Source organism: Mytilus edulis, chromosome 2 (genome assembly GCF_963676685.1).
Source record: "Mytilus edulis chromosome 2, xbMytEdul2.2, whole genome shotgun sequence".
Lineage (NCBI taxonomy): Eukaryota > Metazoa > Mollusca > Bivalvia > Mytilida > Mytilidae > Mytilus > Mytilus edulis.
Genome location: NC_092345.1, coordinates 78501857 through 78629290, shown reverse-complemented (window position 1 = coordinate 78629290; position 127434 = coordinate 78501857). Strand labels below are relative to the sequence as shown.

The 127434-nt window shown below is 31.3% G+C and overlaps 3 protein-coding genes across 20 annotated transcripts; 1 reads left to right on the top strand and 2 right to left on the bottom strand.

The window, feature by feature from the left end:
- Window positions 1-28773: 28773 nt before the first annotated feature.
- On the bottom strand, window positions 28774-54102 carry LOC139513025 (uncharacterized). The gene is made up of 8 exons (XM_071301106.1): window positions 53954-54102; window positions 51830-52012; window positions 48476-48591; window positions 43672-43807; window positions 40980-41108; window positions 33087-33161; window positions 32063-32147; window positions 28774-29242 (listed from the first exon to the last, which is right to left on the bottom strand). Exons 1-8 carry the CDS (start codon window positions 54000-54002, stop codon window positions 28891-28893), a joined length of 1125 nt encoding a protein of 374 aa, XP_071157207.1. The 5' UTR covers window positions 54003-54102; the 3' UTR covers window positions 28774-28890.
- Window positions 54103-66160: 12058 nt separating this feature from the next.
- LOC139513024 (SH3 domain-binding protein 5-like) lies at window positions 66161-81175 on the bottom strand. 4 transcript variants are annotated; one of them, XR_011662373.1, is made up of 9 exons: window positions 81047-81175; window positions 76330-76392; window positions 75653-75781; window positions 75247-75408; window positions 74253-74383; window positions 72833-72898; window positions 72291-72333; window positions 68762-71593; window positions 66161-68507 (listed from the first exon to the last, which is right to left on the bottom strand). XR_011662373.1 is itself a non-coding variant. In XM_071301104.1 (8 exons), the coding sequence occupies exons 1-8, from the start codon at window positions 81125-81127 to the stop codon at window positions 70343-70345; spliced, it is 1926 nt and encodes a 641-aa protein (XP_071157205.1). In that variant the 5' UTR covers window positions 81128-81175; the 3' UTR covers window positions 68163-70342. The 4 variants fall into 4 exon arrangements, 2 of the variants coding, with proteins under 2 accessions (XP_071157205.1, XP_071157206.1); XR_011662374.1 differs by lacking the exon at window positions 72833-72898; XM_071301104.1 differs by having other exon boundaries at window positions 68163-71593.
- A 133-nt stretch (window positions 81176-81308) lies between these two features.
- Window positions 81309-124443, top strand: LOC139513023 (PTB domain-containing engulfment adapter protein 1-like). 15 transcript variants are annotated; one of them, XM_071301094.1, is made up of 16 exons: window positions 81309-81375; window positions 83373-83461; window positions 86175-86220; window positions 91409-91529; window positions 103644-103792; window positions 107676-107740; window positions 109014-109085; window positions 110270-110368; window positions 111479-111616; window positions 115006-115122; window positions 117287-117391; window positions 118170-118301; window positions 119413-119524; window positions 120588-120677; window positions 121489-121649; window positions 122700-124443. In XM_071301094.1, the coding sequence occupies exons 5-16, from the start codon at window positions 103783-103785 to the stop codon at window positions 122775-122777; spliced, it is 1179 nt and encodes a 392-aa protein (XP_071157195.1). In that variant the 5' UTR covers window positions 81309-81375; window positions 83373-83461; window positions 86175-86220; window positions 91409-91529; window positions 103644-103782; the 3' UTR covers window positions 122778-124443. The 15 variants fall into 15 exon arrangements, with proteins under 15 accessions (XP_071157195.1, XP_071157190.1, XP_071157200.1 ...); XM_071301089.1 differs by lacking the exon at window positions 91409-91529; XM_071301090.1 differs by lacking the exon at window positions 91409-91529 and having other exon boundaries at window positions 81318-81369.
- The last annotated feature ends 2991 nt before the right edge of the window (window positions 124444-127434 follow it).

Sequence of the window (127434 nt, the reverse complement as noted above, 5' to 3'; positions counted from 1 at the left end):
TGAAACATATGTATATTCAGATAGGAACGATGAGAAACACCAAGGAGAACCAATTTTAATGAGTAGAAAACAAAGGCAGTGATAGAGTATACCACTAAAAACGAAAGCATAGTGCGAAGAAACCCATTATTCAATGATATGCTCCAACAAATGAAGCAGACGATGAAGAGAAAACATAGTTCTATAGAGCTTCATAATCTGATATAAAAAATAAATCCCAAAACATAATGTTACAACAGTGATAGGTGATTAGAACACCAATGTTATCATGTAAATTATTACATCGGAAATAAAAGAATTATGTAAAGTACTGGTATGGCAAAACTAATGACTATAGAAAACGCACAAAGATGTGTGTGGAAACAATAACTTAGTAATGGATAGTAATATCTCCCTTCATAGGCAGATACATAAGCTAGCATGGATTTCTCCAATTGGTAGCGACAAAACCAAATAGACCATTTTATCATAAATCGAAAGTAGAAAGGCTCAAACAAATATGTACGTGTTATAAGGGATACATGTGTTTCGAGTGACCAACCACTATCTAGTAATTGCAAACATCAAAGTAAAACTTTTTAAAAAGGTTGCCAACCCTTGTAAAGGTGAAAAGGATATTGTTGCTAAATAAAAAGACACAAAATCATTTAGAGTTTAAACTGAAAATAAAAAACAGGTTCCAGCTAATAACAAATTCACAACTGACAATACAAACACAATATCCGTCAATGATGAATGACCGCACAACAATACTAAACTCCGAGGAAAATTCAAAAAGGTTAGTCCCGAATCAAATGGCAAAATCAATAGCTCAAACAAATCAAACGAATAGATAATAACTGTCATATTCATGACTTTGTTTAGGCATTTTCTTATGTAGAAAATTGTGGATTAAACATGGTTTTATAGCTAAAAGAGAGTAAGAAAGTTCATCTTCAAAAATGGGACAGTTGTATTAAACAACTTAACAAACTAAGTGGTATAAAAACTCAAGTAAACATGTCAATTAAAGACAAAAACGACAAAATACAAAACAGAACGAGAACAATACTTTAGATAGAAGAAACATTTTCCAGAAGTCCTTAACCGATAAGATCTGGGAGAACTAGCAGATATTCTTGAAGCACCAAAGGACTTATAAAATAGATACAGATACCAAAAAAAGAATACTGGAAGCAATTAAAAAATTGAAAAAAAAAAACAAAAAAAAAACACCTAGCAACCACCAACTTATTACACAACTTTTTAAGCCAGTTAACGAGCTAGCAGCTGATACTTTATACCCAGTATTCCGAAAAATATAGGAAGTCAACATCATAACAATACCAAAACTAGTAGACTTGACTAACTGCAACAACGGAAACAAATAGATCAAGCCATATTCTCGTAACAGAACACGATATTAGATGGGTTTTTTTTATCTATCTACATTTCAAACAACTTCAAACATAGATAATATGTATGATGCGGGTGCATTATATACCAGCATGTTATTAAAACAAAGAGGGTAGAATCTCTTATATGCTTAAAATAATAAGGACATGGTGTTTTCTGCGGATTAATGTCAGTGAGAATTCGGAATATTTACAAAGACAACTACACTTTACTCATTAAAATTAAATGTAAGATATATGTTTTGCCTCGTTACCTTTTACTGTGAAATAAGACGTCACACTAACGATGTTTTATATATGATGTCCTTAAACTATGCTGAAATATTGCTAGCTTTGATAATTAAAAAGAATCAATGATTTATAAATCATTTGTAGGCTTTATTTAGTAATTATTTACCGTAATAATAATATGAAACGCCACTAACCATAAACTTAAAGGATGGATATAAGACTTGAATCCATTAGATTAAATATCAGCTTTGTCTTCGTATTTGAACACTACATATATGTTGCTTGAGAAACAACTGCAATAGAAATGGCGCTAGGTGTTTGGATATCATGCCTTGTCGTCACCTGCATACTACTATCTTTTCATGGATGTTCTATATATGTTTCTTTTACTTCTAAAGAACTACAGAAGAATAGGTTTCTTCTTTTAGCTTTATATCTAAGTCTTAGTGATTCTGTTATCGGACTTGGCTTCATATACATCAGCATTCTAAATCTTCTTAACAACCAAACAGTAGAATACCGTTATCAGTGTATGTTTATAAAACACTTTTTATCGGGTGCTGTGATTTCGTCTTTGATCCAAACGTTGATAATATGTTTTGAGAGACTGAATGCGACATATGTACCAAAGCTTAAAATTTTACAAATACTTACTAGCAATAAGACCGTTATTATTTGTTTTGTGTTATGTCACATATTTGCTGTGACTAGATTTATTATAGACGCTCGTTACGGTAGAATGGATCCTTGTCATGTTAAGCAGACGACTCATCCAGTAGCTCTTTTTTCCCATGACGCACCTGCTATGATCATCGTCAGTTTCATCGTCATTTTGTATGCGATTATTCTTGCAAGAGTTAAAAAACAACAACACAAAATAGGGATTCAATCTTCTACAGTTGAAAATCAGATAGGCAAAAGGAAATTGGAAACACATAGAATGCGCCGGAATAATACGACCCTTGGAATAATTATATCCGTTGCATTACTTGCTGTTCTACCGCGAAGTATTCTGGTATTTTATGTGTACAGTATAGGGGCATCTGACGAAATTATGTCCTTATTATGGATTGCTAACAATATATTCATGTTATTTAATCCACTGCTTGATCCGGTGATTTATGTCCTGAGAATAAAAAAATATAGGCAACATTTAAGATTCTGGAAGTCAAATAAGGTATCAACTATGAACACAACTACATCAGGACCGTCATAGAGAATATGGAAGAGGTATGAAAATTAAAAGCAAAACCAAAATTAACATTTCAAGAGTAAACCAAAGAGTATAAAATCTGTTCTATGTTTGACCATGGTAGCATTAATTGTAATATTATACTTCCATGGTTTGATGTTCTATATTTGAACCTTTTTTACACAGGGACCTTTATTTTTATGACAATGCGTGTGTATTTTTTGTTTGTAATGTATATATATGTGTGGAGAGAGGAGGAAAAATGACTTTATGTATAATACAGAAAAGTGTTCTTTGTTTCAATAAATGATCACCATTTTGTTAAATCTTATAAAATGTTTAAAATGCATGCCGATCACTTTAATCTGTTTTACTGAGACTTTACAAAGTCCTGAATAAAAGAACAAGAAACAAAAACTTATGATAACAATGACAAACCAACATTTTTAAGTACATGCATACAAATATATCTTTTATAAAGGTACTTTCCGTTTCATATCATGTTCGTTAAACTACAATTGGAAGTCAATTGTCGGTAAATTATTATATATTTAAAACTAGATCCGGTATATTTCAGATAGTAGAGTAAATTGGGAGTGAAGTTTTTCTTGAGAAGTTTTAGATTATTTGTTTAAAAATTTTAATATTTTTCATCAAGATTGATCGTGAAGATCAAGCAATGCGTTATTTTGATCGTGTACTCAATGCATGACTAGAAAGACTTTAAATGGTTTGGTCCTATTTGAAGGCCAAACGGGGACCTATAAATGCTAACCCCGAGGTCGTTTTGTCCCTAGTGGATATTTGCCTCATTGGCCATCATACCACACCTTTAATTTTCATACATCAAAAAAATATTTTACCATTGATGTGCTTTAATTCATTTAAATTCAGATTTAACTGCTAAATAGCTGGTGTATTTTTTTATTATAATTTGATACTTGTTTGTCTTGTTTGTTTTTGGACAACTATACTTTTAAAGATATTACAATTTGTTTTTTGTATCAATATTACTGATCATCTATTTGGTGGTTGGTTGTTACAGTTAGCGGACAATTATAGGTGTAACACCACTAATTCAGGCCCGGCCAGAAAGCACATACCAGAAAGTAGTACATATTTAACACAAAATAGTTCCTACGCATGAGTGTAACTTTCAAAATATGTAGAATATTTAGGTATTGTTGGTATCAAATGAAAGCTGAAGGACTGGTGATCATTGTAAAACACTTTTGGACTTTTGATTTTGAATATTAAAAAAAATGCACCAAATTTTAAAAAGAGGGTACATTTTGTCTGTTTGTCAGATCTGAAGTACCTGTTTTGGTACATCCAAAGTTTCGGGAACCAGTTCTTTCTTATATGCAATTAAAGGTATGTTGATTTTTTCAGTACAAGACACCATAAAGTGTTGCTTTGAAATGCAATGATTGCCACTTTATTTGAACTTAAAACAAAAGAGGTGTGCCTACTTGAAACGGAGGAATTTAACATAGAAAGCAATGGGACCATGAATTAGTGGTGTACTTCCTATATTGTATGTAACTACTCCTATCTTAATAAATACTGTTTGAGGATGTGTTCGTGTGTTAATTGTTCCCCTGGAATTAACACTGGATTTCACAGTTTACTCGTTTTAAAATATCCTGTAAATCTGTTAATCGGTCGACGCTTATAAGATGATCATAAACATAAACAGAACTAATTTAATATTGATTTTGTTAAGGAAAGAATGCTGTTTTTTCTGGATAAATCGTACACTCAGTGTTCTCCCTGGAATGTTATAGAAGCTCCCTTGACGTTCGTTCGTATGTATTGTCGAAATCTAAGAAAATTATAAGGTATGATTGCCACTGAGAAATATATCCACCTGAGGTCAAATGACGTCCATATGAGCATTTAAAAGTCACAAATTGTTTTCTGATTTCTTCCGCATTTCATGATACAACCAATATTACACAAATTTTGTAGTTGAATTGTATTTAATTGCATTCCCGATCCGATCGCAATTATTATCCACCATTTCTTATTTTCTCATGATCATTTTACTTCATCAACCGAAAAACAGCCATGAAAATAGAACGAATACATTACGATGAAGAGAGATACACATGAAACGTTAGAAATAGATGAAACAATTAGTTAATTCAAAAATGCAATCAAATGATTTTTTTAAGTATATGTTTAAATACTATCGGACTAGGATCTTAGTAAAGAGATATAAGAAGATGTAGTATGAGTGTCAATGAAACAACTCTCCACCTCAGTCACAATTTATCTATTTAACGTTATGGCGGCACAAGGTGAAATTTTTACATGTAACAGACAAGTTAAGGTAGCACAATACAAAGATTTTTTCACTCCCAATCAGACAACTTTAAACTGATGTAATTCATTTCATCCTTCTTTATATTTTATAAATGAGGTACCAAAAGAAAGAAGAAAGATTAATCTTTTAAATTGTGATAATTTCATTATGACATAATTATTACATAGTTAATTATTATTTAATTAGTTGCTATATTGTGATGTCCACACTTGAATGAATTTAGCGTCTTTGTTCTGCATAGCATCCCAAAATATTTTATAGATTCTTGTACAACACAGCTTAACCTCCAAAACTGTGTCGCAGATTTCCAAAAACATCAATAGAACAAATTTTATACCCTATAGAATTTAGTGGTCTCATGAATTGATGTTGCAAACTTCATTTAAGATTTATGAGAGAATGAAATACAATAGGAAAAATCTGAGACTTTGACTCGATGAACTGTAATTGAAAATTGACAAATTATGAATTTATCTCTTATATTTTCTGAACATTTTTCAATTGAATTCTTTTAAAATGATTGAATATTTGAACATCGGACGAACTTCCTTGAAAATCTTCAAAAATATAAGCATACATTTTTCATAAGAGTTATTATATTGTTGTTACATAAATTATTGTTGATACACAGGTCTCATTTTTGTTTTATTCAAAAAGGTTGTTAGTGAAATCGTGCAAATCAACGTTTACGGTATACAACGCGATGATTAGAGATTAAATGATTGTAAGACAAATTTCAGTTTAAGTTGTACGAGTTTAATGTCACCAGAGAAAGCAACAAAGAGAGGCGAAAGATACCCGAGAGTCATTCAAACGCATAAGTCGAACTCATAAACTTACAACACCAGGACTGAAAAAGGAAAACAAAAACAAACAAAAAATACATAAAAAAATACATAAAAAAACAAAAAATAGTACAAAAAATACATAAAAAAACACATTAAACTGAGCATCACGAACCCCACCAAAAACAGTTTTAGAGCTTCCTTGTGAGCAGCAACCCATTATTAAGGAAATCATGATAGGATATACAAGCCAACTGGGAGATATAAACTTTTCCCTGCCACTAGGTTTAAAGGACAATAACTCTATATTTTTACAGGAAGTTGAAATGCGCATTGCAATCACAACTTATTTTCAATGGACACATACAATAATCTTGAATTGACCTTAATTCTTTGCTTATTTCCACCTTTCATTCTGTTATTAGCATCTATGTATTATACAAGGTACAGTCATTGTATTGAAAAAATCATTCCTCTTCGTCGCATAGTTCAAAGATAATGCATAGTGATGCACGTTGAGTGAATATGAACGTCTATATGTAGTTGTCTCCCTTACTAGTATAATCAGTTTCAGAATGTTCATTATTATTTCCCTTGTTTAAAACTATGATTTTGAATTCATTGATTAAAGATATTTGTTTATGTTCTAAAGTTAAGTATTTGCATTGTCGCAAATCATTTAAAACCTCCTTTGACAGACTTAGGTCTATACATTTTATATGACTGGTTTGATTCATTGAAAAGTCTGAGGTCTGAAGTATACAGTCCAATCAATGAAAGCAGTGATGAATGCAAATCTCTCTTTAATTTATTGGTTTACAATTGCTTAGATATGAGACTCCACCTCAATTTTTTTTTCATTGAAATTTTGATCAATCTTAAGGAAAATAGCATAAATCCTCCCCCTCTCCCCCAAAAAACGAACAACCCCCCCCCCCCCCCCCCCCACCACCACCATTATTTTTTATTTGAAATTTCAAAATATATCATTTCACCAAACACATTTGGCTTGATAGAATCTTTAGCGGTGGTATGAAAACATTACAGAGAAAACGATTTCGTTCTTTGCTAGATAATTGATGATACAGACTATACTTAATCACACTAGTGAGTGAAGACTTTGAGTTATTCCTCTTAGTATGAGAAAATGTCAAAGAAAAACTCTGGTTGTTCCCCTTGTATTCAAACAAAAAAAATGAAAAACTGTTTTTTTCAAGCGTGCAAGAACATACAATTAAATGTTTTGTTTTATTTTGATTTAATTGTAGACGATTGTTTAAAAAAGCAATTTCATTGGTTTATTTTGATATTTACAAAATTAAGTAGAAAGACTATATATATAAACTCCGTGCGTATTTTCCTGTGAAGATTTGTAATGTACGTTCTGTTTAAAAAAAAACACTCATCGGAATTAAAAAGGAGAGGGTTGTTTTACGTCCACTATATTAATCATTTTTGTTTTAGTTCTTGCATTATCTATTTCCGAAATCGACATCATGATCAATAGCGATATATTGTTCATCGGAAGCAAAACGTTGTTTTTAACTATCAATTTTCAATGATTTTACGTAACCCGACGTTTGTTAGAGATGTATTTAATGAAATAGTTAGAAGAATGTGCTGATCGTATCATATCAAAAGTAGTATTGTTTCTGTAGAAAACCCTACTTTGTATCATTTAATGATCCCTGTATGAACTTTTTTTATATTCTTCAGCATTTTACCCGAAGAACCTTGCTTTTCATTTTGTTATCCAGCGATCATAAATTAAGCAATCTTAGCAGGACTATTATCTGAATTTGTTTCTCCTAAACTTATCTGTGGTTAACACGCTTTAGGAATGTAATTGTTGAGGTCATGATAATTCAAAAATCAGAAATAAGATCAAATTATTATATTGTCTGCTCGACAGCTTTTAAAGATATAAAAATGATTTATTGGTTGATTTTGCCTACTTTATGCTATACCTTAAAAATACACTAATTCTGACCCTTGTAACACTTCCCAATTATTCTTTCATGTTAAATCGTTTACTTTATTTATCATCAGATTTGTCATTCTGGGTTTTTTTTCACAATGTCTAGACGTGATTTAAAGATTTTCGCTCTTTTGGTTTTTCTAAGTTCTGCTAGATCTTCGGAATGCTCTAACTTAATCTATGTGGTACAATTTTAAAAAATTCCCCGTTACCATTACTTTTCTTATCATTATTTTATTACATATAGTTCTAAAAAAAGCCGTATTTGAAAATGTTATGAAATCCTTGTTATTTTCTCATAATGTTTGAAAGAAGAAAAAAAGTTGCCAATGTTTAATGTATGAAAAGTCTAGAGATAATTATTTCCCGCCAAATTTTCAACTGCTTATATATCATGAAAACAAGCACACACTCCCTTTATTTTTTTCAGCTTTTCTTATTCCTTTATTTAAATGCTATCAATTTATATCAGTCTTGTAAAATGATTTTTGTTTAAACAGAGTAGCGAACATCCTTAATTTTGGGCAACTATAAATATGAATTTGCACGATCGGTGTTGAAACCATGGGATAATAAATTGATATTTGTTGTTATTTTAGGTTTTAACGCTGTACTGTACTAGAATACTTACGTGTGCTAGTGTATTGTAGCAGAATCAATTATGCTTGAGATTTCGGGATGAAGACCACAGCTTATTATACTATATAATTGACTGATGGACAAAATGACGATTGATGCTTTTTATAATGACGATAGATAATCTTATATAAAAGAAATTGAAAGAATAGGAGAGGCAAACTTCAATTTATTTCAAATTTACAGCTTTTATTAATAACCTCTCATGTAAGAAATGAAGCAATTGACAGCCGATGTGTCAGACGTAAGACTATGAACTTCAAATTGAAAAATGAATTATTGAATTTAAATGAACTTTTTCTAAAACTAAATAATAGATAAAAAAGAATCTTTTACGTTTAACTATTTGGTAACCTAAACGACGAAATGACACCGAACAGTCTACAAATAATATGGTAGATAGTTAACTTAAAGACTCAGCAAAAGGAACCCTTTCCAAAAACCCGGGTTTGCGATTTTTATTCATCGCAATTATAGGTTTAAAAGTTGTTTTCATTTTAGATTTCTTCATGGTTTATTTTATATTTGACTTCGGGTTCATCCTATTACGACTCTTCCAAAGTCAAGAGTCTATCCTAAATTGAGGTTTATTGTATGGCCTTCCAAATGTCATTTCGATTCTTAACATAACTGAAGAGACATTAATTGTCGCAATCCAGATATGGTGTACAAATTTTTGCACCTAATGTTTGCGGTTCACTATCTTTTCCGAAAATTTATTGTTTTCTGTTTTGTATGAAGTTAATAAATCAGATTAATTTTGTTACATCTGGTGATCCGTTTATTCTACAATCGCTATGGCAGTAACCCAGGGTTTGAGAACATTAGTTGTTCGACCTTCTAGTCAAATGCGTCTTGTTAAAATATATTTTTTCACAATTTTGATCTTTTGGAAAATATTGAAAGTGCTGTATTAAGTTCACTCTACCAAGAATTTTGTTTATCATGAATACGTAATAAATGCGTTTTTTTTTATCCAACTCAATCAGAGGTTTGAACGTTGTTTCAATATAAATTTGTGAGATTTTTTCGTTTGGCCTTGTATTATATTTGCCTTCAAGTATTATAGGATCCGTTCATCCTATTTCGACTTTTCAAAATTCAAGAGCCAATTCTAAATTGGGGTAAATTTTATGGCCTACCAAATACCGTTTCGAATCCAAACATCACTGAACAAACATTAAAAGAGGGGGAAATATACCAGAGGGACAGTTAAAATCGCAGATGACAAATAAACTGACAACGCCATGGCCAAAAATGAAAAAGACAAACAGACTAATAACAGAACACAATAAACAACATAGAAAAAACTAAAGACTAAGCAACACGAACCCCACCCAAACTGGGGTTGATCTCAGATGCTCGGAAGGGTCTGCAGATCCTGCTCCACATGTTGCACCCGTCGGTAAACAGTCTAACTCGGTAGCTCATATTCGTGAAAAAGGAAGAGGATTGTAGTTACGACTTATCTGTGAAACGGTTATTCCATAAGAGTCAACCAACTCGTGATGGCGACTGTAAAATGTACAAAGGGATGACTTCAACTTCACCATTTGGAACTCTTGGTTTAATAGCTTCCTTGTGAGCAGTAACACTCTATCAAGGAAATCATGTTAGGACAAACAACTCCGGTAATATCGTATCAATTTGGAGATATGTAATCCGTATACAGGCGCTGCTGTAATGTATCAACATAGAAATGGAAAGTTCACAATTGGGAAGCTGAAATCATCTATTTTGACGTAAAGTTTGTTTTCAACCGACCCTCATGTCAATTTCTAGATGTAAGTCAAGATATGAGGCCGACTTAACTGTATCTGTTGTATCCTCTATCTCTAGTCCGATGAATAAGATGCATTCACCAAATTTTGAATAGTCAAGTTGTGAGAGAACATCATCTATATAGCGGAAAGTAAAATTATTTGTCGAAATCCAGATATGGTGTACACATTTTTGCAATAAATGTCTCTTCAGTAATATTCGGAATCGAAACTGTATTTTGAATTTGAAATCTTTCAAAAAGTTTACTGGGAAATTACTTAGAATTTGATGTACCAGATTCTAGAAATCATATCCAAAAAAAAATGTTTTCACTTGAAATTAAGTTAAAAAATTCATGCAAAATGTTTTGTTAGATTATTCTATTTCGTCATACACTTTGAATACAGTTTTGGATTAATCTTCAGTTGTTTTAATAAATATAAAATCTTGGTATAGACCAGACTAAGGAAATTGAATAATTTTGAGTTGCATGAGAGGGGCATAAGCCAATATAATGTTTTCTAACAATATTGAATTTTCTATTAAAACTCATAAGGAAGTATTTTAAAGCGTGGGAACTTCTGTTGGATACAATAAACCATATCGATATTTTATGCAGGCATTAAAAGAGATGTGTAGTCTTAGTAAATTATTAAAAAATACCAAACAAATGGCACAATCAAAAGCGCAAACACATCAAACTGTGATATTCCTGAATTGTTGAAGGCATTTCCCTATATAGACTCAGGCATTTTCTCATGTATACTTTAATTAGAAAATAGGTCAACTAAACTTTTTAGTAACTTCTTCTTTTCTTGTCCTCTAGTCATTTTTCATCGTGTGTGTGTGTACTGCTAATGATTGAATGGCCTGCTTTTAATAAACACTTTTCATGACCTGAGGATAAATACAGTTTTTATCTAAATAAAGGAATGAAATTGTCACTTTTGAAAAGTGTTACATGATCAATGTCTTAAATGCTAGTTAGATAAAAACAGTCCCTTTTCGTGACTAATGTAGATAAAAGTAATTAAAACACTATACGCCTAGAGGTATTAAAAGGGTTTTTACCGTCCATACGCCATACGTGCAGGGTTATTAAAATGTAGCAATTGTTTTGATAGGGTTGTAACATCTATTATTTACATGTGAAGCAGGATCTGCTTACCCTTCCAGAGCACCTGAGATCACCCCCAGTTTTTGGTGGAGTTCGTGTTGCTTAGTCTGTAGTTTTCTATGTTGTGCCATGTGTACTATTATTTGTGTGTTTGTCTTTTTCTTTTTTATTCATGGCGTTGTCAGTTTATTTTCGTTATAAGAGTTTGACTGTTCCTTTGGTATCTTTCGCCCCTCCTTTATTTCATATTATAGAGAATTATGTAGAACTGATATGGTTAAAATGACATTACTGATTGAAAAATGAAATAAGTCGAACAATTAAAATATTATACATTTTGTAGTTCGATGCATAGCTTATTTTTTGCACTAGCATCTTTTTTTAACACTAGCACTTATTTACTGAATGATTTACATGAAAACTGCCACATTTAACCTGACGACTTGGGTAATAGAAGTTACTAATAAATAAACTCAGTAATACCATGCTTCTAATTGAATTGTGTATGCTAGACACGCAAGACTCGTCGGTGGCCCTTTTATCAAAACAGATAAAAGACAAATAAAGTACGAGGTGGAAGATCATTAATGACCCAAGTTTTAGATAAGATTTGCCAAACGCAGATATGGTTATTATAATCGAATAATAGAACTAACATTAAAATCTAAAATATTTACAAAGGAAAATATATAAGGGAATCATGTGCAATCGAAAAAGGCTGAATTGAAGAGAATGAAAGTCAACATATGTTTGTCAAAAAGAAACAAAATACTTTGTTAATAAAAACAATACTAAAATCTTTTCATTTTCTGAAAAGAAACAAACAGGAATCAATGATCACTCCAACACTTGTCATTACCATGGCATGCTGATATTACTTTATACCTATGAGTTCGACTGTCCATGTGGAATCTGTTGACTCATTTTTTTAACGAAGATCTTAGTTGTAGACATTGCAATGATGTCGAACATTTCAATGAACTAAGGGTCCTTTACCACCACTGTGAATTCAGTTATTATTAATAATTAATTGGTAAACACTTTTATTTTTAATATTAATTCCAATAAACAAATGGTTGTTGAAGTTTGATCACATTTAAATATAACATAAAGAAATATTACGAACCAAATTTTTGACGAAATCATAATCTATAACAATACGTTTAAGAAATGTTATTCAAATCATTCTTTTTGTTTCATTGACTACTGGAAAAAAAAAATTTGACTCAAAACTACCTTTAATATGTTTTTGTTTGGTTTTATATCAACTAAAAAAGTGTTTTGTGTACAATATCCTAAGCATAGCTCACTAATATATTTTCATGCACTGTTTTTGGAAAATGACGCAGTCATTGTTCCATAACTGCCGACCTGAACTTCATAACATTTCTCTGCCTACCGCGCTTGGTTTCGTATTTACTATTTTCCATACAAACTGGAATCTGCTTGTGTTATCATTATGCATGATCATTGTGTAGTTATCAGCCAGGAACCAGTTTACACTCGGTTTCATAATTTACTATACAAACAAACTGGTTCCTGCTTGTATTCCACTACACTCGAACAAAGTGTTGTAGTTTGACGGGGACCAGTTTAGAATTTGTAAACTACAAAACGTAATCGGTTATTGTTCATTCCGTTTTGGTGTTTCATACCGACTTATATGGTTTGAATAAGCTTAAGACCCTTCAAACATTAATGTGATAGGTATATTAAAGACTGTTTTACAAAAGGATGGAACTGTTTTACTTTCAAAGTCGTACTATAGTGATATCTGTCATGTACGGATTTCCACTCTCACCGGTTAATTTCTTCTTTTACACGTGCTTTTGAAACTTCCTGTTTAAACATCGCAAGTTTCAAAATTGTTATTTGAGTGAATTAAACTTATTTTAACAATCATGAAGCGTTCCAGAATCATTTTCAAGCAGTTTCTTCTTCTCTTTGATGATGGAAAATAGGTTTTCTCAAGAAAATACCGCAAACGATCGCAAAGGAATTGAAACGTACAAGTTAAGTCGGCACCTGGTTAAATTGGCATCTAGTCAAATCGGCACCTATTTGACGTCAATCGGCATCCAATTATATTTGTTATAATATTTTCTATTCAATTAATTAATAACTGTTACCAAGTACATAGTGAATATGTTGTTGTGTATTTAGGTAAATAAGGAAACCAAAGTGAATATGTTGTTGTGTAAAAAGGTAAACAACGAATCCCTTACCCAACTGTTGTTTTAACAATTAGACAATTATTAAAATAAAATGGAAAACTATGAGTCCCTTTCAATAAATCAAACTTTCATGCCAAATAATTAGCAAATTTAAGGTGTTTTTTTCAGTAAAATTTAAACAGCATTAAACCAACAATCCTGTAAAATGCTCAACTGGTTAAAATAATGCATAAAAATATCCAATATCTCATGTAGTAGTCCAAATAATTATGACGTCTGGGTAGGATATTTTTTTTTCTGGGCGTCCCAGAAAAAAATTAACATAGCCTTGCGGTAATAGGAAGGTGTCCCAGAATGAAATAAAAAAAGCCTTGCCAGACGTAATAATTATTTGGACTACTCATATATTCATTATATATCATTAAAAATACACCAAAAAAGTCATTTAGTTGAGAAAAATAAATATATACAAAATGTACATGAACACCCAAAAATGTGAAAGTTAGTATTTAACTCTTTTTGCTTAAATACTGAAAAAAATTCTGGCAACCCCTTTCTTATTTTTACTCTTTTTGCTTAAAATACTGTTAAAAATATATATGGGTGACGAATTGACTATATCAGGTGTCGATTTAACCAGGTGCTGATTTGTCCCGGTGCCAATTTAACCAGGTACCGGTTTGACTAGAATTCTTTGACAAATGTTTGAAATTACCTGAGTTTCATTAGACCTTTGATAACAGTAACAAAAAGATTATTTACTTAATATTTTGTGGGAGAAGGGGGTTCAGACTGTGGTATCAGGTCTGTTCGCGCCCAATACACTTTCGCACCCTACATGTTCGCAGCTCGCACGTTCGCACCCAAGGTCCGTTCGCACTCTACTCATTCGCGCCCAATTTCAATTCAAATTCAAGTTGAATAATTGGAAAATCATGATTGTTGTTTTAAATTGCTTTGGTGTAAATACTGAATGTATTTATAGCTTGGTATGAGTAAAACATTGAAGATTTTAAAGGAAAAACACAAAAGATAATTGTTTTTAACTTTGGTCCCTTTGATCTGAAACAACAAAGCAATAAAATATAGGAACTAAAATATAGCAATCCACTATTATAACCAAAACATGATAAAATGTATTTAACACACAGAAAAAAACATAGTCAGAATCTCACTTCATTTTGAAACAAGTCAATGAAACAAAGTTATAACAATACACTAACCAAAACATGATTAAGAGTTATTCAACACAAAATAAAATGTTGACAAAATACCACTTTATTTAGAAAGGATTATTATTATTTTTAACAATGCCCTATCCAAAACATGATTAAGATTTATTCAACACTTTATTTTTGAGACAATGACAACAATTATACTTATAAGAAAACACTTGCTTACAGAGTTATTAAACACAAAACCAATTAAGATTGGGTGCGAACATGTAGGGTGTGAAAGTGAAAGGGGGCGAACATGAGTGGGCGCAAACGTGAATGGGCGCGAACGGACACGGATTCAGACTATGTACCAGTGAAAATATACAAGCCTTTCTACGGTATTTATTTGTACAATTCAGGTAGTCTTGACCTATTCATTTGTCTTAAAAAAAACCACAGCCAGTTGTCACCTTCACTTCACACACACACATATACAAATATCAATTATATGCTTACGAGACATGTTGCATTGTTAAACTAATTAAGGTATGTGAAAATCAAGACTTGCATAAAAACTATCCCAATATTAGAGACAGTGGCGTCATTTTTCCTCAGAGCTTTCAGCTCTTTGATTAAAATCAATGAGGAAATAAGGCGACTGATATCAAGTGTAGGTATTGTTTTATGTTCCGGATATTACTTTTAACAGGTCATTGATATAGGTGGTAAGATAGTATTTCCTGGCCCATAAGGGATAATGATAGCCTTTTTAGAATTTTCACCACTTTCTTACACTGCAAAAAAAAATCTACATTCACAGTTAACTGAAGTACTTTCATTTTACTATTCAGAAATAAATTTGAATATGTATCATGACCGTTTACTTATTTTCTTCTATTTTTAAAACCTAAGGCCACTAGTACTTTTAGGTCTTTTATGGTGCAGTGAATACAAAATTCTCAAAAATTCTAAAAAATTCATTTTCATCTGTGTGTAAAATTATTTCATATTTTTCTACACCTGATTCATCCCTAAGTTTGGGGAAATATGTTCAGTTGATACTGTACTTTTTGTCCAATGACACTGTTTAGATACATTGAACTAAGTAGGGTACACAAAGGAGCAACCTAAATTCTGGAATGCAAATACTACCGTGCCACCTATACTATAACCTTTGGAAATCTCATTTGCCAAAGGTGATGTTGGGTATACATTAGTGAGAAAGCAAATCAACTTAAAACTTTTAGAACATCCTTTTTTTTTAAATACAAAAATGCATGGAAGGGTGCTCATAACACATTCCATAACGATCTTACAAAATTTGAGATGCTTATGCATTTAAGTGTCAAGAATGATTACTTGTGACATCACGAAATTGAAACGATTCGAATTAATCTATAGAGTTTTACATTTAGTTTCAAGGATGTCCTCCTTTTTTGGTGAGCGGCTAATGAAATGCTATATCGACATGTTTGTGCAGACAACTCGATAAACTGAATTATCACTTAAGATTAAAATTGACAAAAACAAAACTAATATTAAACTGGTTAATAGATATATTGTCAACAATCTGTGAACTATCCCAATGAAATCAATATAAGTTGAAGAAGAAGTGATCCGTAAATGAGACAACCAATCACCACAGTCCAATGGATATTGTTTTATAGATTGTATAGATGCATGTCATTAACTGCATGCTCTATCTGGTATTTTACAGAAATAAATATGAATAGTTAATCAAGTTATAGTGAAGTGCAAAACATATGTTAACTGTGTTTCCTTTTTTCAGCAGTTTGATTTTCATTAGTTTTGCTATATATTAAACCGTCTTTATAGGAATTCGGTGTTTTAAGTATTGATTTTGAATGCAATTTTTTTATATTGCTTCTATATTTAGACAGATGAAATTGAAATGGGATGAATTGAGAGTATAATCAAATGTATACACATTCATACACACATTCAAAGTGTTGTACATCTTCATTTGTTGTATTATGTCATATCTTAATTTGACAAAATTTAATGATAATGACAAGTCTTTAGTGAGCTTGACTTATTTTATAGACATTTGTCAATGCATGGTTGGAGAATTTGTGTTGACCTCTAAATGTCTTTAAGATATTTGGAACGTCTGTTGTTCTTTTTACGCGTAGCCCACAAGTTCGTTTAAGATACCTAGTGCTAGAGGATTTTACAAATCATAGGTGGATGACTTAAATCCGGTGTCCAATATCTTTTATGCACCAGGAGAAAACTAATAGAAAAACATCTGCATTGGGGTCTTTTGATTTCCTCAAATGATGTTTGTTATGATTACTAAGTATATGAATAAACTAATCATAGATACCAAGACTAAATTTAGTATATACGCCAGACGCGCGTTTCCTCTACAAAAGACTCAGCAGTGACGGTCGAATCCAAAAAAGTTAAAAAGGCCAAATAAAGTACGAAGTTGAAGAGCATTGAGAACCAAAATTCCTAAAAGTTTGGCCATATACAGCTAAGGTGATCTATGCCTGAGGTAGAAAAGCCTTAGTATTTCAAAAATTCAAAAATTTGTAAACAGTAAATTTAAAAATATAACCATATCAATGACAATTCTGAATGGATAGATTGTTGGGTTTTCTGTACATTAATATAAGAAAATATCAATCGCGAGCCACACTTTAAACCTTTTGAGAGGGAACGGGAACGGGCAAAAAGCCTCGCATTGTGTCGAGTGTATGATATTTAACAATACATATAATTAGAAAACCCGATAAATGAATTAAATGAATTATCACGTTAGGTAAGAAATGACGAAAACAAATCATTAATCAATATAAAACTTGTTAATTTCAATATAATATAAAAAAACCAAAGTAAATGGTTTTGATCTTTACTTTATATGAAATAACTGTTATTCGTTATTTTATTGATTGTAATTTTACAGTCTAGATCAAGGTACAGTATATGAATTATATCACTGATTTCTGGTAAAACAAAATCACATAAAACTTTGGCTTGTTTAACTGTGCATGCTAACAATCAGGAAAACTCTTTATTTTCTAAAATTTTGCTTACAGAACTCTTTTGAAATAGGTAGTTATTTTTAAAGACAGCACATGAAATGAGCGAAAAGAAAAGGTTTTAAAATAGTCAAATATATAATATAAAATGCATATTTAATAATTAACACTTATGTTGTTTAAACCCAAACTTTCGAAAGTTCACCAACATCGCTTTTGATTGATCAACGTATCTGTTTATAGTCCACTGGGGGTAAATGTGACGACTTAAAAGACCACACTTAATGACCCCGATTTTCGTTGTCCACGAATATAGTTCTTTTTAAATAAATTGTATTTCTTTTTAGTTTTTTTCTTTCCCTTCCTCATTCATTTCCTACTTTTTAATTAGCTATACAACCAGGTTCAATCCATCTTTTTCTTTACAAGAAAATGCATGTACCGAGTCTTGATATGCCAGTTGTTATCCATTCGTTTGATGTGTTTGAAATTTAGGTTTTGCAATTGATTAGGGACTTTCCTCGGAGTTCAGTATTTGTGTGAATTTTTGTTTTGTTTTGTTTTTTGTTTCTGAGTCATTCACTATCCTCGATTTCGTAACAAACAATTTTTAACAATACCCTTTCCCTTTCAACGAATATGAACTACCAAATTAAGACTATTTACCGGATTTGTAATAATACAAGCAACACGACTTGTGCCACATGTGGAGTGGGATCTGCTTACCCATCCGGAGCACCTGAGATCACCCCATCTGTGAGTTTGACTCTTCCTATGGTATCTCTCGTCCCTCTTTGACATATTCACATGTCTTTAATTGGTATTTTCATTCCATAAGCAGTTGTAGTAACGGTTGTTATAAATTACATAAAGATGTTGGAGTATGTTGATGTTGGATTCAATTTTTGATTCCAAGGGCACAAAGAATGAACAATGAATCTGCAGAGATACTATCATTCCCATTTTGGTAGCACAATTCCTCTTACTAGCTCAATGCAAAAATTACTAGACTTTTCTATTATGTAGAGCTTTTTGTAATGTATTATCACCCGAGTATTTGGTTTTCATGTATGACAAAGGTTTGTTGAGAACATGTATTGCATCGAACATTGACGGAAGGATACCATAGCACAGTTCAGTTGGCACATATCTACAAGGAGGTATAGCGACGGCTTCTAAAGCATAGTATTGTGTAATTTAAAATCTTTTGAAACAATTGGCTTTATAACTATTTTTATCATTTTAACTTTTCAACTTTTATTTGATCACTCAGACACAATACATACGTGTAACAAGAGGAATACAATATTTACATATATACAAACAATACAAAACAATGGTGGGTGTAACAAAGGAAAACACATAAAAAAATACATTTTTAACCAAATAATTTTACAAAATTTTCGTAAGTTTACTAATTAAAAGTGTTAGATTTTTTTAATACTTTTACATTACTTAGTGACAATAAGCGTATCATTTTTTGATAACATAGATATCTAGTGAAGTAAATAGGAATATGTGTGTTTCGTATTTTTACTACTGTCGGAAACTGACACTCAAAAAGGTAATGAAATATCAGAGCGTCACTGATGAGTCTTATGTAGACGAAACACGCGTCTGACGTATTAAATTATAATCCTGATACCTTTGATAACTATTGGGCATGCTTTTAGTAGATGTGACAAAAATCGGTATCCGATTTGTATTTTTGTATGTTTTACTTGTTCTTGTATTTTTAGGTTGTCCAGTATCACATTTTCAAGGTCATTGATGTACCAAACCGTGGGATATTCAATGAATTAAAAAAGATTTGGGGAAAACATGCATGAAAATAAGCTCCTCATATATACCAGAATTAACATTGTGGACACCAAAGTCACGTTTCTTCAACAAAAAACTCACCAGTGGGCCTAAGAACACAGTTATTTCGTAGTGCATTTCTTTTAGACAATTAATTCAAATTAAAAAAAATCTCACCTCTCTTTCTCAGAAAGGTTTTAACAGTGTAGTGTACTACCAGTGAGACAAATAATATCAAAATTATAGAAACATCTACCAGCTCTAACTCAAAATATTGACAATTCTGTGTTAAGGGGGTGTAAAATTCAGTTTGACAGCTTCAGACGTGATAACATTTGACCTTTTTGAACTGGGAAAAATCACTACCTAACATAAAGATTCAGCACCCAAATTTTTTTAACATGTAAATACATCCCCCTACTTAATATTTCATGCATTTAATATCAAGAAATAAATTGGGAAAGTGTATCAAATAAAACATGCAAGCACGCAAGTTATACACTGTTTACACTAGGGACTATATTCGTAGACAACGAAAACCAAAGGACGATAACTGTGTCCTTGTACCAGTTGCGCTCGAATCATAAACGTTAAAAAGCGAATTAACCCAAGTAACACATTTTAGTCACCTCTACTTTTCTCTAAATATTTCTTAATTGAATTGCTTTTGATTTAATGGCCTCTCCTTAGATAAACATTTTGATGACTTGAGTAATAGCAAAGTCTGTACAAAATGTCCCTCTGAAAAGTGTTACATGTGCAATGCTTTATATGCTAAAAACTGCGCCCTTTTGAATTTTACGTAAAAAAAATACACGTTATTCTTGGATGTAAGAAAAAGTTGATGCAAGTTTACTAAACATTCTAAGGAACTCCCTGATTTCTAACACTGTTCTGTTACAAACGATAGTCATAAATCGATAGTTATAAATAGATATATTGTCAACAATCTGTGAAATATCCCAATGAAATCAATATAATTAGAAAAAAAAGTGACACGCCAAAATAGGTAATCATTTGTAAAATGACAGTGAAGAACAAATATAAGGACTCACCTTGTTGATATTCACAAAATGCAGTTCAAACAAAGGCTCATCTGTATGTTCTGGGTATTTCAGCAACAAGGGGTCTCAATAAATACGCTGCAACTGCTTCCTAGCGCAGTGGAATTAATCATATGTGTATTAAAAATAAACGTTAACAAACTTCTAGATAATTTCAAATCTCAATCATTCAATGAATTTAATATAAATCTTTTGATTTTGAAACACTGCTGCCACCATTCACCATATAAAATTGAAAATCATCTAAAAGAAATAATTCAAAATACTTTTCAATATAATATGGTAGATCTAGCATACTCTAGAAAAGTATTGCGTTGGAATACCATACGACATATTCTGTTTACCTAATAACGAGAGTTCTGAGTGAAATCTAAGTTAAAGGAGCACTAAATTTAACATATTTTATAATTTTATAAATAGGGATCCTGATCAGTACAACCACAAACACAAGTAACAAAAAATCCACAAATCCACAGAGTAACGATCTAAAGTACAAGCAATCATTAAAAGATATATCAGAGCAGATTAACAGATAAACAAGGTTTCCACACTAAAAGATGTTTGTTATAATCTATTCATATGTATGTTGACATCTTAACATATTTTAGATTTCATTCCTTAATATGTTGTAGTGACAGTTGATATGAATTACAAAAAAGATGTTAGAATATGTGGATGGGCGGTTCCATTTTTGTTTCCAAAGGCACACAGAACTAACATTGAATCTGCAGAGATACTATCATTCCCATTTTTGTATCAACATTCCTCCTACTAGCTTAATGCCATAAATTTCTATCATGTAGAGCTTGTTGTTATTTGTTATCAACCGAGTATTTGGTTTTCATGTATGGCTAAGGTATGTTTAGAGCATTAGTTGCATCGAACCTTAACGGAAGAATACAATCTGTTAAAAAAATCGAAATTATATTATAGCAGTATAAGTCGATGTGGTACGTACGTTGTAAATAAGACAACTATCCACCAGAGTCAAACTACTATAATTTACATATTGTATAGACACATGTCTATAACATCAATTCGTATTTGACGCAAAAAAACTAAAGTCACTTATCAAGTTATAATAGAAAAATGTATGTTATTTTTTTTTCTCTATTGAATTCGTGTAGAGGTTGTTTTTTTGGTCATTTCATAAGATTTGTTGAGGAGATTTATGTATAGAATGATGAAGTACATCAATCGACATCAGTGTATCATTTCTTTTCATATCAGCATATTGCGTATTGTTCAGTTTCATCGACCGTTATATGATAAGGTAAACTATTGTTTAATACTAATTTTGTTTTATTACTTTTTGCTGTATAGTTCATTCGCTGTACATTGTCCGATAGTGTTTTTTACGTTAAAATATGCAATATCTGTCCCTTTTTTATATGAATTATTTCAATACAGTAATGGTAATGGGAAAGGGTCGTGATATCAAAATACCAAATTCATATCACCCTATTTTGCTGTGCTTTACCGAAGTATGAAACTCATTCATTGGTTAAATAATGTCCTATTTCTTATTAATTTTGTTTTCATTAATGCATTATCTATCTCCCCAAATGACACCATGTTCACCTACATGAAGAAGTTGTTGTCAATTGTCAATGTGCCTGGACCGACTACTATGATATATATAGTCAATGAAATTTAGCAAACTAAGAGGGACTTTAATAAAAATCTTAATTTTTTTAACTAAATGTACATCATTTATGGTTGGTATTGTGGAGGGTTAGAATATAAAAAAAACCAGATGTTTCCTATATGGGAAGCATATTTGTCGTATGTCAGACAATTTTTACAAATGAAATGAGTAATTGGATGATTGATTTCTGTATCACTCCATACTTTAAAAAAAACGATATCTGTCACTTGTTATCCTAACTCCAATTAATACTTTTAGGTGAAATCAATAAAATAGGTATATTGATGTTTAACGTTTTAAACTTATTTAAAATAATTACTGTTTTTGAATGAATGTAATCTATAAAGAAATTATGGATACTAGAATATATTACATTTTTTTTATGAGCTTCCATTACAAAACATGTGTTAAAAAAAGAGGTTGAAGATATCATAGGGACAATCACAATTCATAAGTCTAGAAAACCGGTAACAATATGGCAAATTCAAAAGAAAAATGACTAAAAGAGTTAAAAGAGTATACAAATACGTATATAACTTTTAGACCGATTATATGAGATTCAAGTGGAAGAAATATTCGGCAATGTTATTTTCTTTTGAACCAATATTACAGTAATTGTTCCGTACGGAATATGTGTTCCAATAAGAACAGACATTATGACATTGTTTATTACAAAGTTCCAGGGGGAACTCCTTTTAGGCGGAATAAATATATGTTGACAGTGAAACAGCAGACGCAAGGTTGCATTTTCATCTTGAGTATATACTTGGGAAGCCAATACATAAATAGAATTAAACACAACAGATTGTTAGGAAGACCCATTTATTAATTAATATTGAGGCGGGAAAACAATACATTATACGCTTGGTACCTTTGACAACTATTGATATCATTTTGACTTAAAAAGTTAGTGAATATGATACTCTTATTAAATCATTATAAAATATGAAATATGAAAAGGAGCGTACTGAAGAAAAATACGAAAATCAATAGTCAACGCAATTAATAAAAAAGAAAAAGAACAACAACTAAACAACAGTAAACAAAACAAAACATACATAGCTAATGACTGAGCATCACGAACACCACCAACATATGGTGGTGATATGAGGTTTACTGGCAGGGTAAGGATATCCTGCTCCACATGTGGGGCAATTGGACGGAATTGTATGGTCAACCAACTTGAGGTGTCGTCCATAAATATTAGGAAGGGATAATTTCAACTTCATCACTTAAAACTCTTGGTTTAATAGCTTCCTTGTGAGAAGCAACCTTGTATCAAGGAAATACTAAAAAAAAATCTGTTTTACAGAGCGTATTTTCACATCCGTACCGTCCATAGCCCCAGAAATTATTGAAGTGGTTTATTTTCAACAATGATTTTACCCTCAATCTTTTCAATTTAATTTTATAGAAAAAAGAGCAAATGCATATGATTTTATTTTACCTCCTGATAGATAAATGTCATTGGTTTCAGGGACGGTATCACTCCAATGGAATGAAATTCTCCGAAGGATAAAATATTTGAGACATTTGTGGCATTTTACCCCCTTTTTTTTGCAATATTTCGTAACAAGTAAATGCAGATTGTTGCCATGATTACACCAGAAAGAGATAATATTTTACATTAAAACTATTGCACATCAATTCTATGGACGATGCTTTTTCGATGAATATACGCATGCATAATGAAAACATAAAGCCTTATTTGTTTGAAAGGAAGGGAAAGAGAGTGGTTAAAAATTATGAGTGTCAATTTTAAGGTTTTTTTCCTAACTGTGTATTGCTACTTAAACGATTAAACGAAAACAAATCCGGGTTACACACTAAGACCGACGTCAACTACAAGAGGAAAACAACTGAACAACCGAAACCTTGAACTGCAATAAAAACACACTTGAAGATACATAGAAACGAACAATTCTGATAAGGACTGCCATATTTATTACTTGGTACATGACTTTTTAGAAAATATGAATAAACTCTCATCACAGAGACATACATAAAACATGATATAATAGTACATTACAACATGAAAACCACAAAAAAACAACATACACCTTCATTGATATTACAACAACACACCGAAAAACCACAAACGAAAAATAAACTGTTTGTCAAATAAATGGATCAACGCTACACAAAGTGACATATTGCCATACTGGTGACCTCTTTTTTTTTTTCTTTTTAAAAAGTTCCCTTATGAAATAAGTCTCATATGAATAAAGGAACAAGTCGACAAGACTAGGAGCACAGTTTGTTCCTATGGAAATGTCGACTGCTTGTGGAAAACATGTCTTTCAAATGTAAAAAATATGTTTTCAATTAGGAATTTAAACACCTTGATAATGCCAGTTTCAGAGAAATTGTGTCTGAATCAGAGTGGCACAATACTTGTATCTACGCTGAAAAATCTTTTATGAAACAAAGAAGAGCTACCTCTTTCAATTAGTCTTTTATTTGAAATAAGGAATACTTGTATAAAGGATAAAAAAATTAATTTAATACTATTGCCAGATGAAAGAGTCTTATATTGTATGTTTTATAGACTCACAATATTTCGGGCCTTTGTATAACACATTTCGCAGAGATGTGTTATTGATAATGTAACCAGGCTAGCCGTATTAAATATGAACGAGGAACTAGGACGTGTTCAAATGAGACAACTATACCTGAAAGACCAATGGACAATGATGTAAATAATTACAGGGCACCATATGACTTCAAACATTTAAAAATCCCTACAATATACAACTACATAGTCCCTGACATCACAAACTATGAATCAACGCAAAAGAGAAAACCAACAGTGTTATGCATACTACAATAATAAACAAAGACAAAATATGACAGACAAAAATAAACTGGATAAAAAAGTATTCATATTAATTGGAAAATGTTAATGCTATTGCAAAATTTGTACAAATAAGGAGATATGGTATGACAACTCAAATTATTTGCAACTGTTTGTCACCGTACGGTCTTCGCCAATTAAAACAAAAACCTAGCGTATAGTGCTGATAATTGTTAAAAACGCAAACAAGAACACGAACTGCTTAATTTATACAATATTGTTTACGAAAAAAACTAGTACGTCAGACAGGAACCAACAACATCTAATAAATTTCAGGCTCATTCTTTGGGACAGGAAAATAAAGAATACGGCCGGTAAGAATACGTTTTTTAGTGTATAACCCTCCTATAATCTGGAACAATGGTGTTAAAGTCCGAAACAGATGGAAACAAGTAAGATGAATGATTTATATGTGCAAAATACACTGGAGTAAAGCTGATGACCGTAACTGCATTCACGGTCATCCCAAGATGTCGGATGAAAAATTAGGTCAGTTTCTGTATTGTCTGTTAAAGTGTTTCTATATCATTTTCTTTACAAATCATACATTGAAACGATGTAAATTTATAAAAGAATCACTCGGAAATCACTAATTACTTCTGAGAAATGTGCATGAAACGGGAAATTCGATTTGAAAAAATCGCCAAGATGACCGTAAATCACAATCGAGATGACCGTAACAGAATCAGCGATTCATAACAAGGCTGACCGTAACTGCTTTAAAGATGACCGCAATTTGTAAATGATGACCGTAACTTTTAAAGGATGACCCTCAATTCTAAGAAATATCCGTATTTATATAACTATCTTTTTGTATCAAATGATTAATCGTGTTGGTATACACATATTAATATGAGAGTTTTATCAGTGAAGGTGAGCTCCAGCTAAGTAGATCCTGAAAATAGTATTGTACGAAAAGCGTATCACAAGGCGGAACGTTGTCAATTTGTATATACAATGTATACAGAAATGTTATTCATACAGTCAGGATTCCACTTCTTCAAAATTATCTCCCCATTACGCGAGTTCATGCTCACAATCGTAGAAATGGAAGCCATTGTAGGGATGACGCTCTGCCAACTTTGCTCTTTAAAACTGATAAATTCATCCACATAGCACCATTACGATCGATCGTTATATGTCAGTTATATTTTAAAAGACAAATGTATCTACTAGCTAATGAGCATTAGTTAATGATCTTGTCTGCATTGATTCAACTTTAAAATATTGTCTGTTCGGATGTCAGATGGAATTTTGAAAATTCTTAAGCATTTAAAAAAATTCTAATAAAATATTTCGTGGAAGGGCAGACTAAACAATTTTAGTGGTTGAAGATTATAAACCCTAGTTATCACACACAAGAAAATCATTTTTTTTCGAAGATATCCATTTTCATCATCCAAATTAAAAGACTGCCGTCAAGTACTTTTAGAAAAAATAGCTATTCGAACACACCTACTCTGTTTTTGTGATTCATTAGATAGGTATCTCACTTGACCCATATATTTCATCTTTTCGTACTGTCATTTTTTTACGTTATAAAGTCAACCTGTAGCTTTGATATATAATAATGATAGAATCTGAAGCGAGATGCTATATAAAATACTCTTGCTTTGTACGTTTTAAAGACAAAATATACACCCAAACATGCCCTAACATAAAAAGGTGCACTCGATTTTTCTCTTTTCGATACAATCGTTACCTTTTTGGGGGATTTTTTGCTTGATTCACATAATGGAAGGGCAGACACGAAAATTTCTGAACTAAAAGATTGATATGTTCTCCGTCCGTGATAAAAAAAAATCGGAGGTTATGCATTTTCTACATCCAACTTATAGATACTATATATAAAAAAGAAGATGTGGTATTACTGCCAATGAGACAACTATCCAGAAAAGACCAACATGACACAATCATTAACAATTATAGGTAACCGTAAGGCCTTCAACAATGAGCAAAGCCCATACCGCATAGTCAGCTATAAAAGGCCCCGATAAGAACCATGTCGTCGACTTGATATCTTATTGTTTTGCATTACTATGTAATAGATACATTGAAAACTTATCCAAATGGTGTTTTTAAAATAAGAAAATTGTCGTTTTATTTGTTTCTATTAACTTTTTAAAATTTTGTTACTATATCAAACATTACAGTTAACATGTACCGCTTTCTCGATACACACAGAGCTTCGATTCTTTTGTTCTATTTCAAAAGTGTTTCCGCCTTCATATATCAAGACAAATTAAGATTTTAATCTGCTTTCTCTGGAACCATACACATGGGCTCGATTACCAAATATTCGTATGTATTATTAATGTTTTTAATGCTCCATTTATTGGCATTATGTTTTTTTCTGGTCTGTGCGTACGTTCGTCCGTTCGTCTGTTTGTTTGTCCAGCTTCAAGTTAAATAAAATTGAAACTTAGTACACATTTTCCCCATAGTATGATCTTTTTAATTCTAATGCCAAATTACAGTTTTATCCCATTTTCATAGTCCACTAAACATAGAAAATGATAGTGTAGATGAGGCATCCGTGTACTAGGGACACATTCATGTTTCTTCCAATTTTCGTCGTATCGCTGTCAATTTGTGTTAAAATTTTAACGTCGATATCAATAAATATTTCATTGTTTACGAGAAATATGCAATTTACTATCATTGTTATAAATCCTAAATATGGCCAATTATATAATAGTTTAAAAAAAGAATTTATGAAACATATTTATATCCGCTAACCGAGCCCCTATTGAGATCGACAAACTTAACAAAAAAGCTTTGAATACAATACGGATATTTCTTAGAATTGATGGTCATCCTATAAAAGTTACGGGCGTCCTATATAAATTACAGTCAGTCTTTACAAATTACGGTCATCCTTTACAAGTTACGGTCATCTTTTTACCAATCACGGTCATCCTTGTTTTATGTTACGGTCATCTTGAAAATATTTTGATTATGATTTACGGTCATCTTAACGATTTTTTCAAATCGAATTTCCCGCTTCATGAACATTTCTCGGAAGTAATTAGTGATTTTCGAGTGATTCTTTTATAAATTTACATCGTTTCAATGTATGATTTGTAAAGAAAATGATATAGAAACACTTTAACAGACAATACAGAAACTGACCTAATTTTTCATCCGACATCTTGGGATGACCGTGAATGCAGTTACGGTCATCAACTTTACCCCAGTGAAAATATATACAGACTTTCGAATTGCATTTAAATGAAATTTAACATTTCGATTTTGTGATTTTTGACGTTGAAATATTTTATTTTATTTTCTAATATTATTGTTATTTAAAAAGAACAGATCATGATATAGTTTCCAAAAAATGGATGCTAAAAAGTTAATAAGTTCTTGTTCCAATATCGGATTGCTCAATTTTCCTCCGTAACTTTGCATAATAGAAAATTAAGGTTTTCGTCACATTAATTGGTTGCAATAATGAACAAGAATGTGTCCATACTACACGAATGCCCCACTCACACTATCATTTTCTATGTTCAGTGGACCGTGAAATTGGGGTCAAAACTTTAATTTGGCATAAAAATTAGAAAGATCATATCATGGGGAACATGTATACTAAGTTTCAAGTTAATTGGACTTCAACTTTTTCAAAAACTACCTTTACATAAACTTTAACCTGAAGTGAACGGACTCACGGACGGACGAACGAACGAACGAACGGAGGCACATACCAGAAAACATAATTCCCCTCTTCTATCGTAGATGGGGCATAAAAATGCAATTAGACTATTTTGTTTTCATTTCTACACTTGCGCAGGTGTCATAATCACCAAGCTGATGGTCGAGGCTCTGGATTAGTTCCCACTCAGGATCAACATGCTGTTTACTAAAGGCAGTAATATTGTATACATCATTTCCAGCGTTTGCCTTGTCGTATACCATGCAATCGTTGTTTTCTCGGTGTACCTTATGAGAAGCATGGTCGTAAATATTATCATCAATACTGATATCTTCAGACACCAGGGGTTTTATAACTTCTTGTTCTGACCATGGTTTTTCATAAGCATTTACAGCTGTAGCGTCACCAGTACATGGGTTTTCAGACTTTTTCTGTTTAACATCAACAGTCTTCTTATGTCTAAAAGTAACCATTACATGTGGTATAAAGTCATTTGTTCAAATAGATTATTGCCTTCCATGTGTTTGTCGTTATAAATACATACAGGACCTTACGTGACAAATGACCTGGAGTGGCATCGTAGTATTTTTAATATAATCAATGATATTTGTAAATGCTTTCAAAGGATGGCTCCTAAATAGATTGGCGTACTATAGTTTCCCTCATTTAAAAAAAAATAAACATCGAGTTTTACCTTTGCTCAATGACATATCCAGCGAATGATTGGAAAATACCACGTGAAAACACGATTTTTTTCTCTCATTGACAACACCAACTTTATTTGATTTTGACCCCTTTTGTATTTTCGTTTACAACTATAAAAAACAGTTATCCTGTACTAAGATTTACGGATATGTTTTCCTGTTCTAAGAAAATAATTGGACGAAATACCCAAAGTATAACCACTAATGATGAGAATGATCGGACTGGGATTTAAGGCATTTATTCACTTTACAGCAACATATGTGTACTAACATTAAGATATTCGAAACGGTGGCTAAACAATAGGAAAAAGTGAGTGTCATATTTCTTTTAAAACAAAGTGCTCGCGATAGATATTAAAATGTCTTCTTACATTCCAAAAGTTTTACCTTGTTAAGTAATCTTTTTATAATTTCATTTGCCTATTATTTCTGTTTGTTTTTTTCACACAAATATACATTAGTATAATAAAATAATATGCGTCTGTCATACAAGTGATAGGTTTAGCTAGCTTTCAATTCAGAGGTAATCCATCAATTGTCTGCATAAGAAAATGTCTTTACTAAGTCTGGAATATGACAGTTTTTATCCATTCGTTTGATATGTTTGATTTTTCGATTTTGCCAATTGCTGAAGAAATTTCAGTTAAGAAATTTCCTCGGAGTGCGGTATTTTTGTTATTTTACCTTTTTATGCATTAAATCGGCCTAATAATTCCTCAATTTGTCGTAAAATCTACAAATCTTTAATTACCAATGCATAGAATTTTTTTAATTACATATTGATATGTTGTAAAACGCTGTTGGCATGCCCATGGAATAAAATATAAACCCTAAGTATATGAAATATAATGTAATTTTAAATTACTTTTTGTTGGCTTGAGTAAATTTTATCAACATTGATTTGACTCATATCGCTACATAACATGAACTTAAGAAGCTTATTATTAATACCGACGACTTAGAACTGCTGAACCTTAAGCGAGATTTAACACTTTTATTGATTTAAAAAGAAAAAGAAATGTTTTCGAATTTTAAAATTTTAGTTCCATGGTATTTTCTTAAACAATTTAAAATATAAATCGTGATTTATGATGCTGAACAAATTTTCTTGAAAACTTTTAGTTGAACATGGAAATCTTAATCACCACTTTATGGACCATGACAAAGTTGCATGTTGCTATAAAAAAAGAACTGCACTTGATTGATGTTTCAACGTATCAATCTAAGTATGTCCTTGATTCCAAACGAACACTTCACTTACATGTATACTTTGAACAAATTCACAATGGGAAACAATATCTTTTCGAATGTAAATTTGGTCTCGTACTGTTTATTATTTAAGTGCACAAGGAAATCTTTTATGTATTTCAAAGAATAAACTGGTGGTCGTTACCGCTTTTGGTGAACCATCTGGCCCTGATGGTACCACCAAATAAGTAGAAAATGGTTTTTGTTCAACAAGATTCCAATTTTTCTATTTGTTTTATTAATTTAATGTAAATAAAAAAAAATGTAATGACCGTCAATTAACGTTGCAAGGCCTTCATACAAAGTTGTAAAGAAAGATTTTACAATTTTGGCTTTTTTAATCATTTCTTTTTTACTTTTTTAAAATACCCTTTTTCTCCCCCTTTTTCGTTATCTTGTCGATGAATGACGTTTACGTCATGTATGCCGACCACATTGACATCGGTATGTTAGTTTTTATTTCATCCTAAAAATAAAAGAGGAGCGAAATAAGATGACTAGTTCAATCATATATAGCTAGGGCTAGGGACCGTCTTAAACTTGCAGTGAGGTGAGAGTTTTTACTCCTTGTTGAGAGCCTCACTATGTCTTTGAGATTAAGAACAGCAATAAAGGAGCTGTTCCTTTGCTTTTTTGTGTTATTGTTTTTTCCTTTTACAATTTTCTGTGTTGTGCATGAACTGACAAGCCCCCTGCACCACTTTCAATATGATAAATACGACGTGGAATGATTGCCAATAAAAACAACTCTCCGCTAAAAACAAAAATGATGTATGCGTTAGCATCTTTAAGTCACTGTGTGACCTTGCAAAAATAACAAGTCGTGGAATTTCAGTTACGAACCGTATTGTTATTAATATCTAATACTTTTCAAAATAAAGAAATTAAAATGATACATGGAGTTGCCACTCCTGAACTAATTGAGTGTGAAAAAATATTTGAAATCAAAGCAGGTATATATTTAGTGTTAGTTTTCTTTGTTATTAAGATGTTTTCTTTTGGCTATGATGTTGCTTGTATTCCTTTAACTAATGTATCATTTTTTTTTTGCTGTTGGAGTATTTGTATATCGTATAGCGGGTTATTTTCGTGGGTGTAAAATTTCGTTATTTTCATCGAATAAGGAATACGATATATTTTGACGGTTATTATATTGGCGGATTCAACACTTTCATCAATACCTTTGCATTTGCACTTAAAAGTTGACAGAATTTATTTTGGCGATTTTGCTATATCCGCGAAAATAAGCGAAAATTTACTCTCCGCGAAAATAACCCGCGATACGGTACCTGATTTTGTTATGTTGAGTAATATTTGTTTAAAATACCTTGATTTGCAGAACACACATACCACAATACCAACGATGAATATAACTATTAGCCCTACACCAACTCCAACTCCAATAGCAAACCCTTTAAATGAACAATGATTACAGTTTAAACAAGTGCATATCAAACTGTTAATTTTTAGACCAATGTGAAGCCAGTCACAGTTGTACCAAAAAGACTTTCATTTATGTGATCGTCAATGTCTTGAAAAACAATCGATTGTTGGTCGGTTAATTACTTTCATATTGTTCAATTTGATCTCTCGAGTAAAATAATTAGCAATAAGATTGTTACTGTCAAATGTTTGTACTACAACTTGGTCGATATTGCTGGATCGTAAGTCCCCCCGGGTATCATCAGTCTAGTTGTCAGTGATGTGGTACTGGTATGAGAAAATGGATATTGTTGTATACAAATATGGTGTTATAGTCTTAATAATTATCAAAAAAATGAAACCTACCATGGTAACAAAGAAAACACAAAATGACATGTAAACACTCTGTAGACAAAGTACATATGAAAGATGAAAGACAAGAATACAAAATATGACAATAGCACAGTCACAAAATGGCAGAGTGTATAAATACCAATCCATGCCAAAAAGATTTTATCAAAAACAGTAAAGGTTAACATTTTACAAAGACAAATAAAAAGAACATTATAGCTCATACTGACGATGATAAACAACGTTAGTGTCTAGAATCTTTATTTCATGACCATCATATATTATTTGTGAAGTTGTTACGAAATATTTATCAACAATGTCTTGGTATCTCAAAAAATATGAATCTCCTTGGTGCATATCTCTAAAATCTTGTCGTGGTTTGGGGTTTATTTGATTTTGTCATGTCTTTGGGGTTTGTATGAGTTTTGGACATAAGTATTTTAATTTAGCTACTGGTATCACTGAAGAAAACATTAATAGTCGAAACGCGCAATTGGTGCATTATAATAAGTACATATAATGTTATAACAAGTTGTAATTGTCTATGTAGACTCTTTATAATTGGTAATTATTCCTACCATTCCAATCCTCATTATCTGTATCTGAAGTATTTTCTATAGTTCTGATTGTTGCATTTTCTGCTGCGGATATACCTGAGTTAAAGACAGTAGACAATGTTATCAATTTTTAACCTGATTCATATAAGATTATTTGTTGCCAATTTGAAAGAAGTTATATATCAATTCTGGAATTATAAAATGTTATATATCAATAAAATATGTGAATAATTTATACGCAAACTCAATCTGTGTAATTAATATGAATGTATAACTTATGTATGGAAAAAATATAAAATAGATTTTTTTTTTTATAATAGAGTCCACCGTTTATCCCTGGACGTTGGATCATTGTAAACACAGGGCCCCTTGTGTATTCTTCCCTGGGTTACACAAGGAAAATTGTATTCAGGTGGTTTTCAATAAATGTATTTCAAGTCAAAAAAAAAAAAAAAAAAAAAAATATGTGCTTATTTAATTTGTAATTAGATAATCAAGATAAACTAATAAGCAGCAATGTAAATTAGAATGTCACCAGAGACATCTTCATACTAATAATTAACTGCTAATTTAGTAGAATTTATGTAATCGGTAATCAATGTGGTATTCCTTTTTAAAATTCTGTTTCTGTTCATGAAAGGGGACATTCAAAAACTCATAATAAACTCGAAGAAGGACTGACAGAATGCAATGGTAAAACTGAAAATCAATGATGAAAATGAAGTTCACAAAACATTAAATAGAAAACAAAAGACTGAACCAAATCACCAACGTTAACATGTCGGTATGACATATCCGTGGTCATCTATGACACAGACATTCCGGAACGGTCAAACAAAATCGTGTTGCGTCGTACTAACACTTTCAAAGATAATTTTACAACTTTGGATCCTGGGTTTAATAGTATCAAAATAAGAAGCAATTTTTAATCAAGCAACATTTATAGAAAACGCAACTTCAGGAATATCTTAACCACATGAGATATATTTTCTATTTTAGAATCTTCTTGAATTATGTACATTCAATTCATCTTAAATAAGATTAGGAATAAAAAAAGCTACCTGAGAAATTGAGTTCATTTTTCATTAAAGACAATATCTACCTCATCAAAATGTTCAATTTTGCTGAAGTTTTCCTTGTATGGTATGTGGACCGGTCTCCGCTAATTACTAATAAAATTGGGGTTGATAGAATTAATGTCGTCCGTGTTTTGGGTGGAGGGGATTGTTTTTTTTAACATGACAGCTGCATATATTTGGAATACAAATGTAAATGTAAATGGGAGTTTGTTTAAATGCACAAAAAACATTCAGGTACTGTGCTTATTTTTAAAGATCACTCTTGATGGAAAATAATAAATTTATAAGAATTGAAGTGGACCTCACTTTAATTGTCGACGAAAATAAGCCTACACTTATCTGAGGTTTTTTAAACTTATGGTTTGTATATGTCGCCCTGGTTTTTAATGTCTGGATTTTGCAACTACCTCTGGAAGGTCACTGTTAACATCTTTGGGCTGTTCAATTATATCAAGTTTATTCTGTTCGTGTTCTCATTGATTCCTGGATTTACAAATCTATAGTTTACACATGATCGTCACACTAAAACACTTGGTCAATCCTATAATTTATTTATTTTTTTGTTCGATGATAGCTTTCTTATTTAATTAATGTCGTTATGACACATGACCGAGACATGATTCCCCTCAATATCCAATATAATTGCTATACAAAGCAAATGCAAAAAGAACAATTGTTTGTGGTCGATTAAACCTGGATGCATAGTAAAAGTAAAATTTAAGAAAAACGAACAAATTCAAAATGAATAGACCTTTATCAAATGGCAAACTCAGAAGCCCAAAATCAACTGTCATATTCCTGACTTGGTCCATGCATTTCTCTATGTAGAAATTGGTAGCTTTATCCTGAATGTAAAGCTGCCTATACATGATTCACATAAAAGGTTTCATTTTGCATATGTCATCTAATTTGTTTTTACACTCATATTTTAACTGCTCTTATTCCTAATTTTTTCCACAACAAGAAAAATATGGAATGAATACTTAAATTTCAACCTTAGTAAACAATACGTTTTGAATTGTTCACCTTACTACTAAAGTTTTTATGCATCTGTTCAACGGAATTAAAAAACTCTAAAATTTCTGTCATTCAAATAAATTCATGTAGCAGTGTTCACATGTCATAATCTTGTATGAAAGGTATATAAGCTTGATTAGTTGCATAATGCATGATTTGCTTGAGACGAATAAAATGTTTTATATACAAAAGGCAAATACAAACAATAGTCTCGCAGCCTAATTCCGACAATAGAACACAAACACATGACAATCTAGACCTAACCTGCTTTAGTTGCTTTGATGTTGTACTTTTACTGTTTATCTTGATATTTTCCCACAGTGCCTAAATTCAAGAGTGAAATTTTTTTTTATCAATAGCTAGTTCCAGCAAAAAAAACAAGTTTCGACATTAATTTATGTCACTTTTCTAATTTGAGTTCTATAATGTGCACAAACAAAAAATCTCTAGTTTTTTGTGTTTTTGTTTATCTTTCGATTTATATCTTTAGTATAAAAAAAGAAGATGTGGTATGATTGCCAACGAGACAACTATCCACAAAATGACACAGACATTAACAACTATAGGTCACCGTACGGCCTTCAACAATGAGCAAAGCCCAACCGCATAGTCAGCTATAATAGGCCCCGATAAGACAATGTAAAACAATTCAAACGAGAAAACTAACGGCCTTATTTATGTACAAAAATGAATGAAAAACAAATATGTAACACACAAACAAACGACAACCACTGAATTACAGGCTCCTGACTTGGGACAGGCACATACATAAATAATGTGGCGGGGTTAAACATGTTAGCGGGATCCCAACCCTCCCCCTAACCAGGGACAGTGGTATAACAGTACAACATAAGAACGAACTATAAAAATCAGTTGAAAAAGGCTTAACTCATCAGATGGACCAAAATACAAGTAGACATGGCCGGGTACTTATACATCCCGACACAAAAAGACGTAATGAACAGATCTGAGAGTACTCGCAGTTATCTGACAGCTAGCTCAAAGCCATTAACAACTAATAAAAAAATCATACATCTAAGACTAAACTATCAATCCGTACACATCCAACATCCAATGGATTTAGTGTAAAGACGTCATAAACAGCCAGAGAAAAACATGACCTTATGCAATGCCAAGTTACAGGTATCGACAGATTGTAGATCCATGAATATGTATATGTATATAACATACTACTTTTATTTAGTTAGCTTTTAATTTACTGATAACAAAATCAATATTTAAACCAATGAAAACAATATTCAATGATCTTATTACAGTGTTGAATAGGTAATCTTTTAGAAAAAGTTTATTTAAAGGAGCGACAAGTTTACATGGATCATTTCTAAATTTCCGGGCACGGTTAACAACATTTCCGTAAAAATGAGGATGTGCTATCCCGTTTGAAATAAGTTTTCTATAGGCACAACCAAACTTCAAAACCAAATCTTTATATCTATGGAAAAATTTAGTAAAAATTTTAAGTAATTTATGGTTACGATATCCCTGGTTTAATAATTTACCAGTAATACATAGGTTGCGTTCGTTAAAATCAAAAACGTAACAAAAGACACGGGCATAGCGAACAAGTTGTGAAATATAAACGCCGTAAGATGGTGCCAAAGGAACATCACCATCTAAAAATGAAAAATTAACAATAGGGAACGAAAAATCGTCTCTTTTGTCGTAAATTTTATTGTGAAGTTTCCCGTTTAAAACCGAAATATCTAAATCCAGGAAAGGACCGTTATTACCGAATGAATTTGATTTATTTAAAGTAAGTTCCTTTGGGTAAATTTCAGCAGTATATTGAGAAAATTCTTGATTATTTTACGAAAAAAAATCATCAAGATAACGGTAAGCGTTGTTGAATTTATCAATTAAATGCAATTTCGACGGGTCTTTACTGAGTTTAGTCATAAACTGTGATTCGTGACAGTACAAAAGCAAGTCTGCTATTAAAGGGGCACAATTAGTTCCCATGGGGATACCTACAACCTGTCGATAAACTTTGTTGCCGAAACGTACATAAATATTATCAAGGAGAAAATTAACAGCTTCAATCATCTCATCACACCTCCAGTAAGTATATCTAGCATATTTACCTTTCTCATTTGAGAAGAAGGCTTTAAATGAGATGTAGCAAATATATCTACATTCAGCTTTACCAAACGACCATTTAATTAAATAGGAAAACTTTTGTTTAATAAGATAGTGTGGAAGTGTAGTGTAAAGAGTAGAAAAATCGAAACTATTAACAGAATCAAAAGGACCATCAAAAGCACGTAATTTATCTAAAACATCCAAAGAAGTTTTTACACTCCAAAAATGGTTTATACCACTATGTTCATATATTTTTATTACAATAGTTTATGATAAGCTGTTTAATAGTAGTTAATGAACTAGTTAAGAACACTGAAAGATTAGTTGTAGAACACTTACTAGAGGCCGAGTTCAAACGATATTTAAATGGTTTTTTGTGTAGTTTAGGTAGCCAATACATAGTAGGGACCTTCAAATGTTCAGAAGAAGACTTAAGCTTTGATGTGGTTGTGATATGCTTGTTTACTATATGACTCTCTGTGGAGCGGATGGACTTGAATGTAGATGAATTTAAAATTTCATTCTTAAGAACGTCCGTGTAGTATTTACGGCATACCACCACCACATTGTTGGCTGCTTTGTCGGCCGGTACAAACACAAACCGCTTTGAAAGTATTTTGAAGTTAATTTCTTATTCTGGAAATAGGTGTATTATGTACTCTATTATTTACTTCTAAATTATTTTCAAAATGTGATATTCTCTTATCTACCACATTCATACATTTATTTAAATAAGAATCGAGAGATTTTTTATCAGATTTTTCCCGTTTACACCCTTTTTTTACAAAATGAGGAAAAAGCATCTTTGTTGACTTGACGACACTCTTTCCAATCTATTTTAGATGGAGGACGATATTTTGGTCCTTTTTTCAAAAAGTTTTTGTCCTCTCTGTCCTGGACGATATTGAGGTCCCCTGTTATAACATGGCCATAGGGAACATATCTAAACTTCGACGATTCACAGTTTCAAGTTGAGGGAGTATTACTATCTATATTCACGTCTGATGTAACTGACGTATAATTAAAAATTAAACTTCTGCTGGGTTTTTTGTATGTGTATGAAATTATAGGTGGTTCTATATTATCAAAATAGGGAGGAATAAAGTTTTGAACGGTAGAGTCATTAAATATACGAGATAAGTTGATACAATCAATACCTCTGCTGATATATTTAATTTTCAAAAAATGACGTTTATGATCTTCAGGTTTGTCGATACGCGGGAACAGCCTATGGTGGCAAAAAGCTGTAATTATACGAGAATATTCATACAGTGAGCTGAAGAATGAGATGATGTCACACTCTTTGAAAATATCGTGTAATTTACTAATGGGTATTTGACCCAGTTTACATAATAATTGATGCCTACCATTATTTTTAAATATAGATAGGAGATTATCAAGTGTATAATTTATACGATGTTTAACTCGTTGATTTCGATTGATACGTTTCCCATGAGACCTATTATTTCGTTGTTTTTTATAAATAAATAAAGGCAACAGTAGTATACCGCTGTTCAAAACTCATAAATCCATGGACAAAAAACAAAATCGGGGTAACAAACTAAAACCGAGGGAAACGCATTAAATATAAGAGGAAAACAACGACATAACACTAAAATGTAACACACATAGACACAATCCCACGAGAATAACAAATATAACATATATATATAACATCAAAACCAAATACATGAATTTGGGATAGACAAGTACCGTGACACGTCTTATCGCAATGTGAATTTACACTAAAAAATAAGAGAAAACAAACGACACAACGTTATAATGTAATACACACAAAAACGAACTATAATATAATAATGGCCATATTCCTGACTTGGTACAGGGCATTTTTAAAGGAAAAAAATGGTGGGTTGAACCTGGTTTTGTGGCATGCCAAACCTCGCACTTTTATGGCCATGTGAAATATAACATCAAAATGACAACACAGGACTACAATATAAATAAATTGGAGAACACAATTGACAAAGAATCACACGAACAACAGCCAACAAAAGGCAACAAGTTCAAAATTGTAATACGCCAGAAGTGTATTTTGTCCACACAAGACCTACGTGTGACGCCCAAATACAAAAGTTTGAAAGCCGAAACGAGTACAAAGTTGAACAACATCGAGGACCAAAAGATCAAAAAGGTTGTGCCAAAAACGTATAATAATATTCATGATATCAATAGAGGAAGTAGTAGATATGTTCACTTGTCCAAGTATATTGTCATTTAGACCCAGGGGATAAGCTGTTTGAAGTCGTTTAATCAAAGACAGTTCGATAATTTTACGGGAATCTTCAAACTTTTTATGCGACTGCCCTTGTTGTTTCTGGACCGTTTCGAGCGGTTGAAATCTAATAAATTTAATATTGTGGTTGTGTTTACCTAAATGTTGATTAATTATGCTTTTGAATTTCTTAGGTTTTCGGAAGCGGTATAGATGTTCCTGTGTTCTTTTAAAAAAACTCCCGTCCTGTTTGTCCTACATATTGTATACCACACTTGGGCTGAGTTCATGTAACCAGATACATGAGGCTCTGGGTTTTTTATGTGATGTCACAGGAAAAGTAAAGCGAAAAAGCTCTCCCGTTCACTGTTGACCTTATAGTATTATAAGAAGATAATCTAGAACAGGTTTGTCATTTTCTGGCATTGCACGGAAATATTTGTGGATATCCACGTGCATTTTATTGAATAATCTGGCTGCAGCAGCATTGCCACCTTTTACACAATTATAAAAACTGCTAAATTTAGATGGGGAATTTCGATTGACGGCGGTTGAATTAATATTTGGAATAAGATTTTTATACACGTGAATATCCTTGAGGGATTGGAGTTTAGTGTTTTCTTACCATTTTGTAAAATCATGATTATTTAAAGGGTTATGAGAAGATAAAATGAGGCCGAAAGTCATAACATTGAATTTTAGAGTAGAACCATTATGTTGTCATTTTATATTGTAACTTCTCTTGAAAACCTAATGTTTATAAATTTGTAAATAGATTTACAACAACATCTTTGTCAACTTTATCAGATCGTATCAGGAAAGATAATTATGACAAATCAGCTATTGAATTGATTTGTCTTTTTGCATCCTACTAAAATATACTACAATATAACGTGTAATGATGTCTCGATATCATTGTGAAAATATATACCAATCTCCCATGTAGAGTTATCTGTCCTAGCTCTCTCTTTTTGAGAACAAGGACCGATATGCTGCATGGAAGATTGATTATATACATGTATTAGTGCAACCTGATATAACATTTGTACATACATTATACATGTGTATAACATTTTAAGCAAGCTCTTCTACATACATTTTTACAGATAATAGGGAAGCTTTATCAGATATAAAAGACTAATCACAATATTATGCATTTGTAACGCAGGACATTAAGGCCTCCATAATTAATCTGTTCCTTTTAACGTTGATAAATATACATTTCTGTTATTTATACAAAATTGTTCCGTAGACTTTTTTCGTTTTGCTATTAAGTTTTTTTTTCTATGTATAATGATGGCTATAATGAAATGCTGCGAAAGCAGACATTTATTAATATGGTAATTTTAGTTAGTCAATATGATTGGGATATACATATAATGCGAAATTAATGCACTTTCTACGAGTATTATTGATTTACTCTACATAACTTAGAAGTGTAGGTAAATGGAACAGTAAACCAGTTTGTTCTAAAAAATAAATTACCCTTGAAGGAATATTCGCAGAAGAAGAATAATTCCTTTTTTTTCATGGCCACACGAAGACTTACTCCTGATTTGCCATAATGGAAAATCGGTCGATTTAGATCATGTTCACCATTCTTTGTACGATCAACTGTAAGAAAAAAATATCCTTATTCAACGAAATCAAAATAATCAGAACAGTACTGGTTTTATAATACATTATAAAAGTCAGATATAGGCAACAGTAGTAAACCGCTGTTAAAAATTCACAAATCGATTGAGAGACAACAAATCCGTGTTACAAACTAAAACTTAGGGAAACACATCAACTATAAGAGGAAACGCCACAATTATGTTGCCCCAATTTTTTTTTTTTTTAAATGTGTATCACACTTTATTGATCCTTTTTTGGCATTTGTTCGTTGAATACAAAAAAAATCCGGTATTTTTTCCCGGCCTCATTTAACATGGGTAGTTTTATTATAATTTGGTTAGTAGTTTTCAGTTAACTTTTTTATGAAATATATGCATTTCTTAATTATAATATATCCAAATGATACATATATTCATATACAATTATCCATATATTTAAAAAAAAAAAAAAAAAAAAAAAGAAGAATAATTAAATTAATCACAGAAATTTGAAATCTTGGCAACAGCAAATCAAAAACCATCTTCGCTAGTCAAGGGTTACATTCCCTCCTCTTAACCCTTTGCTGATTGAGATAGAATTTCGGAGACAAAAAGATGATGTTTTATATTAATCGCAGTAACTGTTGTAACTGACTGCACCCAATCATAAGCACATTTACGAAGAGCCCGTGTAAATATGGAAAATGTAAATAAACAATTGTCACTTGCTGGGTGTGCAACTAGTCTCAACACCAGAATGTAGAACTATATATTTGGTGACAATTTTAAAGTTCGTTTTTAACTAATTAAAGTTCCTAGGTATGTTTCTGACAAACCTTGCTTGGAATGCCAACATATATTTTCAGTTCATGTTTCACAAATTTTGTAAACACTAGACACAATCATTTTTACATTGAAGAGGGTTCAAGTGTTGCAATTGTTCAAACATGATGATGTCGGAATTGGTGTGACTTTTTTTATACAAGTAAATTATTTACAAAAGCGTAGAGAGGAGGGTACTGGATCATAACCATTGGCTAGCGAAGATGAAAAAGAAACAAATTTCTTACAGCGTTCATTGCAGATCACAAGGATTTTTCTTTTGAATTGTATTTGAAAAAGCATCAATAAAGAATCTAAATGCAGATATAAACTTTAACAAAACAACAAACATACATATAAACCAACATATACTAGTAGCAATATCAAATCATAGCATAGATGGTATGTGGATAAGATAAAGAAATGTAAAATGAAACTTATTAAGGTATACAAAGTTAGTAATTTGTTATAAAAAGTATTCTAATATTGGAAGTTACAGCAAATTAAAAGAGTTTTTGAAAATATATTTTTCTAGTGTAAAAGGTAAGTTTTCAGTCTTGTAAAATTTATCTGATTTTCACACTACAATTTTGTCAAGAGTATTATCAATTTTTTATCTCATTATTTCCTATGTATTCTAATCTTCTAAATCATATAATACTGATATCGTATGGAATTTTTATAATTTTTTTGTCATAAATCCATCAGTCAGTCTATTCCATAAATTTGATATTTTAAAACATGTCTAAGATATGTGCTCAATATCTTCAATCGCTTCATTGTAGAAAGTACATTTATCTGTTTGTTTTTTTCTTGAACTTGCATACAAAAACATTAGTGCCTATGATTATGTGTATTTTTCTTTATTGGAAACAGTGACGTTTTGAGCTTTCTGTGGTGTAATAAGATATATTGTATACAGTGTTCCAATCCAAATTTATTAAGTATTATACATATATTTTGATCCTTTACTTGATCAAACAATTTGGAAGCAATGTAACTCAGATTTGTTTAGGTGACCCCGGAGTTCTTCTTATCGCCTGTGTGTGGTATCATTGTTAAGGCAGATTCACTTTATTCGGATATAGGTAATGCTCTTGATATATATTTTTGATGACAATTCGTGGGGAGGGGGGCGTATTGATGCATGTCTGTGAGCTTACAATACAAATCTGTAAATATGATTACATGCTTTACAAAATCATATATTTAGGTGTGCAACATTTGGGAAAAAAACTCATGCATTTACTAAGTTAAAGAACTATATGCATGTCTCAGAATGTAACTTTGACACGACAATGAAGGTTTCTTAAAGATTAGCGTAATATTTCCAAAACAATCTTAATAGGAAGTGCAAGGCTTCTAATAACCCATCGGATATTGATACCGAGTATAGAATCAGATTTCTTTTATCGGTATCCACATCATATTTTTTTAGCAGGAGAGTTCTACCCTGACCCTGATACAGCCCGATAGATGACGAATTATTGCGTGAGTCAGTATGAAATGTATAACCAAGTATGTTAATAGAACTAAGTTACATGATAACGTAAAATATTTGGCATGTATATATGCACAGTCCAACTAAATTAGAATTCGTCACTTTTGTTTTTTTGATTATTATATGATAAGTATGTCTTATATAGTTTGTTTTCTACTGATCTAAACAAACTGACTATTATTTACGATGTTACATAATTCTATTTAAAATGGATTTATGCTATTTGGTCATTTGTAAACATCTGCTGCCTCTAATTTACCTCTTTTGTGTAGAATCACTTTGTCGCGATTGCCACAGTTTTCTGCATTGTTTCCCGGGCAGGTTTGTGGACATTGGTCATACGCCTGTTTATTGATAGTTCCATTGTGAGTTTTCAAGCAGTAGCAATGGGTTATCTACAAGTACAATAAAAAAAAATCAATACTTATATCTATTTTATTATATTATACAAGTTTATACACGTTTATCATTTTATTGATTCTATATTAAAAAAAAAATGCTGTGGGATTGCCAATGAGACAACTCTTCACAGGAGACCAAATGACACATAAATTAACAACTATAGGTCACCCTACGGCCTTTAATAATGAGCAAAGCCCATCCCGAATAATCAGCTATTAAAGGCCACAAAATGACAAATGTAAAACAATTCAATTGCGAAAACGAACAGCCTTATTTATGTTTGTATTCTTTTTTTTTAATTGTTCATGAACATTAACCATGTGTTAACTGTTTATAGCCTTTTTCTTCTTCGCTGTGAATACCACTGTCACTCTAATATAGTTATAATCAATTTAACTATTGTCAGTTTATTGTCTTAATTTTGTATGCCATAACCATTTAATGTAAATGTGTTTGTGCGAATAAAATATTGTCTGTTGTCTATTGTCTATTGTATAAATAAATAACGTAAAACACAGCACCAAACGACAACCACTGAATTGCAGGTATTTTAATAATAAAAGATAGTTTTCAATTCATACAAATGTTTGGGTTTATTTCTTTTTCGTCTCATCAAACATAGCAGGCCAGTGTTGACAAAAAGATTCTTTTGTGTACTTAATGTTTTAACAAGACCGTTGCAAGAATCGCCTCAAAACAACTTAGCTTTTTGTATAGATTTTAACAAATTTCGGTTAATCTTATAAAACACAATACACTACTACAACATCTGAAATTAAGATCGACAGTGTTTGTTTAGTGCAGAAGAATTCATTTTATATAGTCATCCTCGTTTGGATTCCCAATGTTTCTGTGACATCTTGACAACGCCGCTTGTTTACATTTCAGTTGAAGTGTTAGCCCTGTTTAAGAGATGTCCAATAAATAAAACCAGCCTATCTGAACAGAGTGTTCCAATGAAATGACATTACTCACCATAATCAAGCTATTTGGACGTATCTCGGGCTTTTTTGTTGAAGCATTTTGGAGAGGAGCATATAATGTATGGATTGTTAAACACATTTTTTAAATAGATATTAATTTTTAACACATTTTGTTATCAAATGTTAGAATTGAATACAATAATCCTAGGGGATGATTTATTTAGTTTATTGTTATCGTATGCACGATCATCACCAGACATATATATTTACTTCTTCGCAAGGAGTGGAAGTGTAAAATAACTAAATCAAATGAAGTAGAAAAAATAAGATAATGAAATTCCAGGCAAAAAGTGTTCACCGATTATCCTTTTGAATAGTTATATTACAACATATTTCAAAATTCTTTTGTCTGTGAGAGGCAAAACTCGAATTAATTTTTCTGGAGAATTTCATAATAGGGAATTGATGAGAATGCACATTTGGGATACTTATGGGCTAACCACCTGTCGATACTTATATTTCGAATCGTCGTAATCTTATTATATTATTTTTCTATGTTTCTTACTTACGACAAATGTAAGTCAAATGTGTATGCAGTGTAAAGGAATTTCATGATCACTTAAGGATACACTTAGGTAAAATTTCAAAAATCAAGAAATTAAAATTGATACTACATTTTGAAAGAGCACCAGTTAAGGAACAAAATAAGCTAAAAAATATTGATAGGTAATGGAACTACTTTTCGATATATTTGAGTTTTTAAAAAAGGCGGGAAAAGGTTGACTCGGACTTTTACCTTACATTTCCTTTGGTTTTCATTTGGGTCTCAAATCAAAAGAACAAAAATTAAGAAATTGCTAAAATTTTGGAAAATACCCTTTATGACCTATTGAAGACTTTAATACAGAGAAAAATGGGTGTTATGGGGCAAAATGTTGTACCCTGTATTGATGGAAAAATGCCAAGTACATCCTTAAGGAAGTTCGCTGCTAAGTTTCAAAATAAATAGATTTCCATAACACTAGTATAGTCCCTAGTGTTGACAGTGGGTTACTTGCCATTAGATTTTATACCTCTTCCAAATTTATTTCTCCATGTTTAATGCCTCAAATTGCAAGAAGGGGGTGAAATTACACTGTAAAACAATTTGGGTCCCGAATTTCAAAGGAAAGTAGTGATTTGGTCCAGCTGAAAAAAGGATAAAAATTAGCACCTGGGAAGCTGTCAAAAGATTTCAAGACGCCCTAAACAGAAAATTGTCCATATTTTGAGTTAGAGCCGATAAAGTTTTCTATAATTTTGATATAATTTGTCCCAAAAGAGTACAACACACTGTAAAAATTTCATTGAAAAAGCGCAGGTGGAATTGTTTTAATTTTCATTTATGTTCTAAAAGAAATGCACTACGAAATAACTGTGGTCTCGGACCAATTGAGGAATCAAAAATAATAGTTTTCTTCAGTATAATGCAACAATTGCCAATATGACCATTCAGGAATGATGAGTCAGGAGAACAAACTGTATGCGAAATTATGATCCTTTGATTTTTTTTCAAGAAAATTGTACGTTTTCGGACTTTCCCGTTAAGCCTTTTATTGTTTGTTTATTGTGATTAACTTTAGATACTAGGCTTAATGACATCGCAACCCAACAATAAAACTATATCTCAAAGATTTGGTGTATATTGATGACTTACAGATGAGTTCACGTTTTGTTCCAATTGGTCTATTTTTTTGTTATATGTTGCTAGCAGCATTCAGCCTTTCCTTATTTAAAGTAAGTAATTTGTCCATCCAATTTAAAGGGAGTATGCTATTTTTTTTATGAAAGCAACCTATTAAAATGACTGTTAAAATTTATAGTATACAATTAATGAAACTTAAAATACAGACAAAATTTGAAGGTCCGTCTCCTTGTTGTTTAGAAATAGAAGCCATTAAAAATACAAAGTTCCTGTTTCGATTCCCAGTCCTGGGGACACAATTTCTGGGATGATAAATAGAATGTAAAGTTTAGCGAGCCAAATCTTAAATGAAGGATATAGATAAAGCCAGAGGATCATCTGACAAACAGTCAAAAACAAGAACAGCGAACATCTTTAACTGTCAATTTGACGTATTCTTACCATTTTGCAAAACGGTCACAAAGCAATTAACAATGATAAGCTCTCTATAATGTATCAGCACTCCGTACACATCTTAGACTAGACGCGATCTATTTATCGATGGAGTATATGACCTCGACTTGATTTATTGAGTGGTGTTTGCTTTACGCCGCATCAGCGCAAAAGGTTAAATCGCGGCGAGAGCTAATTCAAATAGATATGCAATTTGGAGTATATTTGTGAAAATCAGCCAAAAGGTCCTTCAATATACTAAAACTCATGTCTGAAGCAAAGATGACCTCGAAAGACTGACGACGGTCATATAACCCGATAAAATAAAGGCAGCAGTAGTAAACCGCTGTTCAATAAAATCGATTAAGCAAAAACGAATCTGGTTGACAGACTAAAACCGAGGGAAGCACATCAACTATAAGAGGATAACAACTGATTAACAGAAACACTGAACTGCAACAAAAAACAAACGCAAACAGTTTTGCTACTGTGATTTGTCTATATGTTTTTTTTGTGTTTCTTTGTTACATATTTAAAATTGAGAATGGAAATTGGGAATGTGTCAAAGAGACAACAACCCGACCATAGAAAAAACAACAGCAGAAGGTCACCAACAGGTCTTCAATGTAGCGAGAAATTCCCGCACCCGAAGGCGTCCTTCAGCTGGCCCCTAAAAAAATATATACTAGTTAGTTTGTTTTAATAGTGATTAAGATTATAACACAATATTGGCTGCTGTACCCCTATTTTTGAAATTTTTACCTATTATCATTATGTTATTATTCTGTTTGTTTTGTTCATACATCGTTGTCAATATAAAGGAAGTTTATGCGACTGTCATACAAGTGAGAGGTTTAGCTAGCTATAAAACCAGGTTTTAATCCACTTTTTTTTCGGCATAAGAAAATGCTTGTACCAAGTCAGGATTATGACAGTTGTGATCTATCCGTTTGAAGTTTTAAGCTTTTGATTTTGCCATTTGATTACAGACTTTTTGTTTAGAATTTTCCTCTTTCGTAATTCACGTTATTATTTTATTTTATACATAGAAACCGACTGTTTAATAACAACTGCCATATTACTGTGAATTATTTTTCGGTTCATTTGAGTTTCAGATAACAGTTAACTAAATTTATGAAAGGAAGTATTTATTTTACCAGACCATGTTTTTTAAACTATAACATGATTAAATATATATATGAATGTTTCTATCGGGTTATATGAAAATTGGCAGCAGTCCTTGGAGGTAATCTCGATATATAAGAAGATGGCGTCTGATCTAAAATAAGAACGGATTGCTGATACATGATAACGGAACATTTTGTTATTTGAATATATAAACCTTAGTATATTATAAATAAAGTATAAGAACTAAAGCATCCTTTATGACAAGTAAATATTCCAAATTGTTAAAAGAATGTCCTTTTATGAATAACTCAATATGTACGGTTTATAGAATTATTCTGTGAAACAATCCATAATAAAGATACTGTTTTTTTGTGATTTAAAACGACAAAGGGTATGAATTAATGACAAAGCAACACAGAGCGACAAATTACACCTGAAGTGATTTGCAAGAGATATGTAATAATTCAAGTGTTCATGTAAACATGTATATTTACCGTCATGCTCATGTAAGAGTACTCATCCCTGCAATATGATGCACATATAAACGAGCTTACATTTGGTGTTTTTATGTCGATGAATTCACTTCTGCTAGCATTAAAATTGAAACAACCTGAAATAAAAATATTCCAGAAGCAATATTTAACTATTGTATTTGACTGACTTTGTTTGACTTTTTCTTTGTTTTTTCAATTTTTCCAAACGATACTCAAGGTAGGTATCGTGTCCGACTAGGGTCGAAGTTTTTCGAGTGAATCGGTCCATTTTGTTCGAGTATAGATCAGGCTTTTTCGATTTGATAAAACATGCGATTGGATCAATTAACAGTAATTTCGTAATTATAATCGTTTTTGACTCTACTACCCATCTTAGTAAGCGGCACCATTTCCTTGTGTTTAACCAAAACATTCAAGGTTTGTAATTGTCCAGGCTTTTTCGGAAGCAACTGTGAAACTGTCCGTGTTTTTCAACAAATGGTCCGGGTTTTTTTACAGAAAATTTTAATTAGAAAAACTGTATGAACGACTTTTTCTAGTTTATAATTATAATGAAGTGGAGGACAATATCGTGTATTTCCAAAAGATCACCAAAACATATAGCTCCTAGTTTTATAGGACGTAAATTCAGAATAAAACAATACCAATCTAATGAAGCAGCATCTTATGAAAGATTCTGGTCCCCACTACATACAATTTTTTCATGATTTATATTATCATTTATACTTTAAATTATACTATAGTGAGCAGTGGTATTTTGAATTTTTACTTGATACATAGACATGCATGCAAACTAATGGTAAGATTGCAGCGACTGTGTGTAAGTAGTGAGAGAAAGTGGGAGTGTGAGCAGCTATATTCTTTTTTTTACTTTAATAACTATATTCTTGTATTATGAAGATAAATTAAAAAAAAAATGGATAGTCTTGTATATAACTTTCAATATTTACCCCAAAAACCATAGTCAGGTGGTGATTGTAGGGGTATTGTAAAATCCTGACTATTAAAAAAAAAAATAAAAGATAAAAAAAAAAAAAAAAAAAAAAGATCACCAAAACATATTAATGCAAATGTTCTGTTCGAAAAACGTTCTGCATCAACTTTCTAGCGTTAAATTCAAAATTGCTGGATCCTTTATAAACCGGTCTTTAGAACAAAGTGTAGGGGACTTTTAATCATAAACTCGATTTCATGCTCCTTTTATTTTTACAGTTAATAATATTTTGTTTTAAAGGAGAAAAGACCTACTGGACAGCAGTAAAGAATCAGAAAAATGCTATGTAATTAAAATTATCCTGATGTAGAGTAATTTCTCACAATTTGATTGGCTGATATTGTCCAAATAAATTTCAGTACATTTTTTATAACGTCAATTGGAATTATCTCCCTTATTTATTACGTCAATTGAAATTATCTCCCTTATTTATTACGTCAATTGGAATTATCTCCCTTATTTATTACGTCAATTGGAATTATCTCCCTTATACCATTGACCTAAAAAAAAATGAGTTGCTTTATAATCTTCATATTTTTTAATTTTTACATTTTTAGATTAAATATCTAAAATATATTTGTTGATATTGTCCTAAATTTGAATTTGAATACAACAATATGTAATATAACAAAATAAATAGTAGACTGGTTCGCCTGTCTAGATCAATGTGCATATTACATATTTCATATATCAATATTTATAGAACAAGGTGATTATATATAGCGGGATCCCAGTCTAAATAAATAGTATAAATTCGTTACACAGTGTTTGTTCAATTGTCCTAATACGGAATTTATCGGATCAATAAAATTCTCGTATTAGGACAATTGCACACTTTGTAACTAATAAAATTCCACTAAAAAATACCTGCCCCTGCCCCACGTAAACAAATTCATTGATTGAAAAAGACAAACACAGATCCGCCTAATTTTATTCCCATTAACAACAAACTTTGAATTAAAATTCATATATAACTAACAATGAAATGAATCGTTCATCAGCTTAACACACTATATATATGTACGTCTCTACCAAAATTTTCTATCCAAATATAAGATTGTTAACATCACGAATAAACACTGTACATGTATTTTATAAGATGTGACAAACAAAATTATATACAATGTGAACGATACTTGTTTATAACAGGTAAGTGTTATAACCAGAAAAGGGGGTGTGGTAAGATTGCCAATGAGACAACTCTCGATAAGAGACAAAATTTACACACTACAACTACGCATGGGTCACCGTACGGCCTTCAACAATGAGCAAATCCCGTACCGCATAGTTTGCTATAAAAGGCCCCGAACTGATAAATGTAAAACAATTTAAACGACAAAACTAACGGTATAATTCGTGTACAAAACAATGAACGAAAGACCACTGAATTACAGGCTCCTGACTTGGGACAGACACATATATATATACATAATGTGGCGGAGTTAAACATGTTAGCGGAATCCCAACCCTCAAAGCAAGTCAGTACACCATTATCAAACGGATGAATGCATTTTTGTTTCGTGCTTTTAAAGGTACTTATTTTTAACCTTTTTTTATTTTTTTAAATGTAAATACACTGACACATAACATTTTAGGCTATGGGAAATTTGTGTAATCACTCGATAAACCACGGACGCTCTCGAAAAAACCCGGACTGCTCCCGAAAAACCCCGAACATATAAAAAATGAATTAAGTCTCAAGATATAATTTTCACAAAAATGTTAGTAAAGTGTTTGTACATCTAAGGATATATATATTCCGCGTATGCATTTTCTTCGACATTTGCGTTGATATGTATATAAAAATGTTTTTTTCTGTATTTTGGAATAAAAGCATTGTAAGGGTAAATTTAACTTTTTTAACAAAAAATAATGTCGGATAGATAATATCTTTTTTTCTTAAATAATAGCATGCCTCGTATAACCTTGTATTTTAACTCAAGCTTCTATATCAAGTCTTTTCAGAAGCGAAGACTGTTTGTTTACATTTTTAATCATATTCACTCGAAAAAAAGTGGTCACACTCGAAAAAAAAAACCCCGATCAAACCATTAAAATACAATAACAATCAAACCCAAGGAGTAAACAAAGACTAAAAAAACACGATCCTAGCCGGACACTATACCCACCGTAATACTGGTTTTGTTTTTAATCTATGATTAAATCATAAAGACACAATGCCATCAGTTTATTCTATAGTAGGGGTTTTTGTATTACTGAATCTGTTTTATTTTACTATGATATTTTGATTATTTCTGTACTTACATAAGGCTGAAAACACTGACCTCACATTTTTCAGTTCTTACTCATATTATTAATTCTTGCTAACAGAACGAAAACTGAAATTCATTATTATTTACCTATGTACTTAAACCAAGGCATTCCTACCCATGCTGAGCCAGACATTCCTTCATTTTTAGCAGCTTGAACGACTTCCTTTCCGTACGGGAGTAAACGTCCTGGTAACTGGTCACAATAAGCAACAGCCTTATCATAAGATCTAACACCTTCAGTATCCGAATAGTATATTTCACCCAGGCATTCTGGATTAAAAAAACAAATTTTAACTGAATGTGCATTTCAAGTATAAAGATATCTGAAATATCATTTCTTCTCAGCAAAAACATCTGTATTGTTTGTATTTCACTGTGAATTAAAATTGCATTGATTGAATATTACACTGAACAAAATATAGTTCCTCATGTTAACACAAAATTCAGAAATGCCTATAACACTAGAATTCTCACTCACTCCAATATTTTCTTATAGTATTTCAAATATTAAATTGTACTTTTTTCGTATTAGCATATCATTGTTTTTATAGTATGTACACTCTTACTGTGAGTACTTTCACCATGATTTCGTCATTATCAAAATGTTTTGCATTTATATTTGTTTTGGGAGATAATGTCTCGTATGCTGGTATAACTTGAATTTGAACCTAAAATAATCAAATTTATTTTTCTTAAACGACTGTACAATTAATTTTAAAGGTGAAGGTCCGGTAAGGGCCGATTTTGGCCTCAAATTTCAGGTTCATCTAACGAAAGATTTTGGACACTTTTTAAACACTTAAGTGTCTATTTCAATTGATTTGATTAGTTTTTGGGAAAGATTTTAACTGATTGAGTTATTAAAAACGCTCCGATTCAAGCTTAAATATGAAAAATCTATCAAATATGCCAAATAACGTCACTTTTCAGTTGGTTTTTGTCAAAAATGAAAGTGGCCGCATCCGTGTTCATCCTCAACCTTTATATATGTTATGTATTATCGTCAAATACAACTTACATTTCAATATTATGAATGAACACGAATGCGGCCTTTTTCATTTTAGACGGAAACCGTCTATAATTTAACTAAAATGAACAAATTGTGAAGATTTCAGTAATTTAGCATGACTTAATGATGCAAGAACCCGATATATGTACATTGTATTGTCAAAAACAGCCTATATTTATGTAGCAGAAGCATTCTACTTTCTAATAAATAACCAAAAGATTACAATTTCACAATTTTGTAAAACTGCTATATTTTTGGGCCAAAAAGGGATCTTACTGAACCTACTCCTTTAAGAATTTTGTTCAAAATGTTTGTGCACACTATTTGTACATGTAGTATGTGACCAATTTAGGATGCGGATGAGACGTATGCAGTTTTTATTTAAACCAGCGAATTCCAAAAATTCTACATATATATATATTTCTGATAACTAATAATTTTAAACAAACATTAAATACTAGGCATTCACCAAAAATTCCAATGCTTGCAAATGCTGAATGAATTGTAATGAGATCTGGGAGACAAAAAATCATGTATGTTTCACATCGAAAGGTTCCAGACAATGTGTTTTGTATTTCATGTATAATTATGTTACGTGCTTTATTCCAAATTCATACTGAGCGGATCGTAATTATAAAACACAAAAAGAACAACATAAAATATATCTTCACAGTAAAACGTAACTCCGAGGAATATTTAAAAGGAAAGTCTCTAATCAAATGGCAAAATCAAAAGCTCAAACACATCAAACGAACAGATAACAACTGTCAAATTACTGACTTGGTACAGGCATTTTTCATAAAATTCAAAGACATTCAAAGTTGGAGTTCACCTGTGGAACCATAAGAAGAGCGAACTACCTTCAAAAAACTTTTCTGTTGAAACGTTATCTTATTCTTTCATACTTACAACACTGAATAAGCTTTAGCTCTTTTTTGTAAGGTTCAAGGCTTTCAAGGAATTGTTTCACCATAAATATAGAAAATATTTTCCCGGATATGCTATATTCATAAGTTTTCAGCATATTATAACACACAGATAACATATCAGTGGTTTGGACTAAGATTCGATAATAATAATAGCAATTATCAAGAAACTACTGGGGCCCTAATAGTGTGCAAACATAAAACAAACAATAATATGCATAGTACTTGAACCCTCGATAAGGCAATGCCAAACGATAATTAAAATGCAATACTTACCGTTAAACAACCAATACACAACAAAACTACAGAACATAGTGTTATCCATTATGTGTAGTATTTCAAAAGGATACTATTTTCTTTTACTAACATGTACATTTACAGGAGTTTATGTTCAACTTCCTGCTTATAACATGTAATGTATTTTGCATATAAAGTATCCATCATTATGTGAAGTATTCATATAGAAACTATTCCGATATACTAAAATGTCCATTTCCGTACTCCATGTACAACTTCCCGATCATCATATATGGTGTATGTTACATAAAAAAAAAATTTAGTAGTATTCCTAATGGCTACCTTTCGTTTTAAATTGCTTAGATTTTAGTTTTCTATTTTGTGTCTTATGTACTATTATTGGTCTGTTGCATTTTTTTGTTAGCCATGTATGGCGTTGTCAGATTATTTTCGATCTATGAGTTTGCCTGTCCCTCTTGTATCTCTCGCCCACATTTTAAAACATTAACTACACTATGATAATAATATATATTCTTTTAACTAAAAGCAATACAATTTAAGGGTAACAAGTTCAATTATTATTACATTGAATATAGTAAGCAATACATGAGACAAGATAGTAATTATTACAATTAACAACATATCTAGGAGCATGATTTCAATAAATATAGACTAACCAACTTGAAATATGATATACATATTCAACTTTTGATTTAACAGACTTTTCGTTTTAAATTTTCCGCGGAGTTCGGTATTTTTGCTATTTTACTTTCTGTACGTATTGCACATTCTAGCGTTATTGTGTGTATTTAAAGACCTTACAGTTTCAATATTCAAGCTAAGTGCATGTATACGGTGCTTGCTTATTAATGGTTTATATTTAAAATTAACATGCAAAAATCATGAATGTCATATACGTATTTGTTAAACTTACTTGTAGAAGACTCCTAAAAAAACATTGAATCATATATAAACTTTTTTATAAAAACATCTACATTTAAAATAGTGTGTTTCAAAAACATACACTTCTTAAGCCATAATTGCATAAGAAAAACAAGACCAATTCATTTTATTTTACCTTTTGCATTTCTGTTAAAAAACTTTTCAGAATATAATTGTTAGTTTTTATTAATTCCCACCAATTCTTCATCATACAGTATTTCTGAACATACAAGGGAACTGTACCTAGTTCAAATATGTAGAACTTGTTTTAATATTTCCAACTCCTCTTTAAAAAATAACAGTGAAGAGTTTCAGTGTCAATTGCTTAATGATATCACCACTCTTCGCTACAATAATTCACTATGCTTGAAACATGTGAATCAAATAAAGACAATAGTGTCCCTGTATTAAAGTAGTCTTTTTGAATTTAACTAGTTTAAAAACAAGAGTGCACAAGCTGAAATGTCGCGCCTTCTTTACTTAGAATCATTGATATTATGTTGATAGTCCTAAATATAAAGCTTTATTACAACTATTACATAAACTCAACATTAACCAAGAAAACTAAACATTGATCAATGAACCATAAAAATGAGGTCAAGGTAAAATGAACCATGCCAGGCAGACATGTACAACTAACAATTCTTTCATACAACAAATATAGTTGACCTTTTGCTTATGAATTAAGAAAAACAGACCAAAACACAAAAACTTTACACTTAGCAATTAACCGTGAAAATGAGGTCAAGGTCAAATAAAACCTGCACGACTGACAAAAAGATCATAAAATATTTCTATACACCAAATATAGTTGACCTATTGCATATAGTATTAGAAAAATAGACCAAAACTCAAAATTTTAACTTTGACCATTGAACCATGCAAATAAGGTCAAGGTCAGATGACACCTGTCAGCTAGACATGTACACCTTACAATCATTCCATACACAAAATATAGTAGACCTATTGCATATAGTATGAGAAAAACAAACCAAACCACAAAAACTTAACTATAACCACATGACCATGAAAATGAGGTCATGGTCAGATGACACCTGCCAGTTGGACATGTACACCTTACAGTCCTTCCATACACAGAATATACTAGATATATTGCTTATAGTATCCGAGATATGAATTTGACCACTAAAACTTAACCTTTTTCACTGATCCATGAAATGGGGTCGAGGTCAAGTAAAAACTGTCTGACGGGCATGAGGACCTTGCAAGCTACGCATATACTAAATGTAGTTGTCCTATTACTTATAATAATTGTAATTTTAATGTTATAATTAACACTGCCATTAAAGCGGGAATCAAAAATAAACTGACAACGCCATGGCTAAAAATGAAAACGACAAACAGACAAACAATAGTACACATGACACAACATAGAAAAATGAAGAATAAACAACACGAACCCACCAAACACTAGGGGTGATCTCAGGTGCTCAGGAAGGGTCAGCAGATCCTGCTCCACATGTGGCACCCGTCGTGTTGCTTATGTGATACCAAATCCAGTAAATAGTCTAATTCGGTAGGTCACATTCATGAAAGGGAAGGGGATTGTAGTTACGACGTAAGGAAAATATCATGAGGCATCTATAAATTAAGTATGAAGCATCCATGTCTTCCACCTTCTAAAATATAAAGCTTTTAAAAAGTGAGTTAACACCGCCGCCGCCGGATCACTATCCCTATGTCGATCTTTCTGCAACAAAAGTTGCAGGATTGACAAAAACGGCTTCTTACTTGATGAAATTTAACTGGTGACTTTCCAAATGATTTCAAATGCTTTTAACATAAAAGACAAATCAATCATAAACGCAATTAAAGATTAAGGCCCAATTTGTCATGATTGCATATATGGGTAAGTTTTTGTCTATGGAATAGTTTTTAAAACCTATAAACTCAAATTGAAAAAACATGTTAATATTATGAGAGACAACACCATAAACATCTGATTTAACCTGTTGCAAAAAGCACTTGTGTTTGTCAGGTGAAACAGCTCTTCTAGTAGCAGGCAAACGTACCCTGAAAGTACAACTTTTACTTTACAAAAATTATCAAAAGAATTATTGGCAATTAATCTGTATAAATAGACAGCTATTATATGTTTTAAGATAAAATCAATTTCATGACCGATAAAGAGATGTTGTTGTTTTTTTTTTAAATTGATATAGTCTTGATATATAAAAAGTAAAATAACAAAAATACCGAAAATTCTAAACGGAAAGTCCCTTACCAAACAGCAAAATCAAAAGCTCAAACACGTCCAATGAATGTATGATAACTGTCATATTTCTAACTTGATACTGGTAAATTCCTTTTAGTGATACAAAATCACACGATATACAGCATTCAACTAAAAGTGGTGGTCTAGGTGAAACAATACCAACAGGACAACGACATAAGCACACTCTTTGCTGTGATTTTGTACCATACAACCAAATTACCTGGAATTTTGTAATATCAATATATAATTGAATCAGAGCGGTGATTCGGACCAGTCCTAATTAAATTTGATTGTCAAAACTGAGTCGAGACAGGTCGAACTCATCCTAACAAAGTCCATTCTATGTTTATAGGTTATGTCTAATATTTCTTCCCTGTGAATCAATGTAAAGTTAAATCCGCAGGGAAATTGGATTGTTTTCAAGGAAAAAAATATTTGTATTGGTAGACGGGTAATGGGTAATTGCTGACCTGGTACAATTGCTCAGGTGATACAGAACTTAGAATGTGTGTGGTTATGTTCCGGACCATATGAGTATTTGGACCATACGCGTATGGTCATGACCATATGGGTATATACTCATATGGTCCGACCATACGCGTATAGTCCGACCGTACGCGTATGGTCGGGGTAATTAACACTCTGTTACAGTTTACTTTTAATCACCTCCAAACCCTTCATATGGTATGACCGTTCATTAAAAAGACGTTATCATATAGGTAACTTTATTATTATACTATAATAAAACGATTAGATAATTAGAAGTTTCACACAGTTAATTTTACCTCCTTGTCAAAACTATAATAAACACATTTTATACCGATGGTCATTACCGATGGTCATTACCGATGGTCATTACAAATTTGTTATTACGAGTGAATGGCAATATGTCGACTTAAAAAAATAAATTCCAAAAATTTCTTAATGAACTGTTTCACAAGAAGTCACTGGAAAGTAACATAGTTTATTTATTTATAATATAATAAGTTGTCTTGTGAGTATGGTGTATTGCAGTCATGCTACGATATTTGAGATCTAGAGTCAGAAAAACATCGTAGACATATACGAATGCCCCAAGACCTCGGTATCACTGTACACAGCTACAAAAAGGCTATCTTTTCACATGCAAACAAAAGGTGTAAATGAAAAGAATCGTACAAAACCAAGACTTGCAATTGTAAAAAAGCTATGATACCGTGTGGAAGTATAAATGTCACCCCAAGCCTACATGCAAGAACGTAATTAGCGATAAAAACTAACTATAGCATCAATATTTAATTTTTACGTAGTACTTGAATTAAAAAAATAGTACATTGTCATGTAACCATCATGATTGCTTTTTTGGATATATATTTTTTTTATTATATTAAAACTTTCATAATGTAATTTAAAAACAAATATACCTCATATGGTCCAGCCCGTTAATAACCAAACGAGTATTATACTCATATGGTCCTACCATACGCGTATGGTCCAAATACTCATATGGTCCGGAACAGTTATACTGTATGTTGAGGGGTTTACTTTATAGAGTAATTAATTGTGGAATCTTCAGCACTCTGTCTCTGGTGTTCAATAAATAAAATCACTTAAATAAGCCTGGAGCAAAATGTGCGTTCTATCTGTGACCATTTGATACCACAAAAATTGAAAATTCCATCTAAAAAAGAATTTGGTAAGAGTGTTAATCATCATTTAAATGAATATAATCATACTTTGGTCTGATTGACACAACGATTTTTGAAACATCAATCGAAACGAAAACTGATATCAAGTAAGGCAATAGTACACAATGAACAAATTTAACACTGCATATACTTTATTTGCTCGATCTTTGATGTTCAGAAAAGATATTTTCCGAAAGAATACAGAAATAACATTGTCATTCCATAACAAATTAATGTATGACTAATCTGAACATACTCATGTAATTATTGTTAAACTTTATATGTATTTTATTCAAATATTAGTATGCAGGGACATTATGACAAACAGTCAATGGACTTAATACCAGATAAATGATGACGACCAGTCAATGAACTAAAATACCTTCAGCTGTACAATTCCCCTCACCTCCAAATTAATTTTAGTTAACAGCGTCTGAGGAATTACTAGTATATATCCCTGAAGCTTAACTTCTGACTTATTTTTCAAATTATCAGTGAATATCTACAGAACTTAATTAATATCAAAATGCTTTTACAAAGTAACAACTTAACGAACAAAACATGAACAGACATGATTTAAAATTGTAACATGCATGCACACAATAATGACAGTTTTCATGACAATAACACTGCTCGAGAAAAAAATTATTGAAAGGAAAGCTGTTACTGATAGTTCATTAAAAATGCCTGCAAATTGAGGTAATCTGTGTTCAAACAAACTATATCAACAATAGTGTGAGAGATGAACAGTTGGACGGCAAACGCCCGAATCTAACAGATAAAGGTCAACTTGTCGACACAAAAAGGACCCGTATGTAAAATGTTTACGCCTTCAAACAGCGCCACCTATGTTTTTTTTTCTACGGCATCTTTGAGAACGATGTCCCGTTCTGTAGTAAATTAAAACATTAAATTAACTTAAACATAGAACACGTCTGTTTGAAAACATGTGGCGTACTAAATTATAATCCTAGCTGGTACCTTTGATAAATTTTTACACCACTGGGTCGATGCCACTGCTGGTGGACGTTGCGGCCCCGAGGGTATCACCAGCCCAATAATCAACACTTCGGTGTTGACAGGAATATCAATAATGTGGTCATTTTTATAAATTTCCTGTTTACAAAACTTTGAATTTTTCGAGAAACTAAGGATTTTCTTATCCCAGGCATAGATTAACCTAGCCGTTTTTGGCACAACTTTTTGGAATTTTGAATTCGCAATGCTCTTCAACTTTGTACATGTTTGGCTTTATAAATATTTTGATATGAGCGTCACTGGTGAGTCTTATGTAGACGAAACGCGCGTCTGGCGTACTAAATTATAATCCTGGTACCTTTGATAACTTTTTTCTGACCTTGACCTGGTAATTAAGGGTCAATTGCCAATAGGGAGACTCTAGTGAATAAGAGTATGATCACATGGATCTTCATCTAACATGCAGAAAGACCCTGGATAAAATAGCGCGTCCGTTTGACTATTCTGGTGTATAGATTCGGAGCCACTTACAGATTAGGAAAGTTAAATCCGATGCCTCAATCAAGAAGAGATGCACTCTCCGCACATTAAAAAACCCTTGCAATGACTGGTTTAGGTATTCGGTTGCAAGGCAAAATTATGGCCCTATCCACTGTTCTACTTTTTTCCAGTGACAGTCCAAATCTCTAGCCATTTAACCATTTCTACCCATCTTGCCTGTTGTATCAATTGTCAATAATATTTCGTCCTTAATATGCAAGAAATAATTACCACTAGATTTAAGAATGTTTCAATGTAAATAAAGGCAACAGTAGTATGCCGCTGTTCAAAACTCATAAATCCATGGACAAAAAACAAAATCGGGGTAACAAACTTAAACCGAGGGAAACGCATTAAATATAAGAGGAGAACAACGACATAACACTAAAATGTAACACACATAGACAAAATCCCACGAGAATAACAAATATAACATATATATATATAACATCAAAACCAAATACATGAATTTGGGATAGACAAGTACCGTGACACGTCTTATCGCAATGTGAATTTACACTCAAAAATAAGAGAAAACAAACGACACAACGTTATAATGTAATACACACAGAAACGAACTATAATATAACAATGGCCATATTCCTGACTTGGTACAGGGCATTTTTAAAGGGAAAAATGGTGGGTTGAACCTGGTTTTGTGGCATGCCAAACCTCGCACTTTTATGGCCATGTGAAATATAACATCAAAATGACAACACAGGACTACAATATAAATAAATTGGAGAACACAATTGACAAAGAATCACACGAACAACAGCCAACAAAAGGCAACAAGTTCAAAATTTTAATACGCCAGAAGTGTATTTTGTCCACACAAGACCTACGTGTGACGCCCAGATACAAAAGTTTGAAAGCCGAAACGAGTACAAAGTTGAACAGCATCGAGGACCAAAAGATCAAAAAGGTTGTGCCAAAAACGACAAGGGTTTTCTGTTAGTTACCAGAAAATCCCTATAATTTAGAATAATTTATACTTTTGCAAACAGTAAATGTAATAAAATGAATATTCCAAAGATGTACATGATAAAACTGAAGTATTAACTAATTACAGGAAACAACTGAAATACATTTACATAACCAGACATTTGAAACACAAAAGTAGACACATCCGAATAAGTTTAAACCTCTACGCCAAGTGACGTCCTATTTGAAACTGAAAAATGACGAAAAAATTACGTCATTTGAATTTGTAAAACAGATCATCAAAAAATGAAAAATGACGTCACATAAGAATGAATAAGATAGAATTAGGTCTGATTTAAGATTATATATTTGAACTAAATACTGATATTGCATTTAATAACAAAGCACATTTTAATACTTATTATTATCAAACTAAGGTAGCAATTAACTATATTATAAAACTATGTCCGGTTTGTTTTGAATCTAACTTCAAACGTAAAAGATCGTACTGATTACGTTGAACGAAATCAAATCTGAAAAATGAAGGCGGTGATTAATTTTCTTTACCATAACACATAAATATAATAGAAAAGCCGTCAACACATTTGACAAAATCCGATGAGAATTACAAATATAACATTAAACATTTAAACTAAATACATGAATTTGGGATAGACAAGTACCGTACCACGTCTTATAGTAATGCGAGTTCACACTCGGCAAAACAGTCACAATCGGGAATAAGTCACGTTTGGTAATTAAAAGATTAGACGACATTATGACAAAACACAATCTGTAATTAAAAGATTAGACGACATTATGACAAAACACAATCTACCATGTGGTAAAAATGTCCTTAGCTAGTTTGGTCAACGACACATCGTATGGATCCACCAAATCGTGATGGTGTCCATAAAATTTACGGAGTGTCAATTTTAATCTGTCCTCCTCATAACTTTGTTGGAGCAGTTTCTGCGTAAGGAGCACACTCCTGTATATGAAGTCCGTATAGTGTGAACAAGCACGAGAATGTGATATGTAAACACCATACGAAGGGGCAGAGGGTATGTTACTGCTGAGAAATGGGAAATTGATAATTGGGAAGTTGAAATCGTCCCGTTTATCATAGATTTTCGTGTAAAGTCGTTCATCTACGTCAATATTGAGGAAAAGATCAAGGTATGAAGCAGTCCTTCTAGTATCAGTGGTATCCTTAATTTCAAGTTCACTTGGATATATAAGTATTGGCTGAAATATGGGTTATTCAATGATAGAACATCATCAATATATCGGAAAGTAAAATTAAAGAATTTCGCAAGGTGCTTTTTCTTTTTGTCTTTTAGAAGGTTCTGAATGAATTCTGCTTCATACGTAACAAATAAATAACTTTTTTCTAGATAAGGTCAGTTATCTAAGAAACACTTATCAACAGGGCAAATTGTTTATGGTGTTTAGAATGATTGTAAGGTGTTCATATGATCTTGACATCATTAAATGATGAATATTTAGTTTTCTTGAAACGGTATTTTTTTTCACTGTACAGATGATAGGTCAATTATCTATATGGTTTATTGAAGGACCGTACGGTGTGCATATCTTTCTGACAGGGTTTGTCTGACCATGACTTAATTTTGATAAAACGCTTATAATAGTAAGTGTTAGTAATCTTGATCTCAGACTTCAACATACAATTCATTTCTTAACGTCTAGTAGCAAATATTACATTCATGTGCAGGACGAGAATAATGAACAATAATTACAATAAGTGGGTCCTGTATCATGGGGTCGACCGAGATATGATAACCGTGATATTTCAAATGCCACTCGAAAAGTAGGTAATATTGGACAAGGACAGATATTCATCATTGCAACAGGTAACCTACGACCCCCTTCAAGTATTGTGACAAATGTTCTTAACGTGTAGAGTTCGTATGGCTCTCTCTAAATGAGGCTTCGTATTTAAAATCTCCAGTCTAAATGGACGTGGCTGTGAATTTATTCATTCCGCACAGCAAAACGAATGCCCCATTTTCGCATGGGTTTTACATAGCCATATATTTCTGTTACCCAGTTATATGTGGGGAATGCTAGTGAGACATTTAAGAATATACAGCCTTTTTGGTATAGTGTTTACTGTGTGGTTCACCATATTTGTGAATAACTCAGACAGCCAATCTTGCAGAAGGAAGTTTTTACTCTTAAATATACCAGTTAATGAAAATGTATGTCAGTGTTGTCAATTCGCTCGAGCATTTACTGTTAGTGAATGAGAATGTCAGTTTCTGTCACTGAAAATTAAGTTTCTCGGGAATCTATTAGTCTGTAAATGAGTATGTCCGTATCTCTCACTGCAAAACTTTAACGGACGCCAAGGTCGACGCGATGGGTACCATTACGGAATATCTGGTTACTTCGGATTTGCAGTTTTCTCGCGGATGTAATTAATTGTAAGAGTATATCAGTGTCTCTGACTTAGAATTGGCAGTTTATTCTAGGGTCTACTGGTTTGTGATAGGACGTGAGATTGTATCAGCCAGTTTACCTATTCTGTCTTGCAAGCGACAAATGTAAAAAAAAATTGTATAAGCATATCTGAATGATTTATGTTTTAAAGAAAAACACGTAGGCCTAATGCGTTATATTAATGTTATTATCTCATTTATATAACATCAACAAATTGTATCCATACCAACTTCGTCATTGACGTCATCTATTTTTAAGCTCAGCGTGGTACAATGAGTATGGACAAACGTTTTATTTCAAATTTATTCTTTGTGTTCTATATAATTTTATGAAGTACGTGCACTAAGATAAATAAACTCCATCTAAATTAAATTCGGTATATGTTACACCATAACTAGAGCTCTCCACATAACGGGACTAATACCCACGGTGCATTACAAATTATACCTGCATTCCAGTTGTTGCGAAGCGCAAGATTTGAACTTATACATTCTGTCATTGTGTTTTTTTGCTTTGATACTTTTTTGTTTTCATGGTCTTTCATTTTTGGTATTTGTACTGTGTCTATATGCCTTTTTGTGTTTCTTTTTTACATATGACGTGGCTCTGTACATATACATGCCGTCATTGTGTTATTGTGCTATGGTAGATTTTTGTATTATTTTCTTTCGATTTTACTAATGTGCTTTGTCTTTATGCCTTTTTGTGTTTCTTTGTTACATATTTGTTTCTTTGTATAGTGATTTAGATTATAGCACAATGCTGAATGCTTTACCCCTTTCTGTGACATTTTAACCATTTAAAAAAAAAAGTTTTGTTCACACATCGTTGTCAATATAATGTAATTTATTTGGCCTTTTTAACTTTTTTGGATTCGAGCGTCACTGATGAGTCTTTTGTAGACGAAACATGCGTCTGGCGTATATACAAAATTTAGTCCTGGTATCTATGATGAGTTTATTGATACGACTGTCATACAAGTGCAAAGTTTAGATATATAGCTAAAACACCAGGTTTAATCCACCATTTTCTACAAAGAAAATGCCAGCACCAAGTCATGAATATGACAATTTTTATACATTCTTTTAATGTGTTTGAACTTTCGGTTTAGCTATTTGGCAAGGGACTTTCCGCTTTGAATTTTCCACGGAGTTTGGTATTTTTGCGATTTTACTTTTTAGAGGAATACAATGAAAAAAATCCTATCAAAAACACATAAAAATTTAAAAAAAAAACAAATGTCTCGGAAATGTACGCATGTTATCCTTCTTTCCATGTTCCTTTCTTCAAATAGCTAATGTACTCATCAAGATAATTTTTTCAAATACAGGTTTGTCAAAATAAGAATTAAAATAAAGAATTTATGATTTTTCTATCGTAATGGCAAAGGTAAATTTATGTTCACAGAGACCTGATTCTGTATGGTTCACACACACTTCCCATAATGTATCCACATACCATGTCTAGTTAAATTAAGTTCTTTATTACAACTGTTACGCACTGGACACAATTTTACTATCATAGTGATGAATGATCTTCAAGGTCACAAATGGTATGCAGCTGACACAAAGCAGTATGGACGCACAGACAGACGGACAAGCGTATTTCCATATACCCCTAAACTTTGTTTGTAGAGGGTATAATATGCAAATGTTCATTTCTAGTGTTGAAAAACGTTACATATATAGTCATCAGTGATTTTTTTTATAAAGGACTTTTTGGTGCAAAAAGACTGATAGAGCACATCCAAGGTGACATCAAAAGTATCATGGTCCATTACATATGTTACTTTTTGTTTCAACAATATTAAACTGTTACAAGTGACTTCTTCCTATAACTGGTCAGTAAATATTGACATTGATTTTTAACATACCTTTATTAATTTGAGTCGGTTTGTTAATCCCAATAATGCATTCTTTTTTCATAAGTATGCTTTTAAATGAATCAAATACTTAATTAATATTCACATATATTTCAATATGTTGTTTTCAATATTCATATACATGTATTCATAAATTCCTGCCTTTTAAATTCACAGAAACAGCCTCCTTATGACTCAATTTTGTAGATTAGTTATCAGATGAGTATAGACTGATACTAATGTAACTATTCCGACATTACCTTCACATAAAGAAATGAACCCTAAAAGATCTATGTGCTTTTTGGAAATTGTAAAAAACAATAAAAAAAAAACAATCAAAACAATGGTTGTTTGATATATAGTAAATTTCATTGAATGAATGAATACAGATCTGTGTTAAACTTTTGTTTTTAAGTATGCTACTCGTACAAAAAGGAGGTACATTATTATGAGTTTCATGTCACATTGGTTACATTTTAATGTTGTGTTTCTGTTGTGTTGTAGTTCTCCTCTTGTATTTGATGGGCTTCCCTCAGTTTTAGTTTGTAACCCGGATTTGTTTTTTTCTCAATCGATTCATGAACTTCGAACAGCGGTATACTACTGTTGCCTTTATTCAGGAACAAACAATCTACTTTTTATCTTCATGGTTTATTTGAAACAATCAATCTCTGATACAACAGAACATTAATAAAGTTCAACTGCCATCTGACTTATATATTTTAACAATATTTACTGAAAAAATGAGAAAAATGATAGAGTGGGGTGCACATATTCGCCCTTTTATGATTTTGAGGATGCAAAAACTTCTAAGGATGGGTGAAATGGAAGAAATATGCAGGTAAATTATATTTTTATAACAAATATGATTATGTTTTTAAAGTTGGACAAAATTTCGGCACTAACCACAAAGGACCAAAAAACGGACTATGATTTTCGGTCAATTTCCTGAATGAAAAACACGATTTCAAAGAAGTATTTCTTAGTAATTCTTTGACTGGTTGCCCAAAATTTCAGTTCTTTACACCTTTGAAATCTCTTCTATTCATTTATAATGAAATTGATTTGATAAATATTGTTTAAAGCTGCAGTTATTTGGTTTTAAATAGATGAGTAAAAACGGCGAATATGTGTCCCCCTTTCACAAAATATCAGGAAATTTCAATAGCCTTTTATCTAATGATTTTTTTCTTCAAAGTAACACGTTTTCAAGCTAAGAATGTTTTGCTTTTGATGTTATCTTCATATAGAAATATCAGTTTAAAGACCTGAACATGAAAATAAAACATGGAAAATAAATGAGCACCCCACTCTATGGGCGACTTTATTGTACAATTGACATTTTTAACTGTTCTTAAATCTTTCAATTATGATATGAATTTGTACCCTCATATTTTGAATTCTCTTTCACACTATTTGAAATTGAAAAATAACAGAAGATCTGAGTACTTCACAATACTCAAAATAGGTTAAAATTGGCAAGTAAAAATCAGTTTACATTTTTTTTTAAAGTAATCTTGTCTAGGGAAAAACTAATAAACCTAAATAACAACGTACTGGGGGTTTAAAATATAAAATATGTTCCCTAATTGAAGCTTGGTAATGAGTGAAACAAAATTGACACTGAAGCAAGTAAATTATGTACTGAATGTAATATCATGATATTTTGTTATTTAGAGTATAAATTCAAAGATTTATACAATTTTTTTTTTTTTAAATATTTCTCCTGCTTAGTACTATTTCTCTAATACATGGAATAGATACTGTATAAGAAAGAATGCAACAGATCTAAGATGACATTAAACAATGCTTCATGGTAATTGTGTCTTTTTGCTTTATTATTTATCATGAATTTGAATGAAAGTCCTGTATATTTGCATTTATATGTAAATGCTGTTGGTTTCTTTTTTGTTTGTGCACATCAAGCACATACACCAAGTGTTTATGATAATGGGAAATTGATAAATTAAAAATCTTTGTTAAACTACTTATAAGAAAACTTTGAGTGTATTGTTCATGTCCTCTTTGGTCATAAAGTGTATAATGAAGTTTTCATTTTTTACTGTCAATTGTTTGTCACTGTTAGCCCTCCTAGATGGAGGTATATCCAGAAATATACCGGCAGATTTGATGACTTGCTTGCTTCTGTTAATTGTGTTCACATTGTGAGGACAATATTGAGGGCTTAACATATGAGTGTTAAGGACTGTATGTTGCCCTCTAGAACTCTTTTGGTTTTTGTTGTTGTTAGGTGCTGTCTCATCTCTTTTTATTTAAATGTTGAGATGACTAAGCAATGAATGACATCATTAGGACATGATTCAGCAGAATTATCAGACAACTTTTCTCTGAAGACTTGTTTGTGACTGTTTACATCAGCTGTTTAATTCATATTTTTTTCAAAGTGTACTTTTTCAAGTCAGGTAAATAGTTTCTTCTTGCCTGAGGAGAGGTTCCATGATTTCTCCATTAAAAGGCAGAAAAGCAAAATGCATAACTTTCTTTTTCATTTTAACAATGGCATGTTTGGAAAAACTACGACACCAACGATTTAATCCTTAAGTAATTATTGCAAGTTTGAATAAAAATACTATAACAAAATCAAAGAAATGATTTAAAAAAAAATGACTAATAATAAACTAAGAAATAATAAAGTTTATAAATGTCATGTCAATAAACAGTAAATTACACACAAAATATATAAACAATAGCACACAGATGTTCAGTACAGTAAAATATGTGAAAAGTAACAAACCAATGAAAGTGCCATTTATAAAAACAAGTCTAGTGTCATAAAAAACAATATAAGTAGTTGAACTAATTTTGATTTGTTATAAAGTATTTTGATAAATATGTAAAAAAAAAAATATATATTTAAACCATACTTGCCTTGCTGCATTATAAAGATAACGGTAATATCAATTTTATAATCATAATGGACATGTTTTAATGAGTAAAAGTTCTGCCAAACTTTATCATTTACTGTATTAAGGTGGTACCTAACACTACAGGGAGATAACTCTGTAAAGTCAGCTTAATGTTTTAATTACGTTGTGTTGTAAAGGGAATATTAAGCTTCTCAATGATCAAAATTGGTGTTTGTCAAACTGCTATATAACCAGTGTAATTTTTCTGACAAAACCGTTGGTTCAAAATTTTTGAAAGTAAATACGTTGACAAAAATTTATGAAAATTAAACGAGCCAAATTAATTTTAGTGAAAGTGTTGGGTACCACCTTAAGTGCTTTCCATTATTTCTTTTCAATCAAATCAAATGAACTACATGATACATAATTCAGTTAAGTCTACTTGTTAAGACAATTTTGTTTTAGGGTGGAAGCTTGTTTTGAATTATCTTATAACAGAATACAAATTTATTGCAAATCATCAAAAATTTCATGAGGAGTTATTCATAGCAATTTGCAAACTATACCTGAAGTCAAAATTTATGCTTAAAACATAGTCAATTAAGCCTTAAGCTTCGAAATTCTCTTACAACAAGTTAGCAACTCTATAGAATGATGGAGTATAAAAGTATTATAAATTTATCAACAATCTACAATTTTATGGAAGTCACAATTTGTAATAGAGGAAACTTGAGTAACCAATGAAATCAGCTGATTGCTTTAGTAAATCATGAGAATTCTACCTGTCAATCATCTTCAACATCTATCCATTTAAGAAAGTATATATTAAATTACTTCTGAATAAAAGAAAGAAACACCTGAAGTAAACTTTTAGTCTTTTACCCATTGCCATCATATAAATGATCATTCCCATATTTGGGTCTAACTGAAATCCCCATTTTAAAAACAGAAATTAGACAGAGATGAAGCAAAGACATACAACAGTTAAAATTAACACTTTGGTCAGGCCATTTAATTAAAAAACTTTGATGTTCAGATAAAAACATTTTCTTAAAACAACACAACTGACATGTTCACGATATAAGAAATAAAATACAACCTATGTATCTGAACCTATTTCTATTGTTAAATAAATTATGTATTTTACCAAATATTATTATGCAGATAAATTATGGCAAGCAGTCAACAGACAAAAACCATTTATGTGAAACACATGCTTTTCAAAATCCTGTTTGAACTTTAGCCATTTCACAAATTTAGATACACATGTATAAGCAATACAATTCTAGGCTGCTGAAAACAAAGATATTAAACTATAATAAACATTAATCCATTTTTTGATCGTTACAGCAACCTTTTTGCTATAAGTATAACACTTGAAATTTAGATACAACTACCATTTCTACTTGTGATTGGTCATTGTACAAGACAACCTTCTCTGTTGCCTACATTTTTTTGTAAGTCTAAATGTGAGATGAAGGTCAAACAAGTAACTTGAGGTTGTGAGATATCTCCCTGATTGCAGTCAAGAACCAAGAAACCATGGATACAGCATGGTTGCATTCATCATTGGGATAAGCTTCATTATGCAAACTTGACTGCCAAAGTCTAAATATTTTTCTTGGAAGCTGTCAAATAGGATTAAAATGGGACAATATTTTGACTTACTTCATAAAAACTGGATACTAATTGAACAATTATTTAAGTAAGGCAGCATTTAAAAAAAAATCTTTCTCCAGCATAATGAAAAATATGGAAAATCATATTATCTTGTACATTATTAATAAAGAATGTAGATTTAGATAAAAGCAAGCACCAGATCAATTTTCCTACAGAAACAGATACATAAATAACATGTATAACATGTACATATATACCAACAATAATATCACAACTAAATCTGACATGACATACCAATGAACACATATACCACTATACAGATACTAAAAACTAATCTGAATTCCTATCTTCCCGTGTGTCAACTATCTCATCTATACTATCATCTGTCAGTGTTTTGTCTATCGTTGTAACTGGTCCTTCCTCTAGATTAATACTTGACAATTTCTCCGTTATTTGGACTGTTGAATCTTCTATTGAATCTTCTGTATCATCAATTTTTGACTTATCAAGATTGTCATGAGATGTTTGGCGTATATATTTTTCCAAATACGATAATTTAGATGGTAGATTAAGGTGCTGAGAATCACGTCGTTCTAGTCTTTTAGATTTAGCCTCTTCCTCATCAAAAACTTCTTCTGAAAACTCCATTGTAAGTAATTCAACCTGATCATCGTCCAGCATGGGTCCTGTACTAGCTATACTTTCAGCATCTGATCTGTCCTCTTCTGGGAGAGAAAGAGCAGACGACAGACTAGAATGACTAGGGGAACTTCTAGGTGGGCAAAATGCATTTGATTGAGTGGGAGTTATTGGTAGAGATCTATTTTCTTGAATATATCCTGACTTTGCCTGAGATCTATGTAAACTCTTTTGGGATTTCTCTCTTTTACGTGTTGGCTGTATGTCCTCAGTCTGGTATTTCTGAGCTAAGGGGTCCATTGCACTATCAATACGTAAAATAAGTCCACCTTTCAGTTTATTACTCTTTCGTGATCTTGAAGGGGATCTCTCCTGTTCTTGAGAACCAGTTTCAGATGAAACACTTCCACGAATAGCACTATTTCTTTTTGTCCTATCAAGTTCTCTTTGCCTTACTGAGGTAGATATGGTATCTCTATCATTTTTACTATATTCTGTTGTTTTTGGTAGAGACATGTATTCTGATTCCAAACTTGGAACAGGAAATTCGTCCTGTTCTTTTATACTGGTTCTATGTTCTATTGCAGTTCTATAGCTCTGGTTCCTGGATCTTTCTACAGACTCATGAATAACTGATGGCAGTGAGTACTGGTTAGGTTGGTACCCTGATAATGGTCTATTAGAACTGTACTCTTCTGAGTTAATACTGACATCATTCTGACCGTCTATTGAACTTTTGTCCTTCTGACGAACTGGGGGTGGTGAGGGTGTTTCTGACCCTACCCCAGCACCTCTTTCTCCAAGTTCTATTTGTTGTTGTTTTTCTATTCTCTGCTGATGTATGCTGTCACTTATCTTTTCCAAATTCCTTAAAGCTTCAGAGTACATGACTTTGGCAGAGTGGACATCTTCCTCCAATATCTTGATTGCCCTCTTGTTATCCTATAATTTATAAATGAACATTGAATTAGGACATTTTACTCAATTTAATCAGTTTATTTTTTTCTTTTCTTTCTTGGTTGATTTGTATGCTTGCTTAATTTGAATATGCACATCACACTGCTGTTGATTAGGTTAATCACAGACATCATATTTTTTGGTGAAGTAACATAAATTGCTGTTGTAATATGTCTGTGTTATTGTTCTGTATTTGTTTGGTTTTTTTTGTCACCATACAATCTTCAACAATACACAAATGTCCATACATGAACATACATGTCAAGCACACAAAAATATTCAAATTCTGTGAAGTGTATGAGTAACAGAGTTTGTTTAATCTATAGTGTGTGTGGTACATAGGTTGCTGTATCAATGATCTTTATGTAACACATTTACATTTTCTTCTTCTAAATTTCTAAATTCTTGTCCTAAGGATGAAAAAAGCATGCTGAAAAGATGAATAATTGGTGCCTTATATGTGAAATTATCTTTTCTTTCATTCTCTATTGCTATATAAATGTAATACTTTTCTTTTTTATAAATATTGCATTTGTTGAATATTGATATAATATATAATGAGTGATGATATAAAAGGCAATTAAGAGGTATTAGATAAGTGTCTATTATGGTCTGGAACATTACAGGTATGTGAGGGAGATATGATTCTATATTTCTCTAAGACATAAGCACGGTCAATTACCTCCATTTGTTGATTTACTGCAGCTTTCAGCTCAAAATATGGTCTAAAAACAAACAAAACAGAACTTAATTATATATATTACTCTCTAGATCTATAGTACAACATGTTTATATTGATATTTAAATTAATGCTATAAATATAAAGTATTTACTATGACAAGAAATAAATGTTTATTTTTACTTTTTCAGACTACTTTACTAATTGACAAGAGATAAAAACTTATAATGATAATGTGTATTTCTGACACACAAATATTCGCTTTTTCTCATGGATATTGTTTAATTGTATATAATAGGGGAAAAAATCTAATCGAACTAAGCTGTCAGAAAATTTTTAAATATTTTACACATGGTTTCAAAAAGTCTTCAAAATATAAAATGCTACTCGGAAAGACTTGTCAGTTGAAGCGTTAAAATGTAGAAAGCATTATAGTATTAGTTTATTTCAGTGATGACAACTGTAGTCTATATCAGTAGATACAAGCCAGAAACAACATATGAGGTAGGTATCATTTACATGGTTCATGCTGAGTTGATACTTACAACAAAGTTAACTGATATCTGTTGGTTATGTCCCCTAGTTGTAGGAAGTGAGTTTGTGTCCTCAGGCTAGAAAGGGGCAAAAATGGCAAACTCATTGTTTGTGTTTAATACCATATTGCCACAACATGCTGGCTTTTTGTGCTCGTGTAAATGATTTATATATAATCATTATAATAAAATATATTTTGAAAACTTCTTTGAGATTTGAAAATTGAAACTTGTGACATTAACAAAATCTTGAATAAACATACAGATCTTACCATGTTAAGGCCATCATTATACAAATTGATAAATGGTGTATGAAGGGATGCTAATTATTTTTTCTTTAAATGTTTTTTCCCTTTTAGAATATGTATTTTTCTTTTATGCAAAACAAAGCAATAATCAGTAAAAACAAACATTAATAAATTAGATATTTTTCTATATTGAAAACTTATCTTCTGGTCATTAATTGATAAAAGCATTGGAAATTGTTTTAGTGTCATTTCAATATTTGAACTGTTTCTGTCATAACAGCAAAATTAATTTACAGGTTGCCTGTGAAAATACATTTGCCACTATCAATATCATAAATAAAAGAAGAATGCATCCATGGGAAAGAACAGATGCCCAGCTTGTAAATATACGACAAATTCAGATATTTTTACACTTATAAAAGGGATAAACCTTGATAACAGTGAAAGTGCTTAAGTACTACCAAATTCGAATTTGATCCGTGTTTGGGAGTAATAAGCATTGTGCATATTTTTGATAACCTTTGGTTGAGGCAAAGTAAATTTAGAGTGCAGAAAAGGCAAATTCAGCATTTTTTTTTCATCTGTAAAGAAAATAACTTGATAACAGTGAAAATGAAGCCAATCAATTTGGATCTTAGCATTGCATATAATTTTCATATCATTTGGTTGAGCCATACTAAAGTTGGAGAATTTTTTTAAAGACAAACAGATGGACAAGGGTGAACCTTAATGCCCCTTTTGCCTAGTAGCTGGGGCATGAACATTTATTGTAACTGTGGATACAAATTTTGTGTTTAATCTAATCTAAAAACTATAAGGGAAAGGGAAATCCATCGAAACCCATAGTGTATAAAATCATTAGTTAAAACTTAATTTATTCAAATTTATACTTATTGAAAAATGTTTAGCTGATACAAATGTATTTCATTTATTTTTATTGAAATGAATTATGGGAAATTTCATTCGATTGTAAAGGAGGATATCTTCTAGTGCACCATCTTGTACTTCATGGTCAGTATTATCATCATTAAATTCACCAACTTAACAAATTAATTTAACGTTGTTCAATAAACCATGCAAATAAAGTCAAGTGAGATGAAGATGTACACCTTACAATCATTATGTACACCAAATACAGATGGATGACCTTTAGCTTATAGACTTTTGCTAATTTTCTTATTTACCTAGATTTAGTTATTGCTCTCTTTAATTCTTTTTGTAACTTCTGGCATTTTTCATCCGATTCTTGAAAATTATGCATTGTTTTCATATGTTCTGTCTCACTCTCGTTTCTCTCCTTTTCTGCTTCATTAACCTGAAAAAGTAAAGTATGAACCTTTATAACTATTCCTAATCTGTATATAAAGGAGGAGTTCTAAAACCCAAATCAAAATACATCACAAAATATAACAATGAAATGACCATTTAAACAACACAATAAATTTCCCATGTGTAATGATGTGTAAAGTAGGAGCTTAGGCCATACAGAATTCCAGACTTTTGCCTTCAACTTAAACAAGTTGTTGAAATGAGCATTATTTCACCATCTTGAAAATTCAAATTGCAGGTTCTTCAGCACTTCAAATTCCTGCAAAGATTTCTCAAAATTTATGAAAGTGCATCTTTGAATAAATTAATCATTTTAATGTATACTTTGCAATTGGTAACTCTCCCTGTAAATCAAAAAAATCTTTCTATATCTACGAAAAAACATTTTTTTTCTAATACTTAGTCATTTTATACAGTTTCTTTATAATTATCAATCAACATGTAATTCACTTGATCAAAGAAGTGCAGAGTTCTCAATCAAGTATGACATTTAAATTTGATTTGGCATTTTGGGAATCAACAGGTATAGACAAACACGCCTAGTGCCATCATATAGATGGTTGCCTATATACTATCTCAACAAATCAAAGAACACATTTCATCAAGTGTTGTTCCTTTGCAATATATTGTACTATATTTCTCAACTCAAGAGATTTTTTTGAATTTTAAATGCAATTGTTTTGAGAGCCTAAATATGGTATCACATTGGATTCAGGGGTTAATTTTTTTTTATATATCTGACTATATTCATCAGTATGTAACGAATAATCAATACATATGCAATTAGTAATTGTGATTTTCATCTTTGGTTTCAGGAATAAAATATTGAGTATTATAGCAGAAATATACCTTCATGGTAGCATGATTAAGCATCTCCTGCCAAGCTGGATCTGTAGAAGCTTCTCCTTTCATATATCCTTGTTCTGCTAACTGTACCATCTCCTTGGCTGCCTCATGCATGCTACAAGCTCGTTCAAAACGAATAGCAACCTTCTGTGCCTCTGAGTGAGCCTGCAAATTTCAAAACATCAAATTTATATGGGAAATGCTATTTTTTTTTATTAGTATGACAACTTGTTGTAATTGTTTTTTTTTCTGCCTCTGAAAAAGACAAGATAACTTAAACCTGAAGTGAGTTTTAAATGAATTGAATTACTTATGTTGAAACTTATTTGAAGAGGGTCTTTTTTTCATTTGAGGTCTTAAACATGAAAACTTAAAATCTTATTAAAAATATAAATCAATAAGATCTTACCTCCAAAACTCTATGTCTTTGGTCATAGTATGGTCGAGCCTTTTCAACACAAGATCCGAGCTTCTTTGCCAGAGTATTGAGTTTATGTGTGGTATCTGATAATGCTTGTCTAAATCCAGCCCTTTCATCCTGAAAATGAAACTACCTATGATGTTACTGATTTCTATAATTTTAAACAGCCAGCTGTCTCTTTTAAATTTATGCTACTATCTTTGCAAGTGAGACCACATATTATGGCCAGATTTAGTTGAATTCCATTAGCAAACAACACTTATGACAGTTGGTTCTTAGGTTTGGACAAAAATGTACTGTAGAGAGGTTTAATATGTTTGTGAGTGTTGAATTTTCTCATTCAATTGGACAGTACCTTTTTGCTCATATTTTTTTTTAATGTTTTCATTTTATGGACAGAAGTATCATAGATGATAAATTCAATTTTTAAATTTCAATGACAATCTTGTTAATAAACAGTTTGCTGTGAGTATAAAGATATAAAACCAATGTTTTTTTTTATATTGATCTGGTTTTACTGGAGCCAGTTTTTGTGCTATTATTAAATGTTCTTTCTTCTTCAAAGGACTGTAAATGGCAGGATCAAACTAACTCTAATATAAAACTTATACTGGGAATGGACCACTGTACATGTACATGTGGTCAAAGAAATCTAAAGAACTTACATCTAACTCTAGTTCCAGTTTGTTTATATCATCAGATGCCTTATTCAACCTCTCTAATTCACCCTAAAAAATAAAACACATTTAATTTGAGTATAATTAGTATTAATATTTTTTTTAATGATTGATATACTCAATATAGGCCCTTAAATCAGGAAAAGAGGTATTTGAATATGCTAAAGATGTCAGAACATAACAAATTAATTTAGCCTTTCAAGACGTCATAATTATTTAGACTAACAGAATCCAATACACTTTATGTGCTATTATCTGCCTTAACTAGACATACATGTAATACTGCAGGTTCCCATAAAATTTTGAAATCATTATGAAATTTATCACCTTAAAGGAAAAGTGATTACTGAATGACATTTAAATTTCAAGAAGCATATATTCTTGGGTCAAGCAGGGAAGATTTCCAAATAACTTTAAATGTCTATGTACACATACAACGCTAACTATCATGTACATATACACCTTATTGCTATTTGCCTGTCATTACTGGACATCAGATAGGTTACCGTAATATGTTACAAATAGAAGATACATGTATCTGATGCCACAATGGAAAGGTGATTGTTGTGATTCAATAGTTCAAGTGTCACAGAATCACTCTATAAATAGCTTACTCTGAAACAGATGTGGTATGAGACAACTCCATATACAGTAGTTTAACAAATCTGGGCCCAAAAACCTGTTCACTCCCATTCAAGTTCGCCCCCTTTCACTTTTGCATCCTACACATTCTTTATTGGTTTTGTATATGTGTGTTTAATAATTTTACTAGAACACACCCGCGAAATCGCGGTCATTCAGAGCATAGTTTAAAGTATGTAAAGTGTTTTTGGAAGAATTTTGTAAAATATTGAATGACTGGAGAATTTCAGCAAAAGTATCATAAGTCATAGGTCGTTATTTCCAAAATTCCCAATTTTTGGTTTTCTATCAATTTCAATATGAACATACATTTAGTATGTTATGAACATTTAAGTAAGGAGCCTGTAATTCAGTGGTTGTCGTTTGTTTATGTGTTACATATTATTCGTTTTTCGTTTTGTGCATAAATAAGGCCGCTAGTTTTCTGGTTTGACTGATTGTTTTACATTGTCAGTTCGGGGCCTTTTAAAGCTGAGTATGGGGTATGGGCTTTGCTCGTTGTTGAAGGTCGTACGGTGACCTATAGTTGTTAATTTCTGTGTCATATTAGTCTCTTGTGGAGAGTTGTCTCAACATGGCAATCATACCACATCTTCTTTTTTTTTGTAATCAATGAAAAGATTTAATGACTGGAGAATTTTAGAAAAGGTATCAAAAGTTCACATGAATATTTTTAGCGCTTATCTAGAGTTGTCTCAACATGGCAATCATACCACATCTTCTTTTTCTTTTGTAATCAATGAATTTTGTAAAAGATTTAATGACTGGAGAATTTTAGAAAAGGTATCAAAAGTTCCCATGAATATTTTTAGCGCTTATCTGTATATTATGAACATTCATTACAGTAACTATATAAATATAGTGTATTTACTTTCAATTCTAAGTTTACTAATCGATTCATGGTGGTCATTGGTATAGTATACACACGTGAGTATACAGACTCTCTCTATTTAATAAACTCTGTGACCGCCGTAGATAGTAAATTCTAAGTTTACTAATCGATCCATGGTGGTCATTGATATGGTATACAGACTCTCTCTATTTAATAAACTCTGTGACCGCCGTAGATAGTAAACTTGAAAATGATAGCAGATAGAATTCTGAAAATACACTTTATTCTTTGTATATGTTTGTTCAAAGTATACAGAAAAACACAAACCGGAAGTCTAATCTGACTTAAAATTTCGTCCAATGACGGGACATTATCCGGATGCCTTTTTTCTCGTTTTTCTCCCAAAATAACTCAATCTGAATAATCATATGAATGGATAACAAATGCGACTATGCACTGTACCTATAGGACACAGAGGCGTGTTGATTAATTTATTGTGGAAAAAAGAGAAGCGACACCCAAAATGAGGTCTTCTCGTTTAATAGTATAGATAATCAAGTTTTGAGTAGTGTAGTGCTATAAATATTTGTTTTTCATTGTTTCATAATACTATATATATAGACATTCTGTCCATTCTGAAAATATTATTTGTGTTGAATATATGTAGGACTCTAAAGTATGATGGTACTCTAAAATGCCATGGTCTCCCTGAAGTGTGATGGTCTACGCTAAGTATGATGGTGTCTCACGCTAAAGTGTGATGGTTGTTTGTACACTCAAGTACGATGGTATATCACGCTAAAGTGCGATGGACATAAAGGGTAAGATTCAAGGGATTAAAACATGGAGGTTAAAAAATAGTCTTTTTACAAATGAAAGTTGTGTAGATTGCCTTTCACACAGTCTATCACTAACAGAACACCTCCTCATATAGTCGTAATTGTAAATTACAAATACACAATTAGATTATTGTCAGAATATTGCTGATTTTTCATCTTTTTCATAATCACCACACTAACATAAATGTATTATTATTTTCCTTCCATATACAAACTAATGTTTTAGCCGACTGACGACTAAATCAAATTATAATTTACTAATGAAAACAAGTACTTATTTTATCGACGTTACTTTCCAATAAAATCAACAATCATTTAAAACAGGAACTGCTTTAGTAATCTACAACATAAACAATGATTCAAATGTATTTGTTCCCTTTCAACTAGCAACAAAAGCAGAATATTATTTTGTATCTAGTAGTAAAATGCAGGATACAAGTTAAGAAAAACAAACAGATTTGCCTCAGCTGACAAAGCACGGTCAGATTAATATAAATTCAGTCATTGACATTTGGTTTTAAAGGTGTTAATAAAATATTTGTAATTTATCTTCCAGCATGTGTAATATTTAGTTTGTATAAACGACTGTTAATGTCATAAACAAACTACGTTTTTACGTCTATATTTTCCCGGACAAACGCACTTTAGCGTATGGAAGCATCGTTCTTTAGCGTAGACCATCGCACTTTAGCGTGACCATCGCACTTTAGAGTCCTACATATACAATGTATATAAATCTTTAATCATGTTTTTCTTTAGATAATTATACAAGCACATGTCTCTAAAAAAATTTTTTAACCTGAATATTAAGGTAAGTTAGTAGGATTTTGTGTTCAGAGACAAGTACCTGTGTAGAATTGCTATAAATATATAGTTGTTCCATTGTTTCAAAATATAGTCATGATATATATATATATATGTATACAAAACAAGTTTCTTTTCAAGCAGTGTACAGAATTATATATTAAAAATTAAATACACAAAAAGAGTTTTAAAAGCAGCAATTATAATTACTTTGAAATCGGTAGTACGAAATATTTCAAAAACGGTAAGAAATTTACAGTAAACGCAAACATGACTTGCAAATCAGAAAATTTACTCTATTGTATAACATGTGTCAACTGTAAAGAAAATTACATAGGTCAAACAGGAAATAGTGTGTGTGAACGGGTCAGGATCCATAAACAGCAAATACAGCAACCCGAGTACAGACAAATTCCGTTGAGCGAACATTTAGACATTTGTGCGGGAGGAAAATTCAAAATTTTCCCGTTCTTCAAATGTACGGAACCAACAGAAGAATACCGTAAAGAACTAGAGAGAAAATTCATAAAAGTGTTTGACGCCAAGCTTAATGCTTAGTAGTTACATGAACAATAACGTCGCGTCATACTACTAATATGTTACGAACAATGACGTTACGTCATAATACTAATGTGTTCCCCATAACGACGTTCATAGTCTTGAAAAGTCCCAAGATGGATGAAAGCGCTAGACAATGCTGCTTTTAAAACTCTTTTTGTGTATTTAATTTTTAATATATATATATATATATATATACATATCATGCATGTAGTGTACTGACATCCTGACAATGTTTTTTGTGTTGAATAAATCTTAATCATGTTTTGGTTAGTGCATTTGTATTACTATGAATATTTCTCTCATAGTTTCTTATAAAATCCTTTCTTTTTTAGTGTTGTCATTTTTCATGTTTTTAGTATTAAAATTTCCATACAAACTTTTTGTGCGAACATCATGAACATATATACATTGTACTGTGAACGGACCTATGGGGCAAACGTGTAGCGTGTGAAAGTGTAAACATCCTATCGTTATGTGTTCCCATAGCTGGACATCACAAAGATTCCCATTAAATTTTGACATCATAATACAAAATATGTGACGCCATACGCCACAATGGAAAAGTGATTGTAGTATGATGTCAATAGTTCAAGCGGGGCAGATTCTTTGGTCAACCAGGGCAGATTTCCAAATGGCAAAAAGGAGTATTGGGAGGGAGGAACCTGATACCTAATTTAAGTTCAACTTGCTACCAATTTTCATATTTTACATGTATATATTTTGTATGCTGGGACAAATGTGGGAAGAGGATAACTCACAACAATTAATTATATCATATAATCAAGAATTACTTTCTCATCCTTCAATGATGTCATTGATTGAAATACAGATACAGAAAGATATCTGATATGATACATGTTATAGTTTACTCAAGGATTTGTATAGTGAGATCACTATACAAATCCTTGGTCTACTATAGAAAAAAGGGGGGGATGCGTGTTATAAATTATTGTTTACAGTGATTTCAACAACTGTCTTATAATATTAAAAGTAACTATATAGAGAACGTTTATGCTGGTTAATTTACATGAATTCTTGGATCTAAAGCTTCATCGTCAAGGATTTCTGGTGAGATCGGCGACAACCGACCTTGACAGTCGGCTGCCATTTTTAAATGATTGCGTTAATCTCGTACAAAATATTATATAATCATAACTTAATTCAACCTTTAGCGTAAATTTCCCACAAAACATTGTTTAATTTTTAAAATTCAAATGTAATTTTATCATATAGCTGATTTTAAATGACAGCAAAGCAATCAATTTGAGATTAGAGACTATCTGCATAAAAATAAAGCATGAAAGAAAAAAATAATTTGTGCTGTACTGTCAGAGTGGGAATAAATCTGTAGTCTGTGTCAGTCAAAGTGGTGTTTAATGATATAAATCAAATGCAAAATATTAAAAGGGGTGGAATGGGGAGAGGATGTGCCTGGCCCCATAATGTAGATTCATTTATGGTTTAATTTGTAATTTTTGCCTGCTCCAAATGTTGTCTAAATTATTTGAGAGTTCCAAAACCCTTGATCTCTTGATAGGTTTACGGTGAAACATCCAAGGATATTAATACACCGCGCGTGCGTCAAGTAATTTACTTAAGTTGGACCCCCCTTACAATTTCACTAAAGGTTTTAGCTGGTTCTTCTGCTGTTTGAAAAGGGGGGAACCCTCTATTAGCATCTGTTTTTATGGCATAAGCCGATATACAGACTTTTAAAAGGAAGCCTTTTAAAGTAATTTTAAATATATATGCACGAACACAGAAATCCCATATCCCTCAAAACCTTAATAAAAATCTAAATATTTACTTATGAATAGGGCGTATCCAGCCATTTTAAAAAGGGGGGTTCCCAACCCAGGACAAAAGAGTGGGGGTTCCAACTTTATGTCCCAATTCAAATGCATTGATCGTCCAAAAAAGGGGGGGTTCCAACCCCCTAGAACCCTCCCCCTGGATCCGCCACTGACATGTATTATTTGAATGTTTTAAATTTGCAATAGCTACTATCAGAGACATATAATACATTGTATTATATGTCTCTGCTACTATGCTACTTTTAAAAAACTGTTTACAGAAGAATGAGGTTGATAATCCTAACTCTTTATTGTTTTATGTTCATCAATGTTTCGGATTTTAAACCATTTCAAATTTCTTAAATTGATCTCATATGCTAGTAATAATTAAAGGGTACTCAAATTTTTTTTGCAAGTTTTATATTTTTGTTTGTTTTGCGACCATTATCGGAAAAAAAGTATATTAGAAGATAGACATGATCATGATGATAGAACTTTTAAAAGTTCTAACTTAAAGTTCTAACTATCTTATCTAAGCATGCTAAATAAAGTTTACTTATCAAAAGCAATCACCAAGACAAGATTTTTAAAAGATGATATAAGTTTAAAATAATCTGACAACCCTTCAATAGAGTTATTGTTCTTTAATGACGATTTTAAGCAAATTTTGGTGTTTTTGACTAATAACTGAAAAACTGTTATAGATCATGTAGATAGATAACTTAAATAAACTAAAATTTTCTGCAAGATAATTGATGAGGGTGGTAAAGGGGGACTCTGAACACGGAAACACGCAAAATAAAAATCGCTAAAACTTTGCACGGAAAAAATCGTAAATATTAATGGAGAAAAGAACAATAAATTATTAATCAGCCTTTCTTGGAAATCATGTAGTCATTATATAATGGACATGATGACCCTGCAGTCACCTTTTAACGTGCACTAGTTGCAACTGATTTGAAAGAAAATATTATTCATAATAATTAATTTGATAGCAATTTTAAATATTCTGGGAACCATACATCATTTGTACATTTTTGAATTTAAAACAATCGCCAGACCTTCTTTGAAATTAGTCCCGGTTTACTTTTTAATCAAATGCTGTACAAGAACGAGAAATTAGGAGTACTGACACGAAACACGGAAAGTAAATAAAGGAGGCACGCTCGTTGAACCAAACATGAGAAAAGTAGAAATAAAACGTCAAAACACGAAAAACACGTGAAGTAAAAAGGCTGAAAATGTTGCATGAAAATAACCCTTTACCACCCTCTAAGATCTATTCATTATTCTACATTGTAAAAATCCACTTAATTTTTGGCCTTTAATGACATTATTTTTTTTACAGGGAAAAGGGGGGGGGGCTGAGAACTGTGGAACTTTTAATAATTTTACTTTATTTAGAAGAACAAACATGTTTATTTATAATTGCTTTAGGGACAAAAAATTGAAAATGTAGAAGGACTGGAAGGAATAAAAAAATGTGTATTTATTATTACTTAAGTTGAAAGAACTTTGAAGATTGAACACAATGTGTATTTATTGTTACTTTATTTGCAGGTTGTTATGATGTAGAAAGTGAAGTAGAAATATGTCATAAAAGTCATTGTCTTCTAGATGTCATATGTCAATCACAGGTGTATTTACAGGTAAATCACATTGTTTTGTGCTACATATCTTGTTGATTTCTTTAATTATAAAAGGACAATAATTGCAAGCTTTTGGGTAAGGCATATTTTAATTAAGTTCTATAAGATTTTAAAAACTCAGGCTGAAATATTGAAAGATAAAGGGATTTTTTTTTACATTGCAACCCATCATATCACAACAAGAGTGAATAAAAGATAAGGTGGGGCCTTTCCAAAAATATTTAGTTCACTCAAAAGTAAGAAACATCTTTCTTTCAGTGCTATTTTTTTTCTGAGTTTATTAATGGTATACTATATAAAGCTTGATTAGTTCTTCTTAAAAAAAAATACATGAGAGAACATTAAGTATCTTCAAGTTTTGTCATAATTCCTTTATCAAGTCACAGAATCAATGGACAATGTATTTTGCAAAGGCACCTATCTAAAGACTTTATATAGAAAAAATAAGATGTGATATTTGCAGCTAGATTGCCAATCAGACAACTCTCCATAAGAGACCAAATGACACAGACATTAAAAGCTATAGGTCACCGTAAGGCCTTCAACAATGAGCAAAGACCATACCGCAAATTCAGCTATAAATTTAAAAAAAAAAGGCATTTTGATGCCTCTGCAGATATACAATGTATATTTTGTTTCTTGTAGTTGCATGCAGCTTGATGCTAAAATGGCCAATATATGTATTTACTTTTATTTAAAAAAAAAAGGTTAATTCACAGTCCATCTTCAGAAATTATTAGATCAAGTTATAAAAATTTTGATGATACTCCATGTACCTAATTACTAGATGAAATGATATAATTCACATTTTTATACTTGATATCACATTTGTTTTAGTAGATATTTTTAATTGTCAGAGGAATAAATTTTGATACTAGCTAGTCATCAATAATAGGTAACCACAAAGGTAGATTAATTTGTCACAACATAATTTACTCTTCTTTAAGTTCAAACCCTTGTCAAGGTACAAGAATAAAAATGTTCTGACTTATAAAACATCTGATAGACATCAGTAAATGTGTTTGAAGTGTAGGGACCTTAAACAGGAAACATAATTTTTCATAATTTCCTTCCTTAAGTACTTAAAGGGATAATTGGTTCCATGGCAATAACTTGCTGTTTTATCATAAGACCACAGAACTAACCATCTTAAATCAAGAAAAAAGGTATAGTTTTCTTTATTGTTTCTTAAGTTTCAATTTGGCTCTCATTATTGGATTATGTACTGCAGTGTATAAAAGAAGAAGGTACACTTAAGGACTCCCTACAAATTTGCCTAAATAGAAAATTTGTTAAAGAGGTTATTACTGTGACAGCAATAAGAAACTGTAAGATTCATAATCAAAGCTTTCAGAACATATAGCATTACCTGTACAGCCTTATGACACATTTTGCATGTGACAACATTTAACTGATGCATAAAGAAAGATTTATCCAGTGGGTTTTCTCTTCAAAAACGAGAAATTTAAAAAGCATTTTTACTTAATTCAGATCGAGCATGATCTTTGCTCTAAACAATTTTTGGTAGAAATTAGAAAATATCAAAAGATGTATGTAATATTATGTGCTCTGAAAGTGGGGAAAATACAGCTAAAAATACCAAAAGTACAGCATCCATTATTACAATGAATGACAGCATAGAATTGTAGTATCCCATCCCATTACCAATGTTTGGACTTAAGATTGCATGAAGTGTAATCCAAATCAGTTTGCTACATACTTGATATCTATATGTCAGGACTTTAATATCACTACCTACATGTATGGCTTAGGCAAAATTTACTTTCACTGATATTACAGTATGATCTAACTATAACCTCTTAGCCATGCAGCTATGAGTAACACTCTTAAATTGAATTAGTTTTCATTATTCATTTCTTATCAATTTTCCGGATTTCAAAATTATTTCAGATTCACTCTGACTGACTCAAATAATTTACTTATTGTCAGTTGTAACGTGTAAGCGATTTTCATGTCTGCCAGGGATATATAACTGATGTGTGAAATGTGATTATGAAACACAATTAGTAATGTGCAATTCTTCCCTCAAACTACAAGATTTTTGATCAAGCTTGTATCATGTCTTATACATACACCTGCAGTATAGACATTTTTGTGTTTATATTATAGACTATTTTATACCTTTTCATAGTTAAGTTTGTGTTCCTGATAAAACAGTTAGTAGAGTTGGATTAGGATGTTACTGAGATAGTTAGGGAGGAATTTTAGTGTTTTGTAGCTCATTTGTCTTTGTAGATAAAAGCAGAGTCAAGGATTTTTTGACTGAAACTGGAGAAAAAAACGTACACAACTCTTAAAAAACATATTATTAAATAATTTGTTAAATATTCTGTAAACATTTTCAAAGCATAACAACAAACAGTGGTGCAGATTTCAGGATTTGAATTTAGAAATTTTAAGAATTATTTCAGAAATGCTTTCTTAAATTGACTTTGATTAGAACAGTAAGTCTATGCAACTACTAATTTTTAGTAGATACAAGTGGTGAAATATAAGAGAGAGAAGTTAAAACTTTGTACAGGTTTTGTGTTACAGCGTACATGGTATCTTGTTGATACATGAAGTGTCAGGCAAAGTACAATAAAGTTTTGATAGTCCACTAACTTAAAACATAGATAATTAGTGTTCTACTTGAACATTTAGTATATTGACAAAGAAAATCTCAAGAGGTGTTTTTATGATTATTTTATAGGCTTGGAGGAATACCATGACAAAGAGTACAGAAGTCGCTGATTAAGGTATGTTAGCATATATATTTTATCTAATGCATGGAAAAGTTTATCATCATTTATTAAGACAATTTTACGATTTTGTAAATTAACCATAAAAAATATATAATAGATGTATAAACGACTGAATATCCTGTTCTTTTTTTAAAACAAGTGATTTGTACAGATGTTATTCATGAGATAAAATCACAAGAAATTACTGAAACAAATAAGAAAGGCAAGAGTAGAGATAAAAAAAGCATCAGAGTTTCATCCTACCTAATTTCCATGCCCCTCTTCTTATTTACGAATGTCTCTAGTTTTTGCCTTTTGTCATATCTTTTTTTGTGAGTTGGAAAATTTGGTGTTTTTTTTTTGTATTTTTTTTTTTGTCTCTGACTAATATATATATATATATTATATTCAAAATGTTTTAAGTACTATTGATTTAGAAATTGACATTTTGTTTAAACTTCTGTCTATAGTTAAATAGACAGAGATAAGTCAAAATCAGATAAATAAGTATAAATCTGATTTTGACTTATAGTAAGCTGGTTCTCGGCTGACTACTACACTTTGTTCATAGACAGCTGGTGAGACCCGATCTATAGTAGAATCTGATTAGTTGTCCAATCAAATTATGTGTATTACCGCAGTTCACATTGTCAACATGAAGTTTTAATTAATGCTACAATCCATGAAATTTTATCCCAAATCAGAAATATATTCTTTTTTTCCTTCCAGCATCTGTATGGAACAATTTTTTTGTAAAGGTTAAAATGTATTGTTCAGTTGAAAAGTTTCCATTTTGTATGACGTCACGTTGATGTGCCAAAATCATGCATGAAGTTTAACGAAATTTTATTTTATGTCAAATTGATCCCTTTTTCGATATTTTCCCCTTTATATAAATGCAATAGATTATTTCAATTAAGAATAGGAAATTATTTAACACATTAATTAATGCTTTTCTTTGCCTTAGAAAACAAATTGTTCTGTTTGTTTACATGTTCAGATATTTTACGTTGCTATGTAACAAAGTATCGTCCATTATTTTGTTAAAATCTCCAGGGCAGAATTTTACCCTACAAAATTGGGCCGTACTGGTTGTTTGAGTGAAGCGAATACAAGCGGATTCCAGTGTAATCTTATAGAGGTCTAAACTTGAAGGTTTCAAAATTTGTCTCCCTTCAATTTAAGACAAATTATGACTTCAATAAGTCGAATAGTGTTAAGCAAGAAATATTTGACCTGAATTAAAAAGTTGTAAATATTGACTCCTACAAGTCGATAAGTTACCAAAATTGGTCAACTTCAAGACCCAATCATATTTATTAAAAGGTCAAGCATCTACATGAAATTGTGACAATATTGAAAGACAATGCTTTGTCTTCTTAAGAAAAATATGCTTGAGAGCCTAAAAAAAAATCACACAAAAGGAGGAAAATAATATATGTTAACATGGTTTGGTAAAAATGTTCAATAAGATAATTTAATATAGATCGGTCAGGTACTTGTGAACTCACAGACAGGTTTATTATGTCATAGGTAATAAAAATTATGTTTTTTCATTTTCTGACTTGAATAGGTCTGAAAATGAGAGTACATTATTATAATAAATACATTTTTATTATACGCCCGTCAAAATTTATGCAGTCAAAATTTTGACGGGACGTAATATGGTATACAAATGTCCGGTGTCTATCTGTCCGGCGTAAACATGTCGCACCATAACTTGAGAACGACTTATCTAAATTTCATGAAACTTAATATGGTTGTTCCTTATGATGGTCAAATGATCTGTATATTTTTTGGTAAAAATAAGATTTCAACTTTTTGAGTTACGGCACTTTGTACCTAAAACAGGGGTGTGTTTTTTCCACATGTCACACCGTATCTCAAAAACGATTTATGATTGTTGCTTAAAACTTTACACAATTCTTTGTTATATTCTAAAGATCTGTATACTTTTTGGTGATGATTCCAAATTTATTTTTGAGTTATTGAGTATTTTGGAAAAAAAGGGGGGATGTTTTTTTTACATGTTGCGCCGTATCTCAAAAACAATTTATGATTATTGCTTGAAACTGTACACACTTCTTTGTTATATTAATTTAAAGATCGGTATACTTTTGGGTTTGATTCAAAATTTTATTTTAGTGATATTTATTTTTTTGTAAAAAAAAACCAGGGTGGGGGGATTTCACATGTCCCGTCGTGTCTCAAGAACAATAAATGGTTATTGCTTAAAACTTTCTCAGAAACTATTAATGATTATTGCATAAAACTTCCACACAAGACGTCTGGCATATCATGCGCTCATGGCGCAGCTGTATATAACTTATTTAAGTCAAAAACAAAAAACGACTTGTTTATTTCTGAGCTCTGACTGAATATTGTCTGTTGATTTCTATAATTCCTATAAGTCCATCCTTCTGTCTGACTGTTCATCAACAATTTCTGTGAATGCAAATGCTCCAAAATTATGGGATAGGGAGCTAATGAAATGTTGCACAGTTGTTGAAAAGAACATTTAATATATGTACATTGATTTTGATTTTTCTACCCTGTATACCACATTGCCTCACATTCTCATTAAGAAAAAATTCACACACCTAATTAAATGGGCATTCAAAAAATCAGAATGTGAATATATATGTTCAAACTCTTTTAGGTCATTTTTTAGTAGCAATAAACAAAAAAACTATGTTAATTGGACATGCTTTGATACTATATATGCCCTTGAATTTTTACTAGATAACATTTTTGTTCGCTTTGGAGATTCCGTATATCGTCAGATTATCGGAATTCCAATGGGGACTAACTGTGCACCACTTATTGCGGACCTGTTTTTGTATTGTTATGAGTTACAATTTATGACAAAAATAAGCAAAGACCCATCGAAACAACATCTGATAAACAAATTTAATAATACTTTTAGATATTTGGATGATATTTTGGCTCTCAATAATGACGACTTCAGTATGTATATTAATGAAATTTATCCTGTTGAACTTACTTTAAATAAAGCTAATACTAACAATGACCACTGCCCTTTTCTCGATCTTGATATCTATATCACTAATGGAAAGCTGAATACTAAAATTTATGATAAAAGGGATGATTTTTCATTTCCTATCGTTAATTATCCGTTTTTAGATGGTGACGTTCCCTTGTCACCATCTTACGGTGTTTATATATCTCAACTTGTACGATTCGCTCGTGTATGTAACAATGTTTTCGATTTTAACGAGAGAAATTTATGTATTACTGAAAATTATTACACCAGGGTTTTCGATATCACAAACTAGTCAAAACATTTACTAAATTTTATCATCGGTATAAAGACATCATTCGTAAATATATCTCAACATGCAGACTTCTAATACGTTCAGGTATTTCACATCCAATTTTTTATGGTAATATTCTTTATAAAGCACAAAGGTGTCAGTATTCACCTCAGAAACTTACAAAACCTTTGAATAGACTTATTAAGAAGGGATATAATTACGATACTGTTGTCAAGTCATTAAAGATTGCATATTTTGGCGTTAATATTGAATCACTGATAAGGTCTTTGCATCGGAACTAAACACATTTATTTTAAAAACAGTTGTTGGCATGACACGGGTTATGTTCTTCTCATATATGTTATGATGGTATGATACTAAACCCCTAACGGGAAGGATTGTGCCTGATGTTCATATGATGAAATCATAATCTTTCAGTCAGTTTAATTGAAGTCTGGAGCTGGCATGTCAGTTAACTGCTAGTAGTCTGTTGTTATTTATGTATTATTGTCATTTTGTTTATTTTCTTTGGTTACATCTTCTGACATCAGACTCGGATTTCTCTTGAACTGAATTTTAATGTGCGTATTGTTATGCGTTTACTTTACTACATTGGTTAGAGGTATAGGGGGAGGGTTGAGATCTCACAAATATGTTTAACCCCGCCGCATTTTTGCGCCTGTCCCAAGTCAGGAGCCTCTGGCCTTTGTTAGTCTTGTATTATTTTAATTTTAGTTTCATGTGTACAATTTGGAAATTAGTATGGCGTTCATTATCACTGGACTAGTATATATTTGTTTAGGGGCCAGCTGAAGGACGCCTCCGGGTGCGGGAATTTCTCGCTACATTGAAGACCTGTTGGTGACCCTCTGCTGTTATTTTTTATTTGGTCGGGTTGTTGTTTCTTTGACACATTCCCCATTTCCATTCTCAATTTTACATTGTAGATGGCAAATATTGCTTGGTTTGCATCAGTATTATTTATTTGTTTCTGTGTTTTTAAAATGTGCAAGCAGGACAATTACTGACTTGTCAGTTCTCTAATCTAGGTTGTATGTTCCAGGTCATACATACACTTTATTACCATATATATATTGTCTTATTTAAAAGATGACCTTGAGTATGGAAATTGTATAGTTGGGCCATCCACTTCCATTTATGTCATCAACATTCATTTATTGCCTCGCAATATTTTAGTAAGTGGAAACTGTTTATTCATGGACTTTGATTATAATATGCATTGATATTTTTGAAATGTATTAGGTTTCTGAACTTCAGTGAACAAGCTAAAGCACCATTGTCTGAAGACCAGAAGATAACTTTGTGTGGCCTTAACATTAATTAATTTGACTTTGAATGTAAAAAAGTAAAGTGATGAGCTAAATGACATCATGTACTGGCTATGAACCCTAGGCAACACATCTGTATGTATACTAAACTAAAGAATTACGTCACAACATTACTTCCATCAATCTTATATCGTGTATTCTATCACCATTATAAAAGGGATTATTTGGCACAAAATTGCTATCATTCATTATATATGTTAAAATGTACTGTAATATGCAAATTTTTAAAACTATTTTCAGAAAATTACAACAAAGAAAACTTAAAATTTTAATTAAACTGACATTGATTAATTTTTGTTATGATTTGCAAAACTAATAGTTTATAAGTTTTTACATTGCTGCTTAAAATTGTGGTTACTTATGGTAAAGGTTTGTCTGTGAGTCATTTGTAACATATATATGAAAATATTAATAAAAGCGTCATTTTGAAATAATGTTTGGTTAAAGCAGTTACATGTATTTTGGCCGAAATTTGTCAAAATAAGCTCGAAAGCATCACTGATGTATTATGGACTTGCAAGTGAATAATTTGACCTCAGGTAAATCTGTTTTCATGTTAACTTCAATTTAATTCCTTAGCTGGAGATGGATTACAGATGTTCTATGGCGTCTTCAGCTATTGAAATAAAATTAATGTCAACATTGGAAGTGAAATACGAGTGAACTATTGGGTTGACTGAAAAAAATCTTTCTTATAAAGGTAAAGAAAATGAATAACATATTTTTTTTAACATATAAACTGAGTTCAAACTGACCTTGAAAAATCTAGTTGGATGTGCTCGCTATCTTTTTTAATATTTATATATATCGGTTATATGACTATAGGTCATGTTGATGGTTAATTAGATAGTGTCTAGACTCAAATACATTAGAAATGCTGATATACATATTTGTGATCATTTATATTTCTTGATGGCCTCACCTAGCCAATTTATGCAGGTGTCCTGTTTCCATCATGTGGAGTCTGTTTCTTCTTTTGTCATAAACGTTAGAAAAAATCTTTTTCCTGAATTAACTAGAACAATTTCAACCAAAGTTTGGCTGAATGATCTAAAGGGTATCTTGTTTAAAGTTAAGTCTTTTATTCCTATCTATGAACAAACATTGGCTGTGTCTTTAAATGTCTTATATCTTGAAAACCATAATATATAGAGAAAATCTTACATACTAGTAGACAAGGTTTACTTTTTATCTATTTTCAGCTCATTTCTGATGAAATTTGTTTAAACAACTCTTTACCTCAGCAGCAAGGTGTCTAGTAATTTTTTTTCTGGATTGTCCTAATAGCAATAAGGTCTATTATAATAAGGGTTAAAATGAGAAGAAAAAAATAGCATATAAGTGAATGAATCAGACTATTCACATGATTAAAGAGCCACTTGTTTTTACACTCAAGAAAATGGCTAAAATAAATCGGTCATGAACATTAGTTGGTTTAGAATTTTGATGTCAGATCTTTGGTCAACTTTGTTTATGTTGACAAACACTAGAACTAGGAGAATTGTTAAGATCCTTTTAAAATGTTTTAAGCATCAATGTTTTGAAGACAGCATGATGAACTAGAGATGTTTATACCGGCAGATATTGTAATGTGGGTTTATGTTGTCTCCTTACCCAAACACCTTCTTTAAATCATACTTACAGTCTGACTTTAATTAAGTAAAATTTAAAAGGATTTAAAAAAGCATCAACATGGTAAGATCAGGTGAATGAACTATTTAAGTTCTTTATTGATAAATAATGTACTTGAACTAAGGTTACAAATTATAATGCAAATTGAAGTTGTTTGACGTACGTCAGTTTAAAGTTTAAAGTTAAAGTTTAACTGTATGTCGCATTTAGTTTTAAATAATCTTGAGTTTAAATGAATAATGAAAAATGCAGTTTTGTATCAACTTTTACAAACTGTCGTAATAGTACGTGTAACTACATCCTTTAAGTGCAACTTTCTTATTGCATCTTAAAATACAGAATTTAAACATTTGGATTACATACACATAAACATGTACCTGCCAACTCCTCAAAATCTCCATGCAGGATTATTAGCACAAAAGAAACTAATGCAATGATGAACTCATAGGAGAATTTTAAGAGTCAGACCAAAGAATTTCATTGGGGGAAGTCTCTTTTAAATTTGGAAAGTTGTCAGGTGTACTTGATCTACAGTTTATGTTTGACTTGCTAGTTTATTTTGGTCGCAGATGTGTCATTGTCTTATCATTTTTATGGAGAGGGACAAAGACCACAATTAATGACCTTTGTTTTCATTGTCCACAAATATAGTTTTCTTTAATTGTCGTGTTTTGTTCTTTCCCTTTCTCATTCATGCCACAGTTTGGTGGAAATAAAAGAAATGAAATAAGTTAGATGTTTTATTTTGACTAATATTGATGAAAAGAGTGATCAGATTAGGTGCAAAAAGGTAATATTTACATGTATAGGTATCAGAACATCAGTATTGTTTAAATGTGTAAACTGTAGAGGTTCAATTTTTCTAGAAGTTTGATATATTTAAGAAACTGTATTATGAATATTTTTTGTTGTTATCATATATGATTAGTGGGCATTATAATTTGCCCTGTTGCTCAGATTAGATGTACCTGTATTTGTATACCAAACTAAGCCAGTGCACTCAAATGTGCAATTAAGTGTACCCGGTATGTTTGATTTTTAAGCACAAGGCAGCATTAGGTATAGTTTTGACATGAAATGACTGTCACTTTATTTAAACTTAAAAGACGAAAAGCTATGGCTGCTTGAAATTGCAAAATGCAAAAGATAATAAAATTAAGACTCAAAATCTATGCCTTGAAAAAAATCTCCAAAGATTTAAAAATGCTTTGCTGAGTCTGCCTGTATTTTTGATAAATTTTTTGAAGAAAATAATTACGGATTTTGGAATTCCCTGGATTAATTTGAAATTTGTAAAGGAAAAGTATTTACAACGTTATTCAATGAATATTTGAAGAACAATTACTTCTGCACCTTTTATTTTCAGAGAAACTTTTTTTTGCATATAAATAATTCATGAACAAAAAGAGAAACACTTGTACAATGTAGTATAATCTGATGCAGCTGTTTCATTGGGGAAAACATGATTAAACACACTGCTATTGGTGAATAATGAAGTAATAAATATTTAATCTGACTCTATAAGGTAATGATGCTCAGGTAAAACGCAGGTGAGCGACAGGTATGTTAATATCATTGTTTGATTCAACAATGTGTCATTGGTTTCATCACAAATATTTGTTTACAATAGGTTAGGTCAGTTGCGGATTTCACATTTATTTGTAATGATAACATCTTCTGTCAATCTGTCCCAAGGAAAGGAAAAGTTTTAAAGGGAGGTAAGAAAAGGATTAAACCGATTGAAAATGTTGAACAACAAATGAACGCATGATAATGGATATAATTGTATATTTAGTTTATTTGAATGATTTATAAAGTTATGTCATGACATATCCATTACTGGCCATTTTATTAAATGCAAGTTCGTAATATTATAAATAATATTGGAGTCTATATTAATCACTAGTTATTCTAAAATATATGTTGACTGCAGTTGTGGGTATAAAATTTCTGATTCATAATTATAAAAGATGGTAATGTGATTGGTAATTTTTTCAATTTTAAAAGAAGTATTTATACACTTCAAATATAATGATATCTTTGTTTTAATGTGTATATTGTTTTTATTTTGATTTGATTTGAAATATCCACTCCAAATTGTCCTGTGTCTAATTTTCATGATAATAATCAAGTACATTTGCTCATACGTAATTAGTTCGCAATAAAACGAAACGTTACTAACTGGGACATCATTGATTTACATGTATATTGAAACTATTCCTGAGCATGCCTGCCTGGTGTTAACATTAAGAGCCTGATTTGCTTGTGACATGTATAACCTCAATATGTATTATACTTATACAACAGTGGTTTTATAAACATGTTGTAAAGAAAAACTTTGCGTGACCCTTATTTTTTTTGGTGAACTAGTTTCCATTCAAATTATTGTGGTATTGAATTTCATTAGATGAGAATATCCTGAAAGCACTTTTAATATCTATAATTAGAAGTTTGGGTTTTCCTACAAGTTTTTAAAATACTGCTATTTTCTATGTCTTTCGTTTGCAACCATTAGATCCTGTTAGTTATATAAGGTAATATATGTAGTTTCTTTTGTTAAATAATTTGAGTTTGTAATGTATTTATTAAATGTATTGATAGCTTACTGGTGTAAAAAGATGAATGTAACAAGGAAGTCAGAACAATCGCCTAGGTTAGATAATGGGGATGATAAATCCAATACCGTCTATAGGACAAAGACCAAAATCCCTATACATTGCACCTGCAATAACTCTTTTGGGGTCTACAATGGTATAAGTGGCCTGCTCCAGGTTAGCATAATCCATTGTAATTGATAACCATTTTTCCAAGTAATTGACAGTAATCTGTAATCAACAACAATTTTGATTACATGTAATTGTAATTTAACTGATTACAGCAAAAACTATGAGGTAATCATCGATTACTTTTCAATTACATTTCGATTACTTTAGTAAAACAGTTTGATGAAATAAAACCTAGTTTAAATGAAAATAGACAACTGCATGTTTTCATCAGTTTATAGTACTGGTAAAATAGAATGTATTAATTTTAATTGAGAGTTTCATTTGTCAGTAATCTTGCCCATCCCTTGCCTGCTCGAAGACCAAATGTCTGCGCCTATCCAGAGTACTTTTTTTCCCAGTAGCACTACATTTCCCAAGTTCATCCTCTATGCAGATTGCGTTTTCCTATTGAAGTTATGGTTTTAACTTACCTCATTGTGCATAAATTCTGCTCATACTGGTGCTCTAGGCTGTCTTAAACTTGCAATCAGGTCTGAGTTAAGGCATCACTTTGACTTTGAGATGAAGTTGATGGATACTTAACTTATTGTCCTTTCTTTTCAATTATGAAATATTTGCCACTTGATGAAAAACAAGCAGCTATTATCCAAACAGTTTGAATAAAAGTTTTATATTCAATTCTCTTTGATGAATTTCAACCATCTCTTGCATTTTTGTGTACCGATGAATATTATTGTTTTTCCTGTTTTCCTTTTATAAACGATATCTAACAGGTTGAATATGCAACATATAGACCCTTAGCAAAGAGGGTTGTGTACAATATATCAACAATATCTTACTGGTCGAATATACAGCATGTAGTGGCCCTTAGGGATTGTGTTCAATGGTGCATACACACCTTTTGACACTGTTTAAGTCAGATTTGACCCCTGGATCTCTCACTGGTTTTGCCTTTTACATGGTCACAGGTGACCCTTGCTTAAAAAATTTGACACAGTCACAATAAAACTCTTTGTACAGACATGGCATATAAATCTATCCCAAAATTGAAAGACCAAAAGGTGGGCAACACAGGCTCCTAACTTCCTTTACTTTGATCCCCATCATCAAATGAAGATAGGTAAAAATGTGTGGAAAAAATAAAGTGAATTTATTTATTTTTAATGGTCAGTTAGTCATCTGTGACGGAGACAGCTACAGGCATCTCCTTTAAGTTCAATATAAAATCAGATTTTGTGATAAAGAATATATGTTCAGTATATACTTCACAGATACTTGTGTAGTTTTTAACAAATAAGGGATATATGGATATATTATAGTAACATGTCTTCTACCTTGTATATTCATCAGTTACAGTGATAAACTTGGCATGAACTGTACAGATTAGTATAGAAACTTTATATTTAGCTTGGTTAACTTGCAAGGCTGCCTATGAAACAGTAGGACTTTGTAACATTTTAATACTTATTAATGAGGATTTATTTGCCTGGAAGTTCACAAAGTGAAGAAGATGTTTGAAATGATATACAAATGCTATTTTTAGTTAAGATCATTGAATATTTTAAACATAGCCATGGAACTTTAATTGAAAACAGCTTTAATTTGGATGTGTTTCAAAATTTTTTTAAAGCACATGCATGTTTTAGCATCCTTTTTTTGCCAATTTTTATAAAATATCAACAAAGATTAAGACTGCTATTAAGTGTCTGCATGTGATATTGCATAGATAAAACAAGTTTGTATGGCTCAGTAATTAACTTATTTTCCCTATGATGTAATTAAGATTAGAAAGTGATAGGACAAGGTTGGAGTTTCACTTATAACCACAAAGGATTACATCAATTTAACGGAGACAATTTGGCCTGGTACCAGATATGATCATTACCTCAACCTTTTAGTTTTTACAAGGTCAATTGGGATTGTATTAGAGGAATGCGTATTTCATTAAGTTTTTGTCTAGAAATTGAACATACAGCTTTGATTCACTGGTATTAGATACATCCTTTCAAAACAAACTGATCAAACACTTTTGGAATCAGCCTAATTTAAGTTCCTTAGACTTTTTGTTTAGTGTTTCATGGACCCACAATCATTATATGGAGTAATAGATTTCAAAGAAACTTGAGATTTAAAAAAACAATGTGAAAGTATGTTGATTAGTTAATCAAGGCATCTGTGAATTATAGAAGAAACTGTTGTGACTTCCGTATCATATAATGTTTTAAAGTCTGTGAAAATATCAAGTGTTTTATGACTTATTTTATTGATTCTTCAATACAAAAACTTCAAATCGATTAGAATTATGAAAACCAATATAAATAATTTATGCTAGAGGGATATATTTTGATGGAATAATAAGTAAAGTTGGAACTTTTTAGAAGTTAAAGAAGAACATTTTCACAGTTCATTAACATCAAATTGTTTACAAGTATTATGACATTTCACAAAGAATTGAATAACTTGTTACATTATGGCACAAATTGAGACATTAAAATGCAGTTAATCTATTTTTAAATGAATACTAAATAATAAGATATTCAAATTCTGATGAGGGAATGGAGTAGAAATATCTAAAGAGACTTTATTCATATTTGATTATACCTTGAAAAAGTTTGATAAAAGTGAATAAACTCTAGTGAGAAGATTTGAGAATGGTATTAACACACAGAGATGATCAGGATGAAATATTACCAGTTACAGGAGAAAAAACAACAACACTCAGAAATAGACTTTCCAGCATAAATAGGTAAACGACTGTGATGTTTTATCTGTTCCAGTTTACTTTACATTTGCTCCCTTGAAGAAACAATATTTTTTGCATTTTTTGCAGAAACAGTAAGAGATGAAGATAAAAATGTATACAACAAAAAATGTTCAGCACAATAAGAACTACAAATAAGTCCTAATGGACAAAATACTGAATAGATTCCTCATATGAGTTATTGCCCTTGAAAAGCTGTTTCCCAAAACAACATAATTTTAAAAAGATTTAATCAGGATATGCACAGATGATGATGATGTGTGCTATGTAAGTTAAGATAGGATTCATGCAAAGACAATTTACATCTAGAAAATGTAAAAAAAGGTTTTAAAGATTCACTGTAAATATTAATGACATTTATTGAAACACATGTAAAAGGGGGTGCGGGTAGGACCTCTATTGGGACTTCTGGATCGGCTGTTTTTAAGCACGGATTTCGAATTTCCTATTTTCGATCGAATTTCTGGATTTCTGGATCAGGACCCCTCCTTTGTATATACATTGTATATTCATAAAAAGACATATCAATAAATCATACAACTTCATTAATTTAACCACTATTCAAGCATTGTATTTTGTCATGTATTCGGTAACTCAAATGCAAGGTTGTTGATTTGCAATAATAAGCACACTGTTACAAAAAGTAATTTGTTAAATTTCCCAAAAGTAGTATCAATCAAAACTCTGATAAGATACATTGATATATAAATGTGAAACTTTGGAGCTTATATAAAGGACAAAAATATATGATTCCATTAAGATATTACACCTGAAACCTCCTACAAATTATTGTTCATTACTAATATTACAACCTTCAGATACAAACATCAATGACGATGTGAATACTGTTCAATGAAAAAAACAATGTTATAAAGAAGTATGCCATGTAAATGACATCTATAACATAGAATATGCTTAGCCTATAGTTCATGAAGTACAGGTTTTCTATGTAAATGATGAGAACTTTGGAATATTTTAGAATACAAATCAGATTCAGGAAGTATTTTAAATATTTTAAAATTGTAACCAACATTATAAAGTCCAACTACATTGACTACAAGTTTATGGGTTAGATACTTTATTCTCTAAAAACTAAATACATATTAGTTTACAGAGAAATTGGACTTCAAACCTCCTTCAAGGTATTGTTTATAGATTCTATATTCATTTCTTTACAAGTCAACAGATTACATTAATGTATTAATGGCAATTTGTGATTATATGTAATACTAAAAGAAAAATAGTTTATCCTATCACAATATCTGTTATCACATAAGCAACACGACGGGTGCCACATGTGGAGCAGGATAGACTGCTTACCCTTCCTGAGCACCTGAGATCACCACTAGGTTTTTGGTGGGGTTTGTGTTGTTTATTCTTTAGTTTTCTATGTTGTGTCGTGTGTGCTGTTGTTTGTTTGTCTTTTTCATTTTTAGCCATGGTGTTGTCAGTTTGTTTTAGATTTATGAGTGTGACTGTTCCTTTGGTATCTTTCGTCCCTCTTTTACACAAGATTGTCTATAGAAGGATTATTATAGACTTGCTACAATTCCCTTTCTAATATTTCTCTCTTACTAATTTATATGTTTACTGATAAGTGCCAGCCTACTGATTGCCCTTGGAGAAAGGTTGCTACAATTCCCTTTCTAATATTTCTCTCTTACTAATTTATATGTTTACTGATAAGTGCCAGCCTACTGATTGCCCTTGGAGAAAGGTTGCTACAATTCCCTTTCTAATATTTCTCTCTTACTAATTTATATGTTTACTGATAAGTGCCAGCCTACTGATTGCCCTTGGAGAAAGGTTGCTACAATTCCCTTTCTAATATTTCTCTCTTACTAATTTATATGTTTACTGATAAGTGCCAGCCTACTGATTGCCCTTGGAGAAAGGTTGCTACAATTCCCTTTCTAATATTTCTCTCTTACTAATTTATATGTTTACTGATAAGTGCCAGCCTACTGATTGCCCTTGGAGAAAGGTTGCTACAATTCCCTTTCTAATATTTCTCTCTTACTAATTTATATGTTTACTGATAAGTGCCAGCCTACTGATTGCCCTTGGAGAAAGGTTGCTACAATTCCCTTTCTAATATTTCTCTCTTACTAATTTATATGTTTACTGATAAGTGCCAGCCTACTGATTGCCCTTGGAGAAAGGTTGCTACAATTCCCTTTCTAATATTTCTCTCTTACTAATTTATATGTTTACTGATAAGTGCCAGCCTACTGATTGCCCTTGGAGAAAGGTTGCTACAATTCCCTTTCTAATATTTCTCTCTTACTAATTTATATGTTTACTGATAAGTGCCAGCCTACTGATTGCCCTTCCTCCTGCAGATGTCAGTATAATTGTAATCTCCTAGTTATAGCAGTAAAATTATTAAAGGGGCAAAATTGAAAAAATAATAAGAATTAGGAAGGGACATGTAGCAAGTCTAGGATTATTATTGTATTGTCATATATGGAATACTAATGGATGTGTCATTGTTGTCAGTCTTTTTATACAACCACAAAATATTTAATTGAGTATAATTAAGTAGATGGATCTCATTGAAATTATACTACAAGGTTCGGTACCACAAATGAAGGGTGGATTGAATTTAAAGTTAATAAAAAGTAACATCATTGGAGTTATTGTTCTTTAATTAAGATTTTACCTTTTTTTTTTGCCTTTTTGTATAATATCTGAAAAACTTTATTAGATAAATTGAAACTTAAGTAAATTATAACATATCAGAAAGGCAAGATCTTCAAATAAACAACACGGTTGAAATCTTCTAACCACACATAATTGTTATTTTAGTTACAAATAAATGAACATTGTCTTTTCCAGTCCACTGTGAATGTTACTGTTAGAGAGTGTCCATTTTTTAAGCGGCACAGAGTTTATTGTTATTTTGCTGTCTTTTTGAGGTTAACCTAATTCTGCAAACAGCTTAACTCATTCGCCCCCAAGACAATTTTGGAAAATCAGGCACTTTCAAAATTTGCAAACATATGCAAATTATATGCAAATGAGCAGACTCCTGATGCTGTAACTGATGGTCATCTATTAAACTACTTATTGGGATTTGGGGGCAGATGTAATGGGTGGGGGGTAGGGTGGGAGGTGCAATATTTTCTTGTGGGTTTGAACCCACCCCCAGTGAAAAATTGTAATTTTCCGTCTATTTTTCTATTTTAAAACGACCTTGAGAGGTGAACACTGACAAGACTGTGTTTTTTTTGTCATTCAAGTATTACCCTATAGTTACAGTAGTCCATTCATGCTAGCTGGGAGTATATTGGACTTCAGTGTCTTGCTTGGGAATTATTATTGTCAAGTCAGGTCTGCCTGAATGTCCGTTTTTGTGGATTTTTGACAAAACGGTGACCTAGATTTTACAGACTAGATTCCTATTGGCCATATTATACCTCGTTGTGTTCCTATACCACCTATGCATGCATATATGATGATAGTTTTTACCAACAGTTACTTCAAGTTACATAATGGCCATCAAAAGATGCCCACCCCCACCTGATTTTGGCAACTTTTCATGTTTTTCCGATTTTGAACTCTTAAACGGCTTTCAAAGTGCCATATTTTCATGAACAGACATCTGAGAAGAGTTGATGGACCATGAACTGCTCGGTTGAAGTCCCTGCTATAATGAAAGTTCAGCTGGGGCAGTTCAAAAAAAGTATGGAGGGTCATACAGGCCATCAAAGAATGGTTGTCGCCATCACGCCTACAGGCGGGATTGGGGGTTAAAGGGTTAAGGATTTTGAATTGTTCATAATGTTCATTATGTAGTTATGGTTTTTTTTTTGGGTTAAAATGCTTGCAGTCCCTATATTTCAGTTTGAAAAGAGAGTTGACTTATATTGTGCTTTACTTTGAATTCACCTATACAAATAGAAGAAAATGAAAATTTAATTACTGCATGGTTAAGGAATTCTTTCTAGAACTAAATACAATTTAATTTTTGGTTAAAACATTAAAGTGACATATCTTACTGGTATTACAGCCTCTAAAGTACTTAATGATATAAACATTAAATCTGATGTGGTTTATTGAGAAAGATTTGATGTCTTTTAGATTTAAATCAAACTACATGTATATGCCAAATGTATTATATTATAGACAAATGGATGCCTACAGACATATACTTTTTTTTGAATGCATCACAGAAATGAAATTTGTTTTTGTTGTAAAAGTGTTAATTGATTAAGTTACTGAAGGATTTCTTTATACATTCCAGTCACATATACTATTTAAAGGCTATTAATCAATGGTGTGTGACATGTTATGTGTATTCACCTTAAACTTTAATATCAAGATCTAAACAGCTGATTTAGCACAGTGTGGTGACGTGGTTGTGTAACTTTACATATTCCTATCAAAGATAACCCCAGAGGTTATTTGCATGGTCAAATAACATCTCTGTATATTATATCCTTGAATCAATCTACATTATTTTAAAAGCATTTTTATAAATCACTTAAAATTAGAGAATTTAATTTAATCAGAAATATTCAAAAGGTATTTTTACCTGAGGATTTGACCTGTTAATGTTATACATGAACCTGGATATTTATAAATATACAATTTTAAATCAGATGAAAAAGTTTTGCCAAATTTGTTGTTTTTGTTTATAAATAAATAGGTGGATATAAATTTAGATCAATACAATTTAAAAATACTACCCAAAGGACTTTGTACATATGACATAAGCAATTTGTGTTTTTGTAAAGATTGGATTAAAAACAGATTTTTATAAGTTAAAACATGTATTTAATAGGATATCCTGTCCTACAATATATTAGATAATATTACCAAGAAATAAATGATCTTAAAATTCTTTTAAAATACTGGCTATACATTGCTTTACATGTAGTTGTAGAATATATATATTTAAAACTACAAGCTTAAACATTTAAGTGGTGAATAATTTCCTTCTTAAAACAGGGAGATAATTTAAAATCTTGTGACAACTGTTCACCTTTACCTGTATGTTTATTTTACTTACAAGGATATTTTTGTGCCAGGATTAAAAATAACTTCCAGTTTGGAAAAGGCTGATATATATTAACTGCTTTTCAAAGTTGACAGAACAGAAGCTTGATTTATATAAATTGGAAACTTTGTTGACAAATGAATGAGTTGCAGAATTTTGGGATTACCTATAATTAAGACAGATTACCTGATAGTGTAATTGTTTGTGTATTTGAAGTAGGTTGTGATGTGGCAGTTCAGCTAAATTACAATCAAGGACACTTATACTGCTGTTGGATATATGGATATACGTTTATGAATGGAAATTGATTCATTAAAGGGGGAAGTGTGACATTCAATGATAAGTCTGTCTTGGACACGTTGCAGTAGTACTTAAAAGTGCTTGATAAACATTAAAATAAATATCCATACTGCAGTCAGAAAACTGATGTTTGAAATATAGTGATTTAACATAGGAACACATGTTTAGTTTATTGAATACTGTGAATGAAACATAATATACTAGATATGAATGTTATGTGATCTCATATACTAATTATAAATATTTGTTGTCTAGATAAGATAAAATCTAGTTCTGGTGTTGAATAGGATATTGAGTGTCGCAGTAATCTGAAACGATGGATACAGTAGCTAATATTAAAGTTGCTGCTGATTATTTTAAAAGTAAACAAAATACTGTTCTTTTACCCAACAGGAATTTTGGTTCCAGAAAGTTTATACATGTTGGATTAGGAGCAAAGAGTCACAGTACTGGTGGACTGTTGAATGTTTCCAGATTATCAGAGGACGATAATACAACCGAAACAGGATATACTGGTACCCCTGAGGAAAACATGAGAGCAGGTACATTTCTCATTATAAGAATGGTTTCTTTCCCCGTCATCCATTAACTTTTACAAAACTCATCTCCTCTGAAACTACAGGACCTATTTTTTTGTTTCCATTCTCAAATGTTATGAAACTTGTGTGCACAATTCTAATTACCACATAACACAGATCAAGTTTAAATATTTGTGGCATCGCTTTTACCGTTCTAGTGTTATGCCCCTTTACAAATTGAAAAATTGCTGGATTGTTTTTTTCTTTTTTCTAACTTAAGTTTGCCTCAACTTAAATGTGTTATTAAACATATATACACAAATGCTTATTACCACACAACTGAAATCAAGTATTAGTAGTGTCACTTTTACAGTTCTTGAGTTATGTCCCTTTATGACATTATATCCAAGAGGGAGTATTGTCCATGGGACCGTCTGTGTCCCATGGACACATTTCCCTTTTGTTTTTCTTCATTTTTAGCTCACCTGGCCAAAGGGCCAAGTGATCTTTTCTCATCACTTGGCGTTTGTCGTCAGTCGTCAGTAAACTTTTACAAAAAAACTTAGACTTATTAAGAAGGGATATAATTATGATACTGTTGTCAAGTCATTAAAGATTGCATATTTTGGCGTTAATATTGAGTCACTGATAAGGTCTTTGCATCGGAACTAAACACATTTATTCTAAAAACAGTTGTTGGCATGACACGGGTTATGTTCTTCTCATATATGTTATGATGGTATGATACTAAACCCCTAACGGGAAGGATTGTGCCTGATGTTCATATGATGAAATCATAATCTTTCAGTCAGTTTAATTGAAGTCTGGAGCTGGCATGTCAGTTAACTGCTAGTAGTCTGTTGTTATTTATGTATTATTGTCATTTTGTTTATTTTCTTTGGTTACATCTTCTGACATCAGACTCGGACTTCTCTTGAACTGAATTTTAATGTGCATATTGTTATGCGTTTACTTTTCTACATTGGTTAGAGGTATAGGGGGAGGGTTGAGATCTCACAAACATGTTTAACCCCGCCGCATTTTTGCGCCTGTCCCAAGTCAGGAGCCTCTGGCCTTTGTTAGTCTTGTATTATTTTAATTTTAGTTTCTTGTGTACAATTTGGAAATTAGTATGGCGTTCATTATCACTGGACTAGTATATATTTGTTTAGGGGCCAGCTGAAGGACGCCTCCGGGTGCGGGAATTTCTCGCTACATTGAAGACCTGTTGGTGACCCTCTGCTGTTGTTTTTTATTTGATCGGGTTGTTGTCTCTTTGACACATTCCCCATTTCCATTCTCAATTTTATTGTCCTCTGAAACTACCAAATTTTACCAAACTAAGCCACAATAATTATTAGGGTATTTAGTTTTAAAAATGTGTCTGGCAATCCGGCCAACCAACCAAGATGGCCGCCATGGCTAAAAATAGAACATAGAGTAAAAATGTAGATGTTGGCTTGTAACTCTAAAACCGAAGCATTTACAGCAAATCTGACATGGTAGAATTGTTAATCAGGTCAAGATCTATCTGCCCTTTAATTTGCAGTTGAATCGGACAACCTGTTGTTAGGTTGTTGCGCCAGAATTGGTAATTTTAAGGAAATTTTGTTGTTTTTGGTTATTATCTTGAATCCTATTATAGATAGAGATAAACTGTAAACATCAATAATGTACAGCAAAGTAAGATCTACAAATTAGTCAACATGACCAAAATGGTCAGTTGACCCCTTAAGGAGTTATTGCCCTTTATAGTCAATTTTTAACATTTTTTTGTAAATTTTTGTAATCTTACAAAAATTTTCTCCTCTGAAACTACTAAAACAAATTTAACCAAACTTGTCCCAGTCATCATTAGGGTATCTAGTTTAAAAAATGTGTCTAATGACCCTGCCCATGAAACAAGATGGGTACTAAAAATAGTACATAGGGTAAAATGCAGTTTTTGGCTCATATCTCTATAACCACAGCATTTAGAGTAAATCTACTGTGGATAAAATTGTTCATAAAGTCAAGATCTATCTGCCCTGAAATTTTCAGACCAATTGTTCAACTTGTTGTTGGATTGCTGCCCCTGAATTGGTAATTTTAAGAAAATTTTGCAGCTTTTGGTTATTATCTTAAATATTATTAAAGATAGAGATAAACTGTAAACAGCAATAATGTATAGCAAAGTAAGAGCTACAAAAAAGTCAACATGACCAAAGTGGTCAATTGACCCCTTAAGGAGTTATTTCCCTTTATAGTCAATTTTAAACAATTTTCATAAATTTTGGAAATATTTTCCACTCACTTCAGGGCCAAGTTCTTTATAGAAAGAGATAATTTTAAGCAGCAAGATTGTTCAGTGAAGTAAGATCTACAAACACATCACCAACACCAAAACACAATTTTGTAATGAATCCATCTGTGTTGTTTGTTTAATATGCACATAGACAGAGGTGAGTGACACAGGCTCTTGAGAGCCTCTAGTTTTCTTTAGGAGGAGACTATAATAGAAAAAGAGAAATTCTAAAAACAAAAGTGATCAGGAAAACAAGATCTACAAATAGGAAGAGATATGGCCAGACAACCTCTTACTAGACTTATTGCCCTTTAATGACAATTTTACCAATTTTTATGCATTTTTAATAGATAGAAACTATAAAAGCAAACATTATCAGCAATATGAGATTAACAAATAAATCTAACAGCTGAAATTGCCAGTCAACTTGTTACTGGGAATATTGTTCTTTAATGGCAATTTTGGACACTTTTATCTACACGTATTATCTTGAAAACAACTATTGATAGAGAGACACTTTAAATAACGAAAATAATCATCAAGACAAGATCTACTTATAAGTCAAAATGGCCAAAATTTCCTGTCTACTCTTTATTGTAGTTTTTTTTGCTCTTTAATGAGGATGTTTACCATTTTTTTAGTGTTTGCCTATTGAACTATATAAGATATAAAAAACACTTTAAATAGCAAAAAATATCAGTCAGACAAAATCTACAAATAAGTGGTGTTTTCTTGAAAATATTTGGTAGAATGTTTTAGGAGTGTTGCCCTCGATTCCCCCTCCTCTTTTATGTTTTTGGCAAAAACTAAAGAAGGTAGAGAAAAAATAAACAGAAAACATGATTACCATTAATACAAGGTCAATAAAACAAATGTTTTGTCATAAATTTTTATGTAGTGTACAATGTTTGAGAGACTGTTTCCAGTGTTGACGATTCACATCTATAAACCTGCATTCACATAGACCTACAAATGTAGGTGAGTGATACAGGATCTTTAGAACCTATTGTGGATATTATCTTGATACAGCATATATTTGTGTAATTGTTGTGGTGCATTTTTCCCATAAAAAATTATAATTTTGTATCCAGTAAAAGTGTTATTACATGTAGTTTGACTGTCATTTCACTGTCCAACTTTTATCTGCACAAGGTTACTTAAGGCTGAAATTGATAGGAACATCTTAGTTAATCTTCTTAATATTTGTTTAAAAATATGTAAAAATAATGGTGTCATGATAAATTTCATGCATTTGACATATATGAATATGTAGAAACATGTCTGTTAAGTAAAAGTAATGATATGGTTAACCCATGATGATAGTTTTTGACATTAAGTAGTACAATTGTATTTGAACTATTTTAAGAGTGTACTCCATTCATGCAAATCTACCCCAGTAAATCAAGTCTTATTTATTATTTCCATTGTTTGATATGATTTTTTTTAAAATCATGATTATTGCCCCAATAATATAAATGAATTATTGTCAATAAAAATTCTTTTGTTTAAGTAATTGTTTTATTATATAAATCATTATAATGTGATAAGGATATGACAAGTTTTGTATACATGAGCATTTAAATAAGTGATATCTTAACATTTATGTCAATATTTACATTTCAGCAAATAAACAGTGGGTTCATCCACCAGATGCTCTTACAAGAGGACATATAGTTTATAATGTCAAGGTAATAATCATCCTAATCATCTGCAAATAATACAGGAAAGGATAAATATGGTCATGAATGCTTGTGGAATAAAATCTATTAATTAATGTGACAGCATGAAGTATATATTGAACTTGAACATAAATATGTGTTTTTTTCTCTCAAAATAAATTTTTTTATGTAACATTAAAATGTTATATAACATCAGCCTTTTTTTTCACAAAATTTATATTGATAGATTGATTTCCAGGGGCAAATTTAACATATGTATTCAGATAATGAAGAAATTCACAACAGCATATCCTCTCCATTCTTCTTCAACCTTTGTCCACTGTTTTTCTTATGAATTTCTGTATAATTATGCAGTTTTTATAGATATACACTTTTGGCTAATTGGGGATGTTTAGATAAATAGTTAATAGAAGAATAAAATAACTGCCATTGGGTGTGTTTTAATTTTGATTATTACAAATCTAGAATTTAAAGTTTAATATACCATACAAAACACCTCAGAAATTTACATTCAGAAGGGAGAATTGAGCTCCATTCTTGCTTCAATGCCCTGTCATGGAAAGAGCTTGAAAATTAGTTTATTTCAAGAACTGCACTTTTATCTTAATTTATGTAGCAACAGTATTTTAACTTACCAGTATTTGAGTTTGTTATGAATTAAAATAACTAAGTCATGTAAATGTAAGTTCCTATCTTTTTGAATGTTATTATAAAATGTTCAATGGTAAAGGGAGATAACTCTCTCCTGTCAGATTTCAGCTTGGTATTGTATTAATCAGGCAAACACATAATGTCAGAAAGGGGAGACAATTCCAAGAGGACAACACAAAAAATATCTGACAATGACCAACAGAAAAAAGCCAATCAGACAAACAACTGGATATACAACCAAAAAGAGGAAAACTTTCAATGTACATAAGTTCAGAAAAATCATTTTATATGAAATATATAACAAAAATGTGCAATATCAGGGGTTAAGAAATTTTGTTATAGCTCACTAGCCCAGGGCTAATTGGTAGCAGGATTTTACTAGCCCTGTTGGAAGAACTACTAGCCCAACAAAATTGACCTGCTAGCCTGAGTATGCCTTACAAACTCAGAGTTTGCTGCAAAATACAATGAATTCTATAAATTTTACAATTTTTATCCGTTGTACAGTAGATTTTAGCAAATTGGATACCAAAAACTGATGTCAGCAAAAAAATTTCCATTTAATTAATAGGATGTATCTATACATTAGCTACTTTTGCACTAAGATATTTCAACTTTTTATTTTTTTCAGTTTCTTGGAGAAACGGAGGTGGATCAGCCCAAAGGTACAGAAGTTGTTAGAGATTCAATCAGGAAGAGAAAGGTATTGTTTATATTCCACCAAAATAGGTTAGGACAAAATGACCTACATATGTTTTGAGGATAAGTTAGCTGTTCATGAGATTTGGCTATGGGCTGAAAATTAATTAACCTTACACAATAAAGTAGATTTCAATTTTCTGACATTGTAAAATTTTATGATTCTATCAGGAAAATGTGTTTCATCAGGTACAATACAATTATAATCATGATAATAGAAACTTTTTATTTGTTAATAATGATGCCCAGTCATGAGCTGTACAATGAAGTTGAATTGTATAGAGGCAATTGACAACATATGGATTACATTGATTATTTTTATTTTTAAACAAAAATGAAATGTAAAGTCTTATATCCCTACAAAATATGTGTACCAGTCTATAGTAGTAGTGATAATAATAAATATTTTTATTTTTAAAGAGAATCATTTCAATTAGTACATAGCTATTTTTCCTTGGGTAGGGGCAGAGGTGTGCATTACCAATTTAGATCTGATTTGTAAGCTCATCAAAGATGGGATGTCCTGTATTATGGCATTATTATGGTATGCCATGTCGGTCCTTCTGTCCAAAAAATTAACGCTTTGTATGAAACCTCAAATTTGCTTAAATTCTCATATAACTTTGACAGAACTTTACATTTAAATCGACAACAGGTTTGTTCTTCTAATGCTTCTAGAGTTACAGAACTTTAACTATTCCATTTAAAGGAATTTTTTTGACAAATCACACACTAACACCAGTATTCATGGATTGATTTCCTCCAAAATTGATATTTAAAGTCTAAAACTTCTAGTAACCCTAGTAAAAATTAGTTTTATAAAATTAATTTTAAAGTTCAATCTTCTTCAAACTTATATTGGGGCCTCTGTGGCTAAGTCAACACTGAAGATGTGGGTTTTAATCCTGCACAAATGGCAGGTGACAAGGATTGTCAGTTTTCTTCCTCCAAAAGGTTGATGGTTCGCTCCAGGCTTCCTGCACCAAAAATACTGACCAGCACAAGATTACAAATTAGTGTTGAAAGTGTTTTTTAACACCAATCAATCAAAATCAATGAATGAAACTTACATATATTGTTAAAATTAATGATATCTTGGACCTCATATTATTTAGTAATTATTTCCAGTCAATTTTAAGAGTGTATGTTTTTTTTGAGTATGTGAAGAGGTTATCTTTTCTTTTATAGTTCAATAAACATATTAGGAAGGCAGAAGGACAGAAAACACCTAAAGTAGAACTTACAATATCTGTTGATGGAGTCACTATACAAGACCCAAAAACAAAGGTAATTCATTTTATAAATATATAGTTTTAGAATCTGTAGTAGAAAACTGAACAAAGATATCATACTTATAATTTTGTATATCAGAAGTGTTTCATCCTCTAAAGACCCCTAACTGACCCTCAAATAATAATAAATTGGGGTTTTCTAACATATGTAATGATTATCATTTCTCATAATCTAACATATTTTATTTTATACAGCTCAGTGTGTTTGTTTTTAATTCTTCTGAAAATAGGCGCATTCGATTAGTTATATTAAGTTGAAAATATCCATCTATTCTATTCTTAAAATTTATATGTTATTTATTTTTATATCTTCATGCTAAAATAATAGTTGGTTAATTTCAGATATATGTAATGTTCATTCATGTGTATATTTATGTATGTATTGGAGAAGACGCTACTAAGTTGAAAAACTTTTGTCTAATCTGTTTGTCATTTTTGAACAATAAAATATGTTTAAAACTAACTAAACTATATCTGAAGAAAAAGATGCTGTGTTTTTTTTCTCATTTTCATTGAACTTCAGGAAAATTCTGCAGTATTTCCTCAGAAAAACATGAAAAAGGCAGTTTTTATAGAAATCCCAGTATTTTTAGTCAATTCTTTTAAGAAATCTGTCCTATGCAAGTTATGTATACTCTTTTCATTGATTTACTTCCTATGGAGTACTGGAATGTACTTTGACCTTTCTAAAAATTGTATACTTGTAAAAATTGTATCAAAAGATGGTGATATGAAAATAGTGGATTCAAAGTCTTTGATACTTTGGACTTTGTATGTCAAGAAAATTTATTTTTCAACAGTTTTAGGAGCACATCACTAAATTAAAGTGATGCATTGAAAGGGAGACAACTTTCAGGAGCTGTCTCTTGACTCCTTAATTTGATAAAAATTTGATAGTTAAACTTGAGTATTGTGACAACTTTTTGAGATAAAAAATGGTGTAAATTTCTTAGTGATATATTTTATAGTACAATCACATTGAATGTTGCTAGTATTGTGTTTGTTTGAATGGTGGGATATACATTATAAAGATACATGTAACATCTTATAAAGTAGACATATATTGAAAGATCAAGTAATTGTAAATTATAATTCTATGTTTCAGATGACTCAGTATTCCTATCCACTGCATCGAATATCTTACTGTGCTGATGACAAAACAGATAAAAGAATGTTTACATTTATTGCCAAGTCAGCAGATTGTAACAAACACTTTTGTTATGTTTTTGATAGTGATAAATGTGTAAGTAAACCCACAATTTTAATGAAGTGTTTTTACTACCACAAATATTTAAAGTGGTATGATGGTGGTCATGTTGACATTTTTGTACCACTTTGTCATCATAACTTTTGTTGGCAGTTGTCTATAGAACTGATTTCAATTGGTTTTTATACGACTACAAAAATTGAAATTTGAACACAAGGTTTATGACCATAAAAGGAAGGTTGGGATTGATTTATGGAGTTTTGGTTCCAACTGTTTAGGAATTAGGGGCCAAAAAAGGGCCCAAATAAGCAGATTTCTTGGTTTTCGCACAATAACTTTAGTATAAGTAAATAGAAATCAATGAAATTTAAACGCAAGGTTTATGACCACAAAAGGAAGGTTGGGATTGATTTTGGGAGTTGAGGTCTGAACAGTTTAGGAATTAGGGGCCAAAAAGGGCCCAAATAAGCATTTTTCTTGGTTTTTGCACCATAACTTTAGTATAAGTAAACAGAAATCTATGAAATTTAAACACAAGGTTTATGACCATAAAAGGAAGGTTGGGATTGATTTTGGGAGTTTTGGTCCCAACAGTTTAGGAATAAGGGGCTAAAAGGGTCCAAAATTAAACTTTGTTTGATCTCATCAAAAATTGAATAATTGGCATTCTTTGATATGCTGAATCTAATTGTGTATGTAGATTCTTAATTTTTGGTCCCGTTTTCAAATTGGTCTACATTAAGGTCCAAAGGGTCCAAAATTAAACTTAGTTTGATTTTAACAAAAATGGAATCCTTGGGGTTCTTAGATATACTGAATCTAAAAAAGTACTTAGATTTTTGATTATTGGCCCAGTTTTAAAGTTGGTCCAAATCAGGGTCCAAAATTAAACTTTGTTTAATTTCATCAAAAATTGAATAATTGGGGTTCTTTGATATGCCGATTCTAACTGTGTATAGATTCTTAATTTTTGGTCCCGTTTTCAAATTGGTCTACTTAAAGGGTCCAAAATTAAACTTAGCTTGAATTCTTGGTCTTCTTTGATATGCTGAATCTAAACACGTACTTAGATTTTTGATTATGGGCCCAATTTTCAAGTTGGTCCAAATCAGGATCCAAAATTATTATATTAAGTATTGTGCAATAGCACAGTATTCAGCAATAGCAAGAAATCTTCAATTGCACAGTATTGTGCAATAGCAAGAAATTTTCAATTGCACAGTATTGCGCAATAACAAGAAATCTTCAATTGCACAGTATTGTGCAATGGCAAGTATTTTCAATTGCACAGTATTGCACAATAGCAAGAAATATCTTATTGCACAATATTGTATAATAGCAAGAAATTTCCAATTGGAGTTATCTTTCGTTGTCCAAAATAGTAGTTGAATCAACTTAAATCATTGTTTTATACAATATAAAATGTATATTCACTTTTACTACCAACTGATAAATTAAAACAATCTTTACCATTCAGTGATAACAAGCACTTTTTTTACTTTTTAATATTTTATGATGTATTTAAATGAGTAGTTATTGCTAGGGGCCATTCGAAATTTGAATTGAGATCAGTTTTGGAATAAGGGAAAGGGGGATGTGAAAAAAAAATTGGGGGGGGGGGGTGTTCAATTTTTCTCATTTCAGATTTCATAAATAAAAAGAAAATTTCTTCAATTTTTTTGAGAGGATTGATATTCAACAGCATAGTGAATTGCTCAAAGGCAAAACAAAAATTGTAAGTTCATTAGACCCCATTCATTCTGTGTCAGAAACCTATGCTGTGTAAAATATTTAATCACAGTCCAAATTTAGAGCTGAATCCAGCTTGAATGTTGTGATCATACTTACCCAAACTGTTCAGGGTTCAACCTCTGTGGTCGTATAAAGCTGCGCCCTGCGGAGCATCTGGTTGATTATGGGCCCAGTTTTCAAGTTGGACCAAATCAGGAACCAAAATTATTATATTTAAAGTATTGTGCAATAGAAAGAAATTTTCAATTGCAGAGTATTCAGCCATAGCAAGAAATCTTCAATTGCACAGTATTGTGCAATAGCAAGAAATTTTCGATTGCACAGTATTGCACAATAGCAAGAAATCTTCAATTGCACAGTATTGTGCAATAGCAAGTATTTTCAATTGCACAGTATTGCGCAATATGAAATAACGTATTGCACAATATTGCGCAATAGCAAGAAATTTTCAATTGGAGTTATCTTTCTTTGTCCAGAATAGTAGTTAAATCAACTTAAATCATTGTTTTATACAATATACAATGTACCGGTATATTCACTTTTACTACCATCTGATAAATTATAAATTAAAACAATCTTTACCATTCAGTGATAACAAGCACTTTTTTACATTTTAATATTTTATGATGTATTTAAATGAGTAGTTATTGTTGCAAACTCCATTAGAAATTTGAATTGAGATCAGTTTTGGAATAAGGGAAAGGGGGATGTGAAAAAAAAATTGGGGGGGGGGGTCAATTTTTCTCATTTCAGATTTCATAAATAAAAAGAAAATTTCTTCAAAAATTTTTTTTGAGAGGATTAATATTCAACAGCATAGTGAATTGCTCATAAGCAGAATTTTTTTTTAAGTTCATTAGACCACATTCATTCTGTGTCAGAAACCTATGCTGTGTCAACTATTTAATCACAATCCAAATTTAGAGCTGAATCCAGCTTGAATGTTGTGTCCATACTTGCCCCAACCATTCAGGGTTCAACCTCTGCGGTCGTATAAAGCTGCACTCTGCGGAGCATCTGGTTATCTCATTAATACATATCCCCCTCCCAAAAATGTTAACAAATAAAAGAAATTAAAATCTTGTGTAACACCAAAGGACGATCAGTATCATCAATAAAATGTCTGAAAAGGGGCTTACAACAATGTTTTCTTGATTTTGTGTTCAACTTTTATATTTTGTGAGATTTTGTTTTATTGAAGTCCTCTTTTTGCATTTGTTCAATTTGACCAAATATTTCCAGTTCCTGAGTCACTTACTAGGTCATCAAAGTTTGAAGACTTTTTGTTTTTGCTCAGTTCTTCTTCTCATTGTTATTATTCTTCCCTGTCATAGATAATGTTCAAATATTTTAAAAGTGATTGAGATCAAAACCTGTAAACCATATATTTTCTACAGGATACATTGGATATTAGATAAAGGGACTGTTTTAGATACATTGTAACAGCATCCTGTTACAATTATATCTTGTTATTTCCAGGGTTACTTATTTACATTGACTAAGACTTAAACCTTATCAGTTTGCCTTGTGACTAAAAGTGTCACATGAATGTTATACCAAAATAAATAAAGAATTGAATGCAATATTAATTTCCCATTTGTATTTCGTTTGAAATTCATATTTGATAAACCATTTACATTACTATTATAATGATTTTAAATTTAATTTTTCAGTCGGAGGAGATTACCTTAACTATAGGACAAGCTTTTGATCTAGCCTATAAAAAGTTCTTAGATACAAATGGAAGAGATCTAGATTTGAAGACTAAATATATAACATTACAGAAAAAGGTAAGATATTGTTAGGTCATACTTGGTACCTTATGACTGATAGTTAAAGATATTTTACTGTTTAGTATTGCTAGGTTTGCATTATTTGGTAGTTCCTTTGGGAAAATTTTCTTGGCAAAGGAAATGTATTAAGGGATTCCCATTCATTTTCAAAGATTCATTGTAATTGGAGAAGACTAACTAGTTAGATTTGTTAAACAAAACCTTAGCACATACTGATCTCCTAGGAATTAAAAATTGGTTAATAACCAGTGAGAGCCTTTAAAGAATGAGTCACATGATCCAATGTGTTTTTCTTGTCTCCCTCTAAATGCAATGAAATTGACAAAATAAAATCAAAATATGAAATTAAATCAGTCTCATCACCAAGGATAGATATAAGATAAAAATGAACAAGATTTTGTTGGGTCATAATTAAGAGATATTACTAAGGCATTAAGTTTTACCCTTTTCCGCTTGTACATACTTACATCCAGAGAATGGTTCAATTCTCTAACTTTATAAAATGTGGTTATTACTAGATGTGGTTTGATTGCCGATGAGACAACTATCCACTAAAGTTCAAATAAAGTGGATGTAAATAATTTTTGACAACCGCATGGCCTTCAACCATGAGAAAAATCCATCCTGTATGGTTGGCTATAAAAGGCCCTGACATGAAAAGTATGAACAACTAGTTTGCATTGACCATTGTTATCAAACATATTCACAATGTTTATCAACCCCAAACACAGATCACTTTCACCATTCTTGAGTTATGTCCCTTTATTAAAGGAAAAATTGCTGAATTCACTGTGTCCACACACTGAACAATTGCAAAGGCCTTATCAAACACCTTACCTTTATGAAGTCATGTAAACATTATCAATATCAAAAAACCATATAAATTCATCCAACATGATAGCATTTTTTACAATTTTGACATACAAATCTGTAGAGGAATATAACGAAAAATTGCCAAATAAGTTTAAATGTATTGCATATTTGCAATGCTCTTTTTTTACAAGAAACATGATTTTGAGTGGCAGATCAATATTGCCTCCCTAGGGTAAGGTTTAAAATCAGGAGCCAACATATTTTTGTGTAGATCTTAAGGGCATATCCAACAGTTTATTTCTGACGGTGAGAATTTTTTCCCTGTAAGAAATTTCATTCTTCAATTGACAGAGAATCAAATTTTGCCAAAAAAAATATACGTTGTCGATTTCGTTTTTGCAAAAAATGCTGCTGAAAATTGAACAATTTTTGCAATTTTTGAGTAAAAAACGTGTTTTATTTAAAAAAAGAAATATAATTTTTAAATCAACATACACATATTTAATAGGGCTCAAAATAAAGCAAACCAATTCAAGATGGTGAGAAAAATCTAACGTTACCATTTAAAGCTTTAATTCTTACTCAAATAAATCCAAAAACGTTATGATGGACCCAAACAACGGCAAGAAATGAACATTTGAAATGCACTTCAACACAAAGCTAGATGCTAGATGCAATGATACATGTTAGTTTATGGCGTATTTTATTTTTTTCATATCAAGAGACTTATTTTTTTTTTTCTCGAGTCAAACTTTGAGTTTTCTATCCTGAATGAAAAAATCTCGGATAAGTTTGATAAAGAATTTATTACAATTTTTGTTGCATTCTAATGAAAAAAAAATTATTACTCATTTGTTCTCGTTGTTCTCTACTGTACTGTATATTGAAGATAATTTTAATAAAACGGTGAGTATTGTCTATAATTATAAAGATAATTGCAGTTCTTTTAATATGAACCAAGAGGACAACATCTTTTAAGATTTGACTTCTATTTCTGTTAATATTCTGTATTAGTTTTTTGCCGATTCCCGCCTTGCCCTTTCCTTTGAGGAAAGAAACCGCCCTTGCCAGAAGGCCATAGCCAATGGTGATTCCGTTATGACGTCGTTGAAACAACGTTAAATTACGGGAAACAATAGACGACGGTTACGTTTGTTATTACCTCCCCTGAAACTGTTGGATATGCTTTTAACAAAATACTGTTTTAGAGCTTTATATTCACAATCCCTATCAAGCGATTTGGACAAGTGGTCAAAATCTAATAGTTCACTCCTAAATTATGAAAGTTGGCAGGTATGTGTGATATTGAAAAAGCCATATGATTTTCTCTATTTATATTTTCTTTCAGGTAAAGTCTTTAGAACAGGAGAATCAGACATTGAAGAAAAGGGTTGAAGAATTAGAACAGTTAAAGGATAGAGATGACATTGTACAGTATAAAAAAAGTCATCAGGTCAGTAGGTCAAGTCTCTTATGTCTTTTATGTCAAATATACTATAGTTTCTATTACTATTGTTTATAAAACTGAAATTTGGTGAGAAAGAAGAGGCAAATTCTAGTGGTGTAATTATGTTTTAGGTAGGCAGAGAACAAAAGTGATCATATGGGAAGCCTATACTTAACGTTTTACAAGTTTTCCAATTTTTAATATTTTTTTCTTACTAGTATTTGATTCAAATGGTTTATTACTACAATAATGTATAAATATATGTTCCCTTTTGGAATTTTTAAAACAAGAATAACTATTTATACTTAGCATTTTTGGTTGAGGCATTTAGTTACTGTAATTGTGGAAACTTTTATGTCTGGGTTATTTAAAACTATTTTGCTATCATCTTATATGCACAAAAAAAATTCCTGTTCCAACAAGTTGAAGAATCAACAATATTGTTGCTAAGGGTTTCCATTTTGTTCATTTCACCCCTGTGCAAAAAGGGTAAATCCATCAAAATCATGAAAACAACAACCTGTGAAAGTGTCCACTTTTACAGTATAAAAATTGAGGTTCTGCTCTGAAATCTTTCTGAAGATTTCTGTATGTATTAACTGCAGATGGGGAAGCATTGGTAGAAAAACTGCACTGCATTTAGATTTCACTGTTAGAAATAACTAGTTCACAGTTTTGATTCACAAATTGAATATTCCATGCAGGTGGTTAGTCAGTAGAGAGTGTTATGTTTTTAATTAATTATATGCAAGTAAAATGACTATAGCTGGTAACATTCCTACAGATAAGTGATTTGACTGTTGTTGCTATGCAACCTGCTCCTGCTGTTGCTAATGGGAATCCCAACCATGTGATTTTAACTGATTCTACCTTACAAGAGGAGAGTTCTACAGATGATAGTAAAAATGTACCAGAGGTAGATTGTCTCCCTTGGTGATAGATGTACTAACACAAATGCATGAAATTGTTACTTAGCCCTTTATTTTTTTCAATTAATAGAGCGCTGCAAAAATGCTTAATGGTATAGGTATGCCATCTGTAAATGACTTCTAGTAATTAATTTTTGGAAATTCTGGAATTCATAGAAGTATCGTGGAACACATTTTTTGATGGAATCCTATTTAAAGTCAATCATGTTTTGACATACAGAAAGGTATCAGATATGAGAAAGAAAATAAAGAGAATCATTCTAAAATTTCGATAAATAATGTTATTTAGCTTTCAGCTCAGACCATGTAAGAGAATAAATCTGAGGGTTTTTGAAATATTGAGCGGTAATTGCTGCAGCTATTTAGTGCTACCTTTTGGCAATGCAGATTATTGTATTATTATTTCATTGTTTAATATGTTGATTTTGATTTCCACGTTAAACACTAGTGTTTTCCCAAAACAGCATGCTGGTCACATATGAATGTACACATATTATTCAGATTTGTTCATTGGTCATGCTGGTACCTATTTAATGATTGGTTACATTGACTATATCAAATACTAAATGAACAGTTTCATTTTGATTTAATTCAAACATAGGAACAAATTACTTTTTAAGAATTGATCTGTTTAAATTTACAGGAGGTTAAATTCCAAGAATAAAAGTAAAATGTCAAACAGTACGTTGTTGAATGTTTGAAAGTATGCTCAACTATGTCCATATTTCCATAAAAAAAATCACCTTTTGATATGCTTAAAGTACAGCTTTGTAGAAACTTGAGTTACATTTCATTTTAGTAATAGTTTGTATAGACTAGTGAATATCTTTGTGTTCACCTTATTACACATTCATTATTTACAAATTGACAGTACATGTAAAGATTTATTAGGCCTTTTTATACAAAAAGCACCAATTTTTCTCTGTATAATTTATTAAAAGATAATCTGAAATTTGTAGTTCCTTTTTGAGTGAATTGGAAATTTGCAGGTTTGTTAACATTTTTAGAGTTTTGTTAAATTAAACTGAAGTCTTTTGGTTAAAGATAAACTAATTTCATGGAATAAATAATGATGTATATATATTTTTGTCTCTACAGACGGATGTGACATTTAGTACAGGATGGGAGTCTCCACGACTTGAGTTTGTCAATGGAACTACAACCAAGTCATTGACAACTAATGGAAATAGTCCGTCTGCTGCAGGTCTAAGTAAGATATCCTTAATTACATATAAATGTGGTTTTAGTATATATTTTTTTTTAACTTTCCAGTTATAGATGGGAGGCTCCCAGTGTTTTCCATTCAATTTTGAAGTGTCTATCTGCTTCTTTCACAATTATCAGTTTGTCTTGTAAAATTTGATATTATTTAGTTGTTTTCACAATAGAATGTGTTTAAACCACTTAACATGTTGTTTCATTAAATGAAATAAAAAGAAGTGATATGGTGTTTTTCAACCTGACACAAAATCCTTATATTCACTTTTCAAAAGTTGACATCTGTGTGTTATAATTGAATTAATCTCTCTTTTTATTTCCCACCTACGATAGTAGAGGGGCATTATTTTTTCTTGTCTGTGGGTCCCTTAGTCCGTGTGTTCGTTGGTCTGTTCGTCCGTCACGCTTGAGGTTAAAGTTTTTAGTCAAGGTAGTTTTTGATGAAGTTGAAGTCCAATCAATTTGAAACTTAGAACACATGTTCCCTATGATATGATCTTTCTAATTTAAATTCAAAATTAGATTTTTTTCTCCCAATTTCACGGTTCACTTAACATAGAAAATCATAGTGCAAGTTGCAGGTTTAGGTAGTTTTTGGTCAAGGTAGTTTTTGATGAAGTTGAAGTCCGATCAACTTGAAACCTAGTACACGTGTTACCTATTGATATGATCTTTCTAATTGTAATGCCAAATTAGACTTTTGACTACAATTTTAGGGTCCACTGAACATAGTAAATGATAGTGTGAGTGGGGTGTCGGTGTACTATGGACACATTCTTGTTTTATAATTTATATTTTTACTAAAATTGTTGACCTAAATGGTATATTACTGTTGTTTGCTTTTGGTTATGTTTTAAAAAACATAAACCTCATCACTCTTTACTCTCCTTCTGTAAGGAAAGCAATAACTGATATGCATGACCACTGGATGTGTTTGTCTCTGTAGTAATGAACAGGATATGACAAATGACACTTTCATCAAACTAAGAATATGTTAAAAGGATGATTCCTACCAACCTTCACCATCCATTTATTGTAATTTATTTTGTATTCAGTTTCTCCACCACCTCCCAGTACAAGGCCAAGGACACAAGGATCAGTTTCTTCACCTACATTACCATTGAGTCCAGCTGGATATCCCAACGGTAAGTTTACATCACCATCATTACTGTTTTACATCTGTATTCCAGGAGTGGAGTATACTTTGAACCCTTCTTTGTCTTTCTGAGAGAGTTATGTGTGTCAGACTTCAAGCCATATTTATCATACTGATCGAAATATTTTGTAGTTCAAAGCAGTATAAGGGATATTTGTAAGGTGAAATGCATTTTTATTTCTTTAGCATATTTTGCTGACCTGTTTTCTACTATTTTAGTAATCTTCTTTTTGTTGTTTTAGAACTTTATATGATTGCTATTTCAATACTGTAAATTCAGAAATTATTGCGATGTTTTTATTATTTTGAAAAATGCAACAGCGTTATAATCGCAATAATTAAAACTTGCATTCTAAAAAAATGTATATGAATCAAACAGGATTTTTCCGTATATCGCATAAATTAAATGACAAATTCACAATAATAAATGCTTGCAATAGTTTCTGAATTTACAGTATTGATATCATATTAGCATATTGTTTTATAAAATAAGATTTTATCACTATTATTACAATTACTGATAGTTCTGCTGTTAATGATAAGGGTAAGATAGACATTTATATATGGATTAGAACATCTTGTTAATAATATATGCATTATTAACTTACAGATGGTTTTTGACTTTTAATTCTCGTCAATTAAGTATAAGGATACTATTAGAATATCCCTTGTTAAGAATATGTGTGCACAGTCAGTTTTTAAAACAACAATTTTATTTGACAGTTACAGGATATTTGTCTTGAAATGTAATGAGAATTGTTATTTTCCATTAATGTCCAATGCATGCTTTTTACTTGCAGCAGTGGATGCGTTTGGTGCACCATCATTTAATCCCCAGCCTAACAGTGCTGATCCCTTTGGTATGGCAGCATTTAATCCATCGTCACCGTCAAAATTTAATCCATTCACATCAGATACATTGTCTGTGTCATCAACAGAGAGAGAATTACTGGATATTCAGGTGAGAATAGAAACTAACAGATATACTTATACTTAAAGGTATAATCTGATGATAAATCTATTTCATTTACTTCATATTCAGGTAAAAATAGAAACTAACAAATATACTTATAGATATAAGAATATGTGGTATGAATGCCAATGAGAAAACTCTACGTCCAAGTCACAATTTGTAAAAGTAAACCATTATAGGTCAAAGTAAGGTCTTCAAATGGAGCCTTGGCTCACACAAACAGCAACCTATAAAGGGCCCTAAAAATGACTATTGTAAAACCATTCAAACAGAAAAACCAACAGTCTAATCTATATATAAACAAACGAGAAACAAGAAACACTTATGAACCAAACTACTGAACATCAGATTATCTATTTCCTTTTATGATTGGTATTTTAGGGAAAATATTTTCTATCAAAATTTGCTATTAGACACTGAAATAAAATTTCAAATTTATCAAAGCTAAAATTCTTTTGATTGCCAATGGGACAACTTTATTTCACCTTCAAGCCTTCAACAATTAATAAAACTCATACTGTATAGTAATGTGAATGAGGCCTTGCCATGACAAAATGTGAAAAATTTAAATCAGAAAACCAAATAGCCTGATTTATGCTATAACAATTAATGAAAAACAAATAGGATCATGACTTGGGACATTCATAAAAAGAATGTGGAGGGGTTTCATATATTTGTTAGTGCTCAACCTGCCCCTAAATGTGACAGTGGTATAACAGCACAAATTAAGAACAAACTGTAAAAAATCAGTTGGAAAGTCTTATGACTCACCAGGTTAGCACGAAGCACAAAAAACAGTATATTTAGAAGGCCCACAGCCTCAATAAGACATATAATTTAATAGTATATACATCTAGTTGAAAAAATATTAATTATATGTATGATCTAAATCAACCTCAAATCTGTTTCTTCCAGGAATATTTGCATCAGCTGATTATTACAATTAAAATATATTCAATATATTGATTTTTTTTTTCAAATCTTGTTTTTTCTTCAGTTTTAATTGTTTTTAATAGATTTTTTTGATTTTTTTTGCAGGCTGGTTTTAGTCAAGGACTCTCATTTGGTACAGAAGACTTTAATTTAGCCGATCTAGATCCACTAAATCAAAAATAATCTTCTAATGCTGAACATACCAATAGTGTGCTATGAATGTTAAATCTGCTGGCAGACATAAGCATTTATTCTGAAGGACCAGATTATTACTCAAATAATTTTCTTTTTGAAATTTGAGAAAAAGACATTATATTGTGCATTAGATCTATATTATGATTTTTTTGATGCTGCAAGACATAACAATTAGACTCGTGAAAAACATACTGTTGAACATTTATTCCCATTTTATTTGTTATTAATGGAATAGTGCAATGATTGCCTTATAGTTAAGGTATAATATTGATTTACTCACCTCACAGGAGGTTTTCAACATACAAGTTTTTGTATGGGAATATTACAATGATGGCATATATAAATGAAAAATGAGACCAGCAAACGTTTAACATAATGATTAATTAAAGATTTAAAATATGTATCATGTGACATATAGAGTAAAACAAAATAAGTATCATGTGACGCATAGTTTCAAGATTCAAGATATGTATCATGTGATGCATAGTTTAAAAAGATTCAAAATATGTTTCATGTGACACAAAGTGTAAATATTCAAATATGTATTTTGTGACGCATAGTTTCAAGATTCAAGATATGTATCATGTGATGCATGATGTAAAGATTCAAAATATTTATTTTGTGACACGTCATAGTGTACAGATAATGAGATTCAAAATATGTATCATGTGATTTATCATGTGATGCATTGTGTCAAGATTCAAAATATGTATCATGTGAGTGCCAACACAAACACATAAAGAAATATGAATTCTTTATTTGAAGACAATTATACTGCTGATAAATCAAAGCTTTTAAAGCATAAAGGGTAACTTATAGATGTAGATATGAACTTTAAAAAATATATATGAATGACAAATGAGCTGTAAATTATTGTATGAAACATTGGATTATATTGTAAATCTATTTTGAGTAGTAAGGAGGGGGAGGACAGGGGAGTACCCTTCTCCCTTCTCCCACCCCTCTTCTCCTTTCTCCTACCCCCGTTCTCCTTTCTCCCATTAGAATAAAATATCTCCTTTTGAGATATATTTTCTTGAAATATTAGAAAAAATTTTAAAAGGAGAGATATTTTATTTTTTCTCCTTTCTCCAACTTTTTCTCCTTTCTCCCAACCTTCCTCTCCTTTCTCCTTTCTCCCACCCCCTTTCTCCCTGTTATCCCCTCAGTAAGTGATAACACTTGTATTGATATGTGTTAACCTGCTTACAGATGCTTAGCATATTCATATCTCAATATCACTTTACCAGATCTTATTTTGTTTCCAACTTGGTGAATAAGTCATGATAATAAACACTTCTCTATTCTCAAATATTTCTATTGTGAAATTGCACATTTCTTTGAAAAAATATTATTTCAAGAATTATTGACCCGCTAGAAAGCCTGTTTTCTATCATTTATTAACGAAACACTTCATTTTGGGTTTATCAAGATCAGAATTATACTTTAAAGTCTTGTCATAATAAGGGAACTATATCGATAAACCATTTAATACTGTACAGAATTGTGTTACAAAAAATATGTATTATTGATATTTAGTACAAACATTTACCACAAGAATTAAGTAACAAAGAATGTGTGCAGTTTTATTGTTTGTACAGTGTTCATTCTATTAAGTACTTCATTTACAGTAATAAAATATGTTACAGTTAGATCATTTGTATTTCATTCAGTCTTCCAGTCACAAACATTACTTCAACAGTATATATACGGAGATACAAGACATTATATTTCTTTATAAGAAGAAAGAATCAAATTTTCGCTATCAATGTCACCTGGCTACACATGTGTGCTATACACCTCACTTGCTGTCAGTCCTTGTTTGCGGTTAGTGTTTCAAAAATCTATGAATATACAGGACCCATTGGATTTTTCGAAAAACTAAGGATTTTCTTGTCCCAGGAATAGATTACCTTAGCCGTATTAGGCACAACTTTTTGGAATTTTGGATCCTCTATGCTCTTCAACTTTGTATTGTTTGACTATTTTGATATGAGCATCAGTGATGAGTCTTATGTAGACAAAATGCGCGTCTGGCATACTAAATTATAATCCTGGTACTTTTGATAACTATTGGAACCAAACTTGGCCACAATCGTCTTTTGGTATCTAGTTTAGAAATTGTGTTTTTCGCAAAACTAGCAATAGGTCAGGAAGATGTTTTATGAATGCCAATGAGACAACTCTCCATCCAAGTCACAATTTATTGAAGTAAACCATTATAGGTCAAGGTACGGTCTCCAACTGAGAACCTTAGCTCACACCCAACAGCAAGCTATAAACTAAAAGGGCCCAAAAAATTACTAGTGTAAAACCATTTACATGGGGAAAACCAAAGGTCTAATCTATAATAAAAGAACGAGAAACACTTATGAACCATATTAACAAACAACAACTACTGAACATCAGATTCCTGACTTGGGTTTAAATGTTTCAATGGTACCAAACATTTACCCTTATCTAAAACAATAGTGTCGCATGACAACATAAAGAGGCATGCTATAAAATATTAATTGGAATGGCTTAATTCAATTAAAAGATGAAGTAACACAAATAAACATAACTGAATTATATTCTAGTATATAATCTTGATTTACTATTGTTGAAGATGTAAATTGAACTAGTGAGCAACATAAGCTCTTTAGAACCAATAGTTTTTAATAAGTTCAATTGCTCAGTTACTCAGAGTCTAGCAAATAGCTATAAGGTGAACAGGTCTGCCTGACTCAAGTCACCTTGCCCTGATCTCTCTTCTTGGTTCAATTTCTACTGCTGTCTTTTTACTTGCAAATTATGGGGAATAGTTTTAAAACTACATTTTGCCCACAGTATCTTTATGAGGTGTATTTGAATTTTTCATGGTTCAGTGAATGGTTGCAGGGTTTAGTTGGTCAGTTGAGGGTAATAGGTTAATTACAGTGGATTCATTATAATTCGTTGGATACCAATTTTTGTAGGTTTCGTGGGTGCAGTTAAACCACAATTTTAAATGTGCTAAAAAATACAAATTTCTATAAATTTGTATCCAGAATTTTGCAGAACCACAAGTTTAAATGTGCTACGAAATACAAATTTCTATAAAGTTGTATCCAGAATTTTGCAGAACCACAAAATCACATATTCAAGAAAATGCAAGGTTTCCACAATCCAAAAAAATTAGTACCCACTAAAATAAATGGCTTATAACTCTGAAACCAAAGCATTTAGAGCAAATCTGACATGGGGTTAAATTGTTTATCAAATGAAGATCTATTTGCTCTGAAAATTTCAGATGAATCGGACAACCGGTTGTTGGGTTGCTGCCCCTGAATTGGTAATTTTAAAGAAATTTTGTCGTTTTTGGTTATTATCTTGAATACTTTTATAGATAGAGATAAATTTTTTATAAATATTTGTAATCTTTTACAAAAATCTTCTCCTGAAACTACATGGCCAAATTTAACCTCACTTGGTCACAATCATCATTTGGGTTTCTAGTTTAAAAAATGTGTGCGGTGACCCAGCAAACGAACCAAGATGGCCACCATGGCTAAAATAGAACATAAGGGTAAAATGTAGATTTTGGCTAATAACTCTGAAACCAAAGCATTTAGAGCAAATCTGTAAAGAAGTTAAATTGTTTATCATGTCAATATCTATATGCTCTGAAATTTTCAGATGAATTGGACAACCGGTTGTTGGGTTGCTGCCCCCCAATTGGTTATTTTTAAAGTAATTTTGCCATTCTTGGTTATTATCTTGAATACTATTATAGATAGATATAAACTGTAAACAGTAATAATGTTCAGCAAAGTAAGATCTACAAATAAGTCAACATGACCAAAATGGTCAGTTGACTCCTTAAGGAGTTATTGCCCTTTATAGACATTTTTTAACAATTTTCATAAATTTGGTAAATTTTTGTAAATTTTTGAAAAATAATTTCCTCTGTTACTAATGGGCAAAGTTCATTATAGATAGAGATAACTGTAAGTATCAAGAATGTTCAGTAAAGTAAGAACTTAATATACCGTCACCAAAACACAATTTTGTCATGAATCCATCTGTGTCCTCATTGTTTAATATGCACATAGACCAAGGTGAGCGACACAGCTCTTTAATTTTTAATTAAAAAGCCTCTAGTTTTTAGTTAAGACTATATTTATTAATTAACAATGTATTAAACAGCCAGCCAGTTGGATATTTTGTGAAGGATCATAGTCACATGAAATGTATAACGGTATAAACAATGGTCTTTATATATGACAAATCTTACAACATAACTTCCCAGTGGTTAACCAAAACATGTTCTACAAGGTAAAACACTAAGTAGTTGTAATAACATGCATTTATTACCAAAACAGAATTAGATATTTATTTATACATATTTTTAAAAGTGATGTCTTTTAACACTTCCTTATCATGCTGTAGATAAATGCAAGAGAGACTAACAATGTGAACTCTTTGCTTTCATGTCTGATTCTTTTTTTTTATATAGATTTTATGGTATATTTTTTATGTTCCTTTGACATAAGTTTATTTTTTATTTCCCCCTCCCAAATACTGGGTGTTCATTTTTGTTCCCCTTTTTTGCATACTGGTTGTTTATTTCCCCCTTTTTACATCCAAGTTGTGTAATTTTAATCCCCTTTTAACATACTAGTTG

Excerpts from the sequence above, each read along its gene's own strand:
- LOC139513025 (XM_071301106.1), bottom strand. The coding sequence starts at position 54,002 with ATGGATAACACTATGTTCTGTAGTTTTGTTGTGTATTGGTTGTTTAAC. Across the intron at positions 43,808-48,475 it reads ACTCTTACATGAGCATGACG|ATAACCCATTGCTACTGCTT; the intron begins GTAAATATACAT and ends TTGTACTTGTAG. Across the intron at positions 33,162-40,979 it reads CTGCGAATATTCCTTCAAGG|GTATATCCGCAGCAGAAAAT; the intron begins GTAATTTATTTT and ends TCTTTAACTCAG.
- LOC139513024 (XM_071301104.1), bottom strand. The coding sequence starts at position 81,127 with ATGGCAGCCGACTGTCAAGGTCGGTTGTCGCCGATCTCACCAGAAATC. Across the intron at positions 76,393-81,046 it reads CTTTAGATCCAAGAATTCAT|GGTGAATTAGAGAGGTTGAA; the intron begins GTAAATTAACCA and ends TTTATTTTTTAG. Across the intron at positions 75,409-75,652 it reads AAAGACATAGAGTTTTGGAG|GCTCACTCAGAGGCACAGAA; the intron begins GTAAGATCTTAT and ends TGAAATTTGCAG.
- LOC139513023 (XM_071301087.1), top strand. The coding sequence starts at position 97,839 with ATGGTATTAACACACAGAGATGATCAGGATGAAATATTACCAGTTACA. Across the intron at positions 119,525-120,587 it reads TCCGTCTGCTGCAGGTCTAA|TTTCTCCACCACCTCCCAGT; the intron begins GTAAGATATCCT and ends TTTTGTATTCAG. Across the intron at positions 120,678-121,488 it reads TCCAGCTGGATATCCCAACG|CAGTGGATGCGTTTGGTGCA; the intron begins GTAAGTTTACAT and ends TTTTACTTGCAG.